We start from the raw sequence: 144,179 nt of genomic DNA on the forward strand, positions 1-144,179 counted from the left end.
GGATTGGCGGGCCTTAAAGGTACATACCATCTTTAATTCCTTTGTACAATTTTTGCTCTCAGTGTGCGCAGAGTATATACTGTATATATATATTTTCCACCTTGTTCCTTCTCACCTTTTGACTATATTGTCATCCTTTCTGGTTTATCACCTGCTTATTATTTTTATTTGTATTGTTTTGCACATTGCACTTTGTTGCACTCAGAGGATATTTATTGATATATTGTTTTTATTGCACATATAAGGGCAGTATTTTATTATATTTGTATTATTATTTTTGAGATCCTATGTTGGGTTATATTGTTCTTTTCAGTGTCCCGAATGGTCTGCCATTCTCTTTTCTTTAGCAACCTTATTTTCTTTTATTGATATATGATTTTATCGATGTTATAATTTCATTTTTAACTATTTAGCTTGGAAATAGGTTTGCTATGTTTCCTTTAGTGATAGCGTCACGCCAACCCCAACTAATCAAAAGCTACACCGGAGATCCCAAAAGGTAACAAGTTTCCCAACCAGCTGGCAAAGACTACTGAACTGGCCGATGGACTGGAGTTCCACAAATCGATGCGTCCAAACCTAGTAACTGGAGTAAATATGAGACAAATTTGTCAACTTTTTCAAAAATCGAAAATGATGAATTAGGTGCAAATATTTGAAAACTCCAAACTCCACCGACAGTGATCAACTTTAAAAAAAAAACAGCCGTACACCTAAAAAGGTGACTTTAAATAAGGTCCAAATGGAAAAATAAATATGGTGTAAACACAAAAAAGAGGCACAAGACACTTAAAAATTTACAAAAACGAGGTTCAAATTCAATAATGAATCGGGCCCGTGGAGTACATGAAAGGAGGGGTACAGTGCCCCACCATACAGACCTTGCACCACTCTGCATAAGATCTTAAAGGGGTTATTCACTTTATCGGCATATGTGTTATTGGAAGGAGATGGACATACTGCCCACATTCCCCTTTAAGAAACGTCTATGTGTATCGTGACATGCGTTATCAGTGATGGTGTTGTAGCTTGACCGACAGTAAGGGGAGATACGGTTGATGGTTGGATGGTTGGGAAGAGTGGATAGTGAGATCCAGAGAATAGAAAAGACAGAGTGATGCACTGAAGACGGGATCTGGGACGAGAGTCTAGCAGTACGGCCCCGAATACACAAGTCGGAGAGGTAACCGGCCAGGACGGAACAAGGAATGTGAGAGGAAGAGACTGCCCTGGGTGGTAGTTCCAAGGCATCAGCTAGCAAAGAAGCTATGTAAAGCTGGAACAAACAGCTCCCTAAAGGGGAAATGGACGCAGAAGTGCGGTATGAAGTACAGGACTCTCACACACTGGACTGTAGTGCCGTAGTTGGGGACCACAGAGACTCCTGAAGTACTGTCCTGGGAGGTGGTGAAGGTAGAGATGCTAGCTGAGATAGAGGCACGTGAGCCTAGAGAAGGAAAGAAGAATAGGATGAGGCTGCAAAGTTAAAAGCTACATTCATAGGGTGAGGAAGAGGTACGGAGGAGGCATGGCATGATAAGAGCACGGAGTTGGCAAGTATGGCATGGTCTGCAAACAAACCAAAAAGATGTGAGTGCTGCTTAAATTCAATGTATTGGGCATACCAAAGTGTATCGTGACCATAGTCAGGTGCGGGCATAGAAATCACAAAGCCACATTGTGGATGTCCAAATGGCCCCTAATTCCTCCCAAAGTCAAGGAGGTGACCTGATGCTGACTTTTCATTCCATGAGCGGTGCCAGGTGGGACTTGACTAATTGGGCAGATGCAAGGCAGGGCGTGAGGTCATCCGGCACCGGACCCTCTCAGCTAATGCAGTCTCGCCATGTTGGAGGTCTATATTAGCCATGGTTTTTGTGAGTGTTTCAATACCCAATTGGCCAGATCATTCTCAGGTCGCCCCTGGTTTGTACAGTCAATTTCTGGTAAAATTATGTATTTTATGTATCCAAAATGCATTGAAGAGTCCATCTAAAATCCATGTTCCAAAAATACCCTACTCTGAAAAATGAATTCTGCCATAACAGATTATTTTGTGCCACAATCCATGTGTTGTATTTTTCCTAGACGACATCATATTTTGCATGTACAAAACATGTTTCGTGTATACAGCCTGCCGCAACGTTGTGCGGCTTTGACGGACAAATGGCGGCACAATGGGCTTCAATTACCGCAACTCTCTAAGAGAGAAAAAATTGTAACCGTAGCAACCGATCACAACGCAGCTTTCTGGTAAAATGAAAGCTAAGATGTGTTGTTGCTATGGGCAACGAAGACTGTTTTTCTAATACAAAGATGCGCGCAGCTTTAATAAATCTGCCCCAATATCTCCTAAATCTTTGTTTTTCCAGGGGAAACAGTATTTTGTAGGGAAGGAATACATTTTCTGTTCTTATATTGAGATTTGCATACAATTTACATAAATTTCTCACTAATGCTCCGTGACCTTCAGTTTACTGTTTTAGTGATTGGGAACAAAATGTCTGCCCCATCTCTTCGGATTAATGTAGCTGATATACTGCCCTGTTTACCAGCTGTAAAGGTTGTGTGACGTAATGGATGATGCACATGGAGAAGTTTCTTCTCCTCGTCCTGAAGAATTAGTGACAGAGATTGACTAGACGGCCAGCGCCAGGTGTCCCCCATGTTTGCTTGACCTGTGGGGGTATAGCACGGCGTGCTCAGCCACCTGGCTAATCAGAAGAAAGTCCTCTATTAATTTAATAGGTTAATTTCCTACATAGGGAAGACGGTGCCGAATCAGGAGGAGGTGACCACAAGACAATCAGAGTTAATAGAGGCCGATAGTTTTCAGTGGTAGCCTCATCTTGTCATAGGCCCACCCTATCATCTTCCTTTCCACCCCGCTCCCTCCCGGTCTTCCGCTTGCTCCCTCCAGTTTTCGGATCGGTCTTGAGATCTTTCAGCACTGATTAGGCCTCATGGGGTCAGATGATGAGCCTAAAAGGCTGAGAGGAAGCAAGCCGAAAAAAAGGCACTAAAAAAATCCAGCAAAATGGCGGCCGGCTGAATTCTTGTGAATCGAATCCTGATAATGTGAAATCTTATCAAATCCACAATGTTTTAGGAAATTTCTAACTAATTTGATTTTCTACTACTCGATTCATCGCCAACACTCATCATACTTGGCCATCCCTGAAGGGGCCATTGGTAGGCGCCCACGCAGGGCATTAACACTACCCGTGAGCTCCTTTTCGCTTTTGATTTTTCCTCCTCCCCTCCTAAGAACTATACTTTTTTTTATTTTCAGCTGGTTGTGTTACATCGGTGCCTGTTTATTACCGTATGGTCTGAAATTTTATCACTATCATTTTGGGGTCCATACGAATTTCTCAATTTCTGAGCTCTTTCTATTTCATTTTTTTTTAAGAGGCAAAGTGACCAAAATCAACAACTCTGCATTTTGCATTGGCAGTTACCTCCGCTAAGTTAACAACTACCTAATTTTATTTTATTTTTTTAATTTACATTACTGGACAAATTTATTGTCTCAAGTTCAGGTTTAAACATTTTATACCCTATTCATGGGATAGGCAATAACTTCCTGATTTGCAAGGGGGACCGACCATTGCGATCCCCACCAATCTCGTAAACAGGGGCTCTCGAGCCTCGTGTGAATGGAGCTATGGTCGATACACTGCCGCTCCATTTTTTTTTTTTATGGAACCGCCATAGGTAGCTGAGTGCAGCGCTCGCCTTCTCTTTCGGCACTGCCATAGGAATGAATGCAGTGGTTGTGCACATGATGGACCATTGCTCTACTCCCACGTGGCTCTTCGGAGCCTTGTTTTGGCTCTCAGGATCAGTGGGGTGCCAGCAGTCAGACTTTCAACAATCAGTACGTTATCCGCTAATAAATAAATGTCTGATAGATGTGGGTCACACCTGACACCACCAAGAATGGACAGGTGGTTGCATATGCAACTCTTAATTCCCAGCGTTAAGCGACTGGAGCCTCGTTGTTGCAGATGGTTCCAGAGGTGACAGCTATAGCATAAGTGTCTGACAAAGGACTTCTCCTTTAAATGGGTATTCCCAAAAATTCTAATTATCCACAATCAATTGGATAAAGGATAATTACTGATCTCTGGGCATCCAACTGTTGGTGTTCCCCTGCAAAACTAAGATAGGGGCTATGGAACCCTGAGAGTCCTGGATATTACGCAGGTGTGCTGCTGGGAACATCGCTCTCGCAGTCCCATGTACAATGGATGGAGGCCACACATGTGCACCAACACTTTATGCAGGATAAGGCTGCAGTGCCCGATTCTTGTGGGTTCCATTGCCCCAATTTTGGAATTGCTTGGAGTCCCATTGGTCGAACCTCACGCAACCTCACGCAATAACCACGCAAGTTATTCGAATCACAGCACATGAATAAGGGACAACTTGATATTTTGGGAATAACCCAATAAGATCACACTCATAAGAAGAGGTTGCTACAATGAAAATGCAAAAAGACAATGAGCAGCGCCCTCTGCAGGTCAGATCTATAGCCAGGACTTGTTTTTATAACATGGAAAATTACTGCAACTTCTCTGTATTTACAGCACCCATATAAATCCCCTGAGAAAGAGAACACACCATTGTATCTGCAGGTGTCTGTTTATATAGGAGGCTGAGAGACATGCAGCTGCCACCAAGTCCAGGAGGTGACAGGCAGGGTTAACCCCCTCACCACCAGAACCCAATTCACGTCTAGAATCACTTACCACTTCTGATGTAACAACAACCCAGCCATCATTTCACCATTAGAATATTTTCATATGTACAATCTAAAGTATTTTTTTTTAGATTAGAAAGAAACAGCGCCACTCTTATCTGTAGGCTGGCAGTGGTACGACAGCTCACTTGCCTTAAATCTCTGTATATACAGACATGGACAAAATGGATGGTTTCCTTCTGTTAAAGTAATACAAAATCAGAGATGTCTCTGAAATATCTTGAAACTGACAAAAGAAAATTTCCTTGTAAATTAACTTAATATCAATAACAGTTAGATTTTGCTTTTTTTTGCTTTTGTGATTCAACAGAAAAAGAAAAAATGACAAAACGTCGCAATCCGTCGTTTTGGTAAAAAAACTGATCCTGCAAATGTGCCCGCAGGATCCGTTTTTTTGCCATACACTTTTGTTAACGACGGATTGCGACAAATGGGCACACGTCGCATCCGTCGTGCAATGGATGTGTCGTGATTTTGCGGCTCGTCGTGACGAAAAAACGTTTTATGGAACATTTTTTCGTCCGTCGAATCCGCCATTTCCGACTGCACATCCGTGGCCGGAACTCCGCCCCCTCCTCCCCGGAATTCATAATGGGCAGCGGATGCGTCTGAAAACTGCATCCGCTGCCCACGTCGCGCACAATTTGCACAACGTCCGTCGGTACATCGGGCCAACGGTTTGCGACGGCCCGGTACCGACGGAAATGTGAAAGAGGCCTTAACTTAATACTTTGTGGCACAACCTTGTGAGGCAGTCACTGCAACCCAACGATTTCCGTAACACTCAATGAGACTTCTGCATGGTCCACAGGTATTTTGGCCTAGTGGTCATGACTCATGAGCAAACTGCTCCTTGTGTCTCAGGTGTGTAGATGTCTTCTCCAGACTGCAGGTTTCAGCTCCTTCCACAGATGTTCTGTAGGATTTAGATCAGGGCTCATATAAGCCACCTTAGAAGAGTCCAATTTCCTGTTAGAGGAAAAATGACCTGTGGCTTAGACCGAGCTTTCTGAAATCACCCAGCATATTCGCTCCAGAATTCCTTAAAGGGAACCTGTCACCCCCAAAATCGATGGTGAGGTAAGCTCACCGTCATCAGGGGCTTATCTATAGCATTCTGTAATGCTGTAGATAAGCCGCCGATGTTACCTGAAAGATGAGAAAAAGAGGTTAGATTATACTCACCCAGGGGCGGTCCACTCCGATGGGCGTCTCAGGTCCGCTCCGGCGCCTCCCATCTTCATTCCATGACGTCCTCTTCTTGTCTTCACGCCGCGGCTCCGGGGCAGGTGTACTTTATCTCCCTGTTAAGGGCAGAGCAAAGTACTGTAGTGCGCAGGCAGCGGGAAAGGTCAGAGAGGCCCAGCGCCTGCGCACTGCAGTACTTGAAGACAGCAGGCGCTGGAGCGGACCTGAGACACCCATTGGACCGGACAGCAGTGGGACCGCCCCTGGGTGAGTATAATCTATCCTCTTTTTCTCCTCTTTCAGGTAACATCGGGGACTTATCTACAGCATTACAGAATGCTGTAGATAAGCCCCTGATGACGGTGGGCTTAGCTCACCATCGATTTTGGGGGTGACAGGTTCCCTTTAATATTCTTGAGATTTCATTGTTCCCTGCAAAGATTTAACCCTGCTGTTGTGTACGGGTCATAGTGACCCGTAGAGAATTTGTGAGGCCCTGTAGATATTTTTCTATAAGTTTCTAAAACTTGGATTACTTGACTTTTCCTCATTTGGGGGGACCTATCTATGAGTATGGTTTTTTTTTTTTTAGTTTACTTTTTGCTACACGCCGATTTGTACACTTGTCGTGTTCGGGTCATAGTGACCCGGCATCATTTTTTACAGCTGTGAGGCCATATTTTCAGTGAAATAAAAGAGTTATAACCTCAGTTGGGTCTATTTATTGCATCTACTATTGTATATCAATTTTTTTATTTCCTAAATTATTTCAATGTGGTCATACACGCTCTCTGCCGGGTGTATGCATTGAGATCTGCGCACTATAAAAATGGCTTTAAATTATTTTTGGTGCACAGTCTATACTAAAATGTAGAGTGCATCCAGAGAGATCACTAGATGTGCACTACACATGTGTAGAACGGACTGCGCAGAACGCGCTGTGTAAGGCTGGTTTCACATTTGCGTTTTTTGCCGCTGCGTTTTAGCGCAAAAAAACGCATGCGGTTTTTTCCCTATATTTAACATTAAAAACTCATGCGTTTTTTTTGTATGCGTTTTGCCGCGTTTGACGACGCATGCGTCGTTTCTATGCTTGCGTTTTGTTGTGGAAATGCAACATGTAGTAATTTCTAGAGGCGTTTTTATGCCGCAGAACGGACTGCGCAGAACGCGCTGTGTAAGGCTGGTTTCACATTTGCGTTTTTTGCCGCTGCGTTTTAGCGCAAAAAAACGCATGCGGTTTTTTCCCTATATTTAACATTAAAAACTCATGCGTTTTTTTTGTATGCGTTTTGCCGCGTTTGACGACGCATGCGTCGTTTCTATGCTTGCGTTTTGTTGTGGAAATGCAACATGTAGTAATTTCTAGAGGCGTTTTTATGCCGCAAAAAAACGTATTGCTGTCTATGTAAACGCATGCGTTTTTAAGCACATGCGTTTGGTTGCGTTTTTAAACGCATGCGTTTCAATAGAAAAAAACAAGAATACACACTGATAAGCCACCCCCCACCATCAAGGTGATAAAGGGATCCAAACCCTAACCCTACCCCTAACCCTAACCCTAGGGATCCTAACCCTAACCCTACCCCTAACCCTACCCCTAGAGATCCTAACCCTAACCCTAACCCTAACCCTAACCCTAACCCTAGGGATCCTAACCCTAACCCTAACCCTAGGGATCCTAACCCTAACCCTAACCCTAACCCTAGGGATCCTAACCCTAACCCTAGCTATTTCTATTTATAGTGGGTTTTCTAGTTGATTTTGATGATTGGCAGCTGTCACACACTTCTCAGCATGCGTTTCAAAAACGCGAACGCAGGAAAAAACGCATGTAAACGCGTCAAAACGCAGCGTTTTTTTTACCGCATGCAAAAACGCATGCGTCTAAAAAACGCAGCGTTTGCACGCGTTTACATGCGTTTTTTTTCACCACCTGCGTTTGCGTTTTAAACGCTGTGTTTTTAAACGCAAATGTGAAACCAGCCTAAGAGGGCCTTATTTTGTAAAGCGGAGCTCTAAAGGCCTGCATATGATTTTTTTTTGCTAAGTAAACAAACTCCATAAACGAAGACTCTTTATAGAGTGTTTGATTTGCTTGTTTTGTTTGTTTGTTTTTTTTTACCACATATGTGTAGTTTGCTATTTTTCGTTTTGCTTTATTACTTTAATTAAAAAAAAAAAAAAAAAAAAAAAGATTTCAATTTCATTTTTCTTTTTTTTTTTTATTTCCAAACATGTTCCCATACAGTCTAGTAAGCAAAAGGTATAAAAAATAATTGAGTTAGAGTATCTAAAATCAAGATTTAATAAACCGGGTCATAGTGACCCAGGAGCAATACAAGTGTATAGTACATGGGAACAGAACAGCAGGGTTAAGACCCCCTGTGCCAGATGCAGCAAAGCAGCTTCAGAACATCCCGAAGCCTCCTCCATGTGTCACAGTAGGTGCGATGTTCTTTTCTTTGTAGGCTTCGTCTGTGAACAAAGAGCCAAAAAGCTGCAGTTTTTTCTCCTCCTTCCACAGGACGTTTTCGTAGAAACTTTCTGGCTTGGCAATATGAATTTTGGCAAATTCAAGTCACGCTTTTTTATGATTTGCTTTCAACAGTGGTGTCCTCCTCGGTCATCTTTTATGAAGTCCACTTTGACCAAGACAACAACGGATGGTGCGATCTGAAACTGATGTACCTTGACCTTGGAGCTCATCTCTAATCTCTTTGGAAGTTGTTTTGGGCTCTTTGGTTACCATTCATATTATCAGTCTCTTTAAGTTGCCATCAGTTTTCCTCTTAGTAGGAGTAACAGGAACATCAGGCTGTTTGGAGATGTCTTATAGTCTTTACCTTTGTCATATTTGTCTATAATTTTCTCTAATCTCCTGAGACAACTCTCACCTCAGCTTTCTTAAATCCTTGTACATTCTGGTAAATACCGGGATAACAAACAGCACAGTGACTACTTTGCACCCTTTCGGTAGGCAGACTGACTGATTACAAGTTTTTAGACAAATGTGATGCTAATTTCAAGACACACAATAGTTTCACATGCCCCTACCTTCAAATTATTTTCAGTCTTTTCTAGGGGACCATCATTTTTGTCTAGGCCATTTTCATTATTACTTTTTAATTATTTTTCTGTTGAACCAAATTTCGAAAGCAATGTCTGATTTTCATTAGTTGATTTTCAATAAACTTATTTTTTTTCATACTTTACCAGAAGGGTACCAACAATTTTGTCCATATGTGTATCCATCATGGAGTGGGTGCATATAGCGGAGACCACTCCACATATACCAGGAGCTTGCTCAAATTGCTGCAGTTTTTATAATTTAGATGCTGTTGTTGTTTTTTCTTTTTTTTTTACAAAGGTCAAAATTTTGGTATCAAAAAGTTTTAGTACTGCCCAGGAGAATCATATTACCGCTTTTTTTTATAGCAGAATAAATATCATAACACGGCTGGGGAATACAGAATGTAAGAAGGAGTTGTCGGCGAAGTGGACGACCCCTTTACAGAATTCCTCTGTTACCCCCATGTTTTCCAATTTGTCACCATTTTCAATATATCTTGTTGTCAAAGGTTGAGAATCTGTAGACAGTGACAGCTGATAGTTTGTATCCAGTCTGAGTCAGGCAGACACATCAGTAGCACAGATCACTGCTATGTGTTTGTTACATTGTATCAGTGGAGAAGAAATGTATCAGCTCCTAAACAATTGAGAAATGAGAGGAAAATCCTCGGCTGTGAAAAGCATCAGGACGGCGGGTTTTCATCCTGCGCCGGGGCTGTCGGTATGCCGGAGACAGGTGGCTTTGTTTTCTTACGTCTCGGTTACTTATTAAGAACTGATAAAAATAGGGCAATTACAGAGCGGCCTGTGGGAATACATTATTATAGGAGCGTGAGGCCGAGACCCGGGCTAATCATTAAACCCGCAACGACAATAACCCGCTCACAAGACGAGCACACAATGAGCTGCACAAACACTCAGAATCCTCCAATAAAATGGATTAGAAAGATTGTATATTTGATTTTCTTTATGTGACAGTTAACCATTTACTGACCGGCTTTGTTTAGTCATCAGGAACAAAGGTTAATTTTTTTCCATTATATTATTGCAATATTAAAATAGCCTTTACCTATTCTTTTGCTTTTCTATATTAAAATTCTCTCCATTGCCCCCCAGTGTATAACATCCTGCTCCTTCAACACCCCTGGTGTATAATATCCTAACATCCAGCCCCATTGCCCCACTGTGTATGACATTCAGCCCTGCTCTAATATATTCAGCCCCATATCTCCAATATATTGCCTCTGGAGCCATTGCCCCTGGTGTATAACATCCGGCTCCATCAACTGCCCCCCCGGTATATAACATCTTAACATCCAGCCCCATTGACCCCCAGTGTATAACATTCAGCCCTGATGACCCGGATGTATAATATCTGGCCCCGTATCTCCAATATATTGTATCTGAAGCTATTGACCCCCAGTGTATAACATTCGGCTCCATCAACTGCCCTCCCCGGTGGATAACATCCTGACATACAGCCCCATTGCCCCCAGTGAATAACATCCAGCTCCATCAACTGCCCCCCGGTGGATAACATCCTAACATCCAGCCCCATTGCCCCCAGTGTATAACATCCGGCTCCATCAACTGCCCCCCCGCTGTATAACATCCTATCATCCAGCCCCATTGCCCCCTGGTGTGTAACATTCAGCCCTGCTGACCCGGGTGTATAATATCTGGCCCCGTATCTCCAATATATTGTATCTGAAGCTATTGACCCCCAGTGTATAACATTCGGCTCCATCAACTGCCCCCCCCCCCCCCGGTGGATAACATCCTGACATCCAGCCCCATTGCCCCCAGTGTATAACATCCGGCACCATCGACTGCCCCCCGGTGGATACCATCCTAACATCCAGCCCCATTGCCCCCAGTGTATAACATCCGGCTCCATCAACTGCCCCCCCGCTGTATAACATCCTATCATCCAGCCCCATTGCCCCCTGGTGTGTAACATTCAGCCCTGCTGACCCGGGTGTATAATATCCGGCCCCGTATTTCCAATATATTGCATCTGGAGCCATTGCTCCTGGTGTATAACATTCAGCCCCTTGCTCCCGGTGTATAACCTCTGGCCCCCCGCCATGCCATCTGCCTTTACTGCCATGTGACAGACCGGACGGTGGTGCGGAGCTCCCTGATACCAGTGCGGTCCTGTAATAGGAGCCACCGGGGTAAAAATTCCGTTCATGACATTTCTCCATCCTAAATCTTCCCCCATCACCTGTGTGTGATATTATTGAGAAGAGGAAGAAACCGCAGCAGGTCAGCCATGAAGTGGAGACCCCGTAACGTTACAGAGTGGGGGGCCGAGTGCTGAGGAGCAGAGGGCAGAAAAGTCATCAATGCTCTGCTGACCCCATAACGGCAGAGTCCAGATCTCCTCTGGTTTAACATCAGCACAAACACTGGGAGCTTCATGGCCGAGCAGCTGCATACAGCCGTACATCACCAAGCACAATGCCGAGCGTCGGACGGAGTGGTGTAAAGCCGCCACCACTAGACTCTGGAGGAGACGTGTTCTGTGCAGTGACGGTCACACTTCTCTATCTGGTGACTGATGGATTAGTCTGGGTTTGGTGACTCCAGGAGAACGTTACCCCCTGACTGCATTGTGCCCCCTGTACAGATGATGGAGGAGGCTAATGCTATGGGCTTGTTATTGGGGGTCGCTGAACAAGACTTCACTGCCTTTGAATGTACACAGGAGTGTTGTCATTCACACATATTATACAAATGAGCAATACAAAAAGGAATGGAGCAACACGTCCAAAGTGTAATTTATACAAAGGTATACATTTATTACATAATAACAAAATGATTATCAGTACATGTTGGCAAAAACATACATATATAAGTAAGTAATAGAGACAATACAGAGACGGGATCAGGTAGCGAGCGGCATGTACAGCCATATTACATCACATGGACAATTTATCCATGATAGTAAAGTGCTTAGTGCTTATGTAAACCTCAGAGAAAATGGAAGTTAGTGAAGGAGGTATGAATGATTCATAGTACGCCTGTGCCTGAAAACAAATCAAAGCTAATATATTCAGACCCCACCATGTCCTCCCAAATTCTTACCCATATTGTGAAGTAAAGGATGACGCACCACCAGCCCCAACGCGCGTTTCGCGTCGGCTTCCTCAGGGGTGCCACTTGAATCTGATTTAATCATTCTCCCTTTGTATATATCAGTTTTGGCTAGAGTGCTCCTATAAAGATGGAAGAGACAAGGATAGATCGCCCGTTGCCCAAATGTATATGGCACAACCTAGAGGTCATATTACTTAATAAGAAGTGACATGGATCTGATGTTTCCCAGAGTCTCTCGTCCTTTCTCTGACCCATCTCTGACCCTTGGAAGGAACCGGTTAAGCAACTAAAACTTCATCAATAATCCCTGTAGGACCATGATAGATGATGACACGGTGATAGACGGCCCCCAAAGGGCATTTGCTTGTTCATGGATCCTCTGTGACCTCTGTCCTCCTTGCGATTTACCCCCATGACCCGGGGGGAGGCCAATGGATCTTGTATGTGATGTAACAACCTCCGAGGCTGTGAGCCATGGAAACTGATGATGGAAATAGACATGGATAGGCAAAAGACACAGCTATTGTATGGCCTCGTAAAAAGTCAACACTGGACAGAGAAGGCCGACCATTTATTCTGTATGGGGGTGTCATCATTTTCCTACATTGTCAGGATAAGAAGGCTCAGGTTGTTGGATTTCCTTGTCTGATCGATTGCTTCCGGCGTCACCTTATTCCCCATCCTGAACTTAGAGAAGGCCATCTGTCCGGAGAACAAGTATTGGGCCAACAGCTAAAGTGTTCGGCCAACGATGAGGCTTTCTGCACCATTACACACAATTTTGTCATCGCTCATTTCTCTCCTAAATACAAATGAAAGAAACTTTCTAAATAGTCTTGTTTAAAAGTTGTGTTTTGCTTCTGAAAAGTGTCTGTAAATCTGCAAGGGTCCGTTTATATGGTGGCACGATATGACCGCCGATCGGAAAAACTTTTACCAGTTGTTTAAATGACTTGCAGACCAAAGCCAATAAGGCTGCCATAGTTCTCAGTCGCGAGAGTCCTGTTTACACAGGATGATGCACCGCTAAGAACGATGAATTTTTGCACTGCGCAAAAGATCACTTCACCCTATGAACGAACATTTGGCTCATGTATCAGGTGATCGGCACCATGCTTACACTTGAAGATAATCGTGAACGAACATTTCTAACAACATTCGTTCATGATTATCTTGCAGTTTCAATGCAGCTTAAGCACTTTATCCAGCTGGGTGACCTGAAAAATTGTAGCAAATTGGGCATAATTTCGGCTCTCGTTGTTAAAAGATAGTAGGAGGGGGCTGTACCCAGACATTTTGTGGAGAGGAGAGAAAGTATCTCCTGTCTGGCAGAAAACAAGTTATAGATCAGGAGAAAAGCATCTGAAGAGGAAATAAGTTCAGGATAGAAGTTGTGCTGATATGTGAGGTAATGAAGACATCACTCTGGGTACACACAGACCTGACATCCAGCCTATATTACTGACAGAGACACACAGAGCTCACATCCAGCCTATATCACTGGGAGAGACACACAGAGCTCACATCCAGCCTATATTACTGGGAGAGACACACAGAGCTCTCATCCAGCCTATATTACTGGGAGAGACACACAGAGCTCACATCCAGACTATATTACTGGGAGAGACACACAGAGCTCACATCCAGCCTATATTACTGGGAGAGACACACAGACCTCACATCCAGCCTATAATACTGGGAGAGACACAGACCTCACATCCAGCCTATATTACTGGGAGACACACAGACCTCACATCCAGCCTATATTACTGGGAGAGGCACACAGAGACCTCATATCCAGCCTGTATTACTGGGAGAGACAAACAGAGCTCACATCCAGCCTGTATTACTGGGAGAGACACACAGAGCTCACATCCAGCCTATATTACTGGGAGAGACACACAGAGCTCACATCCAGCCTATATTACTGGGAGAGACACACAGAGCTCACATCCAGCCTATATTACTGGGAGAGACACACATAGCTCACATCCAGCCTATATTACTGGGAGAGACACACAGACCTCACATCCAGCCTATATTACTGGAAGAGACACACAGACCTCACATCCAGTCTAGATTACTGGGAGAGACACACAGAGCTCACATCCAGCCTGTATTACTGGGAGAGACACACAGAGCTCACATCCAGCCTATATTACTGGGAGAGACACACAGAGCTCACATCCAGCCTGTATTACAGGGAGAGACACACAAAGCTCACATCCAGCCTATATTACTGGGAGAGACACACAGAGCTCACATCCAGCCTATATTACTGGGAGAGACACACAGACCTCACATCCAGCCTATATTACTGGGAGAGACACACAGAGCTCACATCCAGCCTATATTACTGGGAGAGACACACAGACCTCACATCCAGCCTATAATACTGGGAGAGACACAGAGCTCACATCCAGCCTATATTACTGGGAGACATACAGACCTCACATCCAGCCTATATTACTGGGAGACACACAGACCTCACATCCAGCCTATATTACTGGGAGAGGCACACAGAGACCTCACATCCAGCCTATATTACTGGGAGACACACAGAGCTCACATCCAGCCTATATTACTGGGAGACATACATAGCTCACATCCAGTCTAGATTACTGGGAGAGACACACAGAGCTCACATCCAGCCTGTATTACTGGGAGAGACACACAGAGCTCACATCCAGCCTATATTACTGGGAGAGACACACAGAGCTCACATCCAGCCTATATTACTGGGAGAGACACACAGAGCTCACATCCAGCCTATATTACTGGGAGAGACACACAGAGCTCACATCCAGCCTATATTACTGGGAGAGACACACAGACCTCACATCCAGCCTATATTACTGGAAGAGACACACAGACCTCACATCCAGTCTAGATTACTGGGAGAGACACACAGAGCTCACATCCAGCCTGTATTACTGGGAGAGACACACAGAGCTCACATCCAGCCTATATTACTGGGAGAGACACACAGAGCTCACATCCAGCCTGTATTACTGGGAGAGACACACAGAGCTCACATCCAGCCTATATTACTGGGAGAGACACACAGAGCTCACATCCAGCCTATATTACTGGGAGAGACACACAGACCTCACATCCAGTCTATATTACTGGGAGACACAGACCTCACATGCAGGCTATATTACAGGGAGAGAAACACAGACCACACATCCAGCCTGTATTACTGAGAGAGACACACAGAGCTCACATCCAGCCTGTATTACTGGGAGAGACACAGACTTCACATCCAGCCTGTATTACTGGGAGAGACACACAGAGCTCACATCCAGCCTATATTAGTGGGAGAGACACACAGACCTCACATCCAGCCTATATTACTGGGAGAGACACACAGACCTCACATCCAGCCTGTATTACTGGGAGAGACACACAGACCTCACATCCAGCCTATATTACTGAGAGAGACACACAGAGCTCATATCCAGCCTGCATTACTGGAAGAGACACACAGACCTCACATCCAGCCTATATTCCTGGGAGAGACACAGACCTCACATCCAGCCTGTATTACTGGGAGAGACACACAGACCTCACATCCAACCTATATTACTGGGAGAGACACACAGACCTCACATCCAGCCTATATTACTGGGAGAGACACACAGACCTCACATCCAGCCTATATTACTGGGAGAGGCACACAGAGCTCACATCCAGCCTATATTACTGGGAGAGACACACAGACCTCACATCCAGCCTATATTACTGGGACACAGACCTCACATCCAGCCTATATTACTGGGAGAGACACACAGAGCTCACATCCAGCCTATATTACTGGGAGAGACACACAGAGCTCACATCAGCCTATATTACTGGGAGAGACACACAGACCTCACATCCAGCCTATATTACTGGGAGAGACACACAGAGCTCACATCAGCCTATATTACTGGGAGAGACACACAGAGCTCACATCCAGCCTATATTACTGGGAGAGACACACAGACCTCACATCCAGCCTATATTACTGGGAGAGACACACAGACCTTATATCCAGCCTTTGGCTGTCCCTCTTGTAGAGGCATGTAGATGGCACCATTATGTGGCTGCACCTTTTGTAGTTCTCTTATCTAATACTCTTGTGAGGGCATTTAGGTGACACTGTTGTGTACTATTTATAGGGATTTGTTGATGACACTAATGTATGATTATTGTGAATGACACTAAGGCTACGTATCTTATGGGGGCACTATATGACAATCACTAGTACAGTTATAAGGGCACTGTAGAAAGCACAAGTGTAGGGGGCAATAAAGTATTTGGTTGGCACTGTTAATGGGTTCCCTATGGCTGGCACTGTTGGCATTGGACATATTTATACAAGTACACTTGTGTGTGCAAATTACACATCCGGATTTGGCGCTGAAAGCCGTCGTCCAGGTGTGGTCGTATTATCCTATGGAAAGTCACTATCTAATCAGTATTTACTGACTGTGCTGTGTCCCCATGACAACACTTCCTAGCGATATTGTCACAGGAAAACCGGGGAAAGTGAGAACAACGGACTCTTTAGTGTAACGCGTGTCACATAATTGTATCGTAAATGCTCGTATAGGAGAAGACGCAACATCCGCATCAATGTCCGCATCCTCCCGACCGGGCATCATGGCAGCTATGTGTGGGCACTGACATTGGTTGGGGTGGTCCTTATGATAACACTGAACCACACCGGGAGCGTCCTCATAAGATCATAGGAGCTGATCATCCAGGAAAGCAAAGATGGAATCAACGTTTTTTTCTCTTTTTTATCAATCCATTTTCCTATTTGCAGAACAGATGTAAGTTGTACGATGGTGAAACAATCGCCTCAAGATGAGACAGGCAACGAGCAACCGGCACGTGAGACGTCAATTCTAGACTTGTGAAGAGCAGAACTCGAGATTATTACATTTCCATTGTCAGCAGAGAACGTGATCTGCAGATAACGAGGTCAATGGCTGATTAACGAGACACTAAGAACACAACGTCCTCCAGATACAGATACAGAGGCCTAACTACAAGAGGGGCAGAGCTACAATTATTGGGGGTCACAATGGAGATATTGTATCAGGACCCAGGAGCTTCATGTTACATAGAGACATAGACAAATAGATAGATAGATAGATAGATAGATAGATAGATAGATAGATGGATGGATGGATAGATAGATAGATAGATAGATAGATAAATAGACAGATAGATAGATAGATAGATAGATAGATAGATAGATAGATAGATAATAGATAATAGATAGATAGATAGATAGATAATAGATAGATAGATAGATAGTAGATAGATAGATAGATAGATAGATAATAGATAGATAGATAGATAGATAGAAAGATAGATAGATAGATAGATAATAGGTAGATAATAGATAGATAATAGGTAGATAGATAGATAGATAGAAAGATAGCAAAAAAAGCAGTTAGAGCAGCACAAGAAAATAAGCAAAAGTCGGGGGCAAGGCCACTGAGGCATAGACAAAACCTTAATTGTAGAAATTCAAAAATCAGGGGCAGCACACCATTCTTAGTTAAAAAGAGCTAATTTTATTTAGCCCATCTTAGCAACGTTTTGGTCCAAAAAGATGTGAATCTTTTTCAAGGCTTGAAAAGTAGTTCCTTTTCACTAAGAATGGTGTGTTACCTACGATTTTTGGATTTCTAGATAAATAGATAATAGATAGATAGATAGATAAATAGATGATAGATAGATATAGATAATAGATAGATAGATAATAGATAGATAGATAAATAGATGATAGATAGATATAGATAATAGATAGATAGATAAATAGATAGATAGATAATATATAGATAGATAGATAGACAGATAGATAGATAGATAATAGATAGATAGATAAATAGATAGATAGATAGATAAATAGATGATAGATAGATAGATAATAGATAGATAGATAAATAGATGATAGATAGATAGATAAATAGATGATAGATAGATAGATAGATATATAGATAGATAGATAGATAAAAGATAGATAGATAAATAGATAGATAGATAGATAGATAGATAGATAGATAGATAGATAGATGATAGATAGATATAGATAATACACTGTCCAATCCTAAAAAAAACAAGCAGATGCCAATATAAAATTTTCAAACACTTTATTAGAAATAATTTAGTAAAAAGGTACAAATAAGTTAAAAATTGAAGCTACTAGTGCAGAATACAGCCACCCACCTGGGTAGTACACCCCTATGTATCCTGACAATATCACCATAAGTTACCACTCCTAAAGTTAAACATACAGGCTAAGGGCTCTTATAAATACACATGATGCCCCACTGTATAAGTTCCTATAGTTCAAGGTGGCTTATCTAAGCCTACAACCCTCCCATGGGCATGTTCTCAAGAGGATATAAGGTTAAACTATACAAAACACAAAAGTATATGTGATGCCTATAATATACGTAGGTAACTGCTTATCAAAAAAATGCAAATTGATACCATAAAGTAAAGTGCTTGTTTAGGGTCTATCACAAGTCATATTAAACATATGTTATTAATAGGGCAAACCGCCTCAATGTAATCTCAATGTGGCAAACGCAGATACAACTAAAAGGTCAATTTAACATGAGCATTCAATTGCTTCAAGATATATTGCATACATTCAGTAAATTGGACCATGCTCTTCCAGTGTAATATTATTAGCAGCAACCACAAATAGACCCAGGAGATCAGTCTAAATCAACATAAGTGTAAAAGGGTATACGATAACCTAAAAGGTTAGGCAGCGTGGGTCCCCGACGCGCGTTTCGCGTTCGCTTCTTCCTGGGGGATTTACTATGCATAGGTGAACTTAGATATAGATAATAGATTGATAGATAGATAGATAGATAGATAGATAGATAGATAGATAGATAATAGATAATAGATAGATAATAGATCGATAGATAATAGATAATAGATGGATAGATAGATAGATAATAGATCTTATAGCTATATAAGGAAGTAAAATACATAAATAAATTATACCAATGAGGTGAAATTGATGCCAGCTTATATAACAATAGAATGGCCAATCAGTTGCCTAGTCAGTCAATGGGAAAGGTATGAATAAATCTGCAGTAATTGCGATCTCACTGTGAGTACCTATATATACTATATGCTGCAGATCAGTTCTCCAAAGCGTGGAGGAAAATAGTTATACAGTGGGAACATGCTGCCATCATGTGGTAGAAACACAAACTACACATCAAATGTCTGAAGGAAACATATTGCCATATTAAAAATGACACTGATGTTTGAATGGATTGCACAGTGTAAATCACAGTGTCTTCTACCACCAACAGTGGGACACCCTTGGTCAAAATTACTGTTATTGTGAACAGTTAAGCAAGTTGAAGATGAAATGATCTCTAAAAGGCCTAAAGCTACAGATGACACATTCCCTTTGCATTTTAGGCAAATATCTATATACTAGATGGTGGCCCGATTCTAACGCATCGGGTATTCTAGAATATGCATGTCCACGTAGTATATTGCACAGCCCACGTAGTATATTGCCTAGTCACATAGTATATTGCCCAGCCACGTAGTATATTGCCCAGTCACGTAGTATATTGTCCAGCCATGTAGTATATTGACCAGCCACGTAGTATTTTGCCCAGTCACGTAGTATATTGCCTAGTCACATAGTATATTGCCCAGCCACGTAGTATATTGCCCAGTTACGTAGTATATTGCCCAGTGACGTAATATATTGTACAGCCCACGTAGTATATTGCCCAGTCACGTAGTATATTGCCCAGCGACATAGTATATTGCCCAGTCACATAGTATATTGCCCAGCGACGTAATATATTGCCCAGCCACGTAATATATTGCCCAGCCACGTAATATATTGCCCAGCCACATAGTATATTGCCCAGTGACGTAGTATATTGCCCAGCCACGTAGTATATTGCCCAGTGACGTAAAATAAAAAATAAACATATACTCACCTGTGTGGGTTTACTGTGGGTAAAATCCTGGAGGGCATTCTAAGGGATGCTATACTGGAGTATCTGAAGAGGAATAACCTCATGACCCAGTATCAGCACGGGTTTACTAGGGACCGCTCATGTCAGACTAATTTGATCAGCTTCTATGAAGAGGTAAGTTCAGGACTGGACCAAGGGAACCCAGTGGACGTAGTGTATATGGACTTTTCCAAAGCTTTTGATACGGTGCCACACAAAAGGTTGATACATAAAATGAGAATAATGGGGATAGGGGAAAATATGTACAAGTGGGTTGAGAGTTGGCTCAGGGATAGGAAACAAAGGGTGGTTATTAATGGATCACACTCGGACTGGGTCGCGGTTAGCAGTGGGGTACCACAGGGGTCAGTATTGGGCCCTCTTCTTTTTAACATATTTATTAATGACCTTGTAGGGGGCATTCAGAGTAGAATTTCAATATTTGCAGATGACACTAAACTCTGCAGGGTAATCAATACAGAGGAGGACAATTCTATATTACAGAATGATTTATGTAAACTAGAAGCTTGGGCTGATAAATGGCAAATGAGCTTTAATGGGGATAAATGTAAGGTCATGCACTTGGGTAGAAGTAATAAGATGTATAACTATGTGCTTAATTCTAAAACTCTGGGCAAAACCGTCAATGAAAAAGACCTGGGTGTATGGGTGGATGACAAACTCATATTCAGTGGCCAGTGTCAGGCAGCTGCTACAAAGGCAAATAAAATAATGGGATGCATTAAAAGAGGCATAGATGCTCATGAGGAGAACATAATTTTACCTCTATACAAGTCACTAGTTCGACCACACTTAGAATACTGTGCACAGTTCTGGTCTCCGGTGTATAAGAAAGACATAGCTGAACTGGAGCGGGTGCAGAGAAGAGCGACCAAGGTTATTAGAGGACTGGGGGGTCTGCAATACCAAGATAGGTTATTACACTTGGGGCTGTTTAGTTTGGAAAAACAAAGACTAAGGGGTGATCTTATGTTAATGTATAAATATATGAGGGGACAGTACAAAGACCTTTCTGATGATCTTTTTAATCATAGACCTGAGACAGGGACAAGGGGGCATCCTCTACGTCTGGAGGAAAGAAGGTTTAAGCATAATAACAGACGCGGATTCTTTACTGTAAGAGCAGTGAGACTATGGAACTCTCTGCCGTATGATGTTGTAATGAGTGACTCATTGCTTCAATTTAAGAGGGGACTGGATACCTTTCTGGAAAAGTATAATGTTACAGGGTATATACACTAGATTCCTTGATAGGGCGTTGATCCAGGGAACTAGTCTGATTGCCGTATGTGGAGTCGGGAAGGAATTTTTTTCCCCATGGTGGAGTTACTCTTTGCCACATGGGTTTTTTTTGCCTTCCCCTGGATCAACATGTTAGGGCATGTTAGGTTAGGCTATGGGGTGAACTAGATGGACTTAAAGTCTTCCTTCAACTTTAATAATAACTATGTTTGTCACCTTCCGAAGTGCCATTGAAGTCCTGGCGCCTGTGTACGGTGCACACGGCAGCTTCCGGTCCCAGGGTTGGTATGAGCGCAGGACCTGTGATGACATCGCGGTCACATGACCGTGACGTCATGGCAGGTCCTTCTCGCTTAGCATCCTTGGCACCGGAACCTGCCGCTTGCACTGCCGAGGACACCGCGCCACGTCGGAGGGTGAGAATAACCTTTTTTTATTATTATTATTATTTGTAACAGATCTTTTTACTATTGATGCTGCATAGGCCGCATCAATAGTAAAAAGTTGGTCACACCGGGTTAATAGCTGCGTTAATGGAGTGCATTACACCACCGTCCCTTAACGCTGGCATTAACCCTGTGAGAGCTCTGACTGGAGGGGAATATGGAGCGGGCACTGACTGCGGGGAGGAAGGAGCGGCCATGTTGCCGCCGGACTGTGCCCGTCGCTGATTGGTCGTGGCAATGGTCGTGGGCGTTTTGCCACGACCAATCAGCGACTTGGATTTCCATGACAGACAGAGGCCGCGACCAATTAATATCCGTGACAGACAGACAGACAGAAAGACAGAAGGACAGACGGAAGTGACCCTTAGACAATTACAGTATATAGTAGATATGTATATACACATATACAAATATATAGCCATTTTTACATTTTTACATTTACAAAAGGGAAAATGAGCTGATGCAATAGTTTGGGCACCCTGCATTGCTAGTACCTAGATGTACTCACTTTTGAAAGTTTCACAGCTTGTAAATGCTTTTTGTAGCCAGACAAGAGTCTTTCAATTCTTATTTGAGGGATTTTCATCCATTCTTCCTTGGAAAATTCTTCCAGTTCTGTGAGATTCCTGGGTTGTCTTGCCTCCTCTGCTATTTTGAGGACTAGTCACAGATTTTCAGTGATGTTCGGTGATGTTCGGATCAGGGGACTGTGAGGGCCATTGTAAAACCTTCAGCTTGCGCCTTTTGAGGTCGTCTATTGTTGGTTTTGACATATGTTTAGGATCATTATCCATTTGAAGATGCCATCATCTTCTCACCTTCAGCTTTTTTACAGATGGTGTTGTGTTTGCATCAAGAATTTGTTGAAAATTGAATCCATTCTTTCCTCTACCCGTGAAATGTTCCCCGTGCCATTGGCTGCAACACAACCCCAAAGCATGATTGACTCTCCCCCCATGTTTAATGGTTCAGGTTCTTTTCCTGAAATTCTGTGCCCTTTTTTCTCCACATCATTGTATCCAAAGAGTTTTTTTTAGCCTCATTGGTCCACAGGACTTGTTTCCAAAATGCATCAGGTTTGTTTAGATGTTCTTTTCCATACTACTGATGTTGAATTTTATGGTGAGGATGCAGGAGAGGTTTTCTTCTTATGACTCTTCCATAAAGGCCATATTTGTGGAAAAATTTGCATCACCTGGCCTTTCGTAACGATAATAGTGAACAAGCTATAACTAGTGTTGAGCGATACCGTCCGATACTTGAAAGTATCGGTATCGGAAAGTATCGGCCGATACCGGCAAAGTATCGGATCTAATCCGATACCGATACCCGATACCAATACAAGTCAATGGGACTCAAGTATCGGACGGTATCCCTGATGGTTCCCAGGGTCTGAAGGAGAGGAAACTCTCCTTCAGGCCCTGGGATCCATATTAATGTGTAAAAGAAAGAATTAAAATAAAAAATATTGCTATACTCACCTCTCCGACGCAGCCTGGACCTTACCGAGGGAACCGGCAGCGTTCTTTGCTTAAAATGCGCGCGATTGTGACCAATCACAAGCCGTGACGTCACGGGAGGCAGGAAACACGCGCATTTTAAAATTACGTAATTTACGTAAAATGCCTAATTCTGCATTCAGGACCTGAAATTACGTCACGGCTTGCTGTGATTGGTCGCATCGCGGCCACATGGGCGGCACGCGACCAATCACAAGCCGTGACGTCACGGAAGGAAGTAAACGCGCGCATTTTAAGCAAAGAACGCTGCCGGTTCCCTCGGTGAGGTCCAGGCTGCGTCGGAGAGGTGAGTATAGCAATATTTTTTTATTTTAATTCTTTATTTTACACATTAATGTTGTTTCGATACCGATACCCGATACCACAAAAGTATCGGATCTCGGTATCGGAATTCCGATACCCGCAAGTATCGGCCGATACCCGATACTTGCGGTATCGGAATGCTCAACACTAGCTATAACCCTAACAGGATAATTTAGGTCTGAAACCTTGGTCAAAGATAACTGTGCAGCGAGAGGGAGAAGGAGCTGATCAGTTCCCATCTCCTACTGTCAGGAAAAGCTTAACCCGACATCCAGTTCACTTTTACTTTATTGGTCAGTTCTCAGATGTCCTTGATTGAAATGATGGACTGAAAAAAAAAATCTGTCCATCCTTTTTATTAATTTTAATGTTAGAAATTATGGAAAATGTGGCTTTGCTGCAGTCGCTGCTTTTTTATGTATTTTTTCCCCTTTCAAGATATTTTCTACAAAAATGCAGCGTGGAAATAAGACCGGTCCTTCATTGTTAATTTTTATTACAAGTGAATTAATTAGCATCAATCACTCACTGTCATAACCAAGAAGCCGTTCCTGTTGTATTTTTCATTATTACCAACTGTTCGGGCAATAAAAATGTCTGATTCATATCTATAAAATAAAATTATCTCTAGGAATAAAACTGATGTATAGCTTATATGACAAATGGAGGGAGGAAGAAGAGAAAGAAGAAATAAACATGGAATTAAAGCGAAATGAAAGAAAAATACATCTGACCTCACTGCACCAATCAGTGACATCAACGGTCGGTTATATAGACTGTGACATCACTGCACCAATCATACTAACATAGTAACATAGCAAGGCCTAAAAAAGACATTTGTCCATCCAGTTGTAAGAGGGTGAACTGTGATAATATCAGGAGAGCACTAGGACTCTGCTGCTGCATGTTCAGGCTGGGAGCAAGAGCCCAGAGAAGTGTGTGCAGGGGGGTGTAATCTAGTGTCTGCTGTAAAGGACTCTGTGAAGTGAAGCTTCCAGAAGCAGAGAGACTGCCATGTGACATGCAGCGTGAGGCAGCTTATGAGGAGTGAGAGGTCTGGACTCTGTAAAGACTGTTTGCTGCCAGCATTTTGTGAAGGTCTTAACCCTTTTGCTTGTGAACCTGTGGTTCTGCTGTGAGACAAGGACAGTACATTTCTGAGAGCTGTGTGACTGTGGAGCTCCGTGGAATTCCTGCTCTGCTGAGCTGAAAAGGACTGAAGACATCCTTCCTGTGCAGATTCAGGCGGTCTACTCCCAGGAGAAACTGGTAGAGACTGTTAAAAGGGAGACGGTATCCTGTATCATCCACATTGAGAGGCATCCCCACAAGCCCCGTTGAAGTGCTGTCTCGGATCATATCTTGAGGCTTCGGAACTGTAAGTCTCTGGCGTGTGGGCTTGGCAACGGCCGACAAGACGCCGAACTTTGTTTTGCTGTAACTGCTTGGCGCCAAAGATTTTGAGACTGGCTGCAGCCGATGCAAGATATATACCTGAGTGGAGACTCACCTCAGGTTAACGGTACCGTAGTAATAGATACCCGGGTATCCCTAGATTAACTGTATAAGAACGGTTGTTATAATTATATATATATATTTATAATGTTGGTATTTGATAAGTTATAGTCAGTGTGCGATCCCAGAGTCTCCCACAACACCTCCACATCAGATTTACACCTGCTTTTCAGAAAGTTCACTAAAAGACTTTGTTTAACCTAGTGGTGAGGTAAATTTCTTCTGTCACTTCAGTGTAATACACATAATTTGGAGATTTTGGGATTGGCACGTTGATTTCAGCCCTGGCTGATTGAGTGTAAATAATTGGGGAATCTCAGACTGTTCCAGATAATCTTGAACTCCATTTCAATTGGTATTCCAGTAAAGGGAGTTTTGGTGTTTCTGTCTCCGCCTCAGTTTGTGACCCACTGATTTTTATTAGGACCTCCTGTCATTACACAGTTCAGCATAAATCCCCAGATCTACGTCCTTCTAAAAAAACTAATAACTGTAAGATACAATATTTTTACGCTCCAGGAAGACATCCAGGCCTCCCTTGAACCCCTAGGACCTTAGATATCCATGGTTACGACCACTTATTTAGCTGGTTGCTAGTGGTGGTAACCATGGATACCTAAGGTCCTGCAATGTCTGCCCATGACAAAAGAGACATAGCAAATCAGAAAAATTGCCTGTTTCCTCATATGCAGGCATTTCAGGACCTTAGGTATCCATGGTCACGACCACTGATATAGTGACAGCTGGCTGCTAGTGGTCGTAACCATGGATAGCTAAGGTTCTGCAATGCCTGTGCAGCGCCCCAGAGTCCTGGTCGTTGCAGTAATGTCGCTCTGCCACTAAGGGGAGTGATGTTACGTCTGATTGCACTAAAGGAGTTTCTCTGACCAGGTAACACTCACACTACACTTCACACTCCGGCCACCAGGGGGGGTGGTTCTATCTAGTAGGCCACTCCTCACACTCTGGTAAAACTGGGGGTTGGACAGGAAGACTGGGAGAGAAGTAACTGGGAAGAGCTAGTGAGAGGACCTGTCAGGGATGGGATCCTGGCAGACTCCTAAGAGCAGAACTAACCAGTGAACAACGGGAATACAGTAAAGAGGAATTAGGACCAGAAGGAGTCATGCTGTTAGACCGAGGCAACATCCTTCTGAGGCGCAAACAGTCGGTGGCCGGAACGCCGAGCAAGTAAGAGACTCTAAGTACTACTGCAAACCACGGCCGGACAGCCAATTATAGGTTGGCTGTCTCACACAAATCACCTAAGCAGACAACGGAGGCAGCTGTGGGAGAGCGGCGACTCTAGGGTCCCGGAAGAACTCCAGGCCTACCCCATCATACGGGTGCGTCCTACCATATCACCTGGGGGACGGAGAGAACGAACATCAGAGACAGGCAGAATCAGTTGTGAGGACTATCCCGGGAGCTCAGCAGGGAAGAACTACAACAGCCAGCGCTAGAAGGTAGACACTGATTCCCACCTGTAAAGGGAACTCCTGATGTGCCTTTGGACCGGCCGGTCTCTGACAGCCCTGTTGACAGCACTCTGGACTGAGGACTCTAAAACCTTCAGTAAAGAGGTAAAGAGACTGCAACCTGGTGTCCTCGTTATTTACTACGACCTACACTGCACCGCAACATTACCATCACATCTATCATTGTGCGCCCCTCAGCAGGGTCACGGACCGGGTCTAGCCACCGTGACAACCCCAGAGCAGAGACTCAGAGGCCCGGAACCGGGTACCCCTCGGCCCTGCGGCAGTGGGGGCGCTACAACTTGGCGTCACGAACAGGATCTACTTAAGCCTGAAGAATCAGGTCATGTGTGCCTTGGAACTGTGATTTATTGTGCTTGGACTGTAACTTATTAAGACTGTGCGTCGACAATTGCCGCCAAGAGTTGCCGCCACGATTCGCCATCGCAGTGTGTGGAAGGAGGAGCCACAGCTTCCGTGGGCGGAACCGGCCAAAAGAAGCGCGGAACGAGAAAGCGCGGTAATGTGCCAATCCCGGAAGAGGAACCCCGATCTCCAGCAGGTTAGTGGAGGAAGGGCCAGCCATGTCCGAGTCGGGAGGAGCGGAGGAGGAGGCCGCAACCGGGGATGCAGGGGCACCTCCGGGCCCCGCAGCGGGCGAAGCCGCGGCCCTAATACCACCACCGGCTGCCGCAGAACCCGCTGCCCCCAGCAGTCAGTCGGACACTGCCGCTACCACAAAGGCCATAATGCCCTTCTCTATGCCGTACCTGCCCGGAGCGGCCTGGCTCCCGCGATACTCCGGGGAGTCGCATACATTCACTGACTTTAAGGAAGGGCTCTGCAGCCTGCTCGAGTTCTATCCCCTGACAGAGGCTCAGAAGGTTCATATGATAACCGGCCAACTCTTGGGGGCGGCTCTGAGAGAATTGAAGTCCTGGCCCGCCGAGGATAAGGGAACTGCACAGCAGATTTTCGCAAAGCTTAAAGCCACCTTCGATACTCGCACTGCTACAGAAATTAAACTGACTTTCTATGGATGCAAACAGAGACCGCAGGATAGCTTACGGGACTATGCCCTTAATCTCCAGGAGGCGATGCGGGCCATTAAGCAGAGTGACCCCGGCAGCATGCAGGATGAGGATAAACTCCTGAAGGAGCGGTTCATTGAGGGGCTCTTGTGCAGTCACCAGCGGGGCCAATTACACTTCTTGGCCATGCAAAATCCAGACTTGACTTTTGCGCAATTCAAAGATAGAGCTATCCAGGCATTGCAGGAGCGACAGCCCAGCCGTGCAGCACCTCCCCGGCGCCCCGCGCTCACATACCACCAGGAGGTGGCGTCGGATGCCCCAGTCGCCGCCGAGACCGATGCCCAGAGCCTAGAGGACGACTCCCCTGCAGGACTTCGCCTCCAGATGCAGGAGTGTTGTGATCCGCTTTTTGGGCTCCCCTAGTGGTGGCTGGTGGTACTGGAGACTTGTGTGTTCTTTTCTGCCTCAGCTCACCTGCTTCCATCAGTTTTGGGAGTTCCCTATTTAGCCTTGCTCTCCAGTCACTTCCTTGCCGGTCATCATTGTAACCTGAGTCATTCAGTTGCATGTTCCTGCTACTAGTCTGCTGATCAGCTAAGTGGACTCTTGTCCTTTTTGTTTTGTATTTTTTGTCCAGTTTACAGTTTGTCATTTCCTGTTACTGGAAGCTCTTGTGGACTGAAATTGCCACTCCTGTGTCATGAGTTGACACAGGAGTCTTAAAGTAATTTCAGGATGGGTTTTTGAAAGGGTTTTTCAGCTGACCGTGAAGTCCTCTTTTGTATCCTTCCTCTTTCTAGTAAGTGGACCTCGCTTTGCTAAATCTACCTTCATACTGTGTATGTCTTTTCCTCTGAACTCACCGTTAATATATGTGGGGGCTACTATCATCTTTGGGGAATTTCACTAGAGGTAAGCCAGGTCTGTTCCTTCCTCTTCCAGGCGTAGTTAGTTCTCCGGCTGGCGCATGGCATCTAGGCAGCCGTAGGAATGCTTCCTGGCTACTGTTAGTTGTGTGGTAGATTTAGGTCACGGTCAGCTTGAGTTTCCATCACCCGAGGGCTAGTCTGTTATTTTGTGTTTCTGATGTTCCCATGCCATTGGGGAATCATGACACAGGAGCTAACCAAGAGCGTTGCTGCCCTGGCCCGGACGGTGCAGTCCCTACAGGAGGCCCCCAAGGAGAAGATCCAGTTGGCCTCCAGACCAGAGGATGTCCCTTGGATGCGACAGAGGAGGACTCCGCCGACCAGAGGCCGGAACAACGATCGCTTCCACCAGGACGGACGACCCATCTGCCGCCGCTGTCACCAGGTGGGCCACCTTGCAAGGTACTGTCCTTTAAACGAGCAACCCCTGGGGCAAAGGGCCAACCCCCAGGAGTAGGACGGTCAGGCCCGCAGCATTGGAGAACCAAGTACATTGGAGGACGACCAGTTCTCCCTGTAGTGGTTAATGGAATCCCCTTGAACGCTTTGCTGGACACCGGTTCTCAGGTGACGACTATACCTTACGTGCTTTATAGACGGTATTGGGAGGACACCGATATTACTCGTGGCCCTGACGATGATTTCACCATAATAGCCAGTAATGGTCAGCCGTTGCCACAAGTGGGGTATAAGGAGGTCACCATCAAGGTGGGGCGGGTGGAATTGAAAGCCCAAGGGATTGTGATTGTTGATATTGACTGTCGAGAATGTAATCCCATGATGACTCTTGGTACTAATGTTATAGAAAATTGTCTTGCAGAAGTTATTGTTTTATTGCAGCAGGTGGCAGAAACCGCTGGCCACAGTGAGCAACGTGCCCTGCAGAAGGAAATCAGAGCTCTGATGCAGAGACAGCAGGTAGAGCTGACTGGTGGTGAGATTGGTCGTGTCACTGTGAGTGATTCAAACCCCATCGCGATACCCCCCAGGAGTGAAATGTTAATATGGTGTCGGGCAGCCATAGGCCTCAGGGGAAAGGACTACCAGGCCTTGGTAGAACCCGTATATTCAGACAATAGGCCTACTATTCTGACAGCCCGGGGGGTGGTCGACATTCGCCAGGGGAGAGTGCCCGTACGTGTCCTCAATTGTGGGGAGGAAGAAGTTCACCTCACCAAGTATGCCACGCTTGCCAAATTGTTCACTGTTAATAATAGTGTGATACAGACACCTGAACCCTTGGTCCCGTCAAACGTGGCGGAGGACAACGGTTCTGCAGAGCACTCGAAAGACTGGTGTCGGGAATTGCATGTGGGCACTGACTCTACCCCATCCCATCAAAAACAGGGGGCCTACAGGGTGGTACACGAGTACGAGCAGGTATTCAGCAAACACCCCTTAGATTTTGGGCAGGTGAAAGGGATCCAACACCATATCCCCACGGGAGATCACCGACCCATAAAAGAGAGATATCGCCCTGTACCCCCAGCTCATTACCAGTGTGCCAAGGACATGTTGCGGGAAATGAAGGAGGCCGGGGTGGTGAGAGACAGCTGTAGCCCCTGGGCAGCTCCGTTAGTCCTTGTTAAAAAGAAAGATGGTACAATGAGAATGTGTGTTGATTACAGGCAGTTGAATCGCATTACACATAAGGACGCATACCCACTGCCCAGGATAGAGGAGTCTCTGGCTGCCTTAAAATCTGCTAACTACTTCTCTACCTTAGATCTCACCAGTGGGTACTGGCAGGTTCCTGTAGCGGAGGCGGACAAAGAGAAGACAGCCTTCACGACACCAATGGGTCTCTGCGAATTCAATTACATGCCCTTCGGATTGTGCAATGCTCCCGGGACGTTCCAGAGGATGATGGAGTGCTGCCTGGGACACATGAACTTCGAAACCGTGCTGCTGTATTTGGATGATCTCATTGTCTTCTCTAAGACCTACGAAGACCATCTGAAGCACCTGTCCGAGGTGTTTGAAGCCCTGTCCAACTTTGGCTTAAAGGTGAAACCGTCCAAGTGTCATCTGCTGAAACCTAAAGTGCAGTACCTGGGCCATGTGGTGAGCGCTGAAGGAGTGGCCCCAGACCCCGACAAGGTCACGGTGATCAAGGACTGGCCAAAGCCCAGTGACCTTCACGAAGTCCGGCAGTTCCTCGGGCTGGTAGGCTATTACCGGAGGTTCATTAAGGACTTTACCAAGAAGGCCGCACCCTTGCAAAACCTGTTGGTGGGCCAACCAAAGAGGACCAAGGGGAGGAACACCCCCTTTGATTGGAACGAGGAGCTGGAGGGATCCTTCACTTGTTTGAAGTCGGCACTGACGGGAGAAGAGGTACTGGCTTACCCTGAATACGACCAACCGTTTGTGCTGTACACAGATTCCAGCAATGTGGGATTAGGAGCCGTACTGTCCCAGGTCCAGAAAGGCAAAGAAAGGGTGATCGCTTACGCCAGCAGGAAACTCCGTCCCACGGAAAGAAACCCTGATAACTACAGTTCCTTTAAGCTGGAATTCCTTGCCATCGTCTGGGCAGTAACAGAGAGGTTCAAACACTACCTGGCCTCCGCGAAATTCACCGTCTTCACGGATAACAATCCGCTAACGCATCTGGATACTGCCAAACTCGGGGCCTTGGAACAGCGGTGGATGGCCCGGCTGTCCAACTACGATTTCACCATCAAGTACCGGGCAGGACACAAGAATGCCAATGCCGATGCCTTGTCCCGAATGCCCAATTTGCCAGAAACGGGAGAAGACCCGGAGGCACTTGAAGAGGTGGAGCTGCCTGCATTCCATCGCCCCAAAGCCACTCAGAACTCTCATCATGTGAAGAACAGGCACAGGAACCAACCGGATGCCACGCTGAATCCCCTGCCCCATCACGGATGGGCGGAAACTCAGGATGGTGACCCCGCGGTCCGTCGGGTGAAAGAGCTCTTGATGCAGGCAGGGTTGCATCCCGGCCCAGATGATCCACAAGAAACCCAACAGCTGTGGAAGGGGAGAAGCAAACTGTTTATCCATGATGGCAAGCTGTGCAGGAGGAGCATCGACCCACGTACTCATGAATTGGTGTGGCAGATAGTGGTGCCAAGGCGAGATGCGTCCATGGTTCTGGGAGCCTACCACGATGGAGCCGGACACTTCGGATGGAGGAAGCTAGAGAGGCTACTCCGAGGGAGGTTCTATTGGATTGGTATGAAGAGAGCCATTGAGAAGTGGTGTCGGGAGTGCGGTCCATGTAGCCTGCGCAGGAAGGACCGTGGCAGCCAACGGGCTCCCCTGCAGCCTATCATCACCAAACGGCCGCTCGAACTGGTCGCGCTGGATCATGTGAAGTTGACACCTAGCCGGTCCGGCTATATCTACGCTCTTACCATCGTAGATCACTACTCCAGATTTCTGGTGGTTGTACCTGTCAAGGATCTAACGGCCAGGACTGCCGCCAAGGCCTTCCAGCAGTACTTTTGTAGGCCCCATGGCTACCCGGAGAAGGTACTGACTGATCAGGGACCAGCATTCGAAGCAGAAGTGTTCCAAGAGTTCTGCCAACTGTACGGGTGTAAGAAGATCCGAACCACGCCGTACCATCCTCAAACCAATGGGATGTGCGAAAAGATGAACCAGGTGGTGATCGACTTATTGAAGACCTTGCCCGTAGAGGAACGGAACCTGTGGCCGACAAAGTTGCCTGACTTGGTGGATATCTACAATCACATCCCAGTAAATTCCACCAACTGTACTCCAGCGTACCTAATGAGGGGAAGGCCTAGCCAGCTACCCGTTGATCTGGACATGGGGGTCCTAGTCCCCGAAGATACCTCGCCGGATGCAGATTGGGATGCAGAAAGGCAGCGAAGGTACCGCAAAGTACAGGAGTGCGTGGAAAGAAGTCTCGCCCAGGCTAGGCAAAAACAAGAAAGGGACTACAACCAGCACGCTCCTGCGATTCCCCTGTTACCTGGTGAGCAAGTACTTAAACGAAAGAGGAGACTACACAAGCTCGATGACCAATGGGAAGCAGAACCGTATACCATCCTGCCATCCGATTTCAACAACACGAAGGTCTGTCTCATCAGCAAGGACAGAGGGGAGACCTCGACAGCGGTATCCAGGGATCACCTTTAGGTCTGCCCCGATAAGTTGAGAGAGAGGGACACGGCCCCAGGAATCTCCCCGCCGGTGGAAAAGGAGAAGATGATCCATACCGTCCTTGGTGACTTTCCCCAGTCCTGGACTCAGATAAATCAGGCCATCGTGGTACCTGTTCTAACGTTTCAACAGCCGGACCCACCAGAAACAATGGTGGTACCAGATCATCCGGCCCCGCAACCTCAACAAGCCCTACCTGAGGATGCCATGCCAACCGTTGAACCGACAAATCCTCCCTCTGCTATCGGTGAGCCTGCCGTACCTACTGTTGCCAGCAGCAGCAGCCCTGAGAGCTTCAGCCTGCCAGTGCTACCCAGACTCACTGAAAGTGTAGCTAGAAGGCAGTACACTACACCAGGGGTAGCAAGTATAGTGGGCCCTGTTAGACCAGTAGCAACCCCTGTGCTGCGAAGGTCCACACGCAGCACTCAGAATCAAATTCCCCTCCGCTACAAAACTTAGAGATACTAATAAGGGCTGTTATTTAGTTGAAAATGTTTGTGTATATATCTTTTGTTACAGGTTTTAAAATGGACAATAGAGTAATGGACGGTGAATTGCTCCAAAAACTTCTAAAAGGGGACCCCTTTGTTTACCCGGGGTCCCCGCTGTTTCAACCACTTAACTGAGAGTCATAAACTGTGCATGACCTAACTTTCGCAACGTTCAAGAGTCCTCACCTCCCATAAAGGGAAGCACTGCTATGTTTAATTGTTTAAGGTATTTCAAAAATTTTGTGTGTTTTCTGTTAACATGTAATGTTGTTCTTGTTTTCCCAGTCCGGGAGTACTGGATTTAACCGGGGGGGGAGTGCAGCGCCCCAGAGTCCTGGTCGTTGCAGTAATGTCGCTCTGCCACTAAGGGGAGTGATGTTACGTCTGATTGCACTAAAGGAGTTTCTCTGACCAGGTAACACTCACACTACACTTCACACTCCGGCCACCAGGGGGGGTGGTTCTATCTAGTAGGCCACTCCTCACACTCTGGTAAAACTGGGGGTTGGACAGGAAGACTGGGAGAGAAGTAACTGGGAAGAGCTAGTGAGAGGACCTGTCAGGGATGGGATCCTGGCAGACTCCTAAGAGCAGAACTAACCAGTGAACAACGGGAATACAGTAAAGAGGAATTAGGACCAGAAGGAGTCCTAAGTCCTAGAGGTTTTATTATAATAGATGGGTTCGCAGCCCGGGGTCCACCGTGCAGGAGAACCTGCTGCTAGCAAACGGCGGAACTATATGGCGGTATGAGCTAACCCTGTTACTTCACAGAGTAGCCAAAACTCAAAGCACTGCGCCCTTCACAGTGGCACAGGCTAACTACTCAACTGAGAGCAGTCAGTGGTCATGCATGCACACAAACTCCTCGCCGGAGGTGCCAGCATTCTAGGGGCTTATTTCAGCCGGGTCCCTGAATACATTCACACAAAATCTCCTCGCCGGAGGTGCCAGCATTCTAGGGGCTTATTTCAGCCGGGTCCCTGAACACAATCTTACATGACCACACTGGCGCAAAGTACAAAACATAGAACAATACTAGCGCATGGCCGTGCGGCCATGCAAGCCTTAAATAGTTGCAGCACGTACAGGACCTTCCTAGAAGGACCAATGAGAGGCTGCCACAGAGCGTGAGCACCACAGGACCTTCCTGAAGGACCAATGGCCTTAGCTGCAGTATCTGATCATGTGACCCTCGATCTCCACTGAGAGATCTTACTCTGGGCATGCTCAGAACGAGAAAAGCAGGACTTAGTCCCTGAAGCGTCTGCTTGCCGCTGCCCAGCACTGACTTTCATGGCAGAAGCAGGAAAAGCAGCAGTAACTCTTTGTACCGAGTCAGACTGAGCGAGACGCTGGGACTGACATCTCCTGAGATTCCCCCTGTGCAGAGGCGGGAACTCGACCCCTAACATACTATTTCCTAACAATGGCACTAAATTAAATTACGGTAAATTAAAAAATAAAATAAAACCTTTGAAATTTTGTGGGGTTTTTTGCACATTTTTTTACACAGGCAACTCTCTCTTGGTAGTAAACTTTAGAGATAGCTCTAACTCCCAATCAAGAACAAACAAAAAAATATATTTCAATTTATTTTTATTTAAGTAAACAAATTCAAAGCCATACTGCAAGTAAAAAAAAAATTAAAATATTAAAAGTTCTAAATAGGAGGATATAATGTTCTATCCATTTTCCAACTAAAATCCCAATTTAAAATAAGGCCCTATAAATAAATTATGTGTACCATTCCCTATTCACCAGTTGCATTTTGGCAAAAAAAAAAACAAGAAAACACAAAAATACCTCCATGGTTTCCTTGAAAATTGACTATAAGCAATAAATAACAATTTCGCTGAGGTAGTCACACAAACAGAAAAGTTTTTAAATCAAAAAGACCAATTTATTTTCCTAAATATTGGGCAATTGCCTCGTGACTGTAAAACTTTTTTTTTAGCAATTTTCAACCTAAAAAAAAAAGAAACGTTGAAAATATTTTTCATGATTAAGACCTTTTTTTATCAGCCACAATATGAAAAAGAAAAGAGATTATCAAAAATTAATAATATGAAATCGTGTACAAGATGAAAAAAGTACAAATATTTCAATATGTGAGTCTTTAACCAGACCACTGATTCACCCAATTTTAGTTGTAGACTTAAAAAAAAGGTCAAGAAAGAGAAGGTCCAGTTGGTCCTGGTTTTGGACTCAACACATACATTGCATTCGGATGGTCCTCCTGATTTTGAGACCAAAAATGTTGGAAATCTTCTCGAACCTGACATTCTATGTATCTAGAACATGAGTAAGATTCCTCACGGATCTTGTCGGATCATCTCTTTTAGGTGGTCTTCAGAACAAGAAGAATGGATCTTTGGACTTTTAAGACGAGCTGTTGTGTCCACGGGACCTCTAATGGATCATGTCTCTCCGGTGGTCTTCAGAAGAGCAATGTGTCCTTGGACTTTTAAGACCAGCCATGATAGTGATAAACCTAGATTTGAATCCACGCAGGTTCCCAATGGATTATCTCCCTCCAGTGGTCTTCAGAAGAACAATATGTCTTTAGACTTGTAATACCAGCCATGATTGTAATAAAACTAGATGAGTCCAGAGAGTTCCCAATGGATCATCTCGCTATGGTGGTCTTCAGAAGAACAATGTGTCCTTGAACCTTTTGACCACTCATGATGTGTCCACCTCTCCTTGAATAATCCTCCAACTATTCAGAGAGCCCCCATCCACCTGGTTTGCCCCATTTCCGTGTCCCCATAAGTTTTTATTTTCCATAATGAAAACTTTTCAATTAAAACTCATTGCATAAACACCAAATTCCCCACTATCTTCCAGAACACCATAAATATGGACACCGTATCCAGGCCAATCCGCCGTATATTGTCCTCAGCTGGGTCATCTGCCTCTGTAAACTTTGATTTTGTTAACAGAAGTAAGGTTTCCTATAATTTCAGCTTCAAAGTCTGCGTTATGGACGCCAGTTTTTCTGAAGGCTCCGGCCGCTTTGTTGTTCTCCCAGTAATGATGCCAATTTCCTATACTGTTGGCACCAAATCCGTACAAATCCACCTGTGAAAACAGGTTCAAAAATAAAAAACTAAATTATAAAAATTACATTATTCTTCATTTAACTAAACCGACTCCCTCCTACTGCACCAATCCTGATTTTTGGTGTCTTTTTGGCTTTTAAGGAACTTACTGAAGTTCTAAAAGGCAATCTGTCGGCACAAAACGACTGTTCAAACCAAGCCCAGGTGCTCGGTGAACCCCTGACGTGGCCGACCATTTCAGTGCACCTCCCCACGTACTTGTTTTTCATCAACGTCTGCCCTTCTCTTGCTCCATAAAGCCAAAGCTTTCAATCGAGGAGGAGGTTGGAGATAGACGCAAAACAAGTAGGAGGGAGATTTGGCCTCGTGAAAGGTGGAACGAGCATCTGTGCTTGGTTTGAACAGTTATTTTGTGCTGACAGATCACATTTGATTAAAACTAAAATTTTCCAAAAAGATCACTGGGGCTAAATTTTGGTTAGGGATTTACTCCATCTCTGGTTCCTAGACCATGTTGACTCAAAATTGCAGAAAGTCCTAGAAGTTCATGGAGGTCGATCATGCGCAATACTGTAAGGGGGTGCCACATCCCTACCTCCTTAAAGGTGTGTAGTAAGTCATGCTGCTATGTACATAGTATGTTGCTTTGAAAAAGATATGTATTTATTTGGTTTAGCATTGATAGGGAAAGTGTAGTACACTTAGTCGGACACTGGATGGGGGACAATATTATACAGAGTTATGACAGCCCCCCGAAGAAGCCTACGCGAAACGCGCGTAGGGGCTGGCGATCTCCACTGGTACACACCACGTCTAATATGGGTGAGGCCCGGTTTTGTACATACTGATAGTCCTTCACCGTACATGTGTTTTGGGTGGGATTAGTAAGTTGGTATTGCCACTTACCTACTGTTTTTACCTGGGCTCGCTAGGCGTATACTGGAGGTGTGCACTGTGGATTATTGTTACCTGTTTCCATGATTCACAGCATTATTTTGTTTTGACCCTGAGTATGTATCTTACTATTGGCATTTTAGATTAATGGTTGTTAATAAACATGTTACTTTTTTGTACCTCTAATGACAACTCTATGACTCCTTTTTTCGGATTATTATATAATTATACAGAGTTATGTAGGAAGGGCTGTCTGTGTCAAGAGGAAAGTGTCTTCCTGTTTAGAGTTAGTAGGGGCCTAGTGCCCGGGCTGGGCAGACAGCTCCGCAACATTCAAGTGTTATACCCAGCCATTCAGAGTCCAGATGGACAGCAAGTACAGCTGAGGCAGCAGTGTAACCACAGATCGGGACAGAAGCAAGAGAAGTGGTCCTTGACCAGTACAGGTACACAGGTCGCTCATCACATGGCAGATCATTGCATGGGCTGACGCCCTCCGTACCGGGGCGAAACGGGCAAGAGAACACTCATGTGTCGTGAGCTCGCACAGGGAGGATGCTGTGTTATCGCAGGAGGTGATACGACCCCGTAATGTACTGCATGACTTAGGAGAAAGCGTAGGGACAGCAGAGAACGGGAACTCTTTGGAACCTAATGTTGATGATGTAACTGTCAAGAATATGCTGCGACAAGCAAATAATAAAGTTCATCGTTTTAAGTTTGTAAAGGACTCTGCCTCTTATTGTACAACGGAAGCAGCGGAACGTCAGCCTGCCTGATGGGACTCAAATGGTGCAGAGGGTGAAGCGAAAGGTATGCTGCAGAAGGGACATTGTTTACATGTAACTGGGGGCCAGGGTGCGCGTAACCAGTTGTTCTCAGCAACGACTACGGCCCTCGCCCAGCCTTTTACAATACCACTCCATTCATTCTTAAAGAGACAGCCAGAGATTGCCAAGAGCTGCTCTTGGCTGATCATCAGGACTTCTACGAGAATGAAAGGAGTAGGAACGGGCACGATCAACCACTGCTTCATCTCAAGAGCTCGGGGTCTCTCTAGAGGTCGGACCCCCAGTGACCAGGAAGTTATCCTCCATCCTATGGATCTGGGAAAACTTCCAAAACTTGAGAATATCCCTTTAAGTTCGGCATAACATGCCAGGTATAAGAGTCCTACCTGATCGCAGACGTGAAGAGCAAATATGACGCTCATGATTCCGGTAGACGGGTAGCGGCCGTGGTGACGTAACCAACTGTCATATATGTATTTCATAAATTCCGGGTGGTAGACAAGAATCTGTCCAAAAGAAAAAGGAAAAATAAATACACTTTCCATTCCCAGGTTGAAGTTAATTATTGATTTTTTATTTATTTATTTTTATAAAACTTTATTACAAATATCAAAGTAATGAAGAACAATAAACTATAACAATTTATAGATAGGTCCCACAACTCAAGTACAGACTATGGTGAAGCTTGTAGGACTGTTCATCCTGGTCTTTCTGGTGCATGAATAGAATACTAGAATGACAGTGAATACTGACACCGAGATGGAGCAGGGAATGTTACTGCAAAACAGTGCAACTTTATATGCGGAGTCTCGCTGGGTACTATTATGCTTAGGGTAGCACTATATAAGTGCACCCCACAAGGACCAACGTGCATTTTTTACATCTTTTTATTGCACATTTTGTCATCTTTAGCAGGATCCTCTGGACCCTTTAGTGTTTTTGAGGGATAATGAGGATTCTGTCCATAAGGGGTGCACTTAAATAGTGCGCCACTAGAAATCACCCATTCATCACAATGCGGCTCATAAATCCACATTCGGGCTCACCTTGTCTTTGTTGACTTTGATCTTTCGTGGCACTGGAGCATAAGTGCTGGAAAAAGAAAAGAAATGCAATACTAGTATTAGTATAAGCCCATTACAAAATCCAGCTGTAAATGTGACACTTGTTTTTTTCCAGACTCCTGAAGAGCATTTCTGCCTAATTATTCAGCTATAAAGAAGTTCTCCATGATGACATCATCGAACGGGATTGTTTTGGTTGTTTTGATATGATGGATGACATCACGCAATTATAAGGACAGACAATGCTGCCCTCTTCTGGTAGAAAGCAAAAACTGCATAGAAACACTGACCTCTGCTGGAGAAGTCAGGCATTGCAGGACAGACATAAAAAATTGCTTCCGATTCCTTTCCAACATAATCGGTAAGATCTGTGGAGGATCCCATGCAGAAAATGAATGCAGCATAGAATAGTTTAATGTAGTGTGCATCAGAGTTATCATGGAGGAGACGCATGCTGCACATGTACACACAAATGGCATCCGTGTGACACGTACCCGAATGAAATTATCCGTTGGCAGGGGAAAGCATGCTTCCCTCTGCCCACAAGCTTTTTGGAGATGGACATTTAATTCTCCAGCAGGACTTGGCCCCTGTCCACACTACCAAATGTACCAATATCTGGTTTACAAACAACAGTATCAGTGGGCTTGATTGGCAGCAAACTCTCCTGACCTTAACCCCATAGAGAATCTATGGAGTATTGTCAGGAGGAAGATGAGAGACACCAGACCCAACAATGCAGACGAGCTGAAGGCTGCTATCAAAGCAACCTGGGCTTCCATAACCCCTCAGCAGTGCCACAGGCTGATCACCTCCATGCCACGCCGCATTGATGCAGTAACTGATGCAAAAGGAGCCGCGACCAAGTATTGAGTGCATTTACTGAACATACATTTCAGTAGGCCAACATTTCGAATTTAAAATCATTTTTTCAAGCTGGTGTTATAAAGTATTCTAATTTACTGAGATAATGACTTTTGGGTTTTAATTGGCTGTAAGCCGTAATCATCAACATTAACAGAAATAAACACTTGACATAGATCCCTCTGTGTGTAATGACTCTATAGAATATACGAGATTCACTTTTTGTATTGAAGAACTGAAATAAATTAACTTTTTGATGATATTCTAATTTTGTGAGAAGCGCCTGTATCTACAGTTAGGTCCATATATATTTGGACAGAGACAACATTTTTCTAATTTTGGTTATAGACATTACCACAATGAATTTTAAACAAAACAATCCAGATGCAGTTGTAGTTCAGACTTTCAGCTTTCATTTGAGGGTATCCACATTAAAATTGGATGAAGGGTTTAGGAGTTTCAGCTCCTTAACATGTACTACCCTGTTTTTAAAGGGACCAAAAGTAATTGGACAATTGACTCCAAGGCTATTTCATGGACAGGTGTGGGCAATCCCTTCATTATGTCATTCTCAACTAAGCAGATAAAAGGCCTGGAGTTGATTTGAGGTGTGGTGCTTGCATTTGGAAGGTTTTGCTGTGAAGTAAACATGCGGTAAAGGAGCTCTCCATGCAGGTGAAACAAGCCATCCTTAAGCTGCGAAAACAGAAAAAAACCATCCGAGAAATTGCTACAATATTAGGAGTGGCAAAATCTACAGTTTGGTACATCCTGAGAAAGAAAGAAAGCACTGGTGAACTCATCAATGCAAACAGACCTGGGCTCCCACGGAAGACAACAGTGGTGGATGATCGCAGAATAATCTCCATGGTGAAGAGAAACCCCTTCACAACAGCCAACCAAGTGACCAACACTCTCCAGGAGGTCGGCGTATCAATATCCAAATCTACCATAAAGAGAAGACTGCATGAAAGTAAATACATAGGGTTCACTGCACGGTGCAAGCCACTCATAAGCATCAAGAAGAAAAAGGCTAAAAACATCTAAAAAAGCCAGCACAGTTCTGGAAGAACATTCTATGGACAGATGAAACCAAGATCAACCTCTACCAGAATGATGGAAAGAGAAAAGTATGGTGAAGGCGTGGTACAGCTCATGATCCAAAGCATACCACATCATCTGTAAAACACGGCGGAGGCAGAGTGATGGCTTGGGCATGCATGGCTGCCAGTGGCACTGGGTCACTAGTGTTTATTGATGATGTGACACAGGACAGAAGGAGCCGAATGAATTCTGAGGTATTCAGAACCGCCATACTGTGTGCTCAGATCCAGCCAAATGCAGCCAAACTGATTGGTCGTCGTTTCATCCTACAGATGGACAATGACCAAAACATAAAGTCAAAGCAACTCAGGAGATTATTAAAGCAAAGAAGTGGAATATTCCTGAATGGCCAAGTCAGTCACCTGATCTCAGCCCAATTGAGGAGCATTTCACTTGTTAAAGACTAAACTTCACACAGAAAGGCCACAAACAAACAGCAACTGAAGACCACCGCAGTGAAGGCCTGGCAGAGCATCAAAAAGGAGGAAACACAGCGTCTGGTGATGTCCATGAGTTCAAGACTTCAGGCAGTCATTGCCAACAAAGGGTTTTCAACCAAGTACTAAAAATGAACATTTTATTTACAATTATTGAATCTGTCCAATTACTTTTGGTCCCTTTAAAAACAGGGTGGCACATGTTAAGAAGCTGAAACTCCTAAACCCTTCATCCAATTTTAATGTGGATACCCTCAAATGAAAGCTGAAAGTCTGAAGTTCAACTGCATCTGAATTGTTTTGTTTAAAATTCATTGTGGTAATGTCTATAACCAAAATTAGAAAAATGTTGTCTCTGTCCAAATATATATGGACCTAACTGTATCTGTCATGTCCCTCATCACTCTTTCTATCTTTGAACATCTTTTATACATAACACTATAGGACACACGTCTCTCACTGGTACTGTTTTTTCCAATACCGGAATTATCAGGACGTGTGAAGGAGGCCTTATAGCTACACCCCCCTGGCACAAGCAATTTAATTTTAAAAACTAATAAGTTTACAAAAAAGGAAAAAATAGAACAGAAATTATAATTATTTTTTCTTCATGCATCCACAAAAAGCCATCGATAAAACAAATACATTTTTTTTAAATATTTAAAAAAGAAAATTCAAGTTGTAATGATCTCTATGACCACTAGGGGAGACAAAAACATGTACATTTGGCCATAAGTGTCAATGAAGTTGGACAGCGCTGTCAACTATATATATAAAGCTGAGTGTAGGTATGTATGTGTGTGTCTATGTATCAAACCACGCCCACTACACATAACCCCGCCCACTCAGCAGATAGTATCACACAGGATAGGATTAGATACACAGCTCAGCAGATAGTATCACACAGGATAGGATTAGATACACAGCTCAGCAGTCAGTATCACACAGGATAGGATTAGATACACAGCTCAGCAGATAGTATCACACAGGATAGGATTAGATACACAGCTCAGCAGTCAGTATCACACAGGATAGGATTAGATACACAGCTCAGCAGTCAGTATCACACAGGATAGGATTAGATACACGGCTCAGCAGATAGTATCACACAGGATAGGATTAGATACACAGCTCAGCAGTCAGTATCACACAGGATAGGATTAGATACACGGCTCAGCAGATAGTATCACACAGGATAGGATTAGATACACAGCTCAGCAGTCAGTATCACACAGGATAGGATTAGATACACAGCTCAGCAGATAGTATCACACAGGATAGGATTAGATACACAGCCCGTGTAAACGTTTTCTAAAACTTGGAGCACCTATTCTGCTGTTGAGAAATTTAGATCCACCAAAGCTGTGTAATGGAACAAAACTCTTGATTAAGAAGCTGTTTACACATGTAATTGAAGCAACCATTTTGACAGGAGAGGACATTTTCATTCCAAGAATTCCTCTCATTCCATCTGATTTGCCTTTTGATTTTAAACACCTCCAGTATCCAGTGCGACTGCCATTTGCGATGTCCATTAACAAGGCTCAGGGACAGTCCATGAAAGTAGTAGGGATCGATTTGCAATCTCCATGCTTTTCTCATTGTCAACTTTACGTGGCCTGTTCAAGAGTTGGAACTGCCAACTAACTAACCACAGTTATTTACTATGTCTGGGCAATGCCGGGCTAGTCCTACTTATGGAAAACCATAAAAGTTGACCTCAACTTTGATGTGTTCTGTGCTCAAAAATCAGGACAGAGGATCCAGGAAATGACAGAGACAAGATTTATAAACTCCTTGACAGAAGGAGCTCACTGATAGATTCTCAGTTTACTCATTCTGCAGCCAATTGCGTAAAAATGTTAATAAAACCTACTTGCAAAATGTTTTTATGTCCAAAATACACCAAGACAGAGGCAGGGATGCACCAAAACACAGGTATGAACACCAAGAGACAGGATGGATACACCAAGACACAGGCAAGAACACACCGAGAAAAAGGCTTGGACTCACCAAAACATGGGCATGAACACCAACACTCAAGATTGATGCATCAAAACAAAGAAGCGGACGTACAGAGTCACAGGGGCAGAAACACCGAGGCACAAGACTGGATACACCAAGACAAAAGCAGGGACACCAAGACACAAAATGGATGCACACCATGACACCAGATTGATGCACCAAACACTGGCAGGGACGCACCAAGGAGCAGGCCTGAATGCACTAATACACCGGCTGAATGTACCAAGACACCGTATCCCTATAACCAACTAGCACCCATAAAAGTAACAACCCAAGTAGGAAAAAGGAGCAGTGAAAGAGAGACACAAACCCAAGAATCCAACTGCTTTGTTCTAAGAAGTAATTTTTTCTCTCCCCGGAGCTGGATTCACAGCTACACTGCTCAGTACGGCTATATTATGTTTTCTAGGCTGTTGATGCTTCTGAACTTGTGCTACATAGTGACGGGAGAACAGGAATCCCTCATGTCTGTGTGCGCTGAGTATGGGAGACATTGTATGAGCTAGTCTTCACCCACTAACTCAGAGACAACTCGAAATTAGAGATAGGAGTATGCAGAGGGGAAACTGGTGAAAAATGCAGGATGCAAGTCATATAATGGTCAGAAATAGTGGTATTCGTTGTGCACACATGACAGCTTGTCATTGTCAAACCGTCACCAGAAATAAAAGTACACTGTAAGAAACATGTGCCACACTGCAATCATGGGCCCCAATGACCGCGTACCACTAGCTCATCATCAGATTCTAAATCAGGACTGATCCAACACCAACACAAGACCCCATTACACAATCATTCCATTTATGTCGACAATTGATATTGTGGATTAGATCTGAAAACATTCCTTGATCTTATGAGATAAACTACTGCAGTTGATGTCTAGTACAGTTATTCTAAAACCGCTATCAGCAATCCACATCCACTCCACTGAGGCTGAGGCTGGAGAACAGGGACAAAAAGAGAAATGCCACCTGCTAACAAAACTGTACACCGATACCAGCTCCATCCATCAACTCTGCATGAACCAGATCAGCCAGTTATGGCCCATCCCGATGCCACTGGTAATGCCACAAAGCCGCAGGGACGACGTCTGCACAAGCCGACCATTAGAGAAGATCACAGACACAAAACTAACACGAGGCCAGAGATAATGATACCAATATACTTGTACATAGGAGCGGTATTATAGTAGTTATATTCTTGTACATAGGAGCAGTATTATAGTAGTTATATTCTTGTACATAGGGGCAGTATTATAGTAGTTATATTCTTGTACATAGGGGCAGTATTATAGTAGTTATATTCTTGTACATAGGAGCAGTATTATAGTAGTTATATTCTTGTACATAGGGGCAGTATTATAGTAGTTATATTCTTGTACATAGGAGCAGTATTATAGTAGTTATATTCTTGTACATAGGAGCAGTATTATAGTAGTTATATTCTTGTACATAGGATCAGTATTATAGTAGTTATATTCTTGTACATAGGAGCAGTATTATAGTAGTTATATTCTTGTACATAGGGGCAGTATTATAGTAGTTATATTCTTGTACATAGGAGCAGTATTATAGTAGTTATATTCTTGTACATAGGGGCAGTATTATAGTAGTTATATACTTGTACATAGGGAGCAGTATTATAGTAGTTATATTCTTGTACATAGGAGCAGTATTATAGTAGTTATATTCTTGTACATAGGGGCAGTATTATAATAGTTATATTCTTGTACATAGGGAGCAGTATTATAGTAGTTATATTCTGGTACATAGGGAGCAGTATTATAGTAGTTATATTCTTGTACATAGGGGCAGTATTATGGTAGTTATATTCTTGTACATAGGGGCAGTATTATAGTAGTTATATTCTTTTACATAAGGGCAGTATTATGGTAGTTATATTCTTGTACATAGGAGCAGTATTATAACAGTTATATTCTTGTACATAGGGAGCAGTATTATAGTTATATTCTTGTACATAGGGGCAGTATTATAGTAGTTATATTCTTGTACATAGGGGCAATATTATAGTAGTTATATTCTTGTACATAGGGGGCAGTATTATGGTAGTTATATTCTTGTACCAGCTCCATAAAATTCAAATGCTTTATTTCTCCATTAAAAATTGGTGTAGTACAAACAGTCCTTGCCTTAGCGCAAAAGTCCAAGTACAGAGTACATGCGACGCGTTTCGATCGTACCCGATCTTAGTCAATGCATGATTTTCTGAGATTTGCAATGATTGTTATCTAGTGTTCATGGACCAATCCAGTGATCAATGCTGGTCACATGATTATTAGCACAGGTCCTGAACACATGAACTTCGCCGCAGCTGCGGAAATTGCACACAAGTGTGGTTAAAATACTGAATGACATATCATAAATATACATACAAAACAATCAACAATGCAAAGATTAATACAAAGATAAATTCAAAGAATAAGAATGGAATAAATTCAGCTCCTATACCCAGGATCTAATTAATTATGTGTTGCAAGTCACTTTTTTTCTTCTAAAACACAATATTTTTTCATTTGAAAATACGGTGTATGAGCAGAGGACAGGCGTTCCAATGGGGGCTAAGTATTCTCCCTCATTGGCAAATCTGACTATGGCGTATTGGGAACGCAAATATATCTACAGTGTGAACAATCCCTTTGCCGGATCCATGGTCTGGTACGGCAGATACATCGATGACACCCTAATTATTTGGGGTGGCGATGTATCTGCCGTACCGGATTTCATTGGATACATCAACGGCAACGATTTTGGTATCAAATTCACCCACAAATGGAATAAAAGTACTATTTCATTTTTAGATCTAGACTTGATGGGGGTAGAAAATCAGATTGTTGACAGCAAGACGCACATAAAACCCATCAGTGGGAATACTGTGTTACATGCGAGGAGTAGCCACCCCAAACATACTATAAAGTCAATTCCGGTGGGAGAATATACGCGGCACAAGAGAAACTGTAGTAGTGAAATATCTAAAAAGGAGGAATTTGATGGCTTAAGAGTGCAGCTAAAAGAAAGACAGTATCCTGACTGGACCCTAAATAGAGCACAAAAAATAGTGGATAAAAAACCTAGAGATAGTCTTTTAACCCTAGATAGGGAGAATAAAAGTGAAAGAGAAGGTAAAAGTAAGAAACCATATGTTTGTTTCCAATACAGCAGCCAGTTCAACGAAATTAAAAATATAATATTGAAAAGGTTACCTATATTGCAGGAAGACGATTCACTATCAGATATTCTCAAAGATGGGCTCAATATTGTGGCCAGGAGAGCGCCAACTATTGGCAGCTCTTTATCACCTAGTCTCTTTCAATCACAGCCGGCTTCTAGTACATGGTTACAATGTAAAGGCTTTTACAAATGTGGTGTCACTGCGTGCAGTACATGCAGGTACGCATTAACAAATAACACATTCCAAGATAAGGATAAAAACAAAACTTTCCAAATAAAATTTTTTATTAATTGTCACTCAAAGAATGTAGTGTACAAAATTGACTGTAGAGAATGTAATTTGTCATACATAGGGTGCACTACAAGAAAGCTGAAAACTAGATTCACAGAGCACTTAAGGGACCTAGGAAGCACTAATATCCAAGGTAAAAATATATCAGCTGCTGCCAAACACTTTATCATGTGTCACTCAGGTAATACATCTATGATGACAATCCAGGGCATAGAACAAACTAAACTGTCACAGCGGGGTGGAGATATCAAAAGACAGCTTCTAACCAGAGAAGCTTTTTGGATATATAATTTGCGAACCAGATATCCATTTGGCCTGAATCGTAAAAATGAAATTATGTACCATTACTGCTGAATTTATTCCATTCTTATTCTTTGAATTTATCTTTGTATTAATCTTTGCATTGTTGATTGTTTTGTATGTATATTTATGATATGTCATTCAGTATTTTAACCACACTTGTGTGCAATTTCCGCAGCTGCGGCGAAGTTCATGCGTCCAGGACCTGTGGTAATAATCATGTGACCAGCATTGATCACTGGATTGGTCCATGAACACTAGATAACAATCATTGCAAATCTCAGAAAATCATGCATTGACTAAGATCGGGTACGATCGAAACGCGTCGCATGTAGGGTTGAGCGACTTTCATTTTTTTAAGATCGAGTAGGGTTTTGGGAAACCCGATTTTGTCCAGAGTCGAGTCGAGTGCAGTCGGCCGATTATCGCTAAAAGTCGGGGATCGACCGAAACACGAAACCCAATGCAAGTCAATGGGGAAGCATAGTCGGCAGTGAGTGGAGGCCAGGAAAACACCTACAGTACCCATTTTAATGCCAAAAACATCCATTCTTGTTTCTGAAGCTTGCCAATCTTAATTAACTGTATAATAATAGTTGGGCATAGGGAATTGGGGGAAAGTTGTGGGGGGAGTAGGGCTGGCTCAAGTTTTTCGTGGGCCCAGGAAATGCGGACTACGTCACGGCGGTGTTGCAGGGAAAGGTAAGTATTTAAACGTTGCAAGTGCTGTGATCCTGAGCAAGCAGGGGGGGGCCCACTCGTTCGCATTGCCACTGGCACAGGGCCCCTCAAAGTACGGCGGTGTGTTTGCATGGCGGGGGCGCCTCCCACCAGCAGAGACACTTTTGCGTACTCTGAGGGGCCCTGTGCCAGTGACGTCGCCAACGAGTATGCCCCCCCACCTGATGAAGGAACCTGCACTTTCATCTGCACCTTCCTCTTTGTCCCTGTGTAAGGTGGTATAACATGCGGGAAGGGGAACCTTACTTTCAGCAGGGTCAGATTCTGGCTGTGTAGAGTACAAGGGGAATGTAGTGGTCTAGGTCAATGTACCAGCAGACTCATTTAGCAGTGGCTGGGCAATGGGCAGGATGAGGAGGAAACAGATATAGGGCCAAAGAATAAAGTAGGCTACATGCAGTTCAAAATTGGTAACAGGACTAAACAGGCGGCATTGCTTTGTTCAGTGGAGTAGCAAACCCAAGAGCAGCAGACACTGTTTCAAGGGCCTAACCACACTAGTAGGCCAAATGCAGTTTAATATCTGATAGTATAGGGCGAAAGCCAGAATGTGGAAGCTCAGCTTTGTTCAGTTGAGGACAACACCAGGGAGGGGCAGACACCTTTAGTAGGCCGGAAAAGCCTATTGCATTTTTTAAAATGGTAATTTGGAGCAGAAGGTTGAAGCTCAGCTTTATTTAGTTGAGGACAACACCAGGCAGGGGCACACAGACAGACACCTTTAGTAGGCCGGAAAAGCCTATTGCATTTTTTAAAATGGTAATTTGGAGCAGAAGGTTGAAGCTCAGCTTTATTTAGTTGAGGGCAACACCAGGGAGGGGCAGAAGCCGTTAGTAGGCCCTAACCACCATTTTTTTTTTTTAAAACCACTTAATGAGAGCCGGAAGGTTGAAGCTCAGCTTTATTTAGTTGAGGGCAACACCAGGCAGGGGCACACAGACAGACACCTTTAGTAGGCCGGAAAAGCCTATTGCATTTTTTAAAATGGTAATTTGGAGCAGAAGGTTGAAGCTCAGCTTTATTTAGTTGAGGACAACACCAGGCAGGGGCACACAGACAGACACCTTTAGTAGGCCGGAAAAGCCTATTGCATTTTTTAAAATGGTAATTTGGAGCAGAAGGTTGAAGCTCAGCTTTATTTAGTTGAGGGCAACACCAGGGAGGGGCAGAAGCCGTTAGTAGGCCCTAACCACCATTTTTTTTTTTTAAAACCACTTAATGAGAGCCGGAAGGTTGAAGCTCAGCTTTATTTAGTTGAGGGCAACACCAGGCAGGGGCACACAGACAGACACCTTTAGTAGGCCGGAAAAGCCTATTGCATTTTTTAAAATGGTAATTTGGAGCAGAAGGTTGAAGCTCAGCTTTATTTAGTTGAGGGCAACACCAGGCAGGGGCACACAGACAGACACCTTTAGTAGGCCGGAAAAGCCTATTGCATTTTTTAAAATGGTAATTTGGAGCAGAAGGTTGAAGCTCAGCTTTATTTAGTTGAGGACAACACCAGGCAGGGGCACACAGACAGACACCTTTAGTAGGCCGGAAAAGCCTATTGCATTTTTTAAAATGGTAATTTGGAGCAGAAGGTTGAAGCTCAGCTTTATTTAGTTGAGGGCAACACCAGGGAGGGGCAGAAGCCGTTAGTAGGCCCTAACCACCATTTTTTTTTTTTAAAACCACTTAATGAGAGCCGGAAGGTTGAAGCTCAGCTTTATTTAGTTGAGGACAACACCAGGCAGGGGCACACAGACAGACACCTTTAGTAGGCCGGAAAAGCCTATTGCATTTTTTAAAATGGTAATTTGGAGCAGAAGGTTGAAGCTCAGCTTTATTTAGTTGAGGACAACACCAGGCAGGGGCACACAGACAGACACCTTTAGTAGGCCGGAAAAGCCTATTGCATTTTTTAAAATGGTAATTTGGAGCAGAAGGTTGAAGCTCAGCTTTATTTAGTTGAGGGCAACACCAGGGAGGGGCAGAAGCCGTTAGTAGGCCCTAACCACCATTTTTTTTTTTTAAAACCACTTAATGAGAGCCGGAAGGTTGAAGCTCAGCTTTATTTAGTTGAGGGCAACACCAGGCAGGGGCACACAGACAGACACCTTTAGTAGGCCGGAAAAGCCTATTGCATTTTTTAAAATGGTAATTTGGAGCAGAAGGTTGAAGCTCAGCTTTATTTAGTTGAGGGCAACACCAGGCAGGGGCACACAGACAGACACCTTTAGTAGGCCGGAAAAGCCTATTGCATTTTTTAAAATGGTAATTTGGAGCAGAAGTTTGAAGCTCAGCTTTATTTAGTTGAGGACAACACCAGGCAGGGGCACACAGACAGACACCTTTAGTAGGCCGGAAAAGCCTATTGCATTTTTTAAAATGGTAATTTGGAGCAGAAGGTTGAAGCTCAGCTTTATTTAGTTGAGGGCAACACCAGGGAGGGGCAGAAGCCGTTAGTAGGCCCTAACCAAAGTTGAAGGCCAAATGCAGTTTAATTTCTGATACTATAGGCCGAAAGCCAGAAGGTGGAAGCTCCGATTTAGACAGTGGAGGACAATTTGAATTAGGGACTGCAGACAGACTTAGTAGGCTGTCCCCTGTGGACCATGCATCCACCACATCAACCCATTGCGCCGTAATGGACACGTAATCTTCCGTGGCCATGCCTACAGGTCCATGCGTCTGTTGTCAGGTGCACCTTTGTACTCACAGATTGCCAGAGTGCATGGACAATGCGGTCTTCTACATGCTGGTGGAGGGTTGGGATGGCTTTTCTCGCAAAAGAAGTGTCGACTGGTTAGCTTGTAGCGTGGTACAGCGTAGTCCATCATGGCCTTATTAATAGTAAATAAAATATATAACTAGGCTCTATGAACTTTTAAATAGGTTCCAGGGGTACACGGGCAGCATTGGTGTGGTCAGTGGAGGAGTATTGCAAGTAGGGGCTGCAGACAGGCTATCAAAGGCCTAAAATAACAAACAGTAGGCAGTCATGGCAGTTTTACATCGGTTACATGGATACACAGGCAGGCACTCCAGGCAGCATTGTGGTCAGTGGAGGAGTATTGCAAGTAGGGGCCGCAGACAGGCTATCAAAGGCCTAAAATAACAAACAGTAGGCAGTCATGGCAGTTTTACATCGGTTACATGGATACACAGGCAGGCACTCCAGGCAGCATTGTGGTCAGTGGAGGAGTATTGCAAGTAGGGGCCGCAGACAGGCTATCAAAGGCCTAAAATAACAAACAGTAGGCAGTCATGGCAGTTTTACATCGGTTACATGGATACACAGGCAGGCACTCCAGGCAGCATTGTGGTCAGTGGAGGAGTATTGCAAGTAGGGGCCGCAGACAGGCTATCAAAGGCCTAAAATAACAAACAATAGGCTCATTGCAGTTTTACAGCGGTTACATGGATAGACGGGCAGGCAGCTTGGTGGTCAGTGGAGGAGTATTTAAAGTAGGGACCGCAGACAGGCTTCAAAGGCCTAACATAAGAAAATGGGCTGGCTGTAGGCACTTTATAATTGGTTCCAGGGGTACACGGGCAGCAGTGGTCTGGCCAGTGGAGGACTAGTGGAAGGAGGGACCGCAGACAGGCTTCAAAGGCCTAACATAAAAAAACGGGCTGGCTGTAGGCACTTTATAATTGGTTCCAGGGGTACACGGGCAGCAGTGGTCTGGTCAGTGGAGGACTAGTGGAAGGAGGGACCGCAGACAGGCTTCAAAGGCCTAACATAAAAAAATGGGCTGGCTGTAGGCACTTTATAATTGGTTCCAGGGGTACACGGGCAGCAGTGGTCTGGCCAGTGGAGGACTAGTGGAAGGAGGGACCGCAGACAGGCTTCAAAGGCCTAACATAAAAAAATGGGCTGGCTGTAGGCACTTTATAATTGGTTCCAGGGGTACACGGGCAGCAGTGGTCTGGCCAGTGGAGGACTAGTGGAAGGAGGGACCGCAGACAGGCTTCAAAGGCCTAACATAAAAAAATGGGCTGGCTGTAGGCACTTTATAATTGGTTCCAGGGGTACACGGGCAGCAGTGGTCTGGCCAGTGGAGGACTAGTGGAAGGAGGGACCGCAGACAGGCTTCAAAGGCCTAACATAAAAAAATGGGCTGGCTGTAGGCACTTTATAATTGGTTCCAGGGGTACACGGGCAGCAGTGGTCTGGCCAGTGGAGGACTAGTGGAAGGAGGGACCGCAGACAGGCTTCAAAGGCCTAACATAAAAAAATGGGCTGGCTGTAGGCACTTTATAATTGGTTCCAGGGGTACACGGGCAGCAGTGGTCTGGCCAGTGGAGGACTAGTGGAAGGAGGGACCGCAGACAGGCTTCAAAGGCCTAACATAAAAAAATGGGCTGGCTGTAGGCACTTTATAATTGGTTCCAGGGGTACACGGGCAGCAGTGGTCTGGTCAGTGGAGGACTAGTGGAAGGAGGGACCGCAGACAGGCTTCAAAGGCCTAACATAAAAAAATGGGCTGGCTGTAGGCACTTTATAATTGGTTCCAGGGGTACACGGGCAGCAGTGGTCTGGCCAGTGGAGGACTAGTGGAAGGAGGGACCGCAGACAGGCTTCAAAGGCCTAACATAAAAAAATGGGCTGGCTGTAGGCACTTTATAATTGGTTCCAGGGGTACACGGGCAGCAGTGGTCTGGTCAGTGGAGGACTAGTGGAAGGAGGGACCGCAGACAGGCTTCAAAGGCCTAACATAAAAAAATGGGCTGGCTGTAGGCACTTTATAATTGGTTCCAGGGGTACACGGGCAGCAGTGGTCTGGCCAGTGGAGGACTAGTGGAAGGAGGGACCGCAGACAGGCTTCAAAGGCCTAACATAAAAAAATGGGCTGGCTGTAGGCACTTTATAATTGGTTCCAGGGGTACACGGGCAGCAGTGGTCTGGCCAGTGGAGGACTAGTGGAAGGAGGGACCGCAGACAGGCTTCAAAGGCCTAACATAAAAAAATGGGCTGGCTGTAGGCACTTTATAATTGGTTCCAGGGGTACACGGGCAGCAGTGGTCTGGTCAGTGGAGGACTAGTGGAAGGAGGGACCGCAGACAGGCTTCAAAGGCCTAAAATAACAAACAATAGGCTCATGGCAGTTTTACAGCGGTTACATGGATACACGGGCAGCTTGGTGGTGAGTGGAGGAGTAGTGCAAGGAGTGTCTGTCCCAGTACTCCCAAAATATAAATAGATGTTAATGTCTCGCAAAACAACCAAAACAAAAAAAAAGGTGGCATACTTAGGTACAGGGGTGGGCTCATCTGCTGAGTTTCTGACATAGTAATTTGGCAGTAACTATTTAATGGTGCCAATATAGGACACAGACACAGACTACTTTAAGTTGCATCATAGATGTCTACAAATTTGTATTGTCAGTGCCAGACATTGAATGATGTCAGCGAATAGACTAAAGATTGGTGGAGCTGTGCGACATAATTTTGCATGTGGTAGAGCACATTTTGAGCTGGGGTAGGGGGGAACTCTCTAGAGGCCGGCGGGACCGCCCCAGGGCCCCTCATGTTACAACGGTGTGTCTGACGTTGGGTGCGCACCACCACCGCCAGAGACACTACATTGTACTATGAGGGACCCAGTAGCAATGCCGTCAACCAAAAGCGAGCACACCCACCTCTTCAGACAAACAGCAGTCTCACGGGTGCTTGCGCCAAGTCGCGATACCACGGCCCCGTGTGGGGAGTTTGGCCATTTAGGGAGGTGTAAACATGTCGTATGCTGTACAATCAGCTGCAGCAAATTAGACATTAGAAAAGTAATTCACAGGCAAGAGCCTTTCATAGGAAAGCTAGGTGTCGGCCGGGCAAGGTGGGGCAAAAGATTTCGAAATCCAGTTGTGGTTCATTTTAATGAATGTTAGATCGTCAACATTTTGGGTAGCCAGACGAGTCCTTTTTTCGGTTAATATTGAACCTGCAGCACTGAATACTCTTTCTGATAGGACACTTGCTGCCGGGCAAGCAAGCTCCTGCAATGCATATTCTGCCAATTCTGGCCAGGTGTCTAATTTGGAGGCCCAGTAATCAAATGGGAATGACGGTTGAGGGAGAACATCGATAAGGGATGAAAAATAGTTAGTAACCATACTGGACAAATGTTGTCTCCTGTCACTTTCAATTGATGCAGCAGTACCTGTCCTGTCTGCGGTCATAGCAAAATCACTCCACAACCTGGTCAGAAAACCCCTCTGTCCAACGCCACTTCTGATGTGTGCACCCCTAACACTCCTAGTCTGCTGCCCCCTGGAGCTCGTGTGAGAACGATCACGTGCGCTGTGTGCTGGGAATGCCTGAAGCAAACGGTCAACAAGAGTTGATTGTTTGGTTGCTAATATTAGTTCCAAGTTCTCATGTGGCATAATATTTTGCAATTTGCCTTTATAGCGTGGATCAAGGAGGCAGGCCAACCAGTAATCGTCATCGTTCATCATTTTCGTAATGCGTGTGTCCCTTTTTAGGATACGTAAGGCATAATCCGCCATGTGGGCCAAAGTTCCAGTTGTCAAATCTCCGGTTGTGATTGGTTGAGGGGCAGTTGCAGGCAAATCTACGTCACTTGTGTCCCTCAAAAAACCAGAACCCGGCCGTGACACGCAACCAATTTCCTGTGCCCCCGGGAAAGGTTCGGCATTAAAAATATACTCATCCCCATCATCCTCCTCGTCCTCCACCTCCTCTTCGCCCGCTACCTCGTCCTGTACACTGCCCTGAACAGACAATGGCTGACTGTCATCAAGGCTTTCCTCTTCCTCTGGTGCAGACGCCTGCTCCTTTATGTGCGTCAAACTTTGCATCAGCAGACGCATTAGGGGGATGCTCATGCTTATTACGGCGTTGTCTGCACTAACCAGCCATGTGCATTCCTCAAAACACTGAAGGACTTGACACATGTCTTGTATCTTAGACCACTGCACACCTGACAACTCCATGTCTGCCATCCTACTGCCTGCCCGTGTATCCTCCCACAAATAAATAACAGCACGCCTCTGTTCGCACAGTCTCTGAAGCATGTGCAGTGTTGAGTTCCACCTTGTTGCAACGTCTATGATTAGGCGATGCTGGGGAAGGTTCAAAGACCGCTGATAGGTCTGCATACGGCTGGCGTGTACAGGCGAACGTCGGATATGTGAGCAAAGTGCACGCACTTTGAGGAGCAGGTCGGAGAACCCAGGATAAGTTTTCAATAAGCACTGCACCACCAGGTTTAAGGTGTGAGCCAGGCAAGGAATGTGTTTCAGTTGGGAAAGGGAGATGGCAGCCATGAAATTCCTTCCGTTATCACTCACTACCTTGCCTGCCTCAAGATCTACTGTGCCCAGCCACGACTGCGTTTCTTGTTGCAAGAACTCGGACAGAACTTCCGCGGTGTGTCTGTTGTCGCCCAAGCACTTCATAGCCAATACAGCCTGCTGACGCTTGGCAGTAGCTGGCCCATAATGGGACAACTGGTGTGCAACAGTGTCATCTGCCGATGGAGTGGTTGGCAGACTGCGTTCTGTGGAAGAGCTGTAGCTTCTGCAGGAGGACGAGGAGGAGGAGGAGGAGGGGGTGCGAACGCCTACAGCCAACTGTTTCCTAGACCGTGGGCTAGGCACAACTGTCCCTAAATTGATGTCGCCTGTGGACCCTGCATCCACCACATTCACCCAGTGTGCCGTGATGGACACATAACGTCCCTGGCCATGCCTACTGGTCCATGCATCTGTAGTCAGGTGCACCTTTGTACTCACAGATTGCCTGAGTGCATGGACGATGCGCTGTTTAACATGCTGGTGCAGGGCTGGGATGGCTTTTCTGGAAAAAAAGTGTCGACTGGGTAGCTCGTATCGTGGTTCAGCGTACTCCATCAGGGCTTTGAAAGCTTCGCTTTCAACTAACCGGTAGGGCATCATCTCTAACGAGATTAGTCTAGCTATGTGGGCGTTAAAACACTGTGTACGCGGATGCGAGGATAAGTACTTCCTTTTTCTAACCAGAGTCTCATGTAGGGTGAGCTGGACTGGAGAGCTGGAGATCGTGGAACTTTCGGGTGTGCCGGTGTACATGGCAGACTGAGAGACGGTTGGAGACGGTATTGTTTCCGCCGGTGCCCTAGATGCAATATTTCCTCCTACAAAACTGGTGATTCCCTGACCCTGACTGCTTTTGGCTGGCAAAGAAACCTGCACAGATACTGCCGGTGGTGCGGAAAATGGTGGCCTTACAGTGACGGAAGGGATGTTGCGTTGCTGACTAGCTTCATTGGCCGAGGGTGCTACAACCTTGAGGGACGTTTGGTAGTTAGTCCAGGCTTGAAAATGCATGGTGGTTAAGTGTCTATGCATGCAACTAGTATTTAGACTTTTCAGATTCTGACCTCTGCTTAAGCTAGTTGAACATTTTTGACAGATGACTTTGCGCTGATCAGTTGGATGTTGTTTAAAAAAATGCCAGACTGCACTCTTCCTAGACTCGGATCCCTTTTCAGGGATTGCAGACTGAGCTTTAACCGGATGGCAACGCTGTGCTCCAACAGGTTTTGGCTTTGACACGCGTTTTGGGCCAGATACGGGCCCGGCAGATGGAACCTGTTGCGATGTTGATGCCTGCTGCGGCCCCTCCTCCACCTCCGCTTCTGAACTACTGCCGCCTGCACCCTGTTCCCCCAATGGCTGCCAATCGGGGTCAATAACTGGGTCATCTATTACCTCCTCTTCGAGCTCGTGTGCAACTTCGTCTGTGTCACTGTGTCGGTCGGTGGTATAGCGTTCGTGGCGGGGCAACATAGTCTCATCAGGGTCTGATTGTGGATCTGTACCCTGAGAGGGCAATGTGGTGGTCTGAGTCAAAGGAGCAGCATAGTACTCTGGCTGTGGCTGTGCATCAGTGCACTCCATGTCAGAATATACTTGTAATGGGCATGGCCTGTTAAATGTTTCACTTTCTAAGCCAGGGACGGTATGTGTAAAGAGCTCCATGGAGTGACCCGTTGTGTCGCCTGCTGCATCCTTCTCTCTTGTTGTAGTTTTTGCTGAGGAGGACAAGGAAGCGACTTGTCCCTGACCGTGAACATCCACAAGCGACGCGCTGCTTTTACATTTACCAGTTTCGGAAGAGGAGGCAAAAGAGCTAGAGGCTGAGTCTGCAATGTAAGCCAAAACTTGCTGTTGCTGCTCCGCCTTTAAAAGCGGTTTTCCTACTCCCAGAAAAGAGAGCGTTCGAGGCCTTGTGTAGCCTGACGACGAAACTGGCTCCACAGCTCCAGACTTAGGTGGAATATTTTTATCCCCACGACCACCTGATGCTCCACTACCACTACCATCATTACCAGCTGACAATGAACGCCCACGACGACCTCTTGCACCAGACTTCCTCATTGTTTTAAAATCTTAACCAAAGTAACTTTATTTGTTGCTGTCAAACAACTTACACGGTGAGCTATAACTTCAGTATGATTTCAATATCCCTTAACAGGTTGGTGAGACCACAAGGAAAATCAGGCACAATGTTACACACTCTGTTTTCTGTGGCACAAAATCACAGAGATGACACACACGCAGGACTGTCACTCAAGCACTAATGTCAATATTAATCTCCCACCTAATTTATTTATTTTTTTTTCTCAGGGAGACTTTAGAAACCAAATAATATTAAAAAAAAAAAAAAAAAAAAAGGCTTTCTATGGCCCACAATTAGAGAGAGAGAGGTGGCACACCCAGGAGTCAAGACTGGCGCACAAGCTGAAAGGGCAATATTACTCTCCCACTGTTTTTTTATGTATTTTTTGTTTTTTAAGGGAGACTTTAGAAACCCAATAATATTTAAAAAAAAAAATAAATAGGCTTTCTATGGCCCACTGAATGAGAGGGAGAGGTGGCACACCCAGGAGTCAAGACTGGCACACAAGCTGAAAGGGCAATATTACTCTCCCACTGTTTTTTTAGGTTTTTTTTTTTTTTTCAGGGAGACTTTAGAAACCAAATAATATTAAAAAAAAAAAAAAAAAATAGCCTTTCTATAGCCCACTGAATGAGAGATAGCACACACAGCAGTGGCACACAAGCCCTGACTGAGGCCAATATTTTTCTCCCACTGATTGATGTAGTGTTTTTGTGTTGAGGTAGAATTTAGAACACAAATCACGGAAAAAATAAATAGGCTTTCTATGGCCCACTCAGTGAGAGATGGCACACACAGGGATGGCACTGTAGCAGAAATGCCAATCTTAATCTCCCACAAAAAAAAAAAAAAAAAAACAGGGACTGTCCTACAATTACTATCTCCCTGCAGTAATCTAAGCCAGGTATGGCAGGCAGCAATAGGAGTGGACTGATGCACAAATTAAATAAAAAGTGTGGACAAACAAAAAAGATAGCTGTGCAGAAAGGAAGGAACAAGAGGATATGTGCTTTGAAAAAAGCAGTTGGTTTCCACAGTGGCGTACACACAGCAATACAGCTATCACGGAGCCTTCTAGGGCAGCCCAATGAGCTACAGCGCTGAGGGGAAAAAAAAAAAAAAATAGCTTCCACAGTCCCTGCACACCGAAGGTGGTGTTGGACAGTGGAAATCGCTGCAGCACAAGTGGTTTGGTGGTTAGTGGACCCTGCCTAACGCTCTCCCTGCTTCTGACGAAGCGGCAGCAACCTGTCCCTAAGCTCAGATCAGCAGCAGTAAGATGGCGGTCGGCGGGAACGCCCCTTTATAGCCCCTGTGACGCCGCAGACAGCAAGCCAATCACTGCAATGCCCTTCTCTAAGATGGTGGGGACCAGGATCTATGTCATCACGCTGCCCACACTCTGCGTTCACCTTCATTGGCTGAGAAATGGCGCTTTTCGCGTCATTGAAACGCGACTTTGGCGCGAAAGTCGCGTGCCGCATGGCCGACAAGCACAGGGGTCGGATCGGGTTTCATGAGACGCCGACTTAGCCAAAAGTCGGCGACTTTTGAAAATGATCGACCCGTTTCGCTCAACCCTAGTCGCATGTACTCTGTACTTGGACTTTTGCGCTAAGGCAAGGACTGTTTGTACTACACCAATTTTTAATGGAGAAATAAAGCATTTGAATTTTATGGAGCTGGAACGCCTTCCTCACTTCGTTATGTATATCCATCTTAGTCCAGGATGATGTTCCGTGCACCTGCCTGGATTGGTGAGCTGGCTGTGGCTTCTTATAGCCTTTTCTTTTTGCACATTTATATTCTTATACATAGGGGCAGTATTATAGTAGTTATATTCTTGTACATAGGGACAGTATTATAGTAGTTATATTCTTGTACATAGGGACAGTATTATAGTAGTTATATTCTTGTACATAGGAGCAGTATTATAGTAGTTATATTCTTGTACAAAGGGAGCAGTATTATAGTAGTTATATTCTTGTACATATGGAGCAGTATTATAGTAGTTATATTCTTGTACATAGGAGCAGTATTATAGTAGTTATATTCTTGTACATAGGGGCAGTGTTATAGCAGTTATATTCTTGTACATAGGAGCAGTATTATAGTAGTTATATTCTTGTACATAAGGGCAGTATTATGGTAGTTATATTCTTGTACATAGAGGCAGTATTATAGTAGTTATATTCTTGTACATAGGAGCAGTATTATAGTAGTTATATTCTTGTACATAAGGGCAGTATTATGGTAGTTATATTCTTGTACATAGGAGCAGTATTATAGTAGTTATATTCTTGTACACAGGGGGCAGTATTATAGTAGTTATATTCTTGTACAAAGGAGCAGTATTATAGTAGTTATATTCTTGTACATAGGAGCAGTATTATAGTAGTTATATTCTTGTACATAGGAGCAGTATTATAGTAGTTATATTCTTGTACATAGGGGCAGTATTATGGTAGTTATATTCTTGTACATAGGGAGCAGTATTATAGTAGTTATATTCTTGTACATAGGGGCAGTATTATAGTAGTTATATTCTTGTACATAGGAGCAGTATTATAGTAGTTATATTCTTGTACATAGGGGCAGTATTATAGTAGTTATATTCTTGTACATAGGGGCAGTATTATAGTAGTTATATTCTTGTACATAGGAGCAGTATTATAGTAGTTATATTCTTGTACATAAGGGCAGTATTATGGTAGTTATATTCTTGTACATAGGGGCAGTATTATAGTAGTTATATTCTTGTACATAGGAGCAGTATTATAGTAGTTATATTCTTGTACATAAGGGCAGTATTATGGTAGTTATATTCTTGTACATAAGGGCAGTATTATGGTAGTTATATTCTTGTACATAGAGGCAGTATTATAGTAGTTATATTCTTGTACATAGGAGCAGTATTATAATAGTTATATTCTTGTACATAGGGGCAGTATTATACTAGTTATATTCTTGTTCATAGATGGCAGTATTATAGCAGTTATATTCTTGTACATAGGAGCAGTATTATAGTAGTTATATTCTTGTATATAGGGGCAGTATTATCGTAGATATATTCTTGTACATAGGGTCAGTATTATAGTAGTTCTATTCTTGTACATTGAGGAAGTGTTATATTAGTTATATTTCTGTACATAGGGGCAGTATTGTAGAATGTTAAATGTTTTGGTTCGTATCTCCCCATCTCCTGTGTATCACACTCCCAGCGATCTGTAGACAGACGGTACTGAGCTTGCATGGTGTATGACTGGATGCCAAGTAACACATTACTGATGCAAATATGGTGCTAATCAGATTAATGTCTTCCGGAATAACTAGAGCTGAGTCTTCCTGGAGATACAAGTGCAAGACGATGTCACGGCCGTTTGGCGGTAAGACAGCGGCGTGTAGATGCCTGATGACGCAATGTGACTTACAAGCTTATGTTCCCATTGGTCAGAGCGCTGACGATCCACTGTAGATCGAGGGTCTTGAAAGGAATGAGGACCATGCTGATGTCATCCCGCAGATCTTGCATGCTCTCCGGGTACAGAAAGTGGTGAGTGGTCTTATTCCCAACGTCCTTCTCAAATTTTGCAGTGGGAGCACGGTTCATCCTGAAGGAAAAACAGATTCTGGTCAGACTCAGAGACATTGTATTAAAAGAATGAAGCTGGAGGAGTTTTCTATAAATGAAGCTTCATTCTGTCAAAACTTTACAAGTTCTTGATTTACTTTGCAGCAGAGTATGGATGAGACATTTTGCTGCTTTCAGTAAAAGCGAATATTAGGGTTGAGCGACTTTCATTTTTTTAAGATCGAGTCGGGTTTTGTGAAACCCGACTTAGTCCAGAGTCGAGTCGAGTGAAGTCGGCCGATTATCGCTAAAAGTCGGGGATCGACCGAAACACGAAACCCAATGCAAGTCAATGGGGAAGCATAGTCGGCAGTGAGTGGAGGCCAGGAAAACACCTACAGTGCCCATTTTAATGCCAAAAACATCCATTCTTGTTTCTGAAGCTTGTCAATCTTAATTAACTTTATAATAATAGTTGGGCACTGGAAATTGGGGGTCATTTGGCAAAAGTTGTGGGGGGTAGGGCTGGTTCAAGGTTTTAGTGGGCCCAGGAAACGTTGACTACGTCACGGCGGTGGAGCAGGGAGAGGTAAGTATTTCAACGTTGCAAGTGCTGTGATCCTGAGCAAGCAGGGGAGGCCCACTCGTTCGCATTGGCACTGGCACAGGGCCCCTCAAAGTACAGCGATGTGTTTGCACGGCGGGGGCGCCTCCCACCGGCAGCGACACTTTTGCGTACTCTGAGGGGCCCTGTGCCAGTGACGTCGCCAACGAGTATGCCCCCCCCCCACCTGATGAAGGAACCTGCACTTTCATCTGCACCTTCCTCTTTGTCCCTGTGTAAGGTGGTATAACATGCGGGAAGGGGAACCTTACTTTCAGCAGGGTCAGATTCTGGCTGTGTAGAGTGCAAGGGGAATGTAGTGGTCTAGGTCAATGTACCAGCAGACTCATCTAGCAGTGGCTGGGCAATGGGCAGGATGAGGAGGAAAGAGATATAGGGCCAAAGAATAAAGTAGGCTAAATGCAGTTCAAAATTGGTAACAGGACTAAACAGGCGGCATTGCTTTGTTCAGTGGAGTAGCAAACCCAGGAGCAGCAGACACTGTTTTAAGGGCCCAACCACACTAGTAGGCCAAATGCAGTTTAATATCTGCTACTGTAGGCCAAAAGCCAGAAGGTTGAAGCTCAGCTTTATTCAGTTGAGGAAAAACACCAGGGAGGGGCAGACACCGTTAGTAGGCCGTAACCAAAGTTGAAGGCCAAATGCAGTTTAATATCTGATACTATAGGCCGAAAGCCAGAAGGTTGAAGCTCAGCTTTATTCAGTTGAGGAAAAACACCAGGGAGGGGCAGACACCGTTAGTAGGCCGTAACCAAAGTTGAAGGCCAAATGCAGTTTAATATCTGATACTATAGGCCGAAAGCCAGAAGGTTGAAGCTCAGCTTTATTCAGTTGAGGAAAAACACCAGGGAGGGGCAGACACCGTTAGTAGGCCCTAACCACCAATTTTTTAAAAAACAGCACTTAATGAGAGCCAGAAGGTTGAAGCTCAGCTTTATTCAGTTGAGGAAAAACACCAGGGAGGGGCAGACACCGTTAGTAGGCCGTAACCAAAGTTGAAGGCCAAATGCAGTTTAATATCTGATACTATAGGCCGAAAGCCAGAAGGTTGAAGCTCAGCTTTATTCAGTTGAGGAAAAACACCAGGGAGGGGCAGACACCGTCAGTAGGCCCTAACCACCAATTTTTTAAAAAACAGCACTTAATGAGAGCCAGAAGGTTGAAGCTCAGCTTTATTCAGTTGAGGGAAAACACCAGGGAGGGGCAGACACCATTAGTAGGCCCTAACCACCAATTTTTTAAAAAAACAGCACTTAATGAGAGCCAGAAGGTTGAAGCTCAGCTTTATTCAGTTGAGGGAAAACACCAGGGAGGGGATAGACACCGTTAGTAGGCCCTAAACACCAATTTTTTAAAAAACAGCACTTAATGAGAGCCAGAAGGTTGAAGCTCAGCTTTATCAGTTGAGGAAAAACACCAGGGAGGGGCAGACACCGTTAGTAGGCCGTAACCAAAGTTGAAGGCCAAATGCAGTTTAATATCTGATACTATAGGCCGAAAGCCAGAAGGTTGAAGCTCAGCTTTATTCAGTTGAGGAAAAACACCAGGGAGGGGCAGACACCGTTAGTAGGCCGTAACCAAAGTTGAAGGCCAAATGCAGTTTAATATCTGATACTATAGGCCGAAAGCCAGAAGGTTGAAGCTCAGCTTTATTCAGTTGAGGAAAAACACCAGGGAGGGGCAGACACCGTTAGTAGGCCGTAACCAAAGTTGAAGGCCAAATGCAGTTTAATATCTGATACTATAGGCCGAAAGCCAGAAGGTTGAAGCTCAGCTTTATTCAGTTGAGGAAAAACACCAGGGAGGGGCAGACACCGTTAGTAGGCCGTAACCAAAGTTGAAGGCCAAATGCAGTTTAATATCTGATACTATAGGCCGAAAGCCAGAAGGTTGAAGCTCAGCTTTATTCAGTTGAGGGAAAACACCAGGGAGGGGCAGACACCGTCAGTAGGCCCCAACCACCAATTTTTGGTTAAAAAAGCACTTAATGAGAGCCTGAAGGTTGAAGCTCAGATTTAGACAGTGGAGGACAATTTGAATTAGGGACTACAGACAGACTTAGTAGGCTGTCCCCTGTGGACCATGCATCCACCACATTAACCCATTGCGCTGTAATGGACACGTAACCTACAGGTCCATGCGTCTGTTGTCAGGTGCACCTTTGTACTCACAGATTGCCAGAGTGCATGGACAATGCGGTCTTTTACATGCTGGTGGAGGGTTGGGATGGCTTTTCTAGAAAAGAAGTGCCGACTGGGTAGCTCGTAGCGTGGTACAGCGTAGTCCATCATGGCTTTATTAATATTAAATAAAATATATAACTAGGCTCTATGAACTTTTAAATAGGTTCCAGGGGTACACGGGCAGCATTGGTGTGATCAGTGGAGGAGGATTGCAAGGAGGGACCGCAGACAGGCTAACGAAGGCCTAACATAACAAAAAATAGGCTCATGGCAGTTTTAAATCGGTTACATGGATACACAGGCAGCATTGTGGTCAGCGGAGGAGTATTGCAAGGAGTGAACGCAGACAGGCTAACGAAGGCCTAACATAACAAAAAATAGGCTCATGGCAGTTTTAAATCGGTTACATGGATACACAGGCAGCATTGTGGTCAGCGGAGGAGTATTGCAAGGAGTGACCGCAGACAGGCTAACGAAGGCCTAAAATAACAAAAAATAGGCTCATGGCAGTTTTACATCGGTTACATGGATACACAGGCAGGCAGCATTGTGGTCAGCGGAGGAGGATTGCAAGGAGTGTCTGACACAGTTAGTACTCACAAAAAATAAATAGATGTTAATGTCTCGCAAATCAACAACAAAAAAAAAAAAAAAAGGGTGGCATGCTTAGGTACAGGGGTGGGCTCATCTGCTGAGTTTCTGACAAAGTAATTTGGCAGTAACTTAGTATTTACTAGTGTCAATATAGGACACTGACCCAGACTACTTTAACTAGCATCATAGATGTCAACAAATTGGTATTGTCAGTGCCAGGCATTGAATGATGTCAGCGCATAGACTAAACATTGGTGGAGCTGTGCGAGATAATTTTGCACGTGGTAGAGCACAGTTTGAGCTGGGGGGGTGGGGGAACTCTCTTGTGGCCGGCGGTACCGTCCCAGGGCCCCTCATGTTACAACGGTGTGTCTGACGTTGGGTGCGCACCACCACCGCCAGAGACACTACATTGTACTATGAGGGACCCAGTGGCAGTGCCGTCGACCAAAAGCGGGCACACCCACCTCTTCAGACAAACAGCACTGTAACGGGTGCTTGCGCCAAGTGGCGAGACCACGGCCCCGTGGGGGGATTTTTCCCATTGGGGGAGGTGTAAACATGTCGTATGCTGGACAAACAGCTGCTGCAAATTAAGAGATTTTAACACTCAGTAAGACCAGTCCACAAGCAAGACCTTTTTATAGGAAAGCTAGGTGTCAGCCGGGAAAGGTGGGGCAAAATAATTTGAAATCCAGGAGTGGTTCATTTTAATGAAGGTGAGATCATCCACATTTTGGGTAGCCAGACGAGTCCTTTTTTCGGTTAATATTGAACCAGCAGCACTGAATACTCTTTCTGATAGCACACTAGCTGCTGGGCAAGCAAGCTCCTGCAATGCATATTCTGCCAATTCTGGCCAGGTGTCTAATTTGGATGCCCAGTAATCAAATGGGAATGACGCTTGAGGGAGAACATCGATAAGGGATGAAAAATAGTTAGTAACCATACTGGACAACTGTTGTCTCCTGTCACTTTGAATAGATGCTGCAGTACCTGTCCTGTCTGCGGTCATTGCGAAATCACTCCACAACCTGGTCAGAAAACCCCTCTGTACAACGCCACTTCTGATCTGTGCACCTCTAACACCTCTGTCCTGTAGCCCCCTGCAGCTTGTGTGAGAACCATCACCGGCGCTGTGTGCTGGGAATGCCTGAATCAAACGGTCTACAAGAGTTGCTTGTTTGGTTGCTAATATTTGTTCGAGGTTCTCATGTGGCAGGATATTTTGCAATTTGCCTTTATAGCGAGGGTCAAGGATGCAGGCCAACCAGTAATCGTCATCGCTCATCATTTTAATAATGCGTGAGTCCTTTTTGAGGATACGTAAGGCATAATCCGCCATGTGGGCCAAAGTTCCAGTTGTCAAATCTGCGGTTGTGCTGGTTTGAGGGGCAGTTACAGGCAAATCTACGTCACTTGTCTCACTTAAAAAAACAGAACCCGGCCTTGCAACGCCACTAATTTCTGTTGGCCCAGGAGAAGCTTCCTCATTAAAAAAGTACTCATCCCCATCATCCTCCTCATCCTCCTCCTCCTCTTCGCCCGCTACCGCGTCCTCTACACGGCCCTGACCAGACAATGGCTGACTGTCATCAAGGCTTTCCTCTTCCTCGGCTGCAGACCCCTGCTCCTTTATGTGCGTCAAACTTTGCATCAGCAGACGCATTAGGGGGATGCTCATGCTTATTATGGCGTTGTCTGCACTAACCAGCCGTGTGCATTCCTCAAAACACTGAAGGACTTGACACAGGTCTTGTAGCTTCGACCACTGCACACCTGACAACTCCATGTCTGCCATCCAACTGCCTGCCCGTGTATCCTCCCACAAATACATAACAGCACGCCTCTGTTCGCACACTCTCTGAAGCATGTGCAGTGTGGAGTTCCACCTTGTTGAAATGTCGATGATTAGGCAATGCTGGGGAAGGTTCAAAGACCGCTGATAGTTCTGCATACGGCTGGAGTGTACGGGCGAACGGCGGATATGTGAGCAAAGTCTGCGCACTTTGAGGAGCAGGTCGGGTAACCCCGGATAACTTTTCAGGAAGCACTGCACCACCAGGTTTAAGGTGTGAGCCAGGCAAGGAATGTGTTTCAGTTGGGAAAGGGCTATGGCAGCCATGAAATTCCTTCCGTTATCACTCACTACCTTGCCTGCCTCAAGATGTACAGTGCCCAGCCATGACTGAGTTTCTTGGTGCAAGAACTCGGACAGAACTTCCGCGGTGTGTCTGTTGTCGCCCAAACACTTAATTGCCAATACAGCCTGCTGACGCTTGCCACTAGCTGTCCCATAATGGCACACCTGGTGGGCAACAGTGGCAGCTGCGGATGGAGTGGATGTGCGACTGCGGTCTGCGGACGAGCTCTCGCTTCTGCAGGAGGAGGAGGAAGAGGAGGAGGGGGGGCGAACGCCTACAGCCAACTCTTTCCTTGACCGTGGGCTAGGCAGAACTGTCCCAATATTGCTGTCCCCTGTGGACCCTGCATCCACCACATTCACCCAGTGTGCCGTGATGGACACGTAACGTCCCTGGCCATGCCTACTGGTCCATGCATCTGTTGTCAGGTGCACCTTTGCAGTCACAGACTGCCTGAGTGCATGGACGATGCGGTCTTTAACATGCTGTTGGAGGGCTGGGATGGCTTTTCTAGAAAAGAAGTGCCGACTGGGTAGCTCGTAGCGTGGTACAGCGTAGTCCATCAGCGCTTTGAAAGCTTCGCTTTCAACTAACCGGTAGGGCATCATCTCTAATGAGATTAGTCTAGCAATGTGGGCGTTCAAACCCTGTGTACGCGGATGCGCGGATGAGTACTTCCTTTTCCTAACAAGAGTCTCATGTAGGGTGAGCTGGACTGGAGAGCTGGAGATCGTGGAACTAGCGGTGGTGCCGGTGGACATGGGTGAGTGACAGAGGGTTGGAGATGTTATTCTTGCTGGTGCCGTACATGCAGTGTTTCCTACTGCAAACCTGGTGATTCCCTGACTGCTTTGGCCTGGCGACGAAAGCTGCACACATACTGCAGGTGGTGCGGGAAATGGTGGGTTTACAGTGAGGGAAGGGATGTAGCGTTGCTGACTAGCTTCATTGGCCGAGGGTGCTGCAACCTTTAGGGACGTTTGGTAGTTAGTCCAGGCTTGCAAATGCATGGTGGATAAATGTCTATGCATGCAACTTGTATTTAGACTTTTAAGATTCTGACCTCTGCTTAAGGTAGTTGAACATTTTTGACAGATGACTTTGCGCTGATCATTTGGATGTTGTTTAAAAAAATGCCAGACTGCACTCTTTCTACTATCGGATACCTTTTCAGGCATTGCAGACTGAGCTTCTTTAACCGGATGGCCACGCTGTCCTCCAACTGGTTTTGGTTTTGCCAAGTGTTTTTGGCCAGATACGGGCCCGGCAGATGGAACCTGTTGTGATGTTGATGCCTGCTGTGGCTCCTCCTCCTCCGCTTCAGAACTACTGCCGCCTGCACCCTGTTCCCCCAATGGCTGCCAATCGGGGTCAACAACTGGGTCATCTATGACCTCCTCTTCTATGTCGTGTGCAACTTCGTCTGTGTCACCGTGTAAGCCGGTGGTATAGCGTTCGTGACGGGGCACCATAGTCTCCGCTGGTTTTGATTCTGCCTCAGTACACTGCGAGGGCAATGTTCTGGTCTGAGTCAAAGGAACAGCATAGTAATCTGGCTGTGGCTGTGCATCTGTGCACTCCATGTCCGATTCAACTTCTAATGGGCATGGCCTGTTAACTGTTTCACTGTCTAACCCAGGAACGGTATGTGTAAAGAGCTCCATGGAGTAACCCGTTGTGTCTCCTGACGCATCCTTCTCTCTTGTTCTGGGTGAAGGACACAAGAAAGCGACTTGTTCCTGACCGGGAGCATCCACTGACGATGCACTGCTCTGACATTTGGCACTTTCCGAGGAGGAGGCGAAAGAGCTAGAGGCAGAGTCAGCAATGAAAGCCAATACTTGTTCCTCCTGCTCCGGCTTCAAAAGTGGTTTTCCTACTCCCAGAAAAGAGAGCGTTCGAGGCCTTGTGTAGGCAGACAACGTTTTTGGCTCAACAACTCGAGACTTAGGTAATGTACTGCTTTTACCACGACCACCTGATGCTCCACCACCACTACCATCATTACCAGCTGACAATGACCGCCCACGGCCACGACCTCTTCCACTAGACTTCCTCATTGTTTGCAAAACGTAACCAAAGTAACGGTATTTGTTACTGTAAAACAACTTATAAGGTGAACTCAAACTTCTGTTGGATTTATATATACCTTTACAGGTGCCTGACACTGAAAGGAAAATCAGGCCCAATGTTACACACTAGGTTTTCTGTGCCCCAATAATTTGAGACAGATGGCACACACAGGACCGGCACTCAAGCAGAAATGCCAATCTTAATCTCGCACTATTTTCTTTTTTCAGGGAGAATTAAAAAAAAAAAAAATATTACACACTAGGTTTTCTGTAGCACACAATGAGAGACAGATGCCACACACAGGACTGGCACAGAGGCAGACTTGCCAATCTTTATCTCCCAGACTCCCACTCTTATTTTTTTTTTTTACAGGGAGAATTTACCCCCCCCCGAAAAAAAATGGCCCAGTGTTACACACTGGTTTTCGGTGGCACACAATGAGAGACAGATGCCACACACAGGACTGGCGCAGAGGCAGACTTGCCAATCTTTATCTCCCAGACTCCCACTCTTAATTTTTTTTTTTACAGGGAAAATTTACCCCCCCCAAAAAAATTGCCCAGTATTACACACTGGTTTTCGGTGGCACACAATGAGAGACAGATGCCACACACAGCAATGGCACAGAGGCAGACTTGCCAATATTTATCTCCCACTAATTATTTTTTTTTGAAAAGAGAGCATTTGTAAAAAAAAAAAAAAAAATGGCCCAGTATTACACAGTGGTTTTCGGTGGCACACAATGAGAGACAGATGCCACACACAGCAATGGCACAGAGGCAGACTTGCCAATATTTATCTCCCACTAATTATTTTTTTTTGAAAAGGGAAAATTTACCCCCCCCCCAAAAAAAATGGCCAAGTATTACACAGTGGTTTTCGGTGGCACACAATGAGAGACAGATGCCACACACAGCAATGGCACAGAGGCAGACTTGCCAATATTTATCTCCCACTAATTATTTTTTTTGAAAAGGGAGAATTTACCCCCCCCCCCAAAAAAAAGGCCAAGTATTACACAGTGGTTTTCGGTGGCACACAATGAGAGACAGATGCCACACACAGCAATGGCACAGAGGCAGACTTGCCAATATTTATCTCCCACTAATTATTTTTTTTGAAAAGGGAGAATTTATCCCCCCCCCAAAAAAAAGGCCAAGTATTACACAGTGGTTTTCGGTGGCACACAATGAGAGACAGATGCCACACACAGGACTGGCACAGAGGCAGACTTGCCAATATTTATCTCCCACTAATTATTTTTTTTGAAAAGGGAGAATTTACCCCCCCCCCAAAAAAAAGGCCAAGTATTACACAGTGGTTTTCGGTGGCACACAATGAGAGACAGATGCCACACACAGCACTGGCACGGAGGCAGACTTGCCAATCTTTATCTCCCTGCAGTAATCTCAGAAAAGTATGGCAGGCAGCTATAAAAAGGATTGCTGCACACAAAAGTGTGGACAAACACACAAGATAGCTGTGCAGAAAGGAAGGAACAACAGGATTTGTGCTTTGAAAAAAGCAGTTGGTTTGCACAGCGGCGTACACACAAAGCAACGCAGCTATCAGGGTCAGGGAGCCTTCTAGGGCAGCCCAATGAGCTACAGCGCTGAGGAAAAAAAAATGTAGCTTCCACTGTCCCTGCAAACAAAAGGTGGTGTTGGACAGTGGAAATCACTACAGCACAAGCGGTTTGTAGCTTTATGTACCCTGCCTATCACTATCCCTGCTTCCGAAGAAGCTGCAGCAACCTCTCCCTAAGCTCAGATCAGCAGCAGTAAGATGGCGGTCGGCGGGAACGCCCCTTTATAGCCCCTGTGACGCCGCAGAAAGCAAGACAATCACTGCAATGCCCTTCTCTAAGATGGTGGGGACTGAGATCTATGTCATCACGCTGCCCACACTCTGCGTCCACCTTCATTGGCTGAAAAAATGGCGCTTTTAGCGTCATTGAAACGCGACTTTGGCGCGAAAGTCGCGTACCGCATGGCAGACCCCACACAGGGATCGGCTCGGTTTCACGAGACGCCGACTTTGCCAAAAGTCGTCGACTTATGAAAATGAACGATCCGTTTCGCTCAACCCTAGCGAATATTCTTCACCTCCGGAGGCTTTAAAACTTTACAGACTTAATATTTCTCATAGCTGAAGGTTTGATCCAGAAGACAAATCATCATGAGCAAAACCTGGATACAAAGTATCAGATAAGGTAAATTGTGTCTGTCTGCACCTAGCCTGGCCTGAAAATGCTCATATTTAGAAAGGTTGTAGCTGGAACATCTGAGTTGTCAGAAATAGCACAGCTGGAACATAGAAGTTGTCAGAAGTAGCAAAGCTAGAACAGATGAGTTGTCAGACGTTGTAATGCTGGAAAAGACGAGTTGTCAGAGATAGTGAAGCAGGACCAGATTAGTTGTCAGAAATATCAAAGCTGGAACATAGAAGTTGTCAGAACCTAAATCTGATTTGTGAAAAGTCTTAAAGCTGGAACATGAGTTGCCAGAAATAGCAAAGTTGGAAAATATCAGTTGTCAGAAATAGCAAAGGTAAAACATTTGACTTAAATGTTCCAGTTAGACAATGTGTGATAACTCATTTTCCAGCGTTGCTATTTCTGACAACTCGTATGATTTGATATGTCAGAAATAGCAACACTGAAAAATATGAGTTGTCAGAAGCAGCAAAGATTGAATAACCACGACTTGTCGGATGCAGTGTTTCACATTTAGGTCCTTGTTGGGTCTCTGCGACCCTGTGAGTTATGCTAAAGAATCGCACAACAAATTCAGCTCTGCTACACCGGTTTTCATCAGAAACATCAATCCTCAGACCGCCGTCCCTGCAGAACATGACCTTACTCGCTCAGACCGCAACTGCACACAGTTGTGATGGTGAGCCAGGGCTGTAGTCATGGCTGAGATGAGCAGGTCTTGCACGCCCTGTACTGTCAGATATAGATAACGTCTCATGGTCAATGTTCTTGCCTCTTTATTGTTTGCACCGTCTGGGCCTTCTCTCCGTTGCCTAAGGGTACCGTCACACATTGAAATTTCCATCGCTACGACGTTACGATTCGTGACGTTCTAGCGATATCGTTACGATATCGCAGTGTCTGACACGCAGCAGCGATCAGGGACCCTGCTGAGAATCGTACGTCGTAGCAGATCGTATGGAACTTTCTTTCGTCGCTTGATCACCCGCTGACATCGCTGGATCGTTGTGTGTGACAGCGATCCAGCGATGTCTTCGCTTGTAACCAGGGTAAACATCGGGTAACTAAGCGCAGGGCCGCGCTTAGTAACCCGATGTTTACCCTGGTTACAAGCGTAAACGTAAAAAAACAAACCGTACATGCTCACCCGTCGGTGTCCTTCAGGTCCCTTGCCGTCTGCTTCCTGCTCTGAGTGCCGGCCGGAAAGTGAGAGCAGATCACAGCGGTGCTGCGATCTGCTCTCACTGTACGGCTGCACTCAGAGCAGGAAGCAGACGGCAAGGGACCTGAAGGACACCGACGGGTGAGTATGTACTGTTTGTTTTTTTACGTTTACGCTGGTAACCAGGGTAAACATCGGGTTACTAAGCGCGGCCCTGCGCTTAGTTACCCGATGTTTACCCTGGTTACCCGGGGACTTCGGCATCGCTCCAGCGCCGTGATTGCAACGTGTAACCGCAGTCTACGACGCTGGAGCGATATTCATACGATCGCTGCGACGTCACGGATCGTGCCGTCGCAGCGATGAAAATTTCAAAGTGTGACGGTACCCTTAGGTCCCCTCCGGTCGTTTGCATACAAACAGAGACACAGTCCAGTTGCAACTTGAAACATAAAACTTTACTTTCTTCTTTGCACAGCTCATCCTTAACAGACACAGCATTTGCATAGGGTTCCTTATGACTCACTCTTTCCACTTTCCCTGCATTCTTCCCTTGGTCCTTCAGTACGTGCCCAGGTCGTACCGCCTCTTGCGGTAATACAGCATCCTCCCTGTCCAGATTCTCGGTGCTTGGGGGTTCCCTCGTCCGTTTCGCACTAGATCTGAGGGCGTCAGCCCATACGATTATCTGCCACATATCGAGCGACCTGCGTCCCCATACTGCGGTGGACCCACTGCTACTTCTGCATCACCACTGCTCTACCCTGTGCTGGTTCTGCTGCTCTTCTGTCCACGGAGCCCTGCATGGCTGGGTTCTTCCCTTAAACGTTACAGGGTGGCTGGATGGCTCGGGCTCAAAGCCCACCCGAGCTGTACGGGCTCCCTAGCCCATCTGCCCTAGCTAGGGAACTGTTTTTGGCTTATCCCCAGCAAACCCCTCCTACAGTTAACTAGTTAAACCACTTATTATCATAAGGTTTCATGTGCCCCATCTAGTGGGCCGAACAGGGCACTATGCTTTGCCTATGCTCATCATAATATATTAGTAAAACATAGATATACAATTTACATCAAGGTAACATTTACAGCTCATGGGGGAAGGGAGAGAGTATCACACAATCCCAATAAACCCTTTACATTCCCCCTCCCTTTAACAATGGTCGTCCCTGACCATTTCTATATCATTAAATTATTTTTTACAAAGTATACTATGTGCAGGGAGAACAGTAGAGATAATAACCTTCTGCTCAACATGAGCAAAGTTTCTTTGGATGAGTAAGAGTCCTCTCGAGAGAGAGGTGCTTGGCTCACAGTCCTCCAGGTTTCACCTCCAGTCCACACATACAACAGTTCAGACCTGTTTTTCAGGTCCTCAGTCCTTAGGGGAGGCATCCCCCTCCCTTTAAGCATAGCTCTGCCCTAAAATGCTATGTGCACTGCCTGTCCTGGGAACAGTCTATTGCTGCAATTGCACATAGTCCGTGGCACAGTTCCAGGGCATATTCCTGCTTTCCAGCAGAAATGGTACAACAGGCAAAAAAAAACAACAATAATTAAAAAAAATGCATCAGTTTCTCCTGACTGTAACGTCCATATTACTCTGGGAGTGTTCCAGGGCTCCTTTTGCCCACTGTGACGCGAAACAGTCCCGTTACTTTATTCCAACACGATGCATGGTGCAACGAGCCCAATGTCCTGTTATTTCTATACAGTTCAACAGTTCTTGTCCCATACTCCTTTTTCCCTTCATCCAGGGGTCTCCCAAACTTTACAGAGGCGAGTTAACATACATCTTGTCGTTGGTTCCCACCTCATGGATAAAGCCAAAACCTCTGTCTGTGTCCGTGTTAACAAGCTAGCCCTGAGTGTGGCGACCAGCCATTGCACCCTCTTAGCCGGCGCAGCTCTGCCCAAATTTCCCTCTCCTTCTGCTTGTTCCTTCCATTAATGCCTGCAATCCAGTCGGACTGGACGGGGGATGGGAATGGGCCCTCCACTGTCTGATGAAAATGGGAGGTCCCCTACAATGCCCCAGCACTGGTCGCAGATTTGGCCTCCTGAGCACGGTGGCCGTTTGACAAATCAAGGGGCCCTGGTCCACTACACGGAGGTCCACTCCCTGGGATACAAGACTGGGAAAAAGGCCAGCCTTCCGAGGTGAGTGGACGGGGTGAGGACCATCCTTCTGGAATCAAGGGCAAAGGTGTACTCACCACCTCTGATCTCAGCAGCTCAACCACGCCCGTCCCGCAATCGTTGGATTCCTCCATGGCGGCTGCACAGTCTGGCTCCCTAGGTTGTAGTCTCGGCTCGGCCTTTACTACCAGCGCTGGTTCCTCCGGGGTGGTCGATGTTTCCATTCTGCCTGCCTCCAGTTCCTGATGATGTTGTTCCGGCTTCCAGTAAAGAAGTTCTGGCTCCTGGCTAGGAGGTTCCATCTCCCAGTGATATTCCGGCTCCGGCAGCTGCCGATCCTGCGCAAGTTCTGGAAAATGGTCAGTCCAAAACTCTTCCGCCACTCCCTTTGGCCGTCCGAGTCGGGTCATCTCCTCTTCCTGCCACCATTTTAACATTTTAACTCCAAGTGGCCTACTCTCTTGCAGTGACGTATGCTATGCAGGAGTGATGCATCGCTGCCAGCGCCGTGTCTCATAATGACACTGCGAAACAGCACACAGTGTTTTCTTCAGAGCCCCACCCGTTCCGGGGCGGAGTCGCTTCTGGCCGCTCCACCCATTTTCTAGCAATCTATTTCAGAAGGCGATGTACTTTTCTTCTTTCGGGGCACCCTTTCTGGATGGGGCAAGGGACAATGCTGGACAGATTTTCACGCCATCTCTGAGCTGTCACGCCCACGAAGGAAGTCATCACCTTTGTTGTTTTCCTTTTTGGCGCCATTGTCCATCACTAGCAAGGCCGCCATCTTATTCACAAATAGGGCGTCAGTCCCATCCAAGGTTTTAGACGAGTCTACTATATTAGTCACATTCATATTTTCTTCATCCTTTCTTTTCACATAAACAATATCATCCACGGCATTCCCATGCTGCACTGTTGCGGGATACTGCCGACTACACCAAGAGTGAGGGTGAGCCAGGGCCGTAGCCATGGCCGACATAAGCAGGTCTTGCACGCCCTGGTCTCCTATCACATGCAGATAAAATCAAATGGTCAATGTACTTGCCTCTTTATTGTTTGCACCGTCTGGGCCTTCTCTCCGTTGCCTAAGGTCCCCTCTGGTCGTTTGCATACAAAGACACAGTCCAGTTGCAACTTGAAACATAAAACTACTTTCTTCTTTGCACAGCTCATCCTTAACAGACACAGCATTCGCATAGGGTTCCTTATGACTCACTCTTTCCACTTTCGCTGCACTCTTCCCTTGGTCCTTCAGTACGTGCCCGGGTCATACCACCTCTTGCGGTAAAACAGCATCCTCCCTGTCCAGATTCTCTGCACTTGGGTTCCCTTGTCCGTTTCAGATCTGAAGGAGTCAGCCCATGCGATGATCTGCCACATATTGAGCGACCTGCGTCCCCATACTGCTGTGGACCCACTGCTACTTCTGCTTCTTCTGCTTCACCACTGCTGTACCCTGTGCTGGTTCAGCTGCTCTTATGTCCACTGAGCCCTGGATGGCTGGGTCCTTCCCTTACACATTACGGGGCTGTGTTTCTGCCTTATCCCCAGCTAACCCCTCCTACAGTTAACTAGTTACACCACTTATTATCATAAGGTGTCATGGGCCCAATCTACTGGGCCGAACATGGTACTATGCTTTCCCTATGCTCATCATAATATATTAGCAAAGCATAGATATACACAGTTTTGCATCAAGGTAACATTTACATGAGGGAAGGGAGAGAGTATCACATGGTCCCGGTATACCCCTTACACAGTCACCTGTCAGGTTATTTATTAGTTGTGAGGACGGCAGAGCTGAAGAATCAAAGAGTCGCAGATTCCACCCCGCCATATGCTTCATAAGCCAAAACACATCATCTAATGCAATCTGCATCAAAGGCAATTATGGAAAGTGATTTTTATTAAAAGAACATTCGACTCTAAAGAAAACACCTTCATTATAACAGTAGCAGAGAAGAACGAAAACAGCCCTAAAGCCCAGAGAAATAACTGGATTTGGGAAAGGATAGCTCTCAATTGTAAATTACTTTTTTGACATTTCCTTTCCCAGCTGCAGAATGACAATATAATGTAGATAATTTCTGAACACGATTCTCACCACAGTGACACGGATTAGGAACACGAGTCACGGGGCTGCGAAAACCGATTACAATGACCAATTATCAATCAATTATATACCAAACAAACAGAATATGTAAACTGCAATATACACAAAAAAGTGTAATACTGCCCCCTATGTACAAGAATATAACTACTATAATACTGCTCCTATGTACAAGAATATAACTACTATAATACTGCTAATATGTACAAGAATATAACTACTATAATACTGCCCCTATGTACAAGAATATAACTACTATAATACTGCCCCTATGTACAGGAATATAACTATTATAATACTGCTCCTATGTACAAGAATATTACTACTATAATACTGCTCTTATGTATAAGAAAGCAACTGCTATCATACTGCTCCTATTTACAACAATATAACTTCTATAATACTGCCCCTATGTACAAGAATATAACTACTATAATACTGCCCCTATGTATAAGAATATAACTACTATAATACTGCCCCTATGTACAAGAATATAACTACTATAATACTGCTCCCTATGTACAAGAATATAACTACTATAATACTGCCCCTATGTACAGGAATATAACTACTATAATACTGCTCCTATGTACAAGAATATAACTACTATAATACTGCCCCTATGTACAAGAATATAACTACTATAATACTGATCCTACATACAAGAATGCAACTACTATAATACTGCTCCTATGTACAAGAATATAACTATTATAATACTGCTCCTATGTATAAGAAAGCAACTGCTATAATACTGCTCCTATGTACAAGAATATAACTGATATAGAACTGCTCCTATGTAAAAGAATCTAACTATAATACTGCTCCTATGTACAAGAAAACATCTACTATTATACTGCTCCTATGTACAAGAATATAACTACTATAATACTGCCCCTATATACAAGAATATAACTACTATTATACTGCTCCTATGTACAAGAATATAACTACTATAATACTGCTCCTATGTATAAGAAAGCAACTGCTATAATACTGCCCCTATGTACAAGAGTATAACTACTAAAATACTACCCCTATGTACAAGAATATAATTACTATAATACAGCTCCTATGTACCATAATATAACTACTATAATACTGCTCCTATGTACAAGAAAATAACTGCTATAGAACTGCCCCATGTACAAGAATATAACTATTATAATGCTATCCCAATGAATAAGAATATAAATAGTATACTGTCCCTATGCACTAAAATATAACTATTATAATACTGTCCCTATGCACAAGAATATAACTAATATAATACTTCCCCTATGTACAAGAATGTAACTACTATAATACTGCCCCTACATACAAGAATATAACTACTATAATACTGCTCCTATGTACAAGAATATAACTACTATAATACTGCTCCTATGTACAAGAGTATAACTACTATAATACTGCCCCTATGTACAAGAATATAACTACTATAATACTGCCCCTATGTACAAGAATATAACTACTATAATACTGCCCTATGTACAAGAATATAACTACTATAATACTGCCCCAATGAATAAGAATAAAACTAGTATAATTCTAGGACTAGAATATGGCCATTACAGCCACACGTTATATGCGGCTCCCATCTCTGTATCCACCATTTTCACAGAATTATTACACAATTTAAATTTTTGAATATAAAATCACCAGACACCCGTTTCCGCTTCTTACATATGAGAAGTTTTGCTCGGGCCTTTTTTCCTTGACAAGCTTGTAGTATCGGTCAGCAGTCTCACCTGAACACAAAGTTGTGGCTGTCAATTTCCTGCCCATATTCGGAGCCTTTGAGGTTTCCGGAGTTGCCCACTACAGCACATGTTCGGCACCGGTCTGGGTTATGGTTCTGCAGATTGTTGTGATCTGGGATAACTTTAAACATTTCTTCGATGGCTTTGTTGAATTCCATCGATTTCCTCCCACCTTGTAACCTCTGTGTGCAGATAGAAAAAAATGATTGACACTTGACCGAAAACTTTTGCAGACGTCACCAATACAGATACACCAGACGTAACAGCAACATGTGATTAGTGGGGGTTTAACTACTGGGAACTACTGTAACATCCAGAATCAGGGGGTCACAGACTCTACAGCTTGACTTTGCGTGTGACGGTCGCGATATTTCAGTTCCTTCATGCTGACAATCTGTCACTGACAACACATCCTATCCATCATTAAAGCTATGGGACTCTTGGACGTTTTTTGACTTTTTGAAAGGGTTGTCAAATATCCAAATTTCTGATGTAGAATGGACCCCTATTAATGACTCATTCATGACTCCATGCAGAAAGTACTTAGAAGTCTTCACTTTGGAGGACTCGGCATGAATGAGATCTTTGTAATACTTTCTTCCACCTGTGGAGGCACTGTAGGAAAACTAAACACTTACTTACAATTTATTCCATAGTTTAAAGAGGCAGATGCCGCTTGTAGGTCATTTAATTTTGTTAAAAAAAACCTGAGGGGTTTTCACGGGGGGCTCTTTTTAACTAATTCAGAACAGTTCCTTTAATTTTAGGACTTTTGATCAATACAGGTAAATTCCAATCCATAGCAATTAAGGCTATGTGCACACGTTGCGGATTTCCTGCGATGCAGAAACGCTGCAGATCCGCAAGTGATTTACAGTACAATGTAAATCAAAGGTAAAAAAATGCTGTGCTAATATTGCGGAAAATTCCGTGCGGAAACGCTGCGGATTAATAGAAGTAGCATGTCACTTCTTTTTTGTGGATCTGCAGCGTTTTTGTACCCATTCCATTATAGAAAACCGCAGGGGTAAAAAATGCAGTAAATCCGCAAAAAATCCGCAGCAAAACAGCACAAAATCCGCCCCCAAAAAGTGTCAAATCCGCACCTGCGTTTTCTGTCAAGAGTTGCAGAATCCGCACCAGAAATTCCTAAGCCTAATCCGCAACGTGTGCACAAAGCCTAATGGTCCAGTGGGCATCTTTCTTTGCTTCTCTAGCCTAGGATGGGATAGACCAGAGGGTCCATCACGAGTCTGCGTCATCGAGGGCCGATACACAGCAAGTTGGTCCGATTAGTGTAAACAGGCAGCAGTACGAGCACCGGATCAATCAACCGTTGCACTATCTTTATATATTTATGGCCTCGTTTATATATATCTGGTCCTAAAAAAACACAATTACTGAGTTTGTGTCTGCTACTTCATTTAGCCTAACAAGCAAAAATCTGCCTCTGCCGGCTCCATATGTCGGCATCAGACGAAATGCTGCAAGAAGTGAAGCTACACCTGCACCTCGTATCCTCCCTCCATGGTGCCATCGATGGCCAATTACCGAAATAAAAAGACATATAGTCTGAGTCTGCAGGTGTTAAGGGCAAAGTCACAGCGTAGGGGGAAAACAAGCGTTATACTAGATACATTCATATGCAGAGTGACTACATCTTCTCACATCCTAAATCACAGAGCAGAGGACGCTAAATAACAAACTGAAAAAATAACCTAATAGGGGAAGAGAGAGCGGCCACATAACGGAGGTGTAAAAGTACAGGAAAAAAATGAAAAACAAGAAATGGGCTGTTAAAAAGGTCCATACTAAATGGGCAATATATACAGAGCACAAGTCAAAGAAAGAAAAATCTACAATCACAGAAATAACTTGAAACTAACAAGTTATTTGTGATTTAAATTTACCCTTATACAAAAATATAACTACTATAATACTGCCCCTTTTATACAAGAATATAACTACTATAATACTGCTCCTATGTACAAGAATATAACTACTATAATACTGCCCCTATGTACAAGAATATAACTACTATAATACTGCTCCTATGTACAAGAATATAACTACTATAATACTGCTCCTATGTACAAGAATATAACTACTATAATACTGCCCCTATGTACAAGAATATAACTACTATAATACTGCTCCTATGTACAAGAATATAACTACTATAATACTGCCCCCTATGTACAAGAATATAACTACTATAATACTGTTCCTATGTACAAGAATATAACTACTATAATACTGCCCCTATGTACAAGAATATAACTACTATAATACTGCCCCTATGTACAAGAATATAACTACTATAATACTGCTCCTATGTACAAGAATATAACTACTATAATACTGCCCCTATGTACAAGAATATAACTACTATAATACTGCTCCTATGTACAAGAATATAACTACTATAATACTGCCCCCTATGTACAAGAATATAACTACTATAATACTGTTCCTATGTACAAGAATATAACTACTATAATACTGCCCCTATGTACAAGAATATATCTACTATAATACTGCCCCTATGTACAAGAATATAACTACTATAATACTGCTCCTATGTACAAGAATATAACTACTATAATACTGCCCCTATGTACAAGAATATAACTACTATAATACTACTCCTATGTACAAGAATATAACTACTATAATACTGCTCCTATGTACAAGAATATAACTACTATAATACTGCTCCTATGTACAAGAATATAACTACTATAATACTGCCCCTATGTACAAGAATATAACTACTATAATACTGCCCCTATGTACAAGAATATAACCACCATAATACTGCCCCCTATGTACAAGAATATAACTACTATAATACTGCCCGTATGTACAAGAATATATCTACTATAATACTGCTCCCTATATACAAGAATATAACTACTATAATACTGCTCCTATGTACAAGAATATAACTACTATAATACTGCTCCTATGTACAAGAATATAACTACTATAATACTGTCCCTATGTACAAGAATATAACTACTAAAATACTGCTCCTATGTACAAGAATATAACTACTATAATACTGCTCCTATGTACAAGAATATAACTACTATAATACTGCTCCTATGTACAAGAATATAACTACTATAATACTGCTCCTATGTACAAGAATATAACTACTATAATACTGTCCCTATGTACAAGAATATAACTACTAAAATACTGCTCCTATGTACAAGAATATAACTACTATAATACTGCCCCCTATGTACAAGAATATATCTACTATAATACTGTCCCTATGTACAAGAATATAACTACTATAATACTGCCCCTATGTACAAGAATATAGCTACTATAATACTGCCCCCTATGTACAAGAATATAACTACTATAATACTGCCCCTATGTACAAGAATATAACTACTATAATACTGCTCCTATGTACAAGAATATAACTACTATAATACTGCCCCTATGTACAAGAATATAACTACTATAATACTGCCTCATTTCTATGAGACGTGTCTTACAGTAATCCTCATTCTCTATACGTGTTTTTATCTTAGTGTATGTTGTATTAATTGTGTTGTTTTATTTTCTTTTCTTTAGTGATTGGTCTGTTATCTATTTATTGTGTTTCACGTATCTACATCTACACTATCGTGCTCGGTGCATCAGCTCAAGAGATGCCTAATAACTATACATGGGAGGAACTATTCCTGACATTGGGAGCTGCCACTATATGGAGATTTCTACATCATGAGTGTTGTATGAGAAAGAAACTAATCCCCATTTTGGCCGCAATTTTATGTCATACTATCATTATGTACCTTTGTGTGTAATTGTATATATGTCCTCTCCGTGTATATATATTCTTTGTATGTAACAGCAGGGCATCCTTTGAGCAGTCGAGTCAGTTTACATCCCGTATGTGCACCGTGCATGATTTACCGTTTGGTCTTTAGGTCCATAATAGCTGCTGAATGCCCTGTACTGGCTATTTGAACACCTTCCCTTATCCAAAATGGCCGCCGCGATGGCGCGCATGCGTGGTGGGCTCTCTGGCAGACGGCGCTTCCTAAGGCATCATCAAACAGCGGCACGCAGACCTCTGACGTCACGGGAGTGTTTCTCCCTTTCTGTGCGCCGCTGTGATTGCCGGGAGAGGCGCGTGTCTAGCGTGGGGTCCCTCCCGCATGCGCCACATATGTCGCGTGTTTATTGGCCGTGATAGCGGCATGCACCTATATAACCATGACACTTTTAGTATCCACACAGCCCCCCGAAGAAGGACATCACGCGAAACGCGCGTCGGGGCCTTTTGCTGGACACTGACCACACAAGAGCACACATGGGTAAGCCCAATAGATGTTACAGCGTTTAATTACTATTGCACTTTATGGGCATTGTTGCAATACTAGGGAGACTTAGGAGTGATTGGGATAGGCACAGTATACGCCATTTGCTGCTACTTTCTTTAGATATTCTTTCCTCGGTTCCCTTCCCATTCACACCCAGCATTATATCTTGCTGCTTGGGTGACATAAATTGCTTGGGCTGTTTACATAAAACCTTTACTTTATTTTGTGTATGTTCCTATGTGGTTGGTTGTCCTTTTGAGTCATTCACCTTGTCCTCATCAATTTTGTTAATATATGTTTCAAATATTAATGTATGTTATTTACGAATAAATTTACACTTGTTCAACAATGAGTGTCATGCGTTTTATGGGGCATCGGGCTCTTGTTAGTTGATAGGATTTCTTTTATAATACTGCCTCTATGTACAAGAATATAACTACTATAATACTGCCCCCTATGTACAGGAATATAACTACTATAATACTGTCCCTATGTACAAGAATATAACTACTCTAATACTGCCCTATGTACAGGAATATAACTACTATAATACTGCCCCTATGTACAAGAATATAACTACTATAATACTGCCACATATGTACAAGAATATAACTACTATAATACTGCCCCTATGTACAAGAATATAACTACTATAATACTGCCCCTATGTACAAGAATATAACTACTATAATACTGCCCTATGTACAAGAATATAACTACTATAATACTGCCCTATGTACAAGAATATAACTACTATAATACTGCTCCTATGTACAAGAATATAACTATATTAATGATGCTCCTATGTATAAGAATATAACTACTATAATACTGCTCCTATGTACAAGAATATAACTACTATAATACTGCTCCTATGTACAAGAATATAACTACTATAATACTGCCCCTATGTACAAGAATATAACTACTATAATACTGCTCCTATGTACAAGAATATAACTACTATAATACTGCTCCTATGTATAAGAATATAACTACTATAATACTGCCCCTATGTACAAGAATATAACTACTATAATACGGCTCCTATGTACAAAAATATAACTACTATAATACTGCTCCTAAGTACAAGAATATAACTATATTAATGATGCTCCTATGTATAAGAATATAACTACTATAATACTGCTCCTATGTACAAGAATATAACTACTATAATACTGCTCCTATGTACAAGAATATAACTACTATAATACTGCCTCCTAGCTGTGAGGTTGTGTGTTGGTAGCTCTACTGATGTCTGGAGCAAGCCCAGGGAGGGGCCACCCTGGGCGGGGAAGCGCCCCAGGCAAGGCCCAGGCTTCTCGGCCTACACTGGGACACGGCTCCCAGACCTCTCTAAATGGGAAAGTTAATCCCAAAGCCACTGTGAGACCAGTGAATGCAGCGAGCCAAAGCTGCAGCAGTTCTGTGAAAGAGGAAAAAGCTGCCAGTAAAGTTTTGGGAGGAAAATCTCCTCCAAGCCCAGCAAAGAAGCCAGAAGTTAAAGTGTTGGTGAGTGATGTTACACAGCACAGTATGAAGTCCTGTAACTCCCCGGTCAGTAAGCAGCCCCTGCCTGGAGCACAGGTGAGATCAGCCTCAGCTGTACAGATCACCTCTCCTGCTTCCAGGCAGAGACGGACGTCTCTGGAAAGACAGACTATCCAGGAGAACTTGCAGCAACATGGCAGTGTGGCGCTGTCAGGGCGCACCCGGTCACAATCAGGTGGCAGCGATAAACCTGCTGTGGAGCCTGCACCCAGCCGAGGAGCCACAAAGCCATCTGTGGTGGAATCGCACAAGTCTGTGTTCAAAACCCCTGCACCCGTGGTGAAGCCTAAACCTGTGCAGCCGGCACGTGCACCCGAGCTGCAGCTAGCGGACGAGATACCGGGACTGGTCAGAAAACTGGGTGAGTTACAGCAGCAAAAAAAAGTGCTGCAAATGGAAGTAGACTTTATCTATAACCTAAAAGTCACTAATCCTGCCGGTAATGATGCCTATGACCTGAGACTGAACATACTGGGGGTGCAGCTGGCAAGTGTGGTGCAGGACATTGAATCTGTGCTGGAGGGCATGGGGCCCCTGGCGGAGACCTACAGGAACCGGGAGCGGTTCGCCTCCTATAAGCAGGACTGTGCTGTAGAGACCGGGACCCCCGAGCAGCGGACACGGCCAGTGTTACAGGCTGCCCGCTTCTGCTTCCAGGAGGGAAAAAACTGCCGCAGCAAGCAGCTGAGTGTGAACAGGAGCATGCACTTCAGACTCCAGCAGAGGCACCACAGGTCCCAGAATGCCCCACGCAGGAGCAAGACTGTATATATGAGACTGTTTGTGCTGCTGAGGCAGCTGAGTGTGAACAGGAGCATGCACTTCAGACTCCAGCAGAGGCACCACAGGTCCCAGAATGCCCCACGCAGGAGCAGGACATTATTTGTGAGACTGGTTGTGCTGATGATGCCGAGGCTGAGGCTGAGGCACAGACTGGGGCTGGTGATGTTGTGCCCATGGGGTCGGGGGTTGGAGGGGTTTCACATCCTGTCATCATACCTCCCAACTTTTGAAGATGGGAAAGAGGGAGAAAGTTAGCGGCGCGCAAAGTGCGCCGCGGCAAATTTTAGGCCACGCCTCTGACCACACCCATTCATAATTAGTCACACCCATATCCACGTCCCAACCACACCCATTTAGCACTGCTGATCACACTGTTTCATATACAATAGTTATAAACAAAAAAATATGGCCACACAGTGCTCCATACTGTATAATGACCGTACATGATGCTCCATACCGTATAATGACCGCACATGATGCTCCATATTGTATAATGACCGCACATGATGCCCCATACTGTATGATGGCCACACATAACGCTCCATACTGTATAATGGCCACACATGATGCTCCATACTGTATAATGACCGCACATGATGCTCCATACTGTATAATGGCCCCACATGATGCTCCATACCGTATAATGACCACACATGACGCCCCATACTGTATAATGGCCACACATGACGCTCCATACTGTATAATGGCCACACATGACGCTTCATACTGTATAATGGCCACACATGATGCTCCATACTGTATAATGGCCACACATGACGCTCCATACTGTATAATGGCCACACATGACGCTTCATACTGTATAATGGCCACACATGATGCTCCATACTGTATAATGGCCACACATGACGCTCCATACCGTATAATGACCACACATGACGCCCCATACTGTATAATGGCCACACATGACACTCCATACTGTATAATGGCCACACATGACGCTTCATACTGTATAATGGCCACACATGATGCTCCATACTGTATAATGACCGCACATGATGCTCCATACTGTATAATGGCCGCACATGATGCTCCATACTGTATAATGGCCGCACATGATGCTCCATACTGTATAATGGCCACACATGATGCTCCATACTGTATAATGACCGCACATGATGCTCCATATTGTATAATGACCGCACATGATGCTCCATATTGTATAATGGCCACACATGATGCTCCATACTGTATAATGGCCACACATGACGCTCCATACTGTATAATGAACACATATGACGCTCCATACTGTATAATGATGGCATGCATACCATATAATGGCCGCACATGATGCTCCATACTGTATAATGACTGCACATGATGCTCCATACCGTATAATGACCACACATGATGCCCCATACTGTATAATGGCCACACATGACGCTCCATACTGTATAATGGCCACACATGATGCTCCATACTGTATAATGGCCGCACATGATGCTCCGTATTGTATAATGACCGCACATGATGCTGCATACTGTATACTGGCTGCACATGATGCTCCATATTGTATAATGACTGCACATGATGCTCCATACTGTATAATGGCCGCACATGATGCTCCATACTGTATAATGACCGCACATGATGCCCCATACTGTATAATTGCCACACATGACGCTCCATACTGTATAATGAACACACATGACGCTCCATACTGTATAATGACGGCATGCATACCGTATAATGGCCGCACATGATGCTCCATACTGTATAATGACTGCACATGATGCTCCATACCATATAATGGCCGCACATGACGCTCCATACTGTATAATGACTGCACATGATGCTCCATACTGTATAATGACCGCACATGATGCTCCACACTGTATGATGACCACACATGATGCTCCATACTGTATGCTGGGTGCACATGATGCTTCATACTGTATAATGACCGCACATGATGCTGCATACTGTATAATGACCGCACATGATGCTCCATACTGTATAATGGCCACAGTTCTCCATACTGTATAATGACATATAGGCACGCAGCTCACACACACACACACACACGCAGCCATCACACACACACACCCAGCCATCACACACACACACACCCAGCCATCACACACACACCCAGCCATCACACACACACCCAGCCATCACACACACACACCCAGCCATCACACACACACACCCAGCCATCACACACACACACAGCCATCACACACACACACAGCCAGCCCACACACACACACCCAGCCATCACACACACACCCAGCCATCACACACACACCCAGCCATCACACACACACCCAGCCATCACACACACACACACCCAGCCATCACACACACCCAGCCATCACACACACACACACCCAGCCATCACACACACACACAGTCATCACACACACACACAGTCATCACACACACACACAGCCATCACACACACACACCCAGCCATCACACACACACACCCAGCCATCACACACACACACAGTCATCACACACACACGCAGCCATCACACACACACACACAGCCATCTCACACACACCCAGCCATCACACACACACCCAGCCATCACACACACCAGATACCTCATACACACATGACACACACACACAAATGCAGCATCACACACACACAATGACACACACATGCAGCATCAGACACACACACACACACACACACACACAATCTCCTCTGTGGTGCAGGGGTGGCTGATCTGCCCATGTGCAGCTCTTCAGTTTCTCCGGCTGCTCACAGCTCTGCACTGTCCCGGCACCTCCCCGTCTCTCCTTCTCTGCCGGGATAGCAGCTAAGAGCAGGAGACGCCGGAGCTCCGTGCACACACAGGAGGAAGTGAGTCGCTGACCTCTCATCTTGATCGCTGCTGGCTCTCTGCCTCAGCGTAGCAGCGCAGCGCCGCACACACAGGGGGTGGGGGGGGGGGGGCGGGATCGGTCGGGAGGAGACCCGGCATGTATAAGAAAAAAAAAAAACAGCCACAAACCTAAGCTACTCAGGTGCCGCCCCCTGCATTGTCCCTGCCCTAGGCACCTAGTGCGGGACATTAGTGTCCCGCCCGGGATCCCGGGGCTGACTGTCAAAATCAGGACAGTCCTGCGGGATCCGGGACGGTTGGGAGGTATGCCTGTCATGGACGTGGCACTGTCTGATGATAATGATGCTGATGATAATGTGCATGATATGTGTGACTATCCCCCTTTACCATCTAGTCCACAAGGTGTGGCAGCCCCCCCTGCTGCAGACCCTCTCCCTGTCAGTCGTCCCAGTGTGACCCAGCAGGTGCCCCCCAGGAATGCCTGGAGCCGCGGCGCCCCATCCTTCTCTTCCAGCGCCAGGTATACCGGCCAGACGTTTAAGCGCATTAATGTGGTGCGGTTTAAATACATAGGTGCCAAGGAGGATCTGCCACAGCGCAGGTATGTGGTGAGCGAGCTGCTATGTGGCCAGATGGGGTTTGTGGCAAACGAGATACTGGCGGTGTCTAACCTTCAGGACAGGCAGGGCTACGAGGTCAGTTTCAAGCTGCAGTGTGACCTGGACAGGTTCTGGGCCAATTACCCCAGGTTCAGAGACGCTGAAGGCTGGAATAAATTTATATTGGTTCCTATCTCCAGGCCGGACACTGTCACGGTAAATATCACCTTCTGGAATGAGGCCGTTCCACCACAGGACATCGAGGTGTGGCTCCGGAGACACTGTGACCTCGCCTCTGGACTCTCCAAGGTCAGAGATGAGGATGGTATCTGGACAATGGGGTGGAAAGCTGTGGTGAAACTGCGGCAATTTAATAACATAACTGCCCACTTACCCAACTCCTTCTTCATTGGGAGGGAGAAGGGAAGATGTTATTACCCCGGGCAGCCCAGAAAGTGTTTCAAATGTGGTGGCAGGGGTCATCTGGCTAACGCCTGTACTGTCGTGAAGTGCAGCCTGTGTGGGGATATCGGCCACGTCGCTGTGGATTGCCGGGATGTTAGATGTAACCTCTGCGGTAAGATGGGCCACCCTCACAGGGACTGTCCAGACGCCTGGCATAATATCTGCAGAGTCTTCCCTGATGAGGCTGTACTGGCAGGGGCAGAGGCTCAGGAGGATGAGGATGTGGTGGCAGGGGCACATGAGGGGGAGGATTTAATGTCAGGAGAGATGGTGACCAACCCAGATGCCCAACAGGAGTCCACTCATGTAACACCAGAGAAGCAGGGTATAGAGGGTGCAGAGGGGAACATGGAGGTCCAGCAGCCTCAGGTATCCCCCCCTTCAGCATCACTGTCTGTATCTGATGACTGGAGCATCAATCTTAATAAAAGGAAGAAAAAGAGCACATCCTCCCGTAAACCTGAGGCAGAATATGACACCGGTCAGAGCGCTACTAGGAAACTTCAGAATTCTGCAGGAGTGATGGTTGTGTCCAACAAGTATGGAGTTTTATCTGAGTCTAATGATGATGATTATGAGACAGAGTTGAGGAAAGTTGATGCAGAGTGTGACAGGGACATAGAGGATCACCCTCCATCAAAGCGGAAGCCTTTATCTGTGGACCCTCAGGTAGAGTCTGTCATGGACACCAGTGGTGGACAGAACATCCCTGACTCATGATGATGGCAGTTACTGTGCTCCTTCTCTATTGTGTAGTGATGGCGGGGTTCTCATTAACACTAACATCAAGTAATGTGAATAGTATTAAGGCAAGGAGGACGAGACATGTGGTTTATGAACATCTCACACATCTGGACACCGATGTCATTTTCCTGCAGGAGACACGACTGACATCTGTGGGGCTTATGAGAGAGGCTGAGAGGGAATGGCGGTCTGGTCCTTCTTTCTGGTCACTGGCTGTGGAGCCTTACGCCGGAGTCGCTGTCCTGTTTAACACCAATGATGTGACTGTGCATAGGATGACGGAGGTGGTCATGGGAAGATGTTTGGTCCTGGAAGTCACTATTCATGGGAGGCGACTCCGGCTTATTAACATCTATGGGCCACAGACAGTGACTGACAGGATTCAGCTTTTTAATAACGTTAAGCCTTACCTCTTCACTTCTCTTCCGGTGGTGATGGCAGGGGACTTTAATGCCATACTGACGTCAGGTGACAGTTCCTCGGGCAGGACAGTGACCAGGGACGGTAAGGTCCTACATAACATTATAATGCAGGCTGGACTGACTGACGTTTTCGCACAGGGAGGTCGACAGCCAAATTTCACATATTCATGTTCCAACAGGAGCAGTAGGATAGATTTTGCTTTTGTAAGTCCTACTGAGGCTGTCAGTATTCCGGGTTTTCCAAGTTACCTTGTGAATGTTTTTGCCCTTTGTTAAGATGGAGTTTGCTGTTTTTGTCTGCCCTACTTCCTGTTCATTTGTTTAAAACCCGTGTCAGGTGTCAGCCTCACTGCTGGAGTATTCTGCTTGGTTTCTCCATCAGCTCAGCTGCTTGTCTGCTGTACTTCCACCCGTGGCTCTGGACATTCTCTGCCTATGTAAGTTACGCTCTCAGTCTGTTGGCTTGGGAACTTAACCCTTGGTTCTCTCCTCCGGGTAAGAACTCTGTTTGGAACTGTGTTTGGGGCTTTGCTGCTGGACTTAGACTGTGTTTGCTACTTAATCCTTATTTACTCCCCCCGGTGGGAGCTACTGGAAATTACACCAGTATAATTCTTTATGTGAACTTGTTTCTGGACTTACCCGTGTTTATGCCACAACTGAGATAAACTTATGAACTTGTTTCTGGACTTACCCGTGTTCGTCCCACACCTGGGATTAACTTGTGAACTTGTTTCTGGACTTACCCGTGTTCGTCCCACACCTGGGATTAACTTGTGAACTTGTTTCTGGACTTACCCGTGTTCGTCCCACACCTGGGATTAACCTGAGGACTTGTTTCTGGACTTCCCTGTGTTTACTTCATACCCGGATTTGACTCTTTCTGCACCAGCTGTGTTTGGATCTGCACGTCACCCGTCTCACTCACCTTGCCAAGGACTTTGGCCTAAGAACTCTTCTGTTTTGCTGTATATGGCTAAGGGACTTGTTTCATTGCAAGTTATCAGTATATTGTTTGTGTGTTTTTGCTGTGTTACAAATACACTATTTTGCACTAAAGAAACCCGTCTCTGTCTGTTCATTGCCCCATGCTACCAGAATCTTAAGAGTTCCTACAATAGTATTACAGAGGCTGTCGGCACCCTGAGTGAGAAGGTCGTCCCTTACTCAGATCACCTTGCCTTGTGCTTCAGTCTGGGGACCTCTAACCGTCCGGACATCGGTAGAGGGTTGTGGAGGCTCAATTCCAGTCTCCTGGATGATGCTTATGTTCAGAGTCGTGTCTACTCCCTTATCCAGCTTCATCTGGATAGGGTTGACTTCTATGACAACATGACCGACTGGTGGGAGGACGTCAAGGAGGATATCAGATCCCTCTTAAAGAGACTGTCAGTTAATAAAGGGAGGAATAAGTACAGCCAGTACCTAAAGCTGCGTAAAGAATTGGAGTCACTATATTCGGCGGGCGGGGATGACCAAGTGAAGATCAACCGACTGAAATCTGAGATAAGGCAGTATCAGTATAGTAGGTATACCTCCCTGGTTCTTGAACGGGATTATGGGTCCTTAGGGGCCCCTGATCCCTTTGAGAATTGCAGGGAGAGGGTAGTCAAAAAAATGGTCACGGGTCTCACTGACTTCCAGGGTGTATTGCAGGATTCACGGGAGGGTATCCTGGAGGTGGTGGGATCTTATAATGCTGACTTGTTTCAGAGGAAAGTTTTGGATAAAGATAAGATGGCTAAATTCTTGGAGGCAACTCCTGTGCCTGATACTAATGATCTGGACTTTTCTCCTTTGACAGCAGAGTTAACGGTGGAGGAAGTTAAGGAGGCTATTGATAAATTACATCTGAAGAAGGCACCAGGTCCAGATGGCATAACAGCAGAATTTTATAAGAAATTCAGAGACCTCCTGGCTCCAATCCTCATGGATGTGTATAAAAGTTGTCTAGGAAATCACCTGATGCCTCCATCCATAAGAGTGTCCTCGTTGATTCTGCTGTCTAAAGGTAAAGAGCCGAGCGACATCAAGAACTAGAGGCCGATTGCCCTCTTGAATGTGGACAGGAAGATTCTAGCAAAGATCCTGTTTTCTAGATTAGTCTGTTTGTCCCCAGCACTGTTGGCAGGCTCTCAGTTTGGCACAGTAAAAGGGCGGAACATCTCTGGAGCAGTCATCTCGATACGGGAGATGTTTGAGAGATGTAAAGCTCTGCGGTGTGGGAAATATATTGTTAGTCTGGACCAGGCTAAAGCCTTTGACAGGGTTGATCATGACTATCTGTGGGCCACTTTGTCAAAGTACGGTATTCCGGGACAATTTGTGGATTGGCTGAAGACATTGTACAGAGAGGCGGTGAGCTTTCCTCTGATTAATGGTTGGCAGGGTGACACTTTTGGAGTTGGGGCAGGGGTGAGACAGGGTTGCCCACTGAGTCCGCTCCTGTATGTTTTTGCCCTAGACCCGTTTCTGAGGTCACTGCAGGAGTGTGATTTTCAGGGGGTGCCGGTCCCCCATTGCCTGTCTCTGAATGTTGTTGCCTATGCGGATGATGTGACGTTGGTGATCTCTAATCCTCGAGAGGTGCAGATGTTATCTGCATCTATCAGAAGTTACTCAGAGGCCTCCGGGTCTCTGGTCAACCTTGAGAAGAGTCAAGCTCTGTGGACATTAGATACTGATCCCAGCTTTGATCTGCGGCAGTTTGCCAAAGCCTCCACCCATATTAAGATCCTAGGGGTTAAATTTGGGAGGGATGATAATGCCATGCTAAATTGGGAGGAGAAATTGGAAACCGGAAATGCAAAGGTTCAGCGATGGAAGAACTGGAGGCTGACCTACAGGGAAAGGGTCGCAATGTTGAAGACTTATCTGGTCCCTGTTTTCTTGTATGTCTCTGTCATTTTCCCTTTGCCAGAATCTTTCTCAGCGAGGCTCTTCAGCCTGTTCTTCCAGCTCTTGTGGGGGAATAGGTTGAACCTAATAAAGAGGGGAATAACGTACCTACGGTGGAGAGAGGGTGGACTGGATATGTTGAATCCAAGGGTTTTCTTTGACTCCTTGTTTCTAAAGGTAAATTTTGGGAACATGGACTCAAACAGTAGCTCCCTGTGGGTAAATAGTATCAGGTACTGGATATTGCCTTTTGCAGAATCTTGGGTGCGAGGCGGCAGTCTCAAGAGGAGGAGATGGACAGGTGACCACCTCCCCCAGTATCTTGACTACGGTCTGAAGTGTGTTAGGAGGTGGGGACTGGAGAAGTCTTACATTGAGAGGAGTACGAGAAGAGACATATATGCTCATGTATGTAGGACTTTCTTCTACTCTCCACTGGCTCTGAGAGATTGTGTCACCACCACCCTGCAGGAAAGCCTTAGGTTCCTAAACGGGAAACTACTTCCTCCTAAACTGTTTGATGTCACTTGGCTTTCACTGCATAGTCGGCTCTTTGTCAGGGGGAACCTGAAACATCTGAGTGTCTCTGATAGGAATTGTCCCCTTGGTTGTCAGCAGGAGGAGACTATGGAGCACTTTATATGTGATTGCTGGGGAGGGAGGAAGATCTGGGAGGAAGTGTCAGATAATCTAAAAATCCCCAGACTGCGGACCCTAAAGTATCCTGACATAATCTATGGTGTCCCCTCCACTGTTAGTAACATCGACAGAGAGACGATGTACATTATAATAAGTGTCATTAAATACTATCATTGGCACATGAGAACCCGGGTGTCACTGCACAATGAGCTGTTCGATCACACCGCTGCGGCTGGTCAGGTTATGTCAGAACTCCGGTGGATAAAATCGCTAGAAGTTGGAAGGAGTCCGAGAAATAATAAGTTATGGAGGAATGTAAAATTCAGTTAGGAAATATGATGATATATATATTTATTGTTTTGTTTTGTTTAATTTTCTTCTCCCTCCAGGTGTGGACACTTTAATTTATTTATGAATATAACCTGACTGTTTAGTACTTGGTGTGTATATAACCTAAGTGATTTGTGTTTTGTAATATTGGGTGATTTTTGTTTTTATTATAATTGTATTTATGTTTGGTTTTATAATAAAAATTGCCCCTATGTACAATAATATAACTACTATAATACTACTCCTATGTACAAGAATATAACTGCTATAATACTGCCCCTATGTACAAGAATATAACTACTATAATACTGCCCCTATGTACAAGAATATAACTACTATAATACTGCCCCTATGTACAAGAATATAACTACTATAATACTGCCCCTATGTACAAGAATATAACTACTATAATACTGCCCCTATGTACAAGAATATAACTACTATAATACTGCCCCTATGTACAAGAATATAACTACTATAATACTGCCCCCTATGTACAAGAATATAACTGCTATAATACTGCCCCCTTTCCAGCATCTTTATATTAGCGCGGTCACTCACCATCCACCACTTGTACGTACTCTCGGACAACATATTGTTCTGTTTCGTCATTACTGGAGGGAACGTGAAATTAAATCTTTCATCAAACCAAATGGAATTGTCGGTCTCGGACACACAGCTCTCACAGCTGCACGGCCTCCGCACGGACGTCATGAATCGAAAAAATGGTCCTGAGAACCTGAAGTTCTGGGTGTAGTTAAGAAGGAACGACATGATGGTGATTGCAAAAACTGCCAAGGTGATGATAAACCGCTTCAGTTTTCTTTTCCTGAAGACAAACATGATTTACTTTGTCTAAGACTCAAAGGGGTCCAGTGAGAGGAAGCGTTCCCACAGTCCTTATGTATGTTCCACGCTGTCACAGACTATGGCGCTCGATCATTGGCGACCCTCCAGGTAAGATGTCCTCAATGTCTTCAGCAGCTGGATCAGTTTTGCCTCTTGAAGATTGATAAAGTTGTGTACAACGCCTTGTGTCCAGGATTGTTCTAGGAGGTCCTGGTTATACGTCCTACAGGGTTCCAGGATAGGTTCTCCTGTAGAGATAGAAGATTGTTACTAAATGGACAGGATTAGAAGAAGAAGAATTTCAAAACAGCACCCTCTCCTTTTCATAGGATGTGTCTGGTATTGCAACTCAACAAGTCATGATAGTTTTGACGACACATTCGCACGTCCCATTTTTGCGTACAAGTGCAATCCGTGTTTTTCATGGATAAAACTTGCACCTGTAATAGTGAATGGAGCCTTCTTATTATTTTTGGTGAATTAACGTTCTGCACAAAATCGCAAAGGCGTGTCTGATGTTGATCAAATCGGCAATGCAAGTCAATGGGTGTTTTAAAAAAAGGTAAAGCTAGAATAGGAAAAGGTAGGGAAACTTTTTAATTTTTTTTCTCATCTGAGAAAAACTTTAACCAAACCCTGTTAGCACAAAGTGAAACTGACCACAGTGATAAAAAAATAAATAAAAAATCACACAACTTGGACTGACTTTATAGCACGAGAAAATCACTTACATTTGAATGAGGCCGAAGACAGATACAGAACTGGCAGGCCTTTACTTTTGGAAAAGATTAGTAGTGTGATCTGAGCCAAACGCTCCTTATTAAGTACCGTAGTTTTGCTACATAAAGAAAACCTGCAGCTGCATCCCTCTCTTCTGCCCCTACCCTCCTTGCAGGTTTACAATTGGAGGGTTTAAAATCTGCAGCTGCATCCCCCTCCTCTGCCCCCTACCATTCTTACAGGTGTATAATTGGCGGGTTTAAAGTCAGCAGCTGCATTCCTCTCCTCTGCCCCCTACTATTCTTACAGGTATATAAGTGTTGGATTTAAAACCTGCAGCTGCATATCCCTCTTCTGCCCTTTACCATTCTTACAGGTTTACAATTGGAGGATTTAAAACCTGCAGCTGCATCCCCCTCCTCTGCCCCTTACCCTCCTTACAGGTTTTCAATTGGAATATTTACAACCTGCAGCTGCATCCCCCTTGTCTGCCCCCTACCATTCTGAAAGGTTTACAATTGTAGGATTCAAAACCAGCTGCATCCCCCTCTTCTGCTCCCTACACTCCTTACATGTTTACAATTGGAGGATTTAAAACCTGCAGCTGCATCTCCCTCCTCTGCCCCTTTCCCTCCTAAAGGTTTACAATTGGAGGATTTTGAGGGCAGAATATTTCCAAACTTTTCCAGAGAATCTGCAGACAACGAACTCAGGTTTTTGGATGGAGAGGAAGGGTTGATAGTGGCTGGAAATTATGGATGGGGCTACCTAGTGGAGGACCCTCCGTACACATTTATATGAATTACTGGGTGTTATTAGAAGGGGATGTTATTAAATGCAAAACCCCTTTTATGCTGCTGAGTGATGTGGCACAAGGACGTGACGATCTGCACCAAACACAAACATTTTCTTACACTTTGTAGACGTTTTCCTATGAACATACATAGTTAGTAAGGCCGAAAAAAGACATTTGTCCATCCAGTTCAGCCTATATTTCGTCAGAATAAATCCCCAGATCTACTTCCTTCTAAAGAACCTAATAACTGTAAGATACAATATTGTTCTGCTCCAGGAAGACATCCAGGCCTCTCTTCAACCCCTCGACTGAGTTCGCCGTCACCAACTTCTCTGGCAAGCAATTCCAGATTCTCACTGCCCTAACAGTAAAGAATCCTCTTCTATGTTGGTGGAGAAACCTTCTCTCCTCCAGACACAGATAATGTGCCCGTCACCTTCCTTGGTATAAACAGATCCTCAGCGAGATATTTGTATTGTCCCCTTATATACTTATACATGGTTATTAGATCACCCTCAGTCGTCTTTTTTCTAGACTAAATAATCCTAATTTCGCTAATCTATCTGGGTATTGTAGTTCCCCCATCCCCTTTATTAATGTTGTTGCCCTCCTTTGTACTTGCTCTAGTTCCATTATATCCTTCCTGAGCACCGGTGCCCAAAACTGGACACAGTACTCCATGTGCGGTCTAACTAGGGATTTGTACAGAGGCAGTATAATGCTCTCATCATGTGTATCCAGACCTCTTTTAATGCACCCCATGATCCTGTTTGCCTTGGCAGCTGCTGCCTGGCACTGGCTGCTCCAGGTAAGTTTATCATTAACTAGGATCCCCAAGTCCTTCTCCATGTCAGATTTACCCAGTGGTTTCCCGTTCAGTGTGTAATGGTGATATTGATTCCTTCTTCCCATGTGTATAACCTTACATTTATCATTGTTAAACCTCATCTGCCACCTTTCAGCCCAAGTTTCCAACTTATCCAGATCCATCTGTAGCAGAATACTATCTTCTCTTGTATTAACTGCTTTACATAGTTTTGTATCATCTGCAAATATCAATATTTTACTGTGTAAACCTTCTACCAGATCATTAATGAATATGTTGAAGAGAACAGGTCCCAATACCGACCCCTGCGGTCCCCACTGGTCACAGCGACCCAGTTAGAGACTATACCATTTATAACCACCCTCTGCTTTCTATCACTAAGCCAGTTACTAACCCATTTACACACATTTTCCCCCAGACCAACAAGCATTCTCATTTTGTGTACCAACCTCTTGTGCGGCACGGTATCAAACGCTCTGGAAAAATCGAGATATACCACGTCCAATGACTCACCGTGGTCTAGCCTATAGCTTACCTCTTCATAAAAACTGATTAGATTGACAGGAGCGTTTCCTCATAAACCCATGCTGATATGGAGTTAAACAGTTATTCTCATTGAGATAATCCAGAATCCATCCTTCAGAAACCCTTCAAATATTTTACCACAGTAGAGGTTAGACTCACTGGCCTATAATTTCCAGGTTCACTTTTAGAGCCCTTTTTGAATATTGGCACCACATTTGCTTTGCGCCAGTCCTGCGGAACAGACCCCGTCGCTATAGAGTCCCTAAATATAAGAAATAATGGTTTGTCTATTACATTACTTAGTTCTCTTAGTACTCGTGGGTGTATGCCATCCGGACCCGGAGATTTATCTACTTTAATTTTATTTAGCCGGTTTCACTCCTCTTCTTGGGTTACGAAACCAATGACCAGAAGCAATATGGGATGGAAGAACTCTTGAGGACCCGGTCATCATTTTTCCATTACTACGTGGAAGGAAATCATCAGTGATGTCTGGAGGATAAAACACAACTCATTCTCAGAATTCACAGGCACCTAGAAAGTACTCGATGCAGCGGCCGCCCTAAATAAAGCTTAGGAGCAGCCCCGCTGTATTATCAGTTTTGTTCACCCTGCATATAGCACTATATGTGCCCCCTCCGAGGTTATGGTGATACTTGCTGTGTGCCCTTCAGCATACTATGTTAGTCCGTCCCCTGCAGTCTTGTTTATTTATTCTCCATGTTATGATTCACCATTGTATTGATTACTACTTTCATGGTCGGATGTGCCCATCAGGTTTTCTTGTTGTTTCTATATAAGATTTTAAACAATTGCGTTCAATAAAGTGTGTATTTTTTATGGCCTAACGCTAGGTGTGCACATCATTATTGCATTTCTTGTTCTCTTTTCTGCATGTTTCGCCTTAATGCAGGATGTTGCACCCTATATCCTTACTATATAATATAGCGGTGCATCCATTCTTTTTTCGTGTTTAAAACACAACTCATTCTCAAAATTCACAGGCATCTAGAAAATACTCGATGCAGCGGCCGACCCTAAATAAAACCTAGGACCAGCCCCACTATACACTACAGTATTTATCCTGAGTTATTACAGGATGTTCTAGTCTCCTCCAGAGCTGCATTCATGACTCTGCGGACACAAAAAGTAGTAATTGTTCATCAGTTTCCCAGGTGATTTCCTCTCTAGAACCACCATTTCCTTAAAATGCAGAATAGCTTGCTGTCAGTGAATGGCGGCGCTCAGAGGCTAAAAAAACAACAAAAACAACTGGCTGTAACTTGTCCTGTTTATTCAGAGGATTCCGGTTGAAAAGATCTCGTCATCTCCCTATAAGTTGTTTTATGTGGCTACAAGGTAGCGGCGTTATCCCCCATGAAGTCATGTCTGGCTCCGATTAAAGAGGTGCTGGAATCTGCTGATGTCACAAGGGCACATTGGACAAAACAGGGGAAAGGTCCACAGCCGAAATAATGGCTCATGAATAGAATGCCAGACCTGCAGTAAAGACTGACACATACGTAGAATGCTCAGAGAGAATAATGCAGATTTATCTCACTCGAAGTCTAAATAAATAAAGTTGTAGAGCGCTGCTACGATCACAATGATTGGGTCAGTAGTGTGGTCAGTGCATCTGTTTATTAACTTGCAGGAGGCAATGTCTTTCGTGCTGACTTCTATGAAGCAAATTTTTACAAAAATTACATAGTCATGACCAGAGATAAGGCTCAAGAAAGTCGGTAACTCAGGGGTAACAGAAGAGGACAGCAATTTTTTTTTTCATCCATAACTTTTTCATTTTTTGTTAACGTAACCCATTTGATGGAAATGCCTGTAAATGGTTAGATGCTAGGACGCCATTGACTACGGCATCTAAGGGGGTGAAACAGCCAGAATCGGAGGTGTCAGATGTGCACCTATAATGGAGGGCGTGCTCAGCTCCCAAAACTCGCTCCGTCCCAGTGCTGTACTGATGCGCTTAGTTCCGCTAACTCATCCTTCCCAACCTTATCCGAGTGGCGCCCGTCCGTGGTATAGACAGCTTTCTGTTTCATTGTCAAAAATGATTATCGCCCCCTTTAAGAGTTTTGTCAAACTGCCCCGCAGGCCAAATCTGGGGTCAGCTGACGCTCCCGCTTCCATCATTCCCCCTTTATGTCTGATGTCTCAGCACCGCGGGCACGATGATGTCTTTACAATGCACCTGCTGTGCCCAGGTGTGCAGAGGAACAGAAGACACCAGGAAGTGATCGGAGCAGTGGGAGAACGGGCAGAGGGGAGGTTTTTTTTTTTTTTCAATATGGAGCCCATTATACTGTATGAAGAACTTTTTGTAGCCATCATACTGAATGGATCAGTACGTGGGTCTTTTATACTGTTTGGAGCACTATCTGGGGCCCATTATACTGTATGGAGCACTATGTGGGACTCATACTGTATAGCACACTTTGTGAGGCCATTATACTATACTAGATGGTATAGATGGTAGCCCGATTCTAACGCATCGGGTATTCTAGAATATGTATGTAGTTTATTTATGAAGATTTTAGAATAATACATTGAATACACAGGTGATTGTTCGCGGCCGGCCACGTAGTATATAGCACAGCCACGGAGTATATAACAGCCCATGTAGTAAATAGCACAGCCATATAGTATATTGCACAGCCACGTAGTATATTGCACAGCCACGTAGTATATAGTACAGCCACATAGTATATAGCACAGCCCACGGAGTATATAGCACAGCCCACGGAGTATATAGCACAGCCCATGGAGTATATAGCACAGCCACGTAGTATATAACACAGCCCACGGAGTATATAGCACAGCCCCATAGTATATAGCACAGCCCACGGAGTGTATAACAGCCCACATAGCATATAACAAAGTCACGTAGTATATAACAGCCCACCCACGCAGTATATAACACAGGCCATGTAGTGTATAACACAGCCCACGTAGTGTATAACATAGCCCATGTAGTGTATAACACAGCCCATGTAGTGTATAACACAGCCCACGTAGTATATAGCATGGCCATGTAGTATATTGCACAGCCTACGTAGTATATTTTAGAGCCCATGTAGTATATTGCACAGGCCACATAGTATATTGCACAGGCCACGTAGTATATTGCACAGCCCACTTAGTATATTGCACAGCCCACGCAGTATATTGCACAGCCCACATAGTACATTGCACAGCCCACGTAGTACATTGCACAGCCCACTTAGTATATTGCACAGCCCACATAGTATATTGCACAGCCCACGCAGTATATAGCACAGCCCACACAGTATATTGCACAATCCACGCAGTATATAGCACAGCCCATGCAGTATATTGCACAGCCCATTGCATAGCCAGCATCAATAGTAAAAAGTTGGTCACACAGGGTTAATAGCAGCGTTAACGGAGTGCGTTACACCATGGCATAACATGGTCCGTTAGCGCTGCCATTAACCCTGTGTGAGCGCTGACTGGAGGGGAGCATGGAGCGGGGAGTAAGGAGTGGCCATTTTGCCGCTGGACTGTGCCCATCGCTGATTGGTCATGGGCGTTTTCCCGCGACCAATCAGCGACTTGGGATTTCCGTTACAGACTGAGATGGTGTGATATGTTATGTGGGTATCATTTTGTGTATATTTATATTTTACTGATTATCATGGTGTTCTCTAGTAGGGTGAGTTATTTACCAATTGATGAATGGCTGTTATTTGCCATCTGATATCAGCCCCCACAGTCCTGTACTGTTATCTCTCCACAGGGTCAGTGAATAAACCTGTGTGCTACTATGCTAATGACATATTGAACTAGCTTGTTGAAACAATGACCCCCTGTAGTGCCTTAATCCACCAGGCACCTTTGTCAGGTGTGGGAGGCCTGAAAACCACCCCAACCTGTCTGACTACTCCTGGACATAAGGAGAGGACAGGAGCTGGGGGAATTCAGATCCTGTGTGGAACCCATGATGTGAAGACAGCACGTCAGAGAGAGAAAGAAGGGAATATGGACTGTTATCCTCTGTGCTGGATTGTTGGACTTTTATTCTGTAACTGAACTGCATTCATGTTCTAGAATATTTTATCCTTTGTGTGGTGGATCGTATATGGATCTTTTGTACTTTTGCCTAAATAAAGGTCTTGGGATTGTTCACTCTTCGCTGGCTCTGTTGATTGGGTGGTACCGGAGGGGGACCCTGTGACAACTGGTGGCAAGCAGCGGGATCAACAGAGCGTAACCTAATGGAGAACCACCCACAGAGTGAGTACAGAAATTGGACTTTATCCAGTTTACAGGAGAGAGCCAGAGACCTGGGCCTGAACTACCAGGGACTGAATAAAGAGGCCTTAATTGTTCTACTGGTGGGTGCTAGCCAGACCACCTACTCCCATGACAGACAGAAAGACACAGACAGAAAGACAGAAGTGGACCTTAGACAATTATATAGTTATATAGTAGATGTAGGGCTATGTGAGGCCATTATATTGTATTGAGCACTATGTGGGGCCCATTATACTGTATGGAGCACTATGTGAGGCCATTGTTCTATATGTAGGACTATGTGGGGCCTATTATACTGTATGGATGACTATGTTGGGCCCATTATACTGTATGGAGCACTATGTGGGCCCGTTATACTGTAAGGAGCACAATGCGGGGACCATTATACTGTATGGAGAACTATGTAAGTCTTATTATATTGCATGGAGAACTATGTGGGGCCCATTATACTGTAGGGATGACTATGTGGGGCCATTATACTGTAGGGAGCACTATGTGGGGTTTATACTGTATGGAGCACTATGTAGAGTCCATTATACTGTATGGAAGACTATGTGGGGTTCATTATAAAATGTGGAGGGCTATGTGGAGTCCATTATAATGTGTGGAGGGCTGTGTGGATTTCAGTTGGAGAAACATACTGTTTTGGGGTCATCATACTTTTCTGGGGGGTACAGTATGGTCATCATATAGTGCGTATGGAGGAATTCATTGGGGGTATCTTACTGTGTTTTGGGGCACTTTTGTTTGCATCATACTTTATCTGTATTATTCAAGGTTTCTATCCGCTGTTATTACATATTTATATCCGACCATTGGGCCATATGCTTTTCCTGCTCTTACACAACATATTACATTATTCCAATATTTTATTCTAAGATCTATTCAGTAAAATGTACTTTGTTGGGGGGACAACCCCTGTAAGTTTGTTTCCACATGAAAACGTTCATCGTTATATTAGACTAGATGGTAGCCCGATTCTACCGCATCGGGTATTCTAGAATATGTATGTAGTTTATTTATGAAGATTTTAGAATAATACATTGAATACACAGGATTCGGCCGGCCGCGACCAATTAGCGAAGCGTGGTTCAAATCCCGCGCCAATTCGCGGCCAGACTGCACCTGTCGCTCATTGTTCGCGGCCAGCCATGTAGTATATAACAACTCACATAGTAAATAGCACAGCCACGTAGTATATTGCACAGCCATGTAGAATATTGCACAGCCACGTAGTATATAGCACAGCCACATAGTATATAGCACAGCCCACGGAGTATATAGCACATCCCACGGAGTATATAACACAGCCCACGGAGTACATAGCACAGCCACGTAGTATATAACTCAGCCCACGGAGTATATAGCACAGCCACATAGTATATAGCACAGCCCACAGAGTGTATAACAGCCCACATAGCATATAACACAGCCACGTAGTTTATAACAGCCCATGTAGCATATAACACAGCTCACATAGTATATAACAGCCCACGCATGCAGTATATAACACAGCCCACGTTGTGTATAACACAGCCCACGTAGTGTATAACACAGGCCACATAGTGTATAACACAGCCCACGTAGTGTATAACACAGCCCACGTAGTGTATAACACAGGCCACGTAGTGTATAACACAGCCCACATAGTATATTGCACAGCCCACGTAGTATATAGCACAGCCCATGCAGTATATTGCACAGCCCACGCAGTACATTACACAGCCCACGTAGTACATAGCACAGCCAATGTAGTATATTGCACAGCCCACAAAGTGTATAGCACAGCCCGCGTAGTATATAGCACAGCCCTTGTAGTATATTGCGCAGCCCACATAGTATATTGCACAGCCCATGTAGTATATTGCAAAGCCCACGTAGTATATAGCACAGCCCATGCAGTATATAGCACAGCCCCGTAGTATATTGCACAGCCCACGTAGTATATTGCACAGCCCACGTAGTATATAGCACAGCCCACGTAGTATATAGCACGGCCCACGTAGTATATTGCACAGCCCATGTAGTACATTGCACAGCCCACGTAGTATATTGCACAGCCCATGTAGTATATTGCAAAGCCCACGTAGTATATAGCACAGCCCATGCAGTATATAGCACAGCCCCCGTAGTATATTGCACAGCCCACGTAGTATATTGCACAGCCCCCGTAGTATATAGCACAGCCCACGTAGTATATAGCACAGCCTACATAGTATATTGCACAGCCCACGTAGTATATTGCACAGCCCACGTAGCATATAGCACAGCCCACATAGTACATTGCACAGCCCACGTAGTATATTGCACAGCCCACGTAGTATATTGCACAGCCCATGTAGTATATTGCAAAGCCCACGTAGTATATAGCACAGCCCATGCAGTATATAGCACAGCCCCCGTAGTATATTGCACAGCCCACGTAGTATATTGCACAGCCCCAGTAGTATATAGCACAGCCCACGTAGTATATAGCACAGCCTACATAGTATATTGCACAGCCCACGTAGTATATTGCACAGCCCACGTAGCATATAGCACAGCCCACATAGTACATTGCACAGCCCACGTAGTATATTGCACAGCCCACGTATTATATTGCACAGCCCACGCAGTATATAGCAATGTGGGTATCATATCCCTGTTAAAAAAAAAGAATTAAAATAAAAAATACTTATATACTCACCTTCCGTTGGACCTGGATCCAGGCGAAGCGTTTACCGACGCTCCTCGCGCGCTCCGGTCCCAAGCGTGCATTGCAGTCTCGTGAGATGATGATGATGTAGCGGTCTCGCGAGACCGCTATGTCATCATCTCGCGAGACCTCAATGCATGGAGCGGTCACCGGGGCGTCGCGAGGAGCAGGAAAGGCCGGTTCTGGATCCGAGAGGCCGACGGACGGTGAGTATATAATGATTTTTTATTTTTTTTATTATTTTTAACATTTGATCTTTTAACTATTGATGCCGCATAGGCAGCATCAATACTAAAAAGTTGGTCACACAGGGTTAATAGCAGTGGTAACGGAGTGCGTTACCCGCGGCATAACACGGTCCGTTACCGCTGCCATTAACCCTGTGTGAGCGCTGACTGGAGGGGAGTATGGAGCGGGCACTGACTGCGGGGAGGAAGGAGCGGCCATTTTGCCGCCGGACTGTGCCCGTCACTGATTGGTCGTGGCCGTTTTGCCGTGACCAATCAGCGACTTGGATTTCCATGACAGACAGAGGCCGCAACCAATGAATATCCATGACAGACAGAAGGACAGACAGAAAGACGGAAGTGACCTTTAGACAATTATATAGATAGATAAGAAAACATTTCCTCGATCGTAGACATTTCTTTAATAAATATCAAGGTTTCTGCGACTTTGTCCAAGCTTTTCATTGTGTCCCTTTTGTGTATTTGAGTTTGACATCCTTGGGGTACTTGCTGTGCACGTTTCATCTTCAAGGAATTTTTTTTAACTCCTTCTGGTTTCCTGAGACTTTTAAAGAAGTTCACTGACCGTTCTTCAGACGGCTTCACTAGTATACATGTAAATACCGGGAAAAGCGCTCAGGAAATGGCAGGATAAACGATAAACAAATAACAAGACAAAATATATCAAAAGTGTCTTCTTCCTGAGGTTTTCTAGAGTTTTTTTGCAGCAAATGCTCACATTGAGCATTTTTGCCGAGTTTTTGGAGCAGAAACTCTGAGCTTTTGAGCCATACTTGGGAACGTTTCCACTGACTGGCTTGGTGCACAAGGAGTCTTTTTGAAGAGTTTCCAAAGCAGAGGCTCAAAGTGTTGAGATTTGCAATGCTTTTGTCGAGTTTCTGCTCCAAAAACTCCTTGAAAAAACTCTGCGTGCACATAGCTAATTCCCACTCCAAAAAATCAGCTAGTTTTAGGATTTTTGAACTTTTAAAAAGAAGATTTGGTGACTTTCTGCTCCAAAAACAAACAACTCAGTGTGCACGGAGGCTTATTTAGAATGATTCCACACGGCACCCGCCTGATGAAGTGAGAAAAAATTTACTTCAAAGAAACTGTTTCTACACATGTTCAGTCTTCAAAAGCAGTTTAAAGAAGCGATCGGTCCATTCTTCTGGAGTCTTCTGCTTGGAAGCCAACACTATGCCACATATGGAATGTTATATATATATGTATAAAAGTAATGAAGGCAAGGGGGTCCAGGAAGACATCAGAAAAGAAGCTTCATGGTGGGAAACATTGCTGGCATTCTCCTAAAATGTCTTCTGCTATGTCGGCGTCTAAAAGAAGAGGCCGTGCGCACAAACCTTTAAAAACTGCTTCAAAAACTCTACCAGTTCATTTCTATGGGAAAATCCACTTGCAGTTCATATGACAATTTTTTTCTAGTGGGAAGTGCATGTCACTCCTTTGGCTCTCCAAACTACGCACTGCTCAAACAAAAGTTTGCAAAGAACGCTGCAGGAAGAAAAAAAAAACTTTTCCAAAACTTAACAACACAGCTTCAGGAAAGAAAAAAGTAAAAACGACCTCTCCAAAAACTCCCCCAAACAGAACAATTTCCTAATCCAGTTTCCACTTGGAAAATGCATGGATTTTAAACTTAAAAAAAAACCTGAGTGCGAACATAGCTGAAGGGAGTAATGCTACTTTCTAAAAGGGGCATTATTTAATTAAGCTGGAATTAAAAGTGAAACTTTATAGGGCGCAATACTCGCAGCGCAATATATAGATATACACAGCTGAAACGAACGCTCAGGATATACAGCATGTTACAGGGTCCTACTCTGGCATCACACAATCAACAGAGCAAGAGTATAGTGAACAATTCCATGACCTTTATTTAGGCAAAAACACGAAAGATCCATATAATCCACCACACAAAGGATAAAATAGTCCAGAACACGAATGCAGTTCAGTAACAGGATAAAAGTCCAACAATCCAGCACAGAGGATAGCAGCCCATAATCTCTTCTTTCTCTCTCTGACATGCTCTTCACATCATGGTTCCACACAGGATCTGATCTGTGTCTCACCTCCCTGATATTTACAAGTCTCCCTCCTCATTCACAGGTCAGGAGGGGGAAGGTCTCAGGGGCTCATTGTTTCAACAAGCTAGGTCAACATGTCATTAACATATTAGCAAACAACATTATTCACTGACCCTGTGGAGAGATAACAATACAGAACTGTGGGGAGAATATCAGATGGCAAATAACAACTCATCCTACAAGAGAACACCATGAAAATACTGTAAGTAAAATATAAATATACACAAAAATGATACCCACATAACATATCACACCATCACAACGTCTCCCCCTCATAATAAGTGAGCATGCCATTAGGTCTACACAGACCTCTGGCCTGCTCACTTTAGTCCTCTTTGCTCCACTGTTTATAGTTCCTTGTACAGTGGCAGGGGTTGCAATAATCATGAGCACTTGCCCATAAATTCCCGGGTCCTGGCTTTATGGTCATACCAGGCTTTTTGACTGGACTGGGCCGTTTGCTGATGTTCATTAACCAAGTTAGCTATCTGGGCGAGACAGCCTCTGAACTCTAGAACGTAGGGAATGATGGGCGTTCCAGTATCTGCGATATCTCCCTCCAATTGTTCTTTCAGAAGAAGGAGAGGCCCACGGACCTTCTGCTCCCACAAAATGACTTTGTAACTCCCCAATGTCATTTCCAAGGAGGATATCTGCCGGAAGTCCTCCCATAACGCCAATCCAACACATTTTTTCTCCAAAACCATAATCCAAACGTACCAACGCTCGCTGTATATATTTGCGGACACCCCCCGCCAGGACAATGGGAATTCCTGGGCCCTGGTGAATTGCCTTGGGTCGAACCACATGGGGGTCAGCGATAGTCAGGAATGCCCCTGTGTCCCTAAATCCCAACACTATGTATCCATCAATAAAGACATCCTGCAGGTGGCAATGCCGTTGCTCTGTATTTCTGATGGACAAAGGCCGGAGTCCATAGACTCCAGGAGGGGTATCTATGGTGCCGTGGTCAGTGGTCAACTCCGGTGGGGGTGGTGGTAGCTCTTCCTCAGGTGGGATGGAGTGCACAAGATGCACTGGATGAGGTGGGGCTGCGTGGGGCTCCCTCCGAATCCTTGAGGGACAGCCAGACTGTAAATGTCCAGGTTGCCCACACCCATAACATCTCCCTGTGATACCCCCAGGTCGTGGTCGGAACTGTTGGGGCCCAGGATTGTGAGCTGTGATTGTCATCGGCCTGCGGCTGGGTGGAGGGGCAGATATAATTGGAGGGGGACGGGACGCGGGAGCAGGCCGTGGTTCATTGTCCAGAAGCCTCCTCCATTGTGGTCAGAAAGTAAGGGCTTCATCGGCCAGGGCTGCAGCTCTATCCACGGTGCATGGTGTGCACTCACAGACCCATTCCCATACCTCTGCGGGGCACTTGGCAAGAAATTGTTCTATAAGGAACGCCTGTATAACATCTTCCACAGTAAAGGCGTTTTCTGCTTCCAGCCATCTCTGACATGCCTGGGACATCTTATGTGCATACATCCTAAACGATCCCCCCGTAGTGCATGGGAGATCTCGTAACTTGGCCCTATATGAGTCTGGGGTGATAGCATGGTAATCCAGGATAGTCTGCTTTACAATGTTAAAATCCTGATTCCGCTGTGAGTCAATGGTTCTGTAAGCCTCCGCCAGGCTACCTGTTATGATCCTTAGTGGCTGAGGATCACAAAACGGACTAGCTAAGTTACTGAACATAGACGAGCTCTAGGGAGGTGGTAACTGGACTGACCGCAAACCTGATCCTAACCAAACACACTAAAGGTAGCCGGTGAACGTGCCTAAATTCCTGGACGTCTCAACGCAGCCTGAGAAACTAGCTACCCCTAGAGAGAAAGTAAGACCTCACTTGCCTCAGAGAAATAACCCGAAAGATATAGAAAGCCCCCAACAAATTATAACGGTGAGGTAAGGGGAAAATACAAAACGTAGAAATGAAAACAGATTCAGCAAATGAGGCCCGCTAATACTAGATAGCAGAAGACAGATAGGGAACTGTGCGGTCAGTAGAAAACCCTATACAAAATATCCACGCTGAGAATACAAGAACCCCCACACCAACTAACGGTGTGAGGGGAGAAACTCAGCCCCCTAGAGCTACCAGCAAGCGAGGAAATCACATACTAGCAAGCTGGACAAGGACAAAGAATTAACCAAGAAACATATTGAACACTGATGAGCAAAAAATAACAAACAGAAAACTTAGCTTCTCTTGGAGAGACTGATAACGAAGGGATTCAGGAGAGATCAAAATAGCACTGAATACATCGACAGCAGGCAACAACTGAAAGTCCAGGTGAGCTAAATAGGAAACCAACTAACAGATAACGACACAGCTGATCCCAGCCACAGACCTGCAGAAAGACACAAAGAGCCACCAGAGGGAGCCCAAAGACAGCACTCACACAGTACCACTTGTGACCACAAGAGGGAGCCCAAAAATAGAGTTCACAACAGTACCCCCCCCTTGAGGAGGGGTCACCGAACCCTCATCAAGACCCCCAGGGCGATCAGGATGAGCCACATGGAAGGCATGAACCAAATCGGCCGCATGAACATCAGAGGCGACAACCCAGGAATTATCCTCCTGACCATAGCCCTTCCACTTAACCAAATACTGAAGCCTCCGTCTAGAAATACGAGAATCCAAGATCTTCTCCACCGCGTACTCCAATTCGCCCTCAACCAGCACCGGAGCAGGGGGCTCAACAGAAGGAACCACAGGCACCACATACCTCCGTAACAAAGACCTATGGAACACATTATGAATGGCAAACGACGCTGGGAGGTCCAAACGAAAAGACACCGGGTTAAGGATTTCCAAAATCTTATAAGGACCGATGAAGCGAGGCTTGAATTTAGGAGAGGAGACCTTCATAGGAACATACCGAGAAGACAGCCATACCAAATCCCCAACACGAAGTCGGGGACCCACACCGCGACGGCAGTTGGCAAAGCGCTGAGCCTTCTCCTGTGACAACTTCAAATTGTCCACCACATGGTTCCAAATCTGCTGCAACCTATCCACCACAGAATCCACCCCAGGACAGTCAGAAGGCTCAATCTGACCCGAGGAAAAATGAGGATGAAAACCAGAATTGTAGAAAAAAGGCGAAACCAAAGTAGCAGAACTAGCCCGATTATTAAGGGCAAACTCGGCCAATGGCAAAAAAGTCACCCAATCATCCTGATCAGCAGAAACAAAACATCTTAAATAAGTTTCCAAGGTCTGATTAGTTCGCTCGGTTTGGCCATTCGTCTGAGGATGGAAGGCCGACGAAAAAGACAAATCAATGCCCATCTTAGCACAAAAGATCCACCAAAATCTGGACACAAACTGGGATCCTCTGTCAGACACAATATTTTCAGGGATGCCGTGCAAGCGAACCACATTCTGAAAAAATAAAGGAACCAAATCGGAGGAGGAAGGCAACTTAGGCAAGGGCACCAAATGGACCATTTTGGAAAAACGATCACACACCACCCAGATGACAGACATTCTCTGAGATACTGGAAGATCTGAAATAAAATCCATGGAAATGTGCGTCCAAGGCCTCTTCGGGACAGGCAAAGGCAAAAACAAACCGCTGGCACGAGAACAGCAAGGCTTAGCCCGAGCACAAATCCCACAGGACTGCACAAAGGAACGCACATCCCGCGACAAGGAAGGCCACCAGAAGGACCTAGCCACCAAATCTCTGGTACCAAAAATCCCAGGATGACCTGCCAACACCGAAGAATGAACCTCGGAAATAACTCTGCTGGTCCATCTATCTGGGACAAACAGTCTCTCTGGTGGGCAACGGTCAGGTCTATCCGCCTGAAATTTCTGCAGCACTCGTCGCAAATCTGGGGAAATGGCAGACAAAATCACTCCCTCTCTGAGGATACCAGCCGGCTCTGAAACTCCCGGAGAGTCAGGCACAAAACTCCTAGAAAGAGCATCAGCCTTCACGTTCTTCGAACCAGGCAGGTACGAGACCACGAAATCGAAACGGGAGAAAAACAACGACCAACGAGCCTGTCTAGGATTCAGCCGCTTGGCAGACTCGAGATAAATCAGATTTTTGTGATCAGTCAAGACCACCACACGATGCTTAGCTCCCTCGAGCCAATGTCGCCACTCCTCAAATGCCCACTTCATAGCCAACAACTCCCGATTACCAACATCATAATTCCGCTCGGCAGGCGAAAACTTTCTTGAAAAGAAAGCACAAGGCTTCATCACAGAGCAATCAGAGCTTCTCTGCGACAAAACAGCCCCTGCTCCAATCTCAGAAGCATCAACCTCGACCTGAAAAGGAAGAGATATCAGGCTGACATAAGACTGGAGCTGAAGAAAACCGGCGCTTCAGCTCCCGAAAGGCTTCCACGGCCGCAGGAGACCAATTAGTCACATCAGAACCCTTCTTGGTCAAATCTGTCAAGGGCTTAACCACGCCAGAAAAATTAGCAATGAAGCGACGGTAAAAATTAGCAAAACCCAAGAACTTCTGAAGACTCTTAACAGATGTAGGCTGAGTCAAGTCATGAATAGCCTGGACCTTGACTGGGTCCATCTCAATAGTAGAAGGTGAAAAAATAAAACCCAAAAAGGAAACCTTCTGTACTCCGAAGAGACATTTTGAGCCCTTAACAAATAAGGCATTAGGACGCAGGACCTGAAATACCATCCTGACCTGCTTCACATGGGATTCCCAATTGTCAGAAAAGACCAAAATATCATCCAGATACACAATCATAAATTTATCCAGATATTCTCGGAAGATGTCATGCATGAAGGACTGAAACACAGAAGGAGCATTAGAGAGTCCAAAAGGCATCACCAAGTACTCAAAATGGCCTTCGGGCGTATTAAATGCTGTTTTTCATTCATCCCCCTGCTTAATACGCACAAGGTTATACGCACCAAGAAGATAAATGTTGGTGAACCAACTGGACCCCTTAATCCGAGAAAACAGATCAGACAATAATGGCAAAGGATACTGAAATTTGACCGTGATTTTATTTAGAAGACGATAATCTATACAAGGTCTCAGAGAACCATCCTTCTTGGCCACAAAAAAGAATCCTGCACCAAGAGGGGAGGAGGATGGGCGAATATGTCCCTTCTCCATAGACTCCTTTATATAACTCAGCATCGCGGCATGTTCTGGTACAGACAAATTAAAAAGTCGTCCCTTAGGGAACTTACTACCAGGAATCAAATTTATAGCACAATCACAATCCCTATGAGAAGGCAGGGCACCGGATCTGGGCTCATCAAATACATCCTGGTAGTCTGACAAAAACTCAGGGACCTCAGAAGGAGTGGAAGAAGCAATTGACACCAAAGGAGCATCGCCATGAATCCCCTGGCAACCCCAACTTGACACAGACATAGCTTTCCAATCCAGAACTGGATTATGGGCCTGCAGCCATGGCAGACCCAAAACGACAACATCATGCAAATTATGCAGCACAAGAAAGCGAATCACCTCCTGATGTACAGGAGTTATGCACATGGTCACTTGAGTCCAATACTGAGGCTTATTCTCAGCCAAAGGTGTAGCATCAATTCCCCTCAGAGGAATAGGGAATTCCAAAGGCTCCAGGACAAAACCACAGCGCCTGGCAAACGACAAATCCATCAGATTCAGGGCAGCACCTGAATCCACAAAAGCCATAATCGAGTAGGATGACAAAGAACAAATTAAAGTAACAGACAAAATGAATTTAGGCTGTATAGTACCAACGGTGACAGGTTTAGCGATTTTTTTTAAGCGCTTAGAGCATGCTGCGATAACATGAGTAGAATCACAACAGTAAAAGCACAACCCATTTTGACGTCTATGACTTTGCCGCTCAATTCTGGTCAGAATTCTGTCACATTGCATAGACTCAGGTCTCTGTTCAGAAAACACCGCCAGATGGTGCGCAGATTTGCGCTCCCGCAAACGCCGATCAATCTGAATGGCCAAAGCCATCGAGTCATTCAGACTTGCAGGCGTGGGGAACCCACCATAACATTCTTAATGGCATCAGAAAGACCTTCTCTGAAATTTGCAGCCAGGGCACACTCATTCCATTGAGTAAGCACCGACCATTTCCTAAATCTTTGACAATACACCTCTGCTTCATCCTGGCCCTGAGAGAGGGCCAGCAAAGCCTTTTCTGCCTGGTTCTCAAGATTAGGTTCCTCATAAAGCAGTCCAAGCGCCAGAAAAAACGCATCCACATTCAGCAATGCAGGATCTCCTGGCGCCAGGGAGAAAGCCCAATCTTGAGGGTCGCCACGTAACAAGGAGATAACAATTTTAACTTGCTGAGCGGAATCACCAGAGGAACGAGGTCTCAAAGAAAGAAATAATTTACAATTATTCCTAAAATTCAGAAACCTAGATCTATCTCCAGAAAACAACTCAGGAATAGGTATTTTTGGCTCTGACATAGGACTATGAACAAAAAAATCCTGAATGCTTTGCACCCTTGTGCAGCGCCCCAGAGTCCTGGTCGTTGCAGTACTGATGCTCCGCCGCTGAGGGGGGCTGTGGTACGTCTGATGGCACTTAAGGAGTTCACCTGACCAGGTATCACAGACACCAATACACTTCACAGTCTGGCCTCCAGGGGGAGCTAAGGGTACTATGTATTAGGCCACTCCTCACAATCTGGTAAAACTGGGGGTTGGATAGGAAGTTAGACAGAAAGCTGACTGGGGATCGAACAGGCAACATCCCGTGGCAGGGGATGTTGCGGGGAGAGACTCAGGGGGGTCCCTGTCAGGGGTGGGATCCTGACAGAGGGCTAGCGAACAGAGAGAACGTTACGGGACCGCGCCTGCACTAGATAGCGGCGGTGCCCTAAGAAAGGACAAGAAGCAAGGTTTATTGTGCTTAGTGAGAAACGAGATCAACGCAACAGAGAAGTACAAGTAGGAGTCGTGCTGTAAGACGAGGCAACATCCTACTGAGGCGCGTAGCCAGTGGCCGGAACGCCGAGGAAGTACTAAGCTCCAAGCAATACTTCAAACCTATGGCAGGACAGTCAGCTATAGGCGGGCTGTCTCACACAAATCACCTACGAAGACATAGGGGGGCAACAACAGGAGAAGGGCGACACTAGAGTCCGGGAAGAACTCCGAGCCTACCCGTCATACGGGTGCGTCCTAGCCATATCATCTGGGGGACGAAGAAGAACATCATAATCGAGTTGTGAGGGAACACGAGAAACAGACACAACAGTTGTGGGGTACTATCCCATAAGCACAGCAGGGGAGGACCACAATACACAAGCGCTAGAAGGTAGGCACAGATTTCCACCTGCAAAGGGAACTCTGGAGGTGCCATCGGACCGGCCGGACTGGCAGCCCGGTTAACCGTATTCCAGATTGAGGATCCTGAAGCCTTCAGTAAAGAGGTAAAGAGACTGCAACCTGGTGTCCTCGTTATTTACTGCGACCGGCACTTCACCGCACTACCACCACCACCCACACCTATTATTGGGCGCCCCTCTGCAGGGTCACGGACCGGGTCTAGCCACCATGACAATCCCAGAACAGAGACTCAGAGGCCCGGTACCAGGTACCCCTCGGCCCTGCGGCAGTGGGGGCGCTACACTTGCAGCAAGATGATCCATACTAGAAGTCAGACTCTGAATATCCATGTCTGCAGCTGAACTCAAAGCCACCCAGAGATTAAGGGGATGAGAGAAGCTGGACAGACTGCAGCAAAGGGAGAGAAAAAAAAAATAAATTGTACTCAGGACTTCTCTTATCCCACTTCTGCGATGCATTAAACACTTTTTGGCCTGCTGTACTGTTATGATCCTTAGTGGCTGAGGATCACAGAACTGAAGAGCTAAGTAACTGAACATAGGACGAGCTCTAGGGAGGTGGTAACTGGACTGACCGCAATCCTGATCCTAACCAAACACACTAAAGGTAGCCGGTGAACGTGCCTAAATTCCAGGACGTCTCGACGCAGCCTGAGAAACTAGCTACCCCTAGAGAGAAAGTAAGACCTCACTTGCCTCAGAGAAATAACCCGAAAGATATAGAAAGCCCCCAACAAATAATAACGGTGAGGTAAGGGGAAAATACAAAACGTAGAAATGAAAACAGATTCAGCAAATGAGGCCCGCTAATACTAGATAGCAGAAGACAGATAGGGAACTGTGCGGTCAGTAGAAAACCCTATACAAAATATCCACGCTGAGAATACAAGAACCCCCACACCAACTAACGGTGTGAGGGGAGAAACTCAGCCCCCTAGAGCTACCAGCAAGCGAGGAAATCACATACTAGCAAGCTGGACAAGGACAAAGAATTAACCAAGAAACATATTGAACACTGATGAGCAAAAAATAACAAACAGAAAACTTAGCTTCTCTTGGAGAGACTGATAACGAAGGGATTCAGGAGAGATCAAAATAGCACTGAATACATCGACAGCAGGCAACAACTGAAAGTCCAGGTGAGCTAAATAGGAAACCAACTAACAGATAACGAGACAGCTGATCCCAGCCACAGACCTGCAGAAAGACACAAAGAGCCATCAGAGGGAGCCCAAAGACAGCACTCACACAGTACCACTTGTGACCACAAGAGGGAGCCCAAAAATAGAGTTCACAACAGCTACCGTTCAGGAGTCCCACTAACAAACGCATCCAGGCAGAGTGGGGCACCTCCATCACAGCACACTGCTGCTCAAAGTCCTTGAAGAACCCCTCCACATCTACGGAAGCCTCACCAAATGGCTTAACTCTGTCCGGGTGATCCGTACAGGCTGCCGGATCGTTTGGTTTATATTCCACATTGCGTTACTCCCTCTTTCAAGCTCCATTGCTTCTTGTCTCTGCTGTGCCCGGCGGGCAGCTTCCTCCTTGTACTCCTGAGTGACGCCTGGGCCCAGAACCGCCATCTCTTCTTCGTACCACACCACCCACTGGCTTTTTGGGGTGGGGGTCCTCGTCTCCAGTGCTCGTCCTTCAGACATATGGGTGAACGTGGTCGGGCTGGCACCCACCAGTAGGTCAATTAAGGCCTCTTTAGTCAGTCCCTGGTAGTTCAGGCCCAGGTCTCTGGCTCTCTCCTGTAAACTGGATACAGTCCAATTTCTGTACTCACTCTGTGGGTGGTTCTCCATTAGGTTACGCTCTGTTGATCCCACTGCTTGCCACCAGTTGTCACAGGGTCCTACTCCGGTATCACACAATCAACAGAGCAAGAGAATAGTGAACAATCCCAAGACCTTTATTTAGGCAAAAATACGAAAGGTCCATATAATCCACCACACAAAGGATAAAATATTCCGGAACACGAATGCAGTTCAGTAACAGGATAAAAGTCCAACAATCCAGCAGAGGATAGCATAGTCCATATTCCCTTCTTTCTCTCTGATATGCTCTTCACATCATGGTTCCACACAGGATCTGATCTCTGTCTCACCTCCCTGATATTTACAAGTCCCTCTCCTCATTCACAGGTTAGGGGGGTGGGTAGCAGGGTCTCAATGTTTCAACAAGCTAGGTCAACATGTCATTAGCATATTAGCAAACAACATTATTCACTGACCCTTTGGAGAGATAACAATACAGAACTGTGGGGAGAATATCAGATGGCAAATAACAACTCATCCTACAAGAGAACACCATGAAAATAAGTAAAATATAAATATACACAAAAATGTTACCCACATAACATATCACACCATCACACAGCACATGCCACACACTGCTGCAGCGTGTGCTGTATATCCAGAGCGCTCGCTTCTGCCTGTAACCCTATGCACACTGCAGTCTGTCTGAATGATGGTCTTTGAGGACCGAAACTATTTCTTTGTTTTTGGATTGCCTGCACAAAATAAAATTATCTGCTCAAAACATTTACTTGAGTGCCAAGTTTTCTACAAGATATACATGAGATAGGATCGTACTTGGGCACCATTCACAGGAGTGCAGTAATTACCTTTTTTTTCTCCCAGTAATATAGGGTGGATGTGAGGTCTGTGTGTCTCTCCCAGTAATATAGGCTGGATGTGAGGACTGTGTGTTTCTCTTAGTAATATAGATTGGATATGAGCTCTATATCTCAGCCAGTAATAAAGGCTGAATGTGAGGTGTGAGTGTCTCTCCAAGTAAAATAGGCTGGATGTGAGGTCTGTGTGTCTCTCCCAGTAATATGAGCTGGATGTGAGGTCTGTGTGTCTCTCCAAGTAAAATAGGCTGGATGTGAGGTCTGTGTGTCTCTCCCAGTAATATAGGCTGGATGTGAGGTCTGTGTGTCTCTCCAAGTAATATAAGCTGGATGTGAGGTCTGTGTGTCTCTCCAAGTAAAATAAGCTGGATGTGAGGTCTGTGTGTCTCTCCCAGTAATATAGGCTGGATGTGAGGTCTGTGTGTCTCTCCCAGTAATATAGGCTGGATGTGAGGTCTGTATGTCTTCCCCAGTAATATAGACTGGATATGAGGTCTGTGTATCTCTACCAGTAATATAGGCTGGATGTGAGCTCTGTGTGTCTCTCCCAGTAATATAGGCTGGATGTGAGGTGTGTGTGTCTCTTCCAGTAATAAAGGCTGGATGTGAGGTGTGAGTGTGTCTCCAAGTAAAATAGGCTGGATGTGAGGTCTGTGTGTCTCCCAGTAATATAGGCTGGATGTGAGGTCTGTGTCTCTCCCAGTAATATAGGTGGGATGTGAGCTCTGTGTCTCTCCCAATAATATAGGCAGGATGTGATGTCTGTGTGTCTCTCCCAGTAATATAGGCTGGATGTGAGGTCTGTGTGTCTCTCCCAGTAATAAAGGCTGGATGTGAGGTCTGTGTGTCTGTCCCAGTAATATAGGCTGGATGTGAGTACTGTGTCTCTCCCAGTAATAAAGGCTGGATGTGAGGTGTGTGTCTCCAAGTAAAATAGGCTGGATGTGAGGTCTGTGCATCTCCCAGTAATATAGGCTGGATGTGAGGTCTGTGTGTCTCTCCCAATAATATAAGCTGGATGTGTGGTCTGTGTGTCTCTCCCAGTAATATAGGCTGGATGTGAGCTCTGTGTCTTTCCAGTAATATAGACTGGATGTGAGCTCTGTGTCTCTCCCAGTAATATAGGCTGGATGTGAGCTCTGTGTGTCTCTCCCAGTAATATAGGCTGGATGTGAGGTCTGTGTGTCTCTCCCAGTAATATAGGCTTGATGTGAGGTCTGTGTGTCTCTCCCAGTAATACAGGCTGGATGTGAGGTCTGTGTGTCGCTCCCAATAATATAAGCTGGATGTGTGGTCTGTGTGTCTCTCCCAGTAATATAGGCTGGATGTGAGCTCTGTGTGTCTCTCCCAGTAATATAGGCTGGATGTGAGCTCTGTGTGTCTCTCAGTAATATAGACTGGATGTGAGGTCTGTGTGTCTCTCCCAGTAATATAGGCTGGATGTGAGGTCTGTGTGTCTCCCAGTAATATAGGCTGGATGTGAGGTCTGTGTGTCTCTCCCAGTAATATAGGCTGGATGTGAGGTCTGTGTCTCTCCCAGTATTATAGGTGGGATGTGAGCTCTGTGTCTCTCCCAATAATATAGGCAGGATGTGATGTCTGTGTGTCTCTCCCAGTAATATAGGCTGGATGTGAGGTCTGTGTGTCTCTCCCAGTAATAAAGGCTGGATGTGAGGTCTGTGTGTCTGTCCCAGTAATATAGGCTGGATGTGAGTACTGTGTCTCTCCCAGTAATAAAGGCTGGATGTGAGGTGTGAGTGTGTCTCCAAGTAAAATAGGCTGGATGTGAGGTCTGTGTGTCTCTCCCAGTAATATAGGCTGGATGTGAGGTCTGTGTGTCTCTCCCAGTAATATAGGCTGGATGTGAGGTCTGTGTGTCTCTCCCAGTAATATAGGCTGGATGTGAGCTCTGTGTCTTTCCAGTAATATAGACTGGATGTGAGCTCTGTGTCTCTCCCAGTAATATAGGCTGGATGTGAGCTCTGTGTGTCTTTCCCAGTAATATTGGCTGGATGTGAGGTCTGTGTGTCTCTCCCAGTAATATAGGCTGGATGTGAGGTCTGTGTGTCTCTCCCAGTAATATAGGCTGGATGTGAGGTCTGTGTGTCGCTCCCAATAATATAAGCTGGATGTGTGGTCTGTGTGTCTCTCCCAGTAATATAGGCTGGATGTGAGCTCTGTGTGTCTCTCCCAGTAATATAGGCTGGATGTGAGCTATGTGTGTCTCTCAGTAAAATAGACAGGATGTGAGGTCTGTGTGTCTCTCCCAGTAATATAGGCTGGATGTGAGGTCTGTGTGTCTCCCAGTAATATAGGCTGGATGTGAGGTCTGTGTGTCTCTCCCAGTAATATAGGCTGGGTGTGAGGTCTTTGTCTCTCCCAGTAATATAGACTGGATGTGAGGTCTGTGTGTCTCTCCCAGTAAAATAGGCTGGATGTGAGGTCTGTGTGTCTCCCAGTAATATAGGCTGGATGTGAGGTCTGTGTGTCTCTCCCAGTAATATAGGCTGGATGTGAGCTCTGTGTCTCTCCCAGTAATATAGGCTGGATGTGAGGTCTGTGTGTCTCTCCCAGTAATATAGGCTGGATGTGAGGTCTGTGTGTCTCTCCCAGTAATATAGGCTGGATGTGAGGTCTGTGTGTCTCTCCCAGTAATATAGGCTGGATGTGAGATCTTTGTGTCTCTCCCAGTAATATAGGCTGGGTGTGAGGTCTTTGTCTCTCCCAGTAATATAGGCTGGATGTAAGGTCTGAATGCCTCTCCAAATAATATATGTGGCATGTGAGGTGTGAGTGTCTTTGCCAGTAATGAAGGCTGAATGTGAGATCTCTGTGTCTTTCCCAGTAGTATATGTGGAATGTTAAAAGTCTGTGTGTCTCTAAGTATCTGTGAATAATATAGACTGACTGTGAATGACTCTGCCAGTAATAAAGAATGTGATCTCTGTGTGTATCCAGGGTGCTGCTGTCTTCATTAGCTCATATATCAGCACAGCTTCTATCCTTATTTCATTTTCATATTCTTTCCTTGTTATCTGCACACTGTTTCCTTTGCCATCCCTGAGGCTGTACATGCTTTCTCTCATATCCACACTACAGATCTCTGTGCTATCCCCTGGCTTTCTTCTGTTATCTTTAATACTGAGAGAAGGGAGAGGACAGCAAAGAGATGTCAGAAACAGTGAGCTAGATAGAAGACTTAAAGACACCAAGCAGAACCAAATTGGTAGAAAATGTTTAATGAAGACTATTTAGAAAGTTGCTTAATTTGGAATTATATCAAATATAAAAATTAAAAAATCACCACTAGGGGGAGCGAAGCACTTTACTTCTTACTGGTAATAGATCTTATCAGTAATAATACAGTATGCAAGACGCTCCTCTGCTCCCCCTAGTGGTGGCAGTGGGCAGCAGAATGTCATCATTTTACATTAAGTTTATGGGGGAATTTCCAGCTCTGTAAGATAAATATGGAACTAAAATCACAGTACGGATAAATAAATAAAATAATTGACAACTAATTTGGACTATGACATGGTATTTGACATAAAATGCATTCACTGTCTGCAGGGAGCGTGAGACACAGTCTCTAGCCCAAGACTCCTCCATGGCCACGGAAAGGCTAAAAATAAATGGAGCAAAAAAAAAATAAAATAAAACTTTCCATTTGCATAACATCTTATTTGCATTTTCTCACAAAATTAGACTATTAATGAATATGGGAGGTACTGAAAGACAGGATAGGACGCAATTAGCTGTACTCCACCCTTGTACTGGGTGCTGCCCGCCTGATGGCACAACAACTAATAAAAAAGCTACAGAATTAGACTTTGCAAACATAAAAAAAAAAATGTTTTACACAAATCCATGTACTGAGGTTCATGGCAGAGATAATAAAATATCCCATCAAACACGATGCAGAAATATATCAGTTGTATTCATGAACATAGAGGTCAGTAAAATAGCAGTTATATTCTTGCACATAGGGAGCAGTATTATAGTAGTTATATTCCTGTACATAGGGGCGGTATTATAGTAGTTATATTCTTGTACATAGGAGCGGTATTATAGTAGTTATATTCTTGTACATAGGAGCAGTATTATAGTAGTTATATTCTTGTATTTAGGAGCAGTATTATAGTAGATATATTCTTGTACATAGGGGCAGTATTATAGTAGTTATATTCTTGTACATAGGAGCAGTATTATAGTAGTTATATTCTTGTACATAGGAGCAGTATTATAGTAGTTATATTCTTGCACATAGGGAGCAGTATTATAGTAGTTATATTCCTGTACATAGGGGCGGTATTATAGTAGTTATATTCTTGTACATAGGAGCGGTATTATAGTAGTTATATTCTTGTACATAGGAGCGGTATTATAGTAGTTATATTCTTGTACATAGGGGCAGTATTATAGTAGTTATATTCTTGTACATAGGGAGCAGTATTATAGTAGTTATATTCCTGTACACAGGGGCAGTATTATAGTAGTTATATTCTTGTACATAGGGGCAGTATTATAGTAGTTATATTCTTGTACATAGGGGCAGTATTATAGTAGTTATATTCTTGTACATAGGGGCAGTATTATAGTAGTTATATTCTTGTACATAGGGGCAGTATTATAGTAGTTATATTCTTGTACATTGGGGCAGTATTATAGTAGTTATATTCTTGTACATAGGGGCAGTATTATAGTAGTTATATTCTTGTACATAGGAGCAGTATTATAGTAGTTATATTCTTGTACATAGGGACAGTATTATAGTAGTTATATCCTTGTACATAGGAGCAGCATTATAGTAGTTATATTCTTGTACATAGGGGCAGTATTATAGTAGTTATATTCTTGTACATGGGGCAGTATTATAGTAGTTATATTCTTGTACATGGGGCAGTATTATAGTAGATATATTCTTGTACATAGGGGCAGTATTATAGAAGTTATATTCTTATGAAACTGAGAAAAAACAGCTCACCGTCATCTATGTCCCAGGGGTTCCAGAGAACGGCTAGACTTCCTTGCCTTGATGCAATAGATGCAACTTAAAGGAGGACTCAGCTTCATGGAATAAAATCTTCTTTATTAATGAGTTGTTTCATCAAGGTGTTGTATTTAAAATCATATCAAAATGACGACATAGCAAACTCCATGACTTGGCGGGCAGAGATCAACCCAGCTGCTGTTGCGTTTCTGATGTTTCCACCCTGAAGCCATGGTGAGTTTATATTATGAGTTTAGGGTGTGTGCAGCGAGTGCGTAATTTAATTAATACTAAATACATGCATAATGGCTTTGAAAAAAAAAAGGAGAGAGTTGTAAGACTATAAGGTAAAGCCTCGCGGTGTGCGCAATGAATAAGATATACAATAGAATAAACAGACACTCAATAAGAGAAATAACCGTATTTTTCAAATGATAAAACTTTTTTTCCTCCAAATTTTGGGCGATAATGGGGGTGCGTCTTATAATCTGAATGTAGCTTACGGATGGGGGGGCAGCGGCGGTGGGACGGGGTCCCAGGAGGCAGAGTCTCTGATGAAGGAAGCTGGCGGCAGCCGCAGGAGTGGGGCAATGCTGCGGGCCCCGAGCTGGGAGGAGGGGGTGCTCGGTAGCAGAGGGCCCAGAACTTTCACATAATGTTGGTAGAGTTGCAGACTTCCATTCTTTTCAATGCGGTGGACTTTTGGAGGTGGCGCATGAGCATGTTGAAATCTCGGCTCTCAACATCTCAATCTGCACACGCACTGCTTCCGGCGGTCATTTTGCCGAAGTCCTCCACATTAAAAATGATGGAAGTGCGCGGACTCCACCAACATTTTCTAAAAGCCCGGCGCCTGCAGCAGCCTCTCACAACAGAACACTCCTTCCCCCCAGCCCAGGGTCTGCAGCATTGCCCCACACCTGCTGCCTCCAACTTCCTGCAGCAGCAACCTTGCCTCCTGGGACCCCGCTCCACCGCAGCCACACCACCCAGCAAGCTACCGTAAGAGCGGACTATAAAACGTACCAGCATTTTATTTTAAAAAAAATATTTTCCTATTTTCCTCTCCAAAATTTGGGGTGCGTCTTATGGTCCAGTGCATCTTATAGTCTGCAAAATAAGCTAAATATGTTGCTGAATCAACAAACATTAGCGGTATGTCTGGCAGGCGAACTAGTGTAGTATTCATGTTGGCAGGAAAATGGCGCTAAAAGCCTGTCTCAATCTGAAATAGAATTTAGAAGCCGTGTAGCATTGCGTGTTATATGAGTTGCTTCAAATGATATTTGCATAAATAGAAAAGCAAATGACTATAAATATATTCCTATTTCTTTAGAGCTTCATAAAAACTATCTTTCATTAATTAGTGGAAAAAGGAAAATATTAACAAATAAGAACATAGAAATATAAGAATACATGGCAATATGAAAAAAAATATCAAAATATGGAGCAGATATGACGAGAAAATATTTCCAATGTATCAGTGAGGCAGGTTTAGACCTGATGGTGCTGTAGGTTTACGCTTACATGTCCACCGTGCTTCTCTTCTCGGTCTCCGCTTTCTTCTTATGTGATTTTGTCCTATAACATATATTTTACAGATGACCTAGTTCCTTTATGGTTATTGATGAAATGCTTGGAGGCTTTTATTTGCATTTTTATTTTCATTATCATATAGATGTTCTTTATTGCAGGTTTTTAATTGTTGGGTTGTACAACCTAGATACATTAAATTGCGTATGACACATTCAATAATACGTAATAAATAACATTAATTACAATTGAAAAATGATTTCATTAGAAAACTAAATAAACGGGTGTAATTGCAATAATTTTCTGGGAGAAATACTTCATTTTCAGCAATAATTTCCAGGGTGCCAACACTTTCGACCATGACAGTATATCTTATCCATTGTACACACCGTGGTGCGTTACCTTATAGTCTTACAATTATCTTTCTTTTTTTAGATCAATTATGCATTTAAATAGTTTTAATTAAATTACGCACCCGCTGTGCACACCCGATCCCAGAATCTAACCTCACCATGGCTTAAGGGTGGAAACTCCACAAATGTGTAGACAGAGGAGATGGCATCTGATTCCCCAGTCATGGAATGTGCATATATCGTCATTTTTACATGATTTTAACATCTCCACCTTCTAGAAAAAAATTCACTAATAAATAAGATTTTATTTTACTATATTCTTGCACATAGGAGCAGTATTATAGTAGTTATATTCTTGTACATAGGAGCAGTATTATAGTAGTTATATTCTTGTACATAGGGGCAGTATTATAGTAGTTATATTCTTGTACATAGGAGCAGTATTATAGTAGTTATATTCTTGTACATAGGAGCAGTATTATAGTAGTTATATTCTTGTACATAGGGGCAGTATTATTGTAGTTATATTCTTGTACGTGGGGCAGTATTATAATAGTTATATTCTTGTACATAGGGGCAGTATTATAGTAGTTATATTCATGTACATAGGGAGCAGTATTATAGTAGTTGTATTCTTGTACATAGGGGCAGTATTATAGTAGTTATATTCTTGTACATAGGGGCAGTATTATAGTAGTTATATTCATGTACATAGGGAGCAGTATTATAGTAGTTGTATTCTTGTACATAGGGGCAGTATTATAGTAGTTATATTCTTGTACATAGGAGCAGTATTATAATAGTTATATTCTTGCACATAGGAGCAGTATTATAGTAGTTATATTCTTGTACATAGGGGCAGTATTATAGTAGTTATATTCTTGTACATAGGAGCAGTATTATAGTAGTTATATTCTTGTACATAGGGGCAGTAGTATAGTAGTTATATTCTTGTACATAGGAGCAGCATTATAGTAGTTATATTCTTGTATATAGAAGCAGTGTTATAGTAGTTATATTCTTGTACATAGGGGCAGTATTATAGTAGTTATATTCTTGTACATAGGGGCAGTATTATAGTAGTTATATTCTTGTATATAGAAGCAGTGTTATAGTAGTTATATTCTTGTAAATAGGGGCAGAATTATAGCAGTTATATTCTTGTACATAGGAGCAGTATTATAGTAGTTATATTCTTGTACATAGGAGCAGTATTATAGTGGTTATACTCTTGTACATAGGGGCAGTATTATAGTAGTTATATTCTTGTACATAGGAGCAGTATTATAGCAGTTATATTCTTGTACATAGGAGCAGTATTATAGTAGTTATATTCTTGTACATAGGAGCAGTATTATAGTGGTTATACTCTTGTACATAGGGGCAGTATTATAGTAGTTATATTCTTGTACATAGGGGCAGTATTATAGTAGTTATATTCTTGTACATAGGGGACAGTATTGTAGTAGTTATATTCTTGTACATAGGGACAGTATTATAGTAGTTATATTCTTGTACATAGGGGCAGTATTATAGTAGTTATATTCTTGTACATAGGGGCAGTATTATAGTAGTTATATTCTTGTACATAGGGGCAGTATTATAGTAGTTATATTCTTGTACATAGGAGCAGTATTATAGTAGGTATATTCTTGTACATAGCGGCAGTATTATAGTAGTTATATTCTTGTACATAGGGGGCAGTATTATAGTAGTTATATTCTTGTACATAGGGGCAGTATTATAGTAGTTATATTCCTGTACATAGGGGCAGTATTATAGTAGTTATATTCTTGTACATAGGAGCAGTATTATAGTAGTTATATTCTTGTACATAGGAGCAGTATTATAGTAGTTATATTCTTGTACATAGGAGCAGTATTATAGTATTTATATTCTTGTACATAGGAGCAGTATTATAGTAGTTATATTCTTGTACATAGGAGGCAGTATTATAGTAGAAGAAAATGTCCAGCTTCACCAAATCCATGAAAAAAAGTTTTCTTTATTCACAAACTTAACATGGAGGATACAAACTTCAGCATAAACCATATAGGTAAGAACCTCAACGCGTTTCTGGAGACTAAGCTCACTACTGGGAGTACAGTAGAGTCATTAGCATATATAAGATATATGGCTTATTTGCCACTACTAATCATATAGCATCTTTTATATGACGCATATCGGCTTAATATAAAATAAAAAAAAGGCACAGAATAGTATGCATTGCCTATTTTGACATATTGATTCCATGTTTATTTCCAGTTTGGCAATGTTGGTATGAACCCTGGCTCACATAGTGGAACTAATGAATAAGAAATACCGCCTACTAGTGATGAGCGAACGTGCTGGGATAAGGTGTTATCTGATCATGCTCGGGTGCTAGCCAAGTGTCTTCAGCGTGCCTGAATAATATGCTTGAGTCCCCGTGGTTGCATGTCTCTTGGCTATTCAACAGCCTGTTTGTTTGACAATCCCTCCATGTGTTGCTACTGTCGAACAGCCGCGAGGACTCAAACATAGTATTTGAGCACGCCGAAGATACTTGGTTAGCAACTGAGCGTGCTCAGATAACACCTTATCCCAGCACGTTCCCTTATCACTACCGCCTACCTATGGTTTTTCATGTCTACATAAGCATATCCCTACTTTAGTGATGTCTGCGCTAACCTCCGCCCGTATATGTTAATGATTGATCCGCCAGCTGTGATGATGCGGAGTCTTCTTATCGTCTGATTGGTCTGGAAATTTGTGTTTTTGGAGAATTCGATTGGATAACAGAATTATGACATGGATGATTGTGATTGGATGTTGCCGACAATCCTCTTCCACGCTCCAACTGTCTATTGGTGGGAGGGGATCAAATGCGACCAGGCCGCCACCTTGTGATTGGCTGAGGGGTGTTTCTGGGAATCTGGTGAGGTGGGGAATCCACTGACCTAATATTTCGTTGTTACCCGCAGTTTTTTAGAACGGCTTCACATCTATTGCATAGTTGCATAGTGTCACCAACTTCTGTCACCTGTTATTCCAGCCCAGGATCCTCAGACGACATCCCGCAATATTCTGGCCTTTGTTGGCTTTGTCTCAGAAACACCATTTTTGATGTCACCCCACTAGTGTCCTATCGGATTAGCGTCCGGGGATTGGGCCGGCTGCTCCATAACCTCAATTATATAGCACTGGAACCAAGATGTTGCTCATTACTGGTGTGTTTAGGGTCATTGTCTTTTCGAAACCCCCATTTCAAGGGCATATCCTCTTCAGTGTCAGGCAGCATGACCTCACCAAGTATTATAATATATGGAAACTGGTCCATGATCCCTGGTATCTGGTAAACAGGTCCGGCACCATAGTAAGAGAAACCTGCTCATGTCATGATGCTTGCACCACCATGCTTCACTGTTCTCAGAGTGTACTGTGGCCTGAATGCAGTCTGGTGGAGAAGTTGGCCGCGTCACAGTGAGTAATCCGATCCCCATTGCAATACCCCCCCCCCCCCAGAGTGAAATGTTGACCTGGTGTCGGGCAGCAAAAGGCCTCAGAGGTAAAGACTACCAGGCCCTGGTAGAACCTGTGTATTCAGATAGTAGGCCCACAGTCCTGACAGCCAGAGCAGTGGTTGATGTCCTCAAGGGGAGGGTACCAATATGCGTCCTTAACTATGGAGAGAAGGAGGTTCACTTAACCAGATATGCCACACTTGCCAAACTGTTTACTGTTGATAATAATGTAATACAGGCAACAGAACCTTTGGTCCCGTCCAACCAGGCGGAGGACATTGGCTCTGCAGGACAGTTGGAGGATTGGTGTCAGAAATTACACATGGGCACTGACTCTACCCCATCACACCAAAAACAAGGAGCTTACCGGGTGGTCCATGAGTATGAGCTAGATTTTGGACAGGTAAAATGGGTTCAACATCATAGCCCCACTAGAGGTCCTCCGCCCATTAAAGAGAGGTACCGGCTTGTACCTCCAGCTTACTACCAATGTGCCAAGAGTATGTTACGAGAGATGAAGGAGGCTGGGGTAATCAGAGACAGTTGTAGCCCCTGGGCAGCTCCATTAGTCCTCGTTAGGAAGAAGGATGGTACAATGAGGATGTGTGTTGGCTACAGGCAGATAAACTGTATTACACACAAGGATGCCTACTCATTGCCCAGAATTGAAGCGTCATTAGTTGCTTTAAAATCTGCTAACTATTTCTCCACCTTAGATCTCACTAGTGGGTATTGGCAGTTTCCCGTGGCAGAGGCGGATAAGGAAAAGACCACCTTCACAACACCAATGGGCCTCTAAGGGGTTCAACTACATGCCGTTCGGACTTTGCAACGCACCAGGGACGTTCCAGAGGATGATGGAGTGCTATCTCAGCACAAGAATTTTGAAACCGTCCTGTTGTACCTGGATGATGTCATCGTCTTCTCCAAGACTTATGAAGACCACCTGAAACACCTGGCAGAGGTCTTTGAAGCTCTGTCTAACTTTGGCCTGAAGGTAAAGCCATCCAAGTGTTATCTGTTAAAACCCAAAGTACAGTACCTGGGCCATGTGGTAAGTACTGAAGGAGTGGTCCCAGACCCTGACAAGGTCATCGTGATCAGGGACTGGCTGAAACCCAGCAACATCTACGAAGTCTGGCAGTTCCTTGGGTTGGTAGGCTACTAGCGAAGGTTCATTAAGGACTTCACTAAGATAGCCGCACCCCTGCATGACCTATTAGTGGGCCAATCCAAGAAGACCAGGAACAAGGGTCCTCCATTTGAGTGGAACGACAGGCTGGAAGGATCCTTCACTCGGTTGAAGATGGCTCTCACGAGAGATGAGGTACTGGCTTACCCTGACTATGACCAACCGTTTGTGTTTTACACAGATGCCAGCAAAGTAGGATTGGGAGCAGTATTGTGCCAGGTGCAGAAAGGCAAAGAAAGATTAATTGCTTACACCAGCAGAAAGCTTCGCCCCACTGAAAGGAACCCCGAAAACTACAGTTCCTTCAATCTGGAGTTCCTCACCATAGTCTGACAGAGCAGTTCAAACACTACCTGGCCTCAGCAAAATTCACCATTTTCACGGACAACAATCCACTGACTCACCTGGAGACGGCAAAGCTAGGTGCATAAGGCTAGGGTCACATTGCATTAGGGCAATCCGTTAAGCGCATAGCGCTAGCGGATTGCGCTAACGCAATGCTTCTCTAGGGTCCGCGTTCGGCGTCCCCGCTAGCGCAGATCCCCGATCTGCACTAGCGAGGAACGGACCTCGGGCGCGCCGCGGACGCTGCAAGCAGCGTCCGAGGTCCGTCACTCAAATGACGCGACATCGCTAGCGCATGCCCAATGTGGGCGGGCGCTAGCGACGCGCTCACCATTTAGGCTATGGCGGCGTTAACGGACTACGTTAACACCGCGTTATGCCGCGGTGTAATGTAGTCCGTTAAACGCGGTCACATAACGCAATGTGACCCTAGCCTTAGAGCAGCGATGGATGGCCCGGTTGTCCAACTACAAATTCACCTTCAAGTACCGTGCAGGACACAAGAATGCAAATGCCGATGCACTGTCCAAGACGCCCCATTTACCAGAAGTGGGAGGAGAGCTGGAAGCACTTGAAGAGATTGAGTTACCAGCTTTCCATCGTCCCAGGGCGACTCAGTACTGCCATTATGTGAAGAACAAGTGCAAAGACAGATGAGAAGCCACGCTGAACCCAATGTTTCACCATGGATGGGCAGAGACACAGGATAGCGACCCAGCAGTCCATCTGGTAAAAGAGCTGTTGACACAGGCTGATTCACACCCTGGTCCAGATGCTCCACAAGAGAGTTGTGGAAGGAGAAGAGCAAATTGTTCATCTACGACGGCAAGCTGTGTAGGAGGAGTATCAACCCACGTACTCACGAGATGGTCTGGCAGGTGGTAGTCCCAAGACAAGATGCGCCAATGGTTCTGGAAGTTTACCACGATGGAGCAAGTTCTAAAGCGGAAAAGAAGAATGCACAAACTTGATGACCAGTGGGAAGCAGAACCATAAACCATCTTACCATCAAACTTTGACAACACTAAAGTGTGTTTTATAAGCAAAGACGAAATCTCAACTGCGTTATAAAGGGATCATCTTAAAGTGTGCCCTGACCAACTGAGAGACAAGGAAAAAGACCCAGGTACTCCTCAACCCATGGAGGAAAAAGAAGAGAAAATCCATACCGTTCTTGGAGACTTTCCCCAATCATGGACACAAGTTAATCGAGTGATAGTAGTACCTGTTTTGACTTTTCCCCAGTTGGAAATACCAGAAGAAGATGTGACTCAAAACTGTCCAGGAGCAGAAGAGATTCTACACCAGCGGGCTCAAGCAGCAGACGTCACACCAGCAATGGAGCAAGAAAATCCACCCCCTGCTATCGGTAAATCTGTCATGCCCACAGTGAGCAACAACATTACTCTTAGGAGATCAAGTACACCTGTGCTACCTAGAATCCCCAGTAGCATAGCCATAAGAGAGCGCATAACACCAGTGATAGTAAGTTTAGTGAATCTGGTCAGATCATCCTCACGGCCTGTGCTGCGTAGATGTACCGGTAGTACCAGAGGTCAGATACCAGCCCGTTACAGGGACTAAAAATGTCATTAATTGGTGTTACCTGTTTGAAAATGTTTGCTTATTTAAACTTTAAATGGACAATAGGATAAAGGATGGTGAATTGCCCAAAAACTTTACTGTAAATAGGTGGCAGTGGCACCTCTTAAGGTGCATCCTATTGGTTCACATTGCCAGAGTGGGTAGGGCCTTGTTTGTGTTCCCAAAGACTGAAGAAAAACCATCTGGCGAGACCAAAGACGAGGTCTGGATGATACACCTTGTTGCCCGCCCAATCCTACATTTGGGGTTTATGACGGGTCCCCCGCTTTGTTACTGTTGTTCATGAACAAGGACACCCTGGTATAAGACCAGTCAAACTTATATAAATTAAGTTTTGCAACATTTAAGAATTAATTCCTCCCATAAAGGGAAGCCAAAGTTTACATGTATTTAACCTGTTTATATGCTTTTTAAAAATGTTTGTATGTCTTTTATTAACCTTTATTATTGTTCTTCTTTTCCCAGTCCGGGAGTACTGGATTTAACGTGGGGGAGTGTAACACCCCAGGGTCCTGTTACAGTGGCATTGTTTTCCTCATGGGAAAGAGAGTAATGTCACGCTTGGAAGCGAAGGAAGATCTTCTTTATCAGGTAACCACAAGCATACAACATGTTCACACTCCAGGCCAGAAGGGGGAGCACTGATCCAGTTTGTGGGTCACTCCCCTGTATATATATTCTGAACTGGAGGGAAAGTTAGTTAGTTAGTTCCTGTCAGAGAGACAGAGGAGAAGGAAGCTAAGGGGCCGTGCAGCCAAGAGGGTGCTGCAGCTCCTGGATAGAGAGAATACAGAGAGAATAGCACATTGAGTTGTAGCTACCACCCTGCAGAGCGCAGACACCTGTACCCGGAAGACCAAGGTTGTGCCAGGTTCCACGAGGCACAGCAGAAACCGGCAGGACAGCTGAACTACACGTCACCTCACCTGGCCGCCCTAACACCTGAAGACACAGTGGCGCATAGAGCCGGGGTCATGATAGAGACCCTGTAAAAAGGCTCGAGCCACCTGTCATACAGGTTAGTGTCCTACCCTTTAACCCCTTCCTGACATCCGACGTACTATCCCGTTGAGGTGGGGTGGGCCCGTATGACCGCCGACGGGATAGTACGTCATAGCCGATCGGCCGCGCTCACGGGGGGAGCGCGGCCGATCGCGGCCGGGTGTCGGCTGCATATCGCAGCTGACATCCGGCACTATGTGCCAGGAGCGGTCACGGACCGCCCCCGGCACATTAACCCCCGGCACACCGCGATCAAACATGATCGCGATGTGCCGGCGATGCAGGGAAGCATCGCGCAGGGAGAGGGCTCCCTGCGGGCTTCCCTGAGCCTTACCTCCCTCCCTGCCTGCTCCAGACCCGGATCCAAGATGGCCGCGGATCCGGGTCCTGCAGGGAGGGAGGTGGCTTCACAGAAGCCTGCTCAGAGCAGGCACTGTGAAGCAGCCTGCACTTCTCGCAGATCGGTGATCTGTCAGAGTGCTATGCAAACTGACAGATCACCGATCTGTATTGTCCCCCCCTGGGGCAAAGTAAAAAAGTAAAAAAAAAAATTTCCAAATGTGTAAAAAAAAATAAAAAAAAATATTCCAAAATAATGAAAAAAAAAAAAAAATATTATTCCCATAAATACATTTCTTTATCTAAATAAAAAAAAAAAAACAATAAAAGTACACATATTTAGTATCGCCACGTCCGTAACGACCCAACCTATAAAACTGCCCCACTAGTTAACCCCTTCAGTAAACACCGTAAGAAAAAAAAAAAAAAAACGAGGCAAAAAACAACGCTTTATTACCATACCGCCGAACAAAAAGTGGAATAACACGCGATCAAAAAGACTGATATAAATATCCATGGTACCGCTGAAAACGTCATCTTGTCCCGCAAAAAACAAGCTGCCATACAGCATCATCAGCAAAAAAATAAAAAAGTTATAGTCCTGAGAATAAAGCGATACCAAAATAATTATTTTTTCTATAAAATAGTTTTTATCGTATAAAAGCACCAAAACATAAAAAAAATGATATAAATGAGATATCGCTGTAATCATACTGACCCGACGAATAAAACTGCTTTATCAATTTTACCAAACGCGGAACGGTATAAACGCCTCTCCCAAAAGAAATTCATGAATAGCAGGTTTTTGGTCATTCTGCCTCACAAAAATCGGAATAAAAAGCGATCAAAAATGGTCACGTGTCCGAAAATGTTACCAATAAAAACGTCAACTCGTCCCGCAAAAAACAAGACCTCACATGACTCTGTGGAGCAAATGTGGAAAAATTATAGGTCTCAAAAGGTGGAGACGCAAAAACTTTTTTGCTATAAAAAGCGTCGCTGGTTTCACACTTCCGTTTTTGTCTGCAGCGTTTTTTGCACAAAAAAACGCATGCGTTTTTTCCCTATATTTAACATTGAAAACGCATGCGGTTTTTTTGTACGCGTTTGGTCGCGTTTTCAAACGCATGCGGTTTTTTTCTGCATGCGTTCATTTTCAGAAATACAACCTGCAGTATTTTCTTGCGTTTTTAAGCACATGCGTTTGTTTGCGTTAAAAACGCATGCATTTTTATCGAAAAAAAACAGAAAACACACTGAAAAGCCACCCACCACCATCAAGGTGATAAAGGGATCCAAACCCTAACCCTAACTCTACCCCTAACCTCACCCCTAACCGTTTAATGAACATTTTCTGACAGTCATAGTGCCACGTATTTCAGTGCCACGTATTTCAGTGCCACGTATTTCAGTGCCACGTATTTCAGTGCCATGTATTTCAGTGCCACGTGTTTCAGTGCCACGTATTTCAGTGCCACGTATCACGTATTTCAGTGCCACATATTTTAGTACCACGTATTTCAGTTGCACGTATTTCAGTGCCACGTATTTCAGTGCCACGTATTTCAGTGCCACGTATAACGTATTTCAGTGCCACGTGTTTCAGTGCCACGTATTTAAGTGCCACGTATCACATATTTCAGTGCCACGTATTTAAGTGCCACGTATTTAAGTGCCACGTATTTAAGTGCCACGTATTTCAGTGCCACGTATTTCAGTGCCACGTATTTAAGTGCCACGTATCACATATTTCAGTGCCACGTATTTAAGTGCCACGTATTTCAGTGCCACGTATTTCAGTGCCACGTATTTCAGTGCCACGTATTTAAGTGCCACGTATCACATATTTCAGTGCCACGTATTTCAGTGCCACGTATTTCAGTGCCACGTATTTCAGTGCCACGTATTTCAGTGCCACGTGTTTCAGTGCCACGTATTTAAGTGCCACGTATCACGTATTTCAGTGCCACGTATTTCAGTGCCACGTATTTCAGTGCCACGTATTTCAGTGCCACGTATTTCAGTCACGTTTAGGGTTAGGGTTAGGGGTAGGGTTAGGGTTAGGGCTAGGGTTGGAGGTAAAGTTAGGGTTGGGGCTAAAGTTAGGGTTGGGGCTAAAGTTAGGGTTAGGGTTTGGATTACATTTACGTTTGGATTAGGGTTGGGATTAGAATTATGGGTGTGTCAGGGCTAGGGGTGTGGTTAGGGTTACCGTTGGGATTAGGGTTAGGGGTGTGTTTGGGTTAGGGTTTCAGGTAGAATTGGGGGGTTTCCACTGTCCAGGCACATCAGGGGCTCTCCAAGCGCGACATGGCGTCCAATCTCAATTCCAGCCAATTCTGCGTTGAAAAAGTAAAACAGTGCTCCTTCCCTTCCGAGCTCTCCCGTGCGCCCAAAAAGGGGTTTACCCCAACATATGTGTTATCAGCGTACTCGGGACAAATTGAACAACAACTTCTGGGGTCTAATTTATCCTGTTACCCTTGTGAAAATACAAAACTGGGGGCTAAAAAATCATTTTTGTGAAAAAAAAAAAGAATTTTTATTTTCACGGCTTTGCGCTATAAACTTTAGTGAAACACTTGGGGGTTCAAAGTTCTCAAAACACATCTAGATAAGTTCCTTGGGAGGTCTAGTTTCCAATATGGGGTCACTTGTGGGGGGTTTGTACTGTTTGGGTACATCAGGGGCTCTGCAAATGCAACGTGACGGCTGCTGACCAATCCATTTAAGTCTGCATTCCAAATGGCGCTCCTTCCCTTCCGAGCTCTGTCATGCGCCCAAACAGTGGTTCCCCCCCACATATGGGGTATCAGCGTACTCAGGACAAATTGGACAACAACTTTTGGGGTCTAATTTATCCTGTTACCCTTGTGAAAATACAAAACTGGGGGCTAAAAAATCATTTTTGTGAAAAAAAAAAAAAAGAATTTTTATTTTCACGGCTTTGCGCTATAAACTTTAGTGAAACACTTGGGGGTTCAAAGTTCTCAAAACACATCTAGATAAGTTCCTTGGGAGGTCTAGTTTCCAATATGGGGTCACTTGTGGGGGGTTTGTACTGTTTGGGTACATCAGGGGCTCTGCAAATGCAACGTGACGGCTGCTGACCAATCCATTTAAGTCTGCATTCCAAATGGCGCTCCTTCCCTTCCGAGCTCTGTCATGCGCCCAAACAGTGGTTCCCCCCCACATATGGGGTATCAGCGTACTCAGGACAAATTGGAAAACAAATTTTGGGGTCCAATTTATTCTGTTACCCTTGTAAAAATACAAAGCTGGGGGCTAAAAAATCATTTTTGAGAAAAAAAAAAAAAAATTATTTTCACGGCTCTGCGTTATAATCTGTAGTGAAACACTTGGGGGTTCAAAGCTCTCAAAACACATCTAGATAAGTTCCTTAGGGGGTCTACTTTCCAAAATGGTGTCACTTGTAGGGAGTTTCAATGTTTAGGCACATCAGGGGCTCTCCAAACGCAACATGGCGTCCCATCTCAATTCCAGTCAATTTTGCATTGAAAAGTCAAATGGCGCTCCTTCCCTTCCAAGCTCTGCCATGCGCCCAAACAATGGTTTACACCCACATATGGGGTATCAGCGTACTCAGGACAAATTGCACAACATTTTTTGGGGTCCAATTTCTTCTCTTACCCTTGGGAAAATAAAAAATTGGGGGCAAAAAGATCATTTTTGTGAAAAAATATGATTTTTTATTTTTACGGCTCTGCATTATAAACTTCTGTGAAGCACTTGGTGGGTCAAAGTGCTCACCACACATCTAGATAAGTTCCTTAGGGGGTCTACTTTCCAAAATGGTGTCACTTGTAGGGAGTTTCAATGTTTAGGCACATCAGGGGCTCTCCAAACGCAACATGGCGTCCCATCTCAATTCCAGTCAATTTTGCATTGAAAAGTCAAATGGCGCTCCTTCCCTTCCAAGCTCTGCCATGCGCCCAAACAATGGTTTACACCCACATATGGGGTATCAGCGTACTCAGGACAAATTGCACAACATTTTTTGGGGTCCAATTTCTTCTCTTACCCTTGGGAAAATAAAAAATTGGGGGCGAAAAGATCATTTTTGTGAAAAAATATGATTTTTTATTTTTACGGCTCTGCATTATAAACTTCTGTGAAGCACTTGGTGGGTCAAAGTGCTCACCACACATCTAGATAAGTTCCTTAGGGGGTCTACTTTCCAAAATGGTGTCACTTGTAGGGAGTTTCAATGTTTAGGCACATCAGGGGCTCTCCAAACGCAACATGGCGTCCCATCTCAATTCCAGTCAATTTTGCATTGAAAAGTCAAATGGCGCTCCTTCCCTTCCAAGCTCTGCCATGCGCCCAAACAATGGTTTACACCCACATATGGGGTATCAGCGTACTCAGGACAAATTGCACAACATTTTTTGGGGTCCAATTTCTTCTCTTACCCTTGGGAAAATAAAAAATTGGGGGCAAAAAGATCATTTTTGTGAAAAAATATGATTTTTTATTTTTACGGCTCTGCATTATAAACTTCTGTGAAGCACTTGGTGGGTCAAAGTGCTCACCACACATCTAGATAAGTTCCTTAGGGGGTCTACTTTCCAAAATGGTGTCACTTGTAGGGAGTTTCAATGTTTAGGCACATCAGGGGCTCTCCAAACGCAACATGGCGTCCCATCTCAATTCCAGTCAATTTTGCATTGAAAAGTCAAATGGCGCTCCTTCCCTTCCAAGCTCTGCCATGCGCCCAAACAATGGTTTACACCCACATATGGGGTATCAGCGTACTCAGGACAAATTGCACAACATTTTTTGGGGTCCAATTTCTTCTCTTACCCTTGGGAAAATAAAAAATTGGGGGCGAAAAGATCATTTTTGTGAAAAAATATGATTTTTTATTTTTACGGCTCTGCATTATAAACTTCTGTGAAGCACTTGGTGGGTCAAAGTGCTCACCACACATCTAGATAAGTTCCTTAGGGGGTCTACTTTCCAAAATGGTGTCACTTGTAGGGAGTTTCAATGTTTAGGCACATCAGGGGCTCTCCAAACGCAACATGGCGTCCCATCTCAATTCCAGTCAATTTTGCATTGAAAAGTCAAATGGCGCTCCTTCCCTTCCAAGCTCTGCCATGCGCCTAAACAATGGTTTACACCCACATATGGGGTATCAGCGTACTCAGGACAAATTGTACAACAACTTTGGGGGTCCATTTTCTCCTGTTACCCTTGGTAAAATAAAACAAATTGGAGCTGAAATAAATTTTGTGTGAAAAAAAGTTAAATGTTCATTTTTATTTAAACATTCCAAAAATTCCTGTGAAACACCTGAAGGGTTAATAAACTTCTTGAATGTGGTTTTGAGCACCTTGAGGGGTGCAGTTTTTAGAATGGTGTCACACTTGAGTATTTTCTATCATATAGACCCCTCAAAATGACTTCAAATGAGATGTGGTCCCTAAAAAAAAATGGTGTTGTAAAAATGAGAAATTGCTGGTCAACTTTTAACCCTTATAACTCCGTCACAAAAAAAAATTTTGGTTCCAAAATTGTACTGATGTAAAGTAGACATGTGGGAAATGTTACTTATTAAGTATTTTGCATGACATATGTCTGTGATTTAAGGGCACAAAAATTCAAAGTTGGAAAATTGCAAAATTTTCAAAATTTTCGCCAAATTTCCATTTTTTTCACAAATAAACGCAAGTTATATCGAATAAATTTTACCTTTAACATGAAGTACAATATGTCACGAGAAAACAATGTCAGAATCGCCAAGATCCGTCAAAGCGTTCCAGAGTTATAGCCTCATAAAGGGACAGTGGTCAGAATTGTAAAAATTGGCCCGGTCATTAACGTGCAAACCACCCTTGGGGGTGAAGGGGTTAAGGAGGATAGAGAGAATAGTGCGGACCTTGACAGAAGCCACAAGCAGCAAGGGACCACACTACTATGCTAGTAGGAAGGCTTCTAACTCCACCTGGTAAAGGGGACTCTGAACTTGCTTCCAAGCTGGCCGGGCCCTGCCTGTACCTGTGATCTGGTGCCCTGGACTGTGGCTGCCTGAAGTCTTCAGTGAACCAGGTATAGAGACTGCAAACCTGGGTCCTTCGTTTCTTACCGCACCACCCACCATCTCCATCTACACACCGGGAGCCCTGGGGACCCAACTTCACCTGTGGGAAGTTATAGCCTATACCCCAGAGGACCCCTTTAAGCAGCGTCGGTTATCTGTGAACGAGTACCACAGGTGGCATCACGAACAAACTTTAATAAAATCCCCTTTAAAGACTTTTCCCTTTCACTTGAGCACCCAGTGCCACAGATCAGCTCGTAGCCGCCATGACCACCCCTTTAATAGCGACCGGACCCGGTACCAAGTACCCCACGGCCCTGGCGGGTGTTCCAAAGGGTGTTGTAGGTAAATATATGTCCATATTTGTCATCTCATAAACATAGCAGTTTTAGTTTTTCTGCCTCAATTCATTGCTCTTGGACATTTGCAATATCAATTTCTATTTGGAGCAATGATTGAAAGTTCTCTATTGTTAAACATGTTGTGTGGATTTGGGTCTATGAATACACTGCTGGTTTTTAGCACATGCACTTATTATTATTATTATTTTTTGTATGATATATGCCTTTGCAGTGACTTTTTCATAATTCCTATGCCATATGCACTTTATAGCTAATATTACTTTGTTAGCACTGTAACTTTATATATATACTAGCTGAAGAGCCCGGCGTTGCCTGGGCATAGTAAATATCTGTGGTTAGTTATAGCACCTCACTTCTCTTATTTTCCCATCAAGCCTCTCATTTTCCCCCTCACATCTCTCATTTTCTCCCTTACACCTCTCATTTTCCCCTTCACTCCTCTCATTTTCCCCCTCACATCTCTTATTTTCTCCCTCACACCTCTCATTTTCCCCTTCACTCCTCTTATTTTCCCCCTCACTCCTCTCATTCCCCCCTAACACGTCATTTCGACCTCACATCTGTCATTTTCCGATCAATCCACTATTTTCCCTCACTCCTCTCATTTTGCCCTCACACCTTTTCATTTTCACCTCACACCTCATTTTCCCCTCAGTATATACATGTTTGTCATCTCCCTTATATATAGTATACACCTGTGTGTCATCTCCTGTATATAGTATATACCTATATGTTATCTCCCCTGTAAATAGTATATACTTGCTGTATGTCATCTCCTCCTGTATATTGTATATACCTATGTGTCATCTCCTCCTGTATATAGTATATACCTATATGTCATCTCTTCTGTATATACTATATACCTGTATGTCATCTCCTACTATATATAGTATATACCTGTATGTCATCTCCTGTATATAGTATATACCTGCTGTATGTCATCTCCTCCTCTATATGCCTATGTGTCATCTCTTTTATATAGTATATACCTGTATGTCATCTCCTCCTGTATATAGTATATACCTGTGTTTCATCTGCTCCTGTATATAGTATATACCTGTGTGTCATCTCCTCCTGTATATAGTATGTACTTGTATGTCATCTCCTCCTGTATATAGTATGTACCTGTGTGTCATCTGCTCCTGTATATAGTATATATCTGTGTATCATCTCCTCCTGTATATAGTATATACCTGTGTGTCATCTCCTCCTGTATATAGTATATACCTGTGTGTCTTATCCTCCTGTATATAGTATATACCTGTGTGTCATCTCCTCCTGTATATAGTATATACCTGTGTGTCATCTCCCCTGTATATAGTATATACCTGTGTGTCATCTCCCCTGTATATAGTATATACCTGTGTGTCATCTCCCCTGTATACAGTATATATCTGTGTGTCATCTCCTAATGTATATAGTAAAAATGTGTGTGCCATCTCCCCTGTATATAGTATATACCTGTGTGTCATGTCCCCTGTATATAGTATATACCTGTGTCATCTCCCCTGTATATAGTATATATGTGTGTGTGTCATCTCCCCTGTATATAGTATATACCTGTGTTTCATCGCCTCCTGTATATAGTATATACCTGTGTGTCATCTCCTCCTGTATATAGTATATACCTGTGTGTCATCTCCTCCTGTATATAGTATATACCTGTATGTCATCTCCTCCTGTATATAGTATATACCTGTGTGTCATCTCCCCTGTATATAGTATATATGTGTGTGTCATCTCCTCCTGTATATAGTATATACCTGTATGTCATCTCCTCCTGTATATAGTATATACCTGTGTGTCATCTCCCCTGTATACAGTATATACCTGTGTGTCATCTCCTAATGTATATAGTATATATGTGTGTGTCATCTCTCCTGTATATAGTATATACCTGTGTGTCATCTCCCCTGTATATAGTATATACCTGTGTGTCATCTCTCCTGTATATAGTATATACCTGTGTGTCATCTCCTCCTGTATATAGTATATACCTGTATGTCATCTCCTCCTGTATATAGTATATACCTGTGTGTCATCTCCCCTGTATATAGTATATATGTGTGTGTGTCATCTCCTCCTGTATATAGTATATACCTGTATGTCATCTCCTGTATATAGTATATACCTGTGTATCATCTCCTCCTGTATATAGTATATACCTGTATGTCATCTCCTCCTGTATATAGTATATACCTGTGTGTCATCTCTCCTGTATATAGTATGTACCTGTATGTCATCTCCTCCTGTATTAGACCTCGTTCACACGTTATTTGCTCAGTATTTTTACCTCAGTATTTGTAAGCTAAATTGGCAGCCTGATAAATCCCCAGCCAACAGTAAGCCCACCCCCTGGCAGTATATATTAGCTCACACATACACATAATAGACTGGTCATGTGACTGACAGCTGCCGTATTTCCTATATGGTGCATTTGTTGCTCTTGTAGTTTTTCAGCTTATTAATCAGATTTTTATTTTTGAAAGATAATACCAGACTTGTGTGTGTTTTAGGGCGAGTTTCATGTGTCACGTTGTGTGTGTTGAGTTGCGTGTGGCGACATGCATGTAGCGACTTTTGTGAGATGAGTTTTGTGTGGCGACATGCGTGTAGCAACTTTTTGTGTGTCGAGTTGCATGTGACAGGTTAGTGTAGCATGTTGTGTGCAGCAAGTTTTGCGCATGGCGAGTTTTGCGCGTGGCGAGATTTATGTGTGGTGCGTTTTGAGTATGTGCAAGTTTTGTGTAAGGCAACTTTTTCATGTCTTGCAACTTATGTACGTGTGGCAATTTTTCCGCGTGTGCAAGTTTTGCGTGTGGCGAGTTTTCCATGAGGTGAGTTTTGCACGTGTGGCGAATTTTGCGCGTGGCGAGTTTTGAGCGGTGACTTTTGTGTTTCGACTTTTATGTGGCGAGGTTGGTGTATGTGTGGTGAAATGTGCGCTGAGGGTGGTATATGTGTTCGAGCACGTGGTAGTGTGTGGCGCATTTTGTGTGTGTGTTCATATCCCCATGGTGGTGTGGTGATTATCCCATGTCGGGGCTCCACCTTAGCAACTGTACAGTATATACTCTTTGGCGCCATCGCTGTCATTCTTTAAGTCCCCCTTGTTCACATCTGGCAGCTGTTAATTTGCCTCCAACACTTTTCCTTTCACTTTTTCCCCATTATGTAGATAGGGGCAAAATTGTTTGGTGAATTGGAAAGCGCGGGGTTAAAATTTCACCTCACAACATAGCTTTGACGCTCTCGGGGTCCAGACGTGTGACTGTGCAAAATTTTGTGGCTGTAGCTGCGACGGTGCAGATGCCAATCCCGGACATACACACATACACACACATTCAGCTTTATATATTAGATATATGTATTTTGGCCTAGATTATTCATATTATGATTATCTAGTGAGTCACTTGTAATTCGTTTTAATTGTTTTGATTAATGAGTGGTTATTTCTAGGCTATGGCATAATAATAATTTTTTATTGTTTCGGAATCCACTAGATATTATTGCCTCTTTTTTTCCACATGGGCATATGAGATGTATCTAACTCTTTATACTAACTTGAAATTGATTTTCTGAGTACTTTTGGACCAATTATTGATATATTTACCCAATGATCTGTTTGCTGTATGACCTCTCCTTTTTTACTTATTTTTTTATATAATCGTTAATTGTTTCAATAAAAATGTGTGTTTTATAATGACTTGTTGTCCGTGGGAGTATTTCTGTAGGTTTTATTGGTAATTCATACTCCCATTCACATAGATGACCCCTTTATAGGTTTCTATATACAGTATATATATGCATGTACGTACAGTATATAGTATGTCTGTATATTATATTTGTATACTGCATGTGTGCACGATATTGTGTAAATATATATAAACTGTATATGCATGTGAACATATTGTATATGCTGTATATAAACTGAATGTTTCTGCGTATATACTTTATATACAGTATTTGCTTGTACACACTGTATGCGTCTGTATACTGTATATACTTTATAGATGTGCTTGTACACAGTGTCTGTATACTGTATATACTTTATTGATGTGCTTGTACACACTGTATGTCTGTATACTCTATATACAATATATAGTGTGTGTTTCTATATTTATAAAGTATATATAATGTGTGTACATGTATAGTGTATATCTGTGTATATGTGCTGCATATATATAGTTCTGTAATTGTAGTGTCGCCATAATAGGAATCCGTAGTATGCCGTATTTTGCGGATTATAAGACGCTCCAGATTATAAGACGCATCCCAAATTGAGGAGAAAAATAGGAAAAAAACTTTTTTAAATTGCTTACTGGGGGGTGGTGGCTGCGGTGAAGCGGGGTCCCAGGGACGCTGCTGCAGGAGGCAAGAGTGCAGGCCGCAGGCTGTGATGAGGGGGTGTTTGGATGTGCAGCGTGCCGCTGCGGGTGTTTGGTGCAGCAGGGGCTCTGCCGACACTTTGTGAAAGGCCAGAACCCCCGCAGTTCATTTATTAATTTTTCTCACTTATATAGCACTGTTAATTCTACAGCGGTTTACAGACATTATCATCGCTGTCCCCGATGGGGCTCACAATCTAAATTCCCAGATTGTCTTTGGAATGTGGGAGGAAATCGGAGAACCTGGAGGAAACCCACACAAACATGAGGAGAACATACAGACTCCTTGCAGATGTTGTCCTTGCTGGGATATGAACCCAGGACCCCAGCGCTGCAAGGCTCCAGTGCTAACCACTGAGCCACCGTACCTCCCCAGTTGCATGGCTTCCTATGCGGTGGACTCTGGGAATTTGGCTGCCGAGAGCGGTGCACGCGCAGATGGAGATCTTGGCACCAAGATCTCGGGATATGAGATCTCAGCGCTATAATCTCATCTCCTGAGATCTTGGTGCCGAGATCTCCATCTGCGCATATGCCGCCCCTGACAGCCATTTTCCCGGAGTCCACCCCTTAGGAAACCATGCAACTTGTGGGTTCTGGCCTTTCACAAAATGTCGGCAGAGCCCCCGCAGCACCGAACACCAGCAGTGGAGCGCCGCACATCCGATCTCCCCTTCATCCCAGCCTGCGGCCTGCAGTGACCCTGGGACCCTACTCCACTGCGGCCGGTGAGGTATATCCACATTATAAGATGCACCCCCATTTCCCCCCCCAAATTTTTGGGAATAAAGTGCGTCTTATAATTCGAAAAACACAGTATGTCTAATGCCTGTGTCTTACATTAGAGCCTGTTCACACTGTCTTTCTTCACTGCTCCCGGTGTGTTCTGCCTGAATCCTGTATAGAACCACAGATTGCAATGGCAGCAATGGAGTTCACATGAATTCCAAAGGTGATGTTTTTTTTTTCTGAAAGTGTCCATCTGTCCCAACAGCTGCATAAAAGTGGACACATTTAGACAAAAAAAACACAGACTGATGGTCGGTGCACACGGTCAGTAATCACTGCCGGTTGGACGTTGTATACTTGTGCAGAGTCCAGATGTTACAGCATAGTGGATGGGATCTGAAGAAACCCCATGCCCACAATGCGTCCATAGACGCCTGTGGCTCACTCGCAGAGACGGACATGAGGCGCATCTCTCCAGACCGCAACATGTCTATTTATCTTGTGGAGATGCGATGTCACCCATACAATGTATTGGACGCAGTGAATCCGCACGATTCAGAGATCACAGAGGAGTCACCTGCGTTCAATTGCCGGCAGCGGACGTGTGCTGCGTCCAAAGCGCTCCCAATTCCTGATCGTATACACCCGGCCTAACAAAATAAATCAGTCAATTTCAGAAAAAAAAAAATCTAATTAATTTGACCTCTGCTTTTGTCGGTGCTGTCTGTGGCCCTGTCGGGGATTTACGTGAATCCTATTTTAGAGGGATTCAGGCAGAGCCCCTCGGACACTGCAAAAGCACAGTGTGAACAGGGCTTAGTATACTATTGTGTGGAATTGTGCTGTCTACTATACTATTCTGCACTGTCCCAGTACAGCAGCCAGACACGGACATCGGCCAGACACGGACATCGGCCAGACACGGACATCGGCCAGACACGGACATCGGCCAGACACAGACACCGGCCAGACATGGACACCGGCCAGACACGGACTGCGGCAAGACACGGACAGCGGCCAGACATGGACACCGGTCGGACATGGATCGCGGCCAGACATGTACTGCGGCCAGACACGGACATCGACTAGACACGGACAGCTGCCAGACACGGACAGCTGCCAGACACAGACACAGGCCAGACACTGACACGGGCCAGACACAGACTCC

At 44.5% G+C, this 144,179-nt stretch overlaps 1 protein-coding gene across 1 annotated transcript; it reads right to left on the reverse strand.

Moving 5' to 3' along the window:
* Positions 1-34,841: 34,841 nt before the first annotated feature.
* LOC143783063 (CMP-N-acetylneuraminate-beta-galactosamide-alpha-2,3-sialyltransferase 1-like) lies at positions 34,842-94,707 on the reverse strand. Its single transcript, XM_077271268.1, has 6 exons — positions 94,168-94,707; positions 77,999-78,192; positions 60,863-61,042; positions 39,073-39,118; positions 38,413-38,532; positions 34,842-36,360 (listed from the first exon to the last, which is right to left on the reverse strand). Exons 1-6 carry the CDS (start codon positions 94,447-94,449, stop codon positions 36,187-36,189), a joined length of 996 nt encoding a protein of 331 aa, XP_077127383.1. The 5' UTR covers positions 94,450-94,707; the 3' UTR covers positions 34,842-36,186.
* Between the last annotated feature and the right edge of the window lie 49,472 nt (positions 94,708-144,179).

Source organism: Ranitomeya variabilis, chromosome 6 (assembly GCF_051348905.1).
Source record: "Ranitomeya variabilis isolate aRanVar5 chromosome 6, aRanVar5.hap1, whole genome shotgun sequence".
NCBI classification, from domain to species: Eukaryota; Metazoa; Chordata; class Amphibia; order Anura; family Dendrobatidae; genus Ranitomeya; species Ranitomeya variabilis.

Bases quoted from the DNA above. Each gene is read 5' to 3' on its own strand.
- LOC143783063 (XM_077271268.1), bottom strand. From the start codon at position 94,449: ATGTTTGTCTTCAGGAAAAGAAAACTGAAGCGGTTTATCATCACCTTG. The intron at 61,043-77,998 runs GTGAGACTGCTG...TTTTTCCTTCAG, and splicing joins AGCCACAACTTTGTGTTCAG to GATGAACCGTGCTCCCACTG. The intron at 36,361-38,412 runs GTAGGACTCTTA...CTGTTTTCACAG, and splicing joins CTCTTCACGTCTGCGATCAG to GTGGATTTGTACGGATTTGG.